The 144179-nt window shown below is 36.5% G+C and overlaps 1 protein-coding gene and 1 long non-coding RNA gene across 3 annotated transcripts; both read right to left on the reverse strand.

Moving 5' to 3' along the window:
* Nucleotides 1–5770: 5770 nt before the first annotated feature.
* Tspan8 (tetraspanin 8) lies at nucleotides 5771–33845 on the reverse strand. 2 transcript variants are annotated; one of them, XM_046430740.2, is made up of 8 exons: nucleotides 33458–33845; nucleotides 25165–25225; nucleotides 20745–20884; nucleotides 18988–19062; nucleotides 18782–18889; nucleotides 15622–15753; nucleotides 12053–12136; nucleotides 5771–7643 (listed from the first exon to the last, which is right to left on the reverse strand). In XM_046430740.2, exons 1-8 carry the CDS (start codon nucleotides 33515–33517, stop codon nucleotides 7590–7592), a joined length of 714 nt encoding a protein of 237 aa, XP_046286696.1. In that variant the 5' UTR covers nucleotides 33518–33845; the 3' UTR covers nucleotides 5771–7589. The 2 variants fall into 2 exon arrangements, with proteins under 2 accessions (XP_046286696.1, XP_046286694.1); XM_046430738.2 differs by lacking the exon at nucleotides 25165–25225 and having other exon boundaries at nucleotides 20745–20882; nucleotides 33458–33844.
* Nucleotides 33846–40773: 6928 nt separating this feature from the next.
* LOC131423681 (uncharacterized) lies at nucleotides 40774–88356 on the reverse strand. The gene is made up of 3 exons (XR_009225552.1): nucleotides 88226–88356; nucleotides 80963–81108; nucleotides 40774–40947 (listed from the first exon to the last, which is right to left on the reverse strand). It is a non-coding gene; the product is annotated as an uncharacterized LOC131423681 (long non-coding RNA).
* Between the last annotated feature and the right edge of the window lie 55823 nt (nucleotides 88357–144179).

Consider the following 144179-nt stretch of genomic DNA (forward strand, 5'->3'; position numbering starts at 1 on the left):
AAGAAAGTTGACTCTTCCTTCAGAAACTTGCTCATTCTATCTAAGGATTTTTATTTAGATCTTTAGATCTTTTGAAAAATGCTTTCCAAAGTCAAGATCTTTGAGCTGCTGAGGGATAATTAAAGAGACAAAATATTGAAGAGTTAGCCACCGAGCCACACCCATGGCCTGATTTACAAGCCAGACTCCGGCTTCCAGACTCATGAGACTCTCCCACTCTTCATTCAATAAATACTGGCCACATTCTAATGCTCATTATGCACATTGGATTCTTATTTCTGAGTATTTAATAATTTATTTGACTTTCTTGTCTCCATATTAATCAGGGTTTTTACTTTGGTTACTAAAAAACATTTGATTGCCAATTATTATGGTTTTCTGTTATGAATATATTAGTGATTTCTTGCTTGTTTATCACATTCCTGATAACTTTCATCTCCAATTTTGACATGAACCTTAACCTGTTTTCCAGATTCATTTGTTACTGCAGAGAACAACATGTTCTATTGGATTCACTTGAAATAGTGTCACAAATTACTCTTGTAAATATTGAGAGCCAGGTGCAAAGTCATGTTTCCCTCAGTTAGTTATTGCACTTGGCTTTGCCACAACTGATGCTCAGATCGTATTCAGTAGATGAGACTTATTTGGGTCTCACTGTGCCAGCAAAGCTGAGGGAGCTGACTTTCTGCTGGTCTTGATGGGTGCTGTTTAACATCATCACGATTCCTGATTACATCCCTTTTCACTTGCTGTGTGTCATTCTCTGCAGGGCTCAATTCTTGGCCCACTGTCCCTGTTCTCTTTTAGGTTCCATTACTTAACATGATAGCTGGATAGCAGCCTTGGAAAGAGATTCTAAGCTCAAGATTTATCATTCTGCAGAAGACCTATTGTCAAAACTTATTTCAAATCTCAGGGCTTTGAAGATAAAGTTGTTGATGACCTAAACTTTCTTTGAAGTGTAAAGAAGCTTCATAATCAAAACCAAACCTGATACATATGTTTTTAAATACAAATCCTCGGTGAAATTATTCTTATAATAGGGATGATGTTATACCTATTAACACTTATTGAGTACTAACTGTACTTATGTTCTAAATAATTTGCTTGTGTTGTCTCATTTAATCTCATAACAGCTCTATAGAGATTTATTTTTATTCTTGATTTTTGATAAGGCTCAGAGAAACTAAGTAATACGTCCAAGATCACTCAGCTACTAGATGGTGAAGCCATGATTTGAGTCCTACTAAATCTGATTCCAGATTCTATAGTTCTTAATCACCATTCATTGTATCAAAGAGAGATAAAATTGGTAACTAAACAAACTCATACTCTAATCTCATCTTTTGTAGTCAAGTTAATGGGTTGTAAGTGATACTTTATCAACTTTCAGTCATGGATGTAGCAATTTTAATGTCTTTTTAAAAAATCTAAACAGCATTTCTTCCTATTAATTCAGTAAGCATTGGTTGGACAAACCTTTACCAATGAACATACTATGTATGAATAGACCACAAATGAAAAAAGCTATTTGTTCTTGTTTCAGATTGTTTCCAACCAGATGAAGGAGGCAGACATGGAAGAAAATATTTTAAATATAATGTGATAAACCTTCGGGATGGGGTAGACTAATGGTATGAGGGTGGGGGAAAGCAAACCACTTTGGATTTAAGGCAATATGTCACCAAATTCTCATTCATATAATGTTTCAGAGATTTAGCTACTCTAGAAAGAATCTAAAATTTTCTTAATCAAATCACTTATTCCCCCAAGAGATGCATTATAGCATAGTGGTTTAATAGTGTAACTTGTAGAGCCGGGTGCCTGAGTTTGAATCTTAACTCTAATTAATTTTTAGCAACTTATTTAACCTCTCTGCATTTCAATTTCTTCATCTGAAAAATAATAATTTAATAATAGAATTGTTGTGAGAATTGAATGAGTTAATATATGTGAGTTCTTTAGAATAGTATCTGACATATATTAAGTAATAAATGTTTTAGTTATTATTTTTGTTATAAATAAATATATTGATCTTCAGTGGAAGAGATTCATAAGGATAGAATGGGTATTTCTCTTCAAATGGACCAGGTAATACGAATGATAATATATGCTTAGTGAGTTACTAATATATATGAGGTACCATGGTAGAGTCTGGGGCACAAATTCAATTCAGAAGCCCAAAATTACTCAGAGAGCTTATAATAAAATGCAGACCAAAACTACTAGCCAAAATATATTAGGATAAATGATGTTTAAATATGTTATAGGAAATGGCAGATGAATGAAAGAATTAACTTAGTCCCCTGATTATATCCCAAAATATTTAAGTTAGACCTTGAAGGAATCCAACCAAATGAATATGAAGGTCATAAGAGACAGAGAGTATAGCATGGAAAAGATATGAAGAAATGATACAAGAGCAGAAAGCTGAAGGCTTTTGGATTTTTTATTAATATGCATTAATTGTACAAATTAATGGTTTTACTGTAACATTTTCACACATGCATGTAGCATACATTGTTCATGTTAAAGAATGGATTTGAAGAAGGAAAGCATAGGAAAGCTCATGAAGAGATTATTGAAGTACTAGGGGTATAACTCAATGGTAGAATATTTACATATCCTGTGTGAGGCACTGGGTTCCATCCCAAGCACAGAAAAAAATTATTGCAATGATCCTGATCCTATCTCCTCAAAAGAGATTATGAAATATAAAAGCATATTAGTGACAGAGAAGCAAAGAAGGGCAGGTTTGAGAAGTGTATGCCAAGCTTTAATGTAAATTTAATATATCTAAATTAATAAAAGTATACAGTCTTAAACATAATGAGGATGAAACCTATATTTCTCTGAATTGGAAAAAATTCCATTTACATTGAATTATCAATTTGATGAGGATTTCCTTTTATTTTGTTCTTGTCAATTAATGAAATTTAGTATTTTTTTAATATTCTGGTTTGATCTTAGAAGGATGAAGGTAAAGAAGGAATTTATTCTTAAATCTGAATCTAATATCCTTCGAAAGAGTAAAATCTTCCATCATAATCACCTTTAGTACTAAAAGGTGAAATTAAAATCTAGATAACCATCATACAAAAATATTCATTTTTAAAGTGCTTTTAATTGTGCATTATAGTTATACATAATAGTGGGGCTCATTTTGACATACTCATACACGCATAGAATTTAACTTGCTGCATTTTAATCCCCAGTGCTTCCTCTTTCCCTCCCCTCCCCATATTCTACTTCCTTTACTCTATTGGTCTTCTATATTTGTTTATTCTTTTTTTAAATTGATGCTTTACCTGTAAAGGTGGAATTCACTGTTGTACATTTATACTTATACATGGTGTTATTTTGTAAATTCATTTATTTCCTCCCTTTTCCATTTTTTCTCCCTTCCCTTCAATCTCCTTCCTCTACGCCACTGATCTTACCTCTATGTTTGTGAGATCCAATCCTCCACCAAGTTATGGAACCAGTCCAGGTGCCTGTCAACAGATGAACAGATTAAGAAAAGGTGATGAGCTGGGGATGTGGCTCAAGCGGTAGCACGATGCGCCTGGCATGCGCAGGGCGCTGGGTTCAATCCTTAGCACCACATAAAAATAAAACAAAGATGTGTGTCCACCAAAAACTAAAAAATAAATATTAAAAAATTCTCTCTAAAAAAAAAGGTGGTGTGTCACACACACACACACACACACACACACACACAATGGAGTTGTGCCATAGAGAAGAGTGAAATTATGGCATTTACCAATAAATGGAAGGAACTGGAGATTATCATCTAAGGCAGACTTAGAAAGTTAAGGGTCAAATGTTTTCTCTCATATGTAAAAACTACAGCAAAGTAAGGGAGAAAATAAATATTCTTATTTTTCAATTCCTAAAAAGGAAACTAAACACACTTCAGAAATTACTACACAGAGATTATCAAGTAATGGTAGGGAATCTAAAATATTTTCTTAATAAGATTTCTCATTTGAAGTAGAGGACACTCAAGTGACCTACAAAAGTCACAAAGTTCACATGCTGGTCCATGATTTCTGGCTCCTTCTAGTTCACCTTCCATAGTCATATGCATGGTGCTGTCTCCTGGGAAGGAATTGTTTCTATTCCTGTGTGATTCTCTATTCTTAGTTGTGGGGCACATTCCTGTGCATGGTAAGTTTGGCAGCATTTCTGGCTTGGCTCCACCAGGTACCAGTAATACCCACCTTGTAACAACCCAACCAAAAACTGTTTCCAGACATTATAAAATATTCCCAGCAGGACAAAAGACACCTTTTAGTCAACTATTCTAAAGCCTCTCTATCCCTAAAATGCCATGAATGTTACCCAAAAGAGGAATAATTCAAAAAATTTTGCACAATTTCTCGTGAAAATTCTAAATCTCTTTTATACTTTCCACAATTTTCCTAACCATTTTCTCAAAAATTTCAACACCTATTTGCCTGTTTCCCTTTATGGTAAGTCTTCCCTCTGCTCCCTGTCTATCCCTTGTTATTCCCAGGTCTGGGAAACTGTGTTCCCAGGCTCTTTTGTCTTCTGGCTTCTAGCAGGGTGCAGCCAATGGGAGTTCTGGCAAAAGCTGTGAGTGGGGAAGAGGGAAGAAGCCAGGGCACTGCGCTCTCTCTCCTCTCTTCTTTTGGCAATATCTGCTAAGTTGCCATCCTGGCTCCTATTTCTACTAGGCAAGTCCTTCCTCTGAGGTCCCTGCCATGGCCCTATCTCCCACCAGGTGGCTCTGGATTCTGGGCTCTCATAGCACTTCAGATTCTCCAGATCTAATCTCTGGTTTACCTCACCAACCCATTTGGCTTCTCACTTTTTCCAACACCTGTGTAAGAAGTTGCTATAGAATGAGTTGTGTTTCCCTAAAATCCATATGTTGAAGCCTACCCCTATTGTGGAAGAATTTGGAATAAAGAAGTAATTAATTTTAAATAAGGTCATAAGGGTGGGATCTTGAGTTGATAGGATTACTATCCTTATAAGAGGACACCCTAGAGCATGCTCTTTCCCCTCCTTCCTTGTGTGGGGACACAGCAAGGAATTGTCTATGAATCAGAAAAAAAAAAAGCCTCATCAGGAGCTAAATTTTCCTGCACCCTGATTTTGGAATTGTCAGCCTCTAAAATTCTACAGAAAAAAAATTTCTGTTGTTTAAGCCACTCAGTTAGCTGAGACTGTGTTCTAGCCACTCAATCTGACAGGACCTTGTATTAAAATTTCATTGTTTGAAATGGCCAGAGGATTTCTGTTTCCTGCCAATACCAACTGGCAAAGTTCTTTATACCATCGATACCACGTAATATTTATTGAGCTTCTAACGTGTCTGATATTGTGCAAAAGACAATTTTTTTAAATTCCTTACTCTCAACAACATTATAAGGCAGAAAAAATGATAATACATAAGAATCACAGGTTTTGAGTCACTTAGACTGAATCATAACTCCTTCCCTTATTAAGTGCAGTATCGAAGAAAAGTGCATCTCTCCCTGACTTGGTTTCCTTGTCTCTAAAATGGGTCTAATAATAGCACTAATGTAAGAGGTTTATTCTGGACTAAATGAGTTGTTCCAAGTTCTTAGAATACTTTTAAACATATAGTAAGCTCTCAGTACATATTATTTTTAACTTCAATTTACAGAGTGCCAATTATAATTGTGCCAAGTGCTGTGCACTGAAGACATAAACACAGATAAGAAATAATCTTCAAGGAGTTTCATTATATTAGAGGCAAACACATTTAAACAGGTAATTATAACAAAATACGGCAATTTTATTGACAGGTAGATTATGGAAAGCCAACATAATCAGCAATCAAGATTTAAAGCTTTCTTAAGGTTTAAATCCCAGTTCAGCCAGTTACTGAGTCTGGGTAAGTTACCTAACTTCTCTAAGCCTCAATGTTCTCACCTGCAAAATGGGGATAATAACAGTATTTATGTCATAAGGATGTGATGAGAAGAAATTAGGTCATAAAAACAGTTTCTGGTCTAGTTCCTGGAAGGTAGAATGTGATCATGGAAGCATTGTTATCTCTCATGATTAATAAAGAAGCACAGAAGAGAGGCCCTAACTCAGCAGGGCTCCCCCATATTACCTAGTTCTTGGCCATCACTCTAACCTGTTTGAGAATAACCCCTTAACATTTCACTTTTCTAGTATGAGTATAAATTATTACAACCACATTAGAAAATTTCATGGCAGAATCTATTAAAACTAAACACGTATAAAAAACAGTCCCACTCTTCATATATATATCCAGAAATGCATATATGTATCAGAGGATATGTAAAAAATGTTTATAGAAGCTTTATTCATAATAGAGCAACCAAATGCCCAACAACAGAAAAATGGATAAATATATTGTGATGTATTCAGATACAATGGAATATTACACATAGCAATGAGAATGAACTATAGCTACATGCAATAATATAGATGAGTCTCAAAGACAAAATGCTGAGCAAAACAACCCAGAGTGTATGATTTATTATTCCCTTTAGAGAAGGTTTAAGAATTGGCAGTATGAATCTGTGGTAATGGTCCTCAGAAGAGTAGTTACTGTGGGGAAGCTATTTTCCAAGAGAAGGAGTATATAGATTCGTCTACAACCACCTGTTAAAATAATAACAATAAGAGCCCAAATGTTATAATATTTGCCAGTTTTCTTGGTGTTAATACTCCCATTATGGTGGGTTATGAGTTAACAAGGTGATGGCACTGAACCCAGACTTATTCAGACTTGAAGTACATATACGTACAATCTGTTCAAGCAAGTTGGCATAAGCCAGCTTCAGCACACCACTTGGATGTGGCATGAAGGAGAAGCTGGGCTGTAAAAGTTTCACATCTCTATATGGATGGTGTCTACACAGGTATATACCTATTCACAGAGCTATGCACTTAAGATTCATATATATATATATACTATACGTTAATAACAAGTAAATTTTAAGAGTATCTCTGAGATCTTGAAAGAAAAGTATTTAAAACCGATGTACATGGGAGGAAGATCCAGAAAGATTCCAGAGATTCAAGGGTTGGGAGGGGAGCTCTCAGTTCTTGTCCCCACAATGTAGGCAGCAAAAGAGAGGCACTATTAGCAGTCAGTGACACATAGCGAAAAAGTGGTAGCAACTCAGCCAGAACACTCTCAATCATTTTAACTCCCAACTTAGTTCAATTTTGTCACTAATGCCTGCTACAGATCACAAGAGTCTTGTTTCTATGGCCCCCGTCACTTGGAAATGAAGGTTATTCCTCTGGGTGACTCCAGATGAACATTATAAGCATAGAGCCACCTGAACACCATGATCAGACACCCAAAAAAGCACCAACTAATGTAATTTTTATTTTGAGTAAAAATACATATTAATATCATTTATCTTATGACCCTAAAATCTTAAATATATTCAATAAGTATGGATGATATCTATAGTTAAAGGAGGCATTTTAGTAAGACAGCTGCTCTGGACATATACAACACTCATATATTTAAAGTCACAAAGCCAAAGTAAAATTGCAAAAGGGTTTGAACTGATGGTAGCTTATCATATCCATGAACAAGTTCATCTTTTTTCAATCTGGCAAAACAGGATCATAGAAAACACCATACCAAGTACCTAGAGAATAAAAGAAAAGATTGATGTGAAATTTTAAGGCAAAATTCTAGAGACATTATTAAATAAACAGAAAGAACATTATATTTGAAAAAATTCTGTCTTACTGAATCTCTGGGGAAATTAGACTCCAATGGGACAGGAGACTACTAAGAAAGTTCTGAGGTTTTTGTTCCTGTCTTAAATAGGAGTTTTTACTATTCAGTCTTCAACAGCCCTATTTAGTTGTGCAGTAGTAACTACCACCAAAGGACCCCTTCCCCTTTCTCCAACATTCATGTCTTTCTGTAAAGCATTTTCCCTGTAACTTTGGGACCTGAGGCCTAAATATACCTATTGCTTACATAAAAAAAAAAAGCTATGGTCATCTGGTTTAGATTATCTGCATAAAAATCAAGAAGTCTAGAATTTCTCTCGCCATAGTTTTAGGCATTGCCTAGAAGAAGAAAAATGAAGAAACTTAAAAAAAATTTCTAAAATATGGGGAGAATCACTTAATTCAGGAATTTCCTTTGAAGTGCCAAAGCACAGCTGAAAATATGGGGCATAATTTCTATCTCATTATCTCTCCCAAGAATAAGGGACCCCAAAACTTGCTCTAAATTGGCTTTGCTGTTGGTGACTTGCATGTGGTGGCTTTGATGCAGAAATGACAGAAAGGATCTATGTGCATTGCAAATCGCAAATTTTCTCCCTACCAGTTCCCTTTGAAGGGTAGCAGGGAGGGCAAGGTGCCCTTATGCTGAGTCATCTCAAACACTCCTACTGTGTGACTTTTGCTAACTAATACCTTAGTGGAAATGTAATTCAAAGGAGAACGACTGCCTGGTATTTCTTCCTTCTTAGAAAAAAAACAGACATAAATTCTCTGAAGTAATGATTTTCAATGAGAATGTCATAAAATTCAGGACTAAATTCTTTTACCTGATCCGAAACTTTTAAGTCTGGAGGACAAGGATGTTTCTTGCATCTCACTGTCTCTGTAAAGAACTTTTATGATCTTTCCAAACAAATAGCAAACAAAAGAGATCCATCATTTTATACTGTATGCTCAGACTCATGACAAACTTCCCAAGTGGTATGCACAGGTTCCCATGTTCTGAAGCAAGCTAACCACTGTGATAAAATCATCATTTTTCTTTTAACCACTCTCTTCTTAGGACCTCCTGTTAGGATAACTTTCAATGTGATGACTGACAGTTTCAATGGCTTTTTATTTTTTTAAATGAAAGTGAAGAAAAAAGTGTTAATCTTTTTTTCTGGGCCTATAAATTGCTGTTATCATTTTTAAGGAGAGAGATAATCTGGTTATTTAAATCTAATGAGAAATTTTTAAAAAAATGTTCAGGGATAATTTTTTAATACAATAAAGCATTCTGTATAGATTCCTAGCATCCAATCTGAGAAGAACTCCTATTAGGGTATATTGTCTTAACAAAGTCTTTTATAATCCATGACCCACTCCATTAAATTCTATGCAGAAGTCTAAATATGAGAAGGTTTTGGCTGTTTGTCCCCATATTTCCCCATGGAAATGGTCTGAATTTATTTTCTGCAGGGAGATAATCGCTTTGTTTCATTTAAAAGATTTAGTAGAAGAAAATTTCTATGTATTTTTGTGTCTTTTTAAATTTGAATTTGAAAAACAGAGAAGCAGGGGGCAGTGCACCTAAGTGATAGGCAATTAGTCCTAATGACTAAGAACATAGGACATTTTAGGGTACATGTTTTTTTACAGACTGGATAACAAAAGGCTATTTTTAAAGCTTCTTTTTTAATAAAATGGAGAAAGTATATAAAATGAGTTTTGTTTTCTTTAAAACAAAAGAGGGAAGGCAGGCTTTAGATTGAGAAACTATACAAAATGACAATAGCAACAAAAGAGTTGCAAAACATTCTTTGAATCAAACATTTGCCATATTTATAGATAGTCTGGAAATCATACTTAATTTAACTGATCTAACTAAAAATGAATAAATAGTCATATTTTGGGACAGCACCATATATAAACTCTGTTATGGTTTGGATGTGAGGTGTTTCCCGAAAGCTCATGTGTCAGAAAAATGCAAGAAAATTCCTAGAAGAAATGATTGGGTTGTGAAAACCTTAACCCAATCAGTGAATTAATCCCAATGAGAATAACTAAGTGGTAACTGGAAAAGGTGGGCATCGGGGGTGTGGCCTTGGGGTATATTTGTATCTGACTAGGGGAATCTCTCTCTCTCTCTCTCTCTCTGTTTTCTGATCATCATGTGAGCTGCTTCTCTCTGCCATACCCTCTCCATGATGTTCATCCTCACCCTGAGCCCGGAGGAATGGAGTCTGCTGTCTATGGACTGAGACTTCTGAAACTGTGAGCCCCTAAATAAACTTTTCCTCCCATACAGTTGTTCTGTTTGGGTCCTTTTAGTCACAGCAGTGAAAAAGCTGACTAAAACAAACTCTATACCTATAAATTACTGTATTGAAGGTTTTTATTAAGGTATTTTCCTGTACAGAAAAACCCATGAAATATCTAAACATGTAACAAGTACATGGATTACACCAATTTCATAAAATATTGAAATGCTCTCTTCCTCTTGTAATTTTATTTTTCCACTAGATGCATCTAAAGTCTTGGCAATGCTTTGGATATGGGAGACATCAATCTTCACAATCGACTGTGTCCATATTTTATTTATTCTATTTTTGGCTTTGCTTTCAAGAATCTTCTTAAAAGCATCTGTGACCTGTAGCCAGTCTTAGTCAATTGTCTGAAGTTGGGTCTAACATGAAATTTAATAATAGGGCCAATATTCAATATTCAATATTCAATACCTCATAATAAGCCTGTACTCCCAATCATTCATTCATGTATTTATTCATTTACCTACTTTTGGTGCTAGTATTGAACTCAGGGCCTGGCACATGTTAGGCATATGCTCTACCACCAAGCAACATCCCAGTCCCCAATCATGCATTTAATTCTATTCTATTAAGATATATGTGCATGTTGCTGCTTGTTTATACAAGTGTATCAATGTGTCTTCACTCACCTCTATAGACTTTAGCTTTTATTTCTAAATTAACATAAACCCAGAATATAGAGCAAGGAAACCAAAGGCAGAATCACAAGAAATAGACCTAATGCATATTGCCACTTGACTTTGATAACACATCAGACACAAATAAAGAGGATGCCTCACTTTTAGATCTACTCATTTGCTTTGTAAGAAAGTAATAGTCAACAGTCCAATTTGCTGCTAATAATACCTACCCTTTGTCTAATAGTTGGCTGAGAAATTCTACCTATAACCTAAACGACCATGTAAGACACTAAATCGTTTTAATCTCAACTAAAATTCCTATCCGACAGTGATGTGGCATGGGAAAGAGGTGGAAAGTATCACAAAGTCTAAAGGGATGCTGCAGGATATTTCTTAAGAGTAAAGCAAATAGCACTTGGTGGAGCTCAGACCTCAGAGGCATTCACCAGGAGATACCTTACATTGCTTAAATTCTTGCTAATGCTCTGAAATAGGACTGTGTGTGAATTTGACTCACTTGATATCTAAATTACCTAAGATCTGGATAATTCCAAAAATGCTTCTCCAGAAACAGTTTAATTTCATCCTGTTGGCAAAGATTTTTAGGACATGAAAAAGCATTCCTTGGGTTCTAAAAGTCCATGCCAAGAAAATCCATCAAGATAAGTCTTCTACACAGAATATTTTTTTCAACATCAATAATTAAATTGCTGAGAGTAATACCTAGGCCCCAGTCAGAGCTTCCTTGAAAACTTCTCCGAGTGAATTTATAGTACTGAGGCTAAGAAAAATCAGAGGCAATTTCCCCTGGTCTTTAGAACTTACTGGTTTCCCTAGAATAGAATAACAGGAGAACAGCTCTCCACACTTGATTTCAGTTTTTATTTTGTTTCAAAATCATGATGAGAAATCAGAAGTTATAAAGGTTAGTTCTTTGTTTTATCCTGGTGGTTTTTCCTTCTCACTTCAGGAAATTGTAACCCTTATGCTGTTTTTCAAAGGGGAAAGGTTATCTAAGACCAAGAATCCCATAAAAATTAATTCTACTTTTTCCTCAATCGAGAGATCATTCAGAAATAGTAGCCTTGGCCCTGCTCTAATCCACCCCCATCAGACTCAAGGCTGATTTAGGGAGATGCTGGCCCTTGGGCACTTGGTACCCCATGCTTTCCTAAAGCATCTGGGTATTTTATTTTTTTATTTTATTTTATTTTATTTTATTTTATTTATTTTATTTTATTTTATTTTTTTATTTTATTTTATTTATTTTATTTTATTTTATTTTATTTTATTTTATTTTTAGTTTGGCTTGCCATAAATATCTGTTGGAAGAACTAATGGACAAGCAATAGATTGGAGAGTAAATCATGCAAGATTATACTGTACCTCGACAGCTGCCAATCCGAATGATAGTCCAATAACTATATCAAGGTGGTTTGAAACCGAGGCTCTTATAACTGGTTCACATGTCTGTTCAAAAAAAAAAAGTTACCTTTTGTTAAAATGTAGACCTTAATTAATAATTATTTATTTAAGATTTTTATTCATTTGGTCAACTTTTTATATTGCTCCCAAGGATCACACTCAACTTAAAGCAACTGGATTCTTGTTCCCCTCCCTGCTAACCTTACCCTTGCTTTGGAAGGTTACACCTCCTGTGATTTGTTCATCTACTAAAAAGCATCTGAGTAGCAAAATTCTGCTCAATTTTGTAATTACTGAATCAAGGATCTTTTATTATAAATAACAACTTTTTATACTAATATATTCCTAAATTATAAAGAATTTGAGGAGCAAACTTTGCTTCAACTTTTGAGTTGCTGAACCTAGGGGTCGATAATTATAAACCATGTGTGTGTTTTTTTTCACAAATATCTCCCCAAATTATAATTTTTAAAACTTAAACATGATAAATAATGAATTTTATCCTAACTTCAGATATTTTAGAGATTTTTGTTGTTGTTGTTGTTGTTGTTACCAGAGATATTGAACTCAGGAATATTAAACTCACTGAGCCACAACTCCAGCCCTATTTTGTATTTTATTTAGAGACAGGGTTCTCACTGAGTTGCTTAGTGCCTCATTTTTGCTAAGGCTGGCTTTAAACTGGCGATTCTCTTTCCTCTGCCTCCTGAATCACTGGGATTACAGTTGTATGCCACCACACCTGGCTATTTTAGGTTTTTAATCAGCAGCAGAGAGGTACTTGGGTGAAGTTGTAGCTAATCATGTTTTTTAAAACAAAAAATTTAAAATCCTTTGATATCTCCTAGAAGGTAAAAATTATGTCTGCCATTATGCTATTATGTTAGATAAGACATTTAGAAAGTGATCTCTCTGCTATATTTTTAAAAATATTTTTTAGTTGTCAATGGACCTTTATTTTATTTATTGATATGTGGTGCTGAGAATCGAACCCAGTGCCTCACACATGCTAAGCAAGCGCTCTGCCACTAAGCCCCTGCCCCAGCCCTCTGCTGTATTTTTGATGCTTATTCAAACTAACATGCAATTCTAATTTCAAATAATTTCAGACCACATTTAAAAATTTCAACAATTATAAACCATAAGGATAATTTTTAAAATGGAAAAATACTACACAGTGTAGTAGAGGTATTGCCTGTATTGTCATAAAATGTATCATCCCTATGATAGTCATATGTGTACAAAAGGCTCATAAAATATTACTACTCATAAAATAAAAGTTCTCCAATGGGCTTTTATCTTTTCCCTTCATCCTGAATTTAGTGGGTTTCTCTATGCACATCCAATCCAAAGCAGTAAGCATTTGAGGAGATTATCATGTCATTTAGGGTTAACTGAGAGATTAATGATAGTATCTACTGAGTCACACTTATTATACTTGAGGGTTTTTCTTTCCCTTTTCCCCAAGATAAGGAAGCTATCTTGGCAAACAGGAAGGAAAAAAGAATTATGAATCATGGACATTCCAGATTTCATATTTTTCCAGACTTCTTACAAATGACACACGACAGATGCAAGTATTTTATGAATTTCTGATCTTCCTTTTGGGAACCTGGGGCAGCTATCAACCTACATTCAGATGAATGTTGTGTGAATTTACAGGGACTATCTTTCTTTTTTCTCCTGATAATACTTTTCAAAAATAGGCTTTTCAAAACCCTGAGGCAAAATATCTTTGAGTTTAATATTTAATAGGAGACAGTAATCTGCAATTGAATTTAGTCATTTCCTCATTATCCTAAGTGGAAACTACATTCATTTGCACTATATTTATTTCCTACTCTTTGAAGATATTGTGCCTCTAAAATTAGGTAGGGAATAAAGGACAGAATAAAGGAAGAACAAAAAATACGAAATTTGTAAGCAATATTACTTTGATGATGAAAAGACATAGTAATATGGTAGTCTGGCAAATAATTTCTCCCCCATCAGTTACTTTGAAATATTAGTACTGGCAATTCTTCAGAACAGTCTCTATTATTCTAATAAGATCAGTGACACAGATCAGTAGTAGAAGGAGAAAATTTTTCTGAGATACTTCATTTCCTTGAATATATTAATCTCAGGAGCTATCACTAAGCCCAAACAATACCAGACTGAAAATAATTTTCAGATATTATAGACATTAACTCATTGTGAATCATAATAATTATGTATCTCTCTCCCCAAATGATTATAACTTGCTAGAGGATCCTGAAGCATTTCTGATTTTAGCAAGGGTCTATTTGACATATAATAGGCAGTGAAGAATAACAGCAAATAAATGAAACACTAATGTCAACGTTACTTTTTTATGCATTCCTTCCAAACAGAGGGACAGTTTATGAAAAGCCCTTTGGTGAGGGACAGATGTCACATCCTTTTGTGAAACATGTTCTGAACTTCAAATGTTAACTTAGTTTGGGTCCATAATACCCAAATTTTCCTCTATCCCCACAATACCAACAGTCCCTCAAATGGAAATTGCCTGATTACATTTCTCTCTTCCTAATTTGAGCATCCATGTGTATAACATTGTACCCTGTTCAAGCATAGATTTCAACTGGCTGGCAGAAAGGCTAGCACATAGGTAGTCTGTAAATATTTGATGAATTTATTCAGAAAATAAATATGACAAATACATATTAATAGCCACAAGTCACATAGATATGGCATCTAAAACACATTTTTTTAAAAAATCGTCTTTTAAGTTAACTTTAAATATCCGAAGCAACTCCTCAATTGCAATAGGTAAATTTGTAGGTACATTAAACATTCAGAACCTAAACCCTTAAATGTCACATCCTTTCTTTACACATGTACAATTTCTTGAGAAAAGAAACCTTTGATTTGGGAGGGTGGGGGGAGGCCTGATTTTACAAGCTGAAGTGAAAATATTTATTTCTGGAACTTAGTCTACAATAGGGGGAAAAAAGAGAATAATGATTAAGGTCACCAAAGACAGGCCAAAATAAACTTTTATGTTAGTTTGTACTTTGCTTTCACATGTAAAATGTTACTTTGACCTACTAAAGTTGGGTTTAAATAATACCAAACCCATAGAAGAAATTAATGAAATACTTTAATTTTTTAAATATCTGTTTCTATTTTTTTTCTTTTTTTTTTCTTTTGTACTGGAGATTGAACCCAGGGACAGAGCACATTCCCAGCCATTTTTAAATTTTTGTTTGTAATTTTGAGACAGGGTCTCACTAAGTTACATAGAGCCTCACTAAATAGTTGAAGTTGGCCTTGAACTTGTGATCCTCCTGTCTCAGTGTCCCAAGCCACTGGGATTACAGGCATGCACTATTGAGTCCAGCTCTGCTCTTATTTTTCAGTAAGTATTTCCTTTTTATTTGAGTAATTCCTGAGATTTTCATATCATGATTTCCATTGTACTTGCTGCGTTTCAAATTTTTGTAGAGATTTTCATTGGGAAAATAAAATAACAGAACCACTTATTGTGATAAGTTTGATTTAGTTCCCACCTGTTTATAAACATATCTTCCTGTATAAGTTATACAAGAATCTGATGGACTTGAACATTTACATGACTCATAAGCTTCTTCAAAATTACGTCCCCAATCAGCAGCTCCACTGATCAAACCACAGCATTTAAACTGTTCAATGAAAAGTAGAATAAAAACAGTCATTGAGAGATTAAAAACATTTTTAATACATTGAATTATATTCTTCTGAATATCATTATGAACATGTTTCTTATGCTAAAATATAAAGTAAGTCAACTCGCCCAGTTCTCTGAATATAGAAGCAGAAATAAAGGAATCTTTCATTTTGGTCTTAATAGTTATTAATTAAGTAATAACAGGAAAATTTGAGCTAAGATGCAAAAGTCTAAGGAACTTAGAAAACTTATTTTTAAAAAGTAAAGACTTCCCTTCTAGTTTTTTTTTTTTTTTCTAGACAGAAAAGAGAGCAGAGTTAGGTCTAGGTATCCTAGATTTTTAGCAAAGAAGTTTCCAAGTTTTCACAAGAGAGTTAAGGTCTCATTAAAGAACTGTTGCTCAAAAGAGATAAGAAGTGTTAAAATTATGATTTTTATCCCATGATTTCTGATCACTTTTGATAGGAGGAAAAGGACGAGAGGTATTTCAAAGACCAATGAGCATGCTCCAGGGGCCCTCGCTGAGATGAACTTGCATAGGTGTCTTAAATATTTGAGGGAAGTACAAATGCAAGCTGGAGCTCTTAGAATAATGTCAGTAAGCTTCAGGCCCAACATAGACAGACACATGACAAAACACCAAAGACAAGGCAGCATCAAGTTTGGCCAAGTTTGAGGAAGAAAAAAAGGGAAGTGATAAGCCCAATCACTCAGGGCATATGGCACATAATATTACTAAATGAAAAAGATAAAAGACATTATCCTTCATCTTGCTCCTAACTGATCTATTAGGGAGAAGAATCTTCATGCAGAAATGGCAAGGAAAAAAAATTGACTAAAGAAACTAGAACCTTCACTGTCTGATCTTCCAGACTTTGAGGCATTGAAATGGCCAGATTATTGAAAGCACTCTCATTTAATGGGTAGGTGATCATGTTACCCATGTTATTTAAACCTCTCTATGTCATAGATTCTTCATTTGAAAATTCAGATAAGAACAATTCCTAATAAAAACATCTAATTCATAAATTGTAGAAAATCCATATGAAGATATGAAGTGGTGTTAGCTCAGTGCCTGGCTTATAGAATGCTCTTAATAATATGGATTAGCTGCTATAATTTTATTTTTGTCATCTGTTGATGTGTCTGTTATGCTCTCACCTAAATGTGATCTGTTCAACATTGTTATCAAAGATTTGGATAAAGACATAGAAAGCATTTCTTCAACACTATGGTTGATATAGAGATGGGAGTGATGATTAACATGCTGGAAGACTGAATAATCAAGTTTCAAATTTGATTCAAAAAATGGATTTAAACTAACAAATTCAACTGAGGCAAATATAAAGCCTTGTAATTTGGCCCAAAGACTGAATTGTACAAACACATGACTCAGATGATGTTCCTATGACAAAGAGCTAGCAATTTCAGGTGGTTCTAAGGTCAAAATTAGCAAAGAGGATACTCTTGGGGTGGGGGACACTTTCCTGTTCCCATGGTAGACATGACTAATTGCTTATGCTTTCTGATCTCATAATCTTGAATAGCATTAATTGATATGGACACTACATGTCAAATAGAATTTAAATCTCCTAAATACACTCACAGGTCAGTTCATATTTTGTACAATATGCCTCAGGTGTCCTTTGGGAGGCATAGAGAAATAGAGGAGACCAGGTAGGAGGCAGAAAAGCTAAACCTTGTCTTGATGTCTGATCTCAACATCAGCAGTTCTCAGCAGTTTGTAAACAGTTATGGAAGAAGTTGATCGGAACTTGCTGGAAAGTAATATAACAGCTGAACAAAACCTGTATGATAGAGTGAATGGTAGAACACCCCTAGACGAGTAGTCATCACCAAGAACCCAAGAAGGGCACATTCCGTACAATGTTAACACGGTATTTGGGGGAATTCCTGAAATCCAAAGAGAAAACCACTCAGCCTCTGCAACTTCTGTGTATGTGTAGGGTACCCCAGGTCACCCACAGTCAGAGTTTAGGGTAGGAACCTTTTCCCAAAAAGAGTAACTAAAAACAGAAAGCCAAAGCAGATAAGAACATAAAGAAAAAAAACAGAATGGATAATAAGAAAGAAGCATAGAACTACAAACACAAGCAGCTTCAGGCACAGGATTTCTACACAAGAATGGGAGCACATCAGAAGAACATATTCCAACAGAACATTTAGAAACCCACAGCTGGCACTGAGACCTTACATTCCAGGAACAGTGGGCAGCAAATATGACTCAGGACCTAACCCAGAAGCCTCTATTTCATTTTGTCCAAGGTCAGTTTACTAGGAAGGGTCAAGAATGATCAGCCCCACTCAGTGAGTGAACTAGTTCTCAAGAGAATGATTTGCTATAAAAAGAGCAAAAGTGAACCTGCTAGCCTCTAGCTTCCTATCTCACCATGTGATCTCTTCTGTATATGCTCCTACCAGTGTAGCAACCAACTTTTATGAAGCCCTCACCAGAGATGAGCAGATGAGGTTGCCATACTTTTGAACCTTCAGAACCATGAGCTAAATACATCTTCTTTTATACAGTATTCAGCCTCAAGTATTTTGTTACAGCAACACAAAACATTCTAAAACGCCATCTCCTGGGGTTGTTGTATTGTTTGCTACTAAATATAATATCTGATACAAAGTAAATATCAGTGAAAATGTTAGCTGTGATCATTTTATGGAGGAAGAGAGAGTGAGAAATATCCCAGATATGCTACTGTTTAAAAGAATTACGGTTTTTACCCAATCAAGGGTCATAAACTGTCATAATCTGCCATAAACCTATCCTCCTAATCTGTGTCCTAAACTACTTCAAAACTTCATAAGAATCTGGGAAAAAAATAAATACAAATATGCTTGAATTTTTCTTTTTGCAAGGTGACAAGAATGATCAGCTAAAATCTGCAAAAAAAAAAAAAAAAGGTATTCAATCCTTAAGAAATACACCTTAAAAAGTGAAACCAACATTGAATAACTATGCCCAGCTGCCCAGATGACATATGAATTCTAATTACCTCTTTTTGGAATGTAACCATGGTTTTCTGAAATTTTCTTCCTTTTTCATTTGTTTGACTCAAGAGCTGTGCACTTTCGCGGAGAGTTGCCTTCAGAGCACGCTCAGTCTGAAAATTGAGAAGTACTGTTAGATTATTCGCATCAGAGATAGTGTTTCAAATTTTTAGACTTTTCCAAAATTATCAAATATTCTCTGTGTACACACCTCAGGTTTGAATTTCGCTGCTAGGATACCTGCTGTCAACTGCATGAGCAGGATCGGAAACAAACCTATGAAAAACTGGAGAGAAGAAAAGAAAAAAGTAATATCTGTTACCTTCAGTGTATCTAGTAACATCTAGGACATTTCAGCATGACACACTCTTGACAACTTGGATCAGACAGCAGTTGAAATATTAGCCACAATCTTTATTTCCTCCACCCTTTGTATCAAGCTCCCAATTTGGGGTCCATTACTACTCAGGAACATTTGCTTCAAAGACTGATCAAAGAAAGTGGTTCAAACAAAACTACTTTATAGGACAATTGGTATCCGCATGATATTAAAGGAAGGAAAATTTGAAAACATAAGTGAATTTGTTAGACTATTATTTCTCCTTTGCTTTCTTCATCAATTACAAACACATGCAGAGCTGGCTTCAGAACAGTATTGCCACCACCATCACAATTACATGGCATCTTGTTTTATATGTAGATTCCTGAAATCTGCCTTAGATCTGCTGAATCATAATTTTGAAGGATACAGGCTCCCAGATTAATGTTTTGTTTTTTCTTAAACAAGCTTCTCAAGTAATTAAAGTCCCCAAATTGCAAATAAGGCCTTATTAGTTAAAACAACACTGAGATGCTCTTAGAGTTCTATTAAACTCTGTCTCTGTTTCCCCTCACAATAAACAGTTAAAAGTATGGTTTCAAGGACTGACACCATACTTATTTTATTAGAAAAATAAGTTTTAAGTTCTCTTTGATAAATGCTTATATCAGATTTATATATGATAAACAATTGATTTCTTTAAACATTTTTACCATACTCATCCATTATTTTCTACTATATATGTTTAAAGTGAATGCGTAGCCAGGCATAGGGGCACATGCCTATAATCACAGTAACTTGGGAGTCTGATACAGGAGGATGGCAAGTTTGAGGTCAGCCTCAGTAATTTATCAAGACCCTGTCTTAAAATACAAAAGAATATAAAAAGTTGGGGAGGTAGCTCAGTGATAAAGCATCCTAGTAGTTCAATCCCCAGTATTCCCCCCCCCCACACACACACACAGACAAGTGAATGCCTATCAGTTATCACAACCCATTCTATCCTCCTGGAAATTTTCTAAGTGACAAAGTTGATTCTCTCCCTTAAGATTTTCGTAGCTTGGCATGTGGGCATTTTAATAAGATTTGGCCATAATTCACAATCAGAGTCATTTCCTATCATTGACTGAAAATAGCCTCTGCCACTCTCCCACCACACCCAAAGCCTTTCAGTTGCCCAAACCTGTCAGCTCTGGACTGCCAGGCTGTCTTCCTGGAAATGTCATCACCCTGTCACCATACCGTCACCTCTGCCTCTGGCTTGAAAACTCCCTCTTATATCCTTGCCCTTCCGACCATTCCCACACTACAGCTCTTTGTTTACTGACTACTCTTCCCCAGTGGGTTTTAATTATCCTTAGATCTCATATGTCATTTAGCACACTTTCTGGCACATACAGCTATGCAGTCGTGTTGCATGAATAAACAAAGTGAACGAATGAATGGATGGATGATTAAAATATACCCCCTCTCAGAATGTCCTCTAATCTAAACCAGGCTAAGCCAAATCTAAACCACATTAGTGTCTACAATCAAACCTCAAAACAGAAGTTAAAGTTGCATCAATCTTGGCAAGTCTTTTTTGACAGAGAATGGGGACAGGAGATCATCCTCAAGAATCTGAGAGTTGGAATGTCTGGAGAACTCACCAAAAGAAGCATACAGCGATTCTCTTTTAGAGCACCATAACATCCCAGGAAACTCATAACTACAGTGATGGCACCTACAGCAATCAACATATTCACAGAAGAATGGGAGTGAGCCCCATTGTCCCCAGAACTAATAGCCTGGAAATTAAAAACAAAGAGAGAGAGAGAGAGAGAGAGAGAGAGAGAGAGAGAGAGAGAGAGAGAGAGAGAGAAAGAGAGAGAGAAATGACAGAAACTCTTTTCCTCGATGTTCATGTTCATTCAATAAATATCTATTGAGTACCAACTATGTACAAGACCCATTTGGGGGCCCTTGAAACATTTCCATAATCTAAACAAACAAAACTCAACCCTTATACATTTCGTGAAGCTGCCACTTTTCTGAATAATGTTTCCAACCTTATCTTTTTCTAATAATGTTAAAAGTTGGGTGGAAGAAATGTAATGGTTTTTAAAAACTGTTTTTCAAAGCTTAGAAGACCAGCTACTTTTCACTCTTTTTTGATTCACATATTTTGCATTTTATACATAAACTAGCATGTGTTTAGGGGAATTTAATTATTTTAATTCAAAAAGCCCATGTTCTTCAAATCACTGATATACACAATGATAGGAATGAATCTCAGACTCATTGTGTTGAGTGGGGGGGGGGGGTCCTTTATTAAGAGTAAATACTGTTTTGGTTCCATACATACAAAGTTCAAAAACAAGCAAATCCATGGTGATGAAAATCAGAACCTTGTATTCCTTTGAGCAAAGAAGGAAGGGGACATAAGGGACTTTTTCAGATTAATAAAAATGCTTTGCATCTTGATTAAAAAAAAAAAGTCAAGTACTTGATATTCCATTATCAATTCTATCTTCTCTTTCCTGGAAGGCATATTCTAGAAACTCTATTTTACCTACTACTGTTAAGTATTCAGATGAGAGGCAAACATCCTAGGGCCTTTCATGGTAGATGGGCTACATATCTGCCATAACTCAGTTCACCTGGCAGGCAGCACAGCACCCTCTTCTTCACCACTCTCATTACTCCTAGCCTCAGTCTACCAATGTCCTCCAGGTATATGTCCAGTAGCCCATCACAATTAGAGTGACAGCTTACACCAGATGTTAACATTTTTTAGGCAGGTAGCCCATCTGTTTCCTATAATGACCACCACGGCTGCTGTCTGCTAGACGGTCTCTAGGAAGGGCACTAGTCCCTCCACCCACTCAAAGACTCTGCCTCCCAGAATCTGCCATGCAGCCCAGAGGTCACCTCCCTTAACAGTCAGTACAAAAATAACTGTTGCCACTACTAATAATTCTTTTGTTTTAAAGACTTAATTTTTAAGCCTAGAGAAAACCTTTATTCAACAATGAATAGGAAGAAATGTGTAGAAATGATAAAAGTATTAAAATGAAGCTCTATATTCCCATCAGAGGCCTAGGAAATAACTAGGTTTGCAACCCTAGGATGGTCAACTAACTCATTGGGCCCAGTTTTCCATTTATAAAAGGGAAGTGGGTCAGGTCTGTGATTTCCAAAGACTCTTTTGTCTCCAAAAGTCTATGCTTACAAATAATGTTTCAATTTACATATTTTGAAAGTTTGGTTATGTCCTAAGGCTTTCTGTTTGCTTTGGGGGTTTTCTGTTTGTTTGATTGTTATGATTTGGAGCTAGGAAAATCATTTTTGTTAATTAAACAGGCATGACATCTGGGTCAAAACAGATGGGACAAAAAAGCAGCCTTAAGGAAGAAAAACATAAGTAGCTATATATGAATTCACTATCAAATATTGCTCTTCAGAACACTGCAGCCAGTACAGGCAAACCTAAGGCACACGGAAGGATGGAGACTCTCTAGCTGGGTTATTAGAACTTAGGATACATAGCCCTGAGTTAGAAAGAATAGGCCAAATACCTAACACCTGTACTGGAACTTCTGGGGACAGACCATGCAGAGTGAACCACAGCCAGTTGAGAAAAAAAAAAAAAAAAAAAACCGCTGTGTTGACTGCCTGTCAGTCACTATTCCAAGTCCAGCCCAATAAGTGGCTATTGTTATAAAGAATGAAGTAGAAACCCCAGGTGAGATGCTTGCTCCCACAGAGACAGACACAGCAGCTTTTTAAAAGCTGCAGTGCCTTGGGTGAGCACTGAGTCTATGTGTATCTTAAGACAAGGGGAGGCTTTCTACAGGAAATGGGATGGCTGGGCCTGAAAGAGGAGCATTTGGGTGTCATCTTTAGAGAAGAAGGGATCTGCTGGAACAAGATGGCTACCAGCACGCTTTGCCTCGTGGTGCAAAATTTATCCTGAGGAAACCAGGTCCCTCTGAGACACTTGAGCAGAAAGAGATGCCACCTCCCTGACAATCTTGTTTTTTTTTGTTGTTGTTGTTTTAAGCCCATGTTTTCTCTTCTAAAATGGCTGCCTCTGTTTTTCCAGTAATAAATCAAATCTTCTCTCAGTCCTGATTCTTTGTCACTGCCTTCAGATTAATGTGAATCAAAACAATTTCCCATGTCAGGCGGGTTAATGTTGTTCTGGCCAATTGAGACTTTCGTTCAGGGTAAGAGGCCGACAGCATAAGAGTCAAAATGTAACTAAAGATGCTGTCGAGCCCCATTAGTACATTCTCCTCCCCAGATGTGGAGTCACACCCTCTCAAGGACAACAGTTCTCCTTTAACACGTTCAATGTGTGCAGTTCCTTTACAGACTAAACACCACGTTTGTTTACCAGAAACAGTTGGGAGAAAGAGACTGTCAACCAGAAACATGAAAATGAAATAAAATAAAATGCAGACTGCACACACATCTTTAAAGGACCAAAAGCACCCTCAAATGGCTGTTAGTCTCTGTGCCCAATTATGAGCTCCAAAGTCAAACCGATTCTGCACACTTTCCAGTATTCTCCTTGGACCCAAATATCAGAGACCCAGGCCATTAGGCAGTCAGAGTTGCATTTATCTGAATAAGTAATAAATGAAAATGATAAATTTGGGAGTTACCGACTACTTGCCACAACCACCCCACCACCCAGTTTCTTCACGGAGGCAAAGCCCAGAATGAGGAAGCAGCTAATTGCCACAATGATTCCCTAGGTTCTCAGGGTAGAAAGAAAATTACAAAAAAAAAAAAAAAAAAAAAAAAGGAGGAAAAAAAAGAGAAAGAAGAAATACTAAATAAATTTTCAGAAAACCCAACCACTCAACCACTTTAGGAAAGGAAGCAAAACAGATGTTAATTTGCTTTTTTTCCACCAGGCTGTGTCCAAAGGCATTTAGCTGCACCACATAATAAATTCTAATAGAAAATGCATTGTCTTAATTACTGGCTTCATATTATCTTTGTAGCTATCAAATAGACATCAAATTGCCTCGTAAGAGGAAGACTTTTGAAAAGACATTGCAATCGTGAATAATGACAGTAGCGTAAAAACCAAGAAGAACAAGTCAACTGCTTTACATCGGGTACGAATAATAAATTAAGGAAAGGATTGCTCCTGACAGGAGGGAGGAAGGAAAAGAAAACTGGGAACAGGGGACCCAGGAGATAGTGCCAGGGTAGCATTGTAAGTATTATATTGGGGGAACTGACAAAACAATCTTCCCACACTCTCACCTCCACCCTCCTCCTTCCACACTATGAGTCTATGGTATGGAGCAGAAATAGCACATGTGGAGTCCAAAGGCTGGAGCCAGAATCAACCCTCAGAACTAACCTTCCTTCAAACCTGTGGAAATGTTAGTAAGAGCTTTGCCCAAGGGATAGAAAGGCTTACAGTGATGGGAAGTGGTCATGTTGATCCTGCATAAATAGCAAGAAGCTGGGCATGTGCAGCTACCTGCAGAGTCGCACTAGCATGATCAGCCCCCTGTTGTTATAAGGGGTGGCCCTCGATGCTAGCTGTGACAGATCTGCTACCTTTACAACACTGATGTACATTCTTCTCCAAGAGTACTTCTCATGTTCTTTCCTTTGGGGCCAGTCACCTGGGAATCAGCTAAATATTGTCAATACCTGGTGCCATATAAATTGTTCTTCTGGGTGGGGAGGAGGAGCAGTGGTCTACATCCCCAAGCTGTGTCAAGCCAACCATAAACAAATACTGAAGGAGTCAAATTTCCAGGTTGGCCCCTTTCTACCTCCACTTCCACTGAACTCTTCCTAATTGTGGGATAACACCTCTTCCACTCTCCAGAAGGTTATTCTATGCATAGTGATTACTTTCTTTGTTCCATGCACAGTGCCAGGAACATAGTAAGTAATTTTGATTGAATTATAAAATCAAATTATCAGTACAATTACATGAGGCAATTAAGAAAAACCTACAGAAATATTTACTATTATTAATATTGCCATTGCTTTCATTATTATATGAGAAACTATTTGGGGGAAAGATTACATTGTATTTATTTTTATATTACCCCTTGTCCATTTTGCTTGCTCGGATCCATATTGCTATTGACAGGATCAAGATACCACATAGCTGCAGCAAAAAACAAAGAGTGTTACAATTAAGATAAAATGAAACACTATTTCCAAACACCCTATCCATCTGGTTGCAATAGTTTGTCATTAATTGTACATTACAGCCTGACAGACACAACTGTCATACTAAGGCATATTCATATAGATAATTGCTAAAGTATTATAATACACAAGTTTGACAAGAGTAACTCTGCTTCCCATTCCTAGTCCACTCATAGATCTATAGCCAAGAAGTCATCTCTACTAAGAAGGGAAAAACTATTTTTCATGATTTAATTCTAATCATACATTTTTTGCTTAGATAATTGCACAAAAAAGATAAGTCACAACAGTTTAAACATAAAAGATCCTTAGAGTGCCTGTGGGTTTATTCCTGGAAAGCTATCTTAGAAAAAGATGGGAATAACTAATTACCAAATATTCATTCAAAATGTAAGAGGGAGGTTGAAGTTGGAATCAAAAGGAAACAGTAGAATATTTAACAAAATGCCCAGTTAAGCAACAAAGATGTATATCAACCACTACTTTTTGAACCTCAATAAACTCTTTAAAAATACGCATTTTTAGGTAGTAAAGCTTAGCCAGAGAAAAGGAACAATGGAGAACAGTACTTAAAGTCTTAAATTCCTTTAATGACTTTACCAGATTATTTAATTTGGAGCAAAGCCAACACATAAAATGGAAAACACATTTTATTTTAGTGTTAAGGAAAACCCTTGTCTTTCAGAGTTTAAGAAATAAAGATATATATTGTGGATTCAAAAAAATCAAAGATTTATTATTAGATAGATATGTTGAGAGCAGCTCTGGTAACATACCAGACTTGGAGGACTTTCTAACCTTTCCGTGCTTTGACAAAGGAACGTCTGAGTTCTCCAAAACCCACTGACCTTGGAGCGTCCTGGTTTTCATGTATGGGTGAGCCATATGCCTGGAACCTCCAGCAGCACTGTTAATGGTTTCTTATTAAGTTTGCAATGGAAATAAGGTCAAGGGCCTTGTTACCAAGTAGGGAGGTTCAATGAGCAGCTGAATGTAATCTGTGCTCCCTAAATGACCTCAAAAATTATCCAGGTCCAAAATCTTCATTTTGGTTAAAGAAACTGAAATCCTGAGAGATAACAGGCATGTGGTAAAACTTCAAGGCAACTCATAACCAATCTACCCCTACTGCATGTTTCAACTTCTATAAAATAATTGAAATTATTCTAATGAGATTGAAAGGTAAAGCTCTTTATCACCTACCAATGCAATTATTTTACACCCTAAAATACAAACTATCCAAAAACAAAAATAGCTTTGGAACTTAAAAAATCTCCCTTACTTCCCCCATGCTCCACCTCCTTCCACAAAATTCTAATTTCATTTGTTAATGGAAATAAGTGCTCTTGTTAGCAGTTATTTGCTAATAAAGCTGTGCGAATTTGTGTTAAATGATAATGAGACCCTCTGAGATTTTCAGTAATTTTATACCACTGGATTTTTTGTTGTTGTTGTTGTTTGATTTGCTAACTGATATTTGCTTTTTCTTCTTTTACAAATAGACTTATATTGATTGATTGTCTTGATAGTCTCTCTAGCTTTTAGCTTTGATTAAAATTAATATTAATTATCCTAGTAGCTAATTGTGATCACCGTGCTTACTGGTATTTACTAAACTGTCATATAGAAAACTTTAAGAATGCTTACAGAATAAGAGTGTGACGTTTTTTGAAATACCAACTCTCTTTGTGTTACTGTTTACTTCACTTTAACAAAGTTGTTAGAAAGTAAATCACATATATAAATTTTATTAAATCAACCAAATGTGCCAATTAAGTGGCAACATTTAGTCTTCTCAGCCACTGAACTTTGTCAGTAACATCAGCATGGAAAAGGAGTATCAAATGATTTCAGAAGTCAAGAACATTTTGCCCAAATTCAATCTTCACAATTAGACAAAATTCTTTCAGAGATTTTGAAATTGAATAAACTCTCATCTCTCTCTCTCTCTATCTCTCTCTCTCTCTCTCTCTCTCTCTCTCTTTCAAACTTTATTTTTTTTAAAAAAGAAATATATCATTCTCATCTTATTTGGAGAAATTCACATGTAAAGATCACAGTCTATTACCACAAAATTATTTATAAATGCTTTGACTGACTTTAAAAGTAAATTTATTTTCTATCAAAAATGATCATTCCAGAGTTATGATTAATACTAAATTATTTCATCTCCTCTCTTTGAGCATCAATCATAATGGTTCTTTGAGCCCTTTCCCTAGTATGGCCTTCAGGGTTTGTCCCCTGATCTTTTTATACTGATTTAAACAACAAAAACTATGAATTAAGAAAAAAGTATCTACTCCCTAGAAGATGGAGTAGTAAATGCTATATTTGTCCTTGGGTTAAGCTCCAGTAATTGTTACTAAATTGTTATTTTTTTCTATGGTATCTTTTCTCTTTCAAAACTATTTCCTAAATTTGCACTCCATAATAAAAATACTGCTATTTAGAAAAGTGACTTGTTTCTTTTCAGCCACTGGGCTGTTACACCTTTTGTCATCATCCCAGTTCAACCAAGGCTAAATGTATAATGTCAGGCAATCACTGTTTTTACAAAGGTCACACATTTCAGCCATTTTTAAGTCTTTGTCTTGGGGCATCTTCAACTGATAGAATAAAATATAATTGTGTCTGATTATTTTTAAGGTACCCCTATCTTAGAGTTATATTTACTTTGCTTCCAGATTTTTAATTATTCTGAGCACATTCAATTTAGGGGCCCAGGCAAAGCACACACACACAATGATAGACAATGAAATGCTGGTTCCCAGATTCACTCCAAAACTCAACTCAAAATGGATCAAGGACTTAGGTATACAACCAGAGACCCTGCATCTAAGAAAAAGGAGGACCTAATCTCCATCAGGTAGGATTAGGCCTCAACTTCCTTAATAAGACTCCTGTGGCACAAGAATTAAAATCAAGAATCAATAAATGGGATGGATTCAAACTAAAAAGTTTCTTCTCAGCAAAAACAATCTGTGAGGTAAGCCTACATCTTGGGAGCAAATCTGTAAGCCTACATCTTGAGAACAAATCTTTACTCCTCACACATCAGATAGAGTACTAATGTCTAGGGTATACATAGAACTCAAAAAGCTAAACACCAAAAAAACAAATAACCCAATCAATAAATGGGCCAAGAACATGATGAGATACTTCTCAGAAAAGGATATGCAATCAATCAACAAATACATGAAAAAATGTTCATCATCACTAGCAATTAGAGAAATGTAAATCAAAACCACTCTAAGATTTCATCTCACTCCTGTCAGAATGGCAGCTATTATGGATAGAAACAACAATAAAAGTGTTGGCGAGGATATGGGGAAAAAGGTACACTCATACACTGCTGGTGGGACTGCAAATTGGTGCAGCCAATATGGAAAGCAGAATGGAGATTTCTTGGAAAATTGGGAATGGAATCACCATTTGACCCAGCTGTCCCTCTCCTCAGTCTACACCCAAGGAACTTGAAAACAGCATACTACAGGAACACAGCCACCTCAATGTTTATAGTAGCACAATTCACAATAGCTAAACCATGGAACCAACCTAGATGCCCTTCAATAGATGAATGGACAAAAATAAATGTGGCAAATATACACAATGGAATATTACTCAGCAATAAAAGAGAATAAAATCATGGCATTTGCAGGTAAATGGATGGCATTGGAGAAAATAATGCTAAGTGAAGTTAGCCAGTCCCAAAAAACCAAATACCAGATGTTTTCTTTGATATAAGGGGGCTGATTCATAGTGGGATAGGGAGCAGAAGCATGGGAGGTACAGACGAACTCTAAATAAGGCAGAGGGGTTGAAGGGGAAGGGAGAGAGCAGGGATAATTAATGATGGTGGAATGTGATGATCATTACTATCCAAAGTACAGGTATGAAGACACGAATTGGTGTGAATATACTATGTATACAACCAGAGATATGAAAAATTGTGCTCTATACATGTAATAAGAATTATAATGCATTCTGGAAAAAAACAAATAAATAAAATAAAGTTATTGTGTCCATCTTAAAAAAAAAAAAAAAGAATCTTTTGCTGTCTCCAAGGCTCCTCATGCTTTGGCTTCTTTCAGTTGCTAATACCTTTGCCTGTACAGCTTGGCTCCTTCTTCTCATCTTGCCTCTCTTACCTCATCCTATTTCCCCTCATTAAGAACTGTCCACTCAGTCCCCAGTCATATTTTACTGTGTCTTCAAGCAAAAAGCCCCATGTTCCATATTTACTCCAAACCCTAAGAAAGTTTAAAGATCTACCATACTCCAAGGCCTGAACTTTCTGAGAAAAGCAAAATAAGTTTGGGCATTTCATCCATTTTTAATATAAGACTCAGAGAAATAGGTTTTGTACCTATAACTTCTCTATCATCTATAGCACCTCGAACTCTCTAATTTGCAGCAAACTTTAGAATGAATGGTTAGGAATGATTTTTGCATTTACATATTTCTCTTCAATTAGTATTTCTAACAAACAGAAATTCCTGCATTTCTATATGGCATATTTCAAGTTCTCTCCCAAAAGAAACCAGTATGATTAGTTTAAATGACCATATGCATATCTTAGAGATATTTCAACATCTGGCCCTACTTTTCAAAAAATTAATTTTGAAAGTTACATCAGAAAAGAATGCATTTGAAAACATAAGGTCATCGGCATCTACAAGAAAACCACATCAGTGGGACCGTTAAAATTTTTACTTAAGTAAACATTAGGAATGTGACAAATTGCTAATTTCCGATGAAGGATCATAAAATTCCAACCATGAACTCTGGGTTGAGGGTAGATGGAGGAGTAGAGACAAGAACATTCCCTAACCTCAAACCACCCCTCCTACTGCCTAGATTTTGATTTAAAATACTGGTGTCACGTGTTGGCTAAGAAATAACCAATGATCTTTAAAACCATTGCTTTCAATTTTCTTGCTGAAAGACTCCATTTCAAGATTTCTTTCATAGAGATTATAAAACCCAAGACACGTGCTGCCAGGAAGAGCCCCTGAAGGAAGTTAGAACTGTCTACCTGAAATCCACAATGTGGGAAAGACTTTGTGTTATCAGAGAAACAAATAGATATGGCAACCATAAAACCATCGGAGCTCCTCCAGGAAATTGGTGACAATGTGGTATAGACCTCTTACAATTGACCTTGAACCTCAGTCTTAAATATATAATCCCAGATCTATGATAAACTCTTATCCTAGATTGTCTTTATTATTTGAGTTTAAAATTCAGATCTAGGGGCTGGGGATGTGGCTCAAGCGGTAGCGTGCTCGCCTGGCATGCGTGCGGCCCGGGTTCAATCCTCAGCACCACATACAAAACAAAGATGTTGTGTCCGCCAAAAAGTAAACATTTAAAAAAAATTCTCTCTCTCTCTCTCTCTCTCTCTCTCTCTCTCTCTCTCTCTCTTTAAAAAAATTCAGATCTATTGCAAATTCCTGATATTTAATTTTAAAAAGGAGGAATTAACAACCACTACCAACTTTGCATACTGCTTTTATGCAAGAAAGACATATTTTTTACTGTTTTGGAATTTGAAGATTATTATTGGTTTTGGTGCTTTGGGACATCTTACTACAATGGGAGCCATACATTTATTAATATATTGATAGTTGGTTTGTTTAAAAGGACCACATATATTCTGTATCATAGAAAGAAGACAACAACTGCAGTTTTCAGAACTTCCTGGAGAAATAACTGATTACAAGTCAGGGCAGGAAAAAGCATCTTGGAACATGTTGATATACCACATAATGAAGAAGTTGCCAAAGTTATTAGAATCGTGTCAAATAGACTCAGAAGTCAACCTGAAGAAGCTCCTAATGGTCAAACATGGAACAAATGGCACATCAATAAGGATAAGAACTATAATGAAATTTACCTATTATTTCATAAGGATACTTAAAGACAAGCTTATCACTGTTGAAAACTGGTTAACTGAAGATTAAGAAAGAAGTATTTATGCTACTTTTTATTTAATTATGTATGATATACACATAATTAAATTAAATTTCAAACACACACACACACACACACACACATTCTGAGTACCATTGGTAATCAAAAAATAAATCAGTAAATGAGAATATTCTCCTTATAGAAAATTTTCAGGTAATATGTGAAGAAAACTTGATAGAATTGGAATATCAGCAATTTTAATCTCTTAGTGAACTAAAAATGGAGCACTTGAGCATCATTACAAAAATGTGACACATCTTTCTGATGAAAGAATACATTATCACTTATGAGGTAGTTATACAAAGAAAAAAAACAAATCTAAAACTTACCAAACCATCTCATGCAAAAATTAACTTACAGATTGTACACAAAGACATATTAAATTACACTTTAAGTACACAAATAGAAAAACTCAGACCATAGAAAAATGTGATAAGCCAAACAGCACATATCACTATATAAAATTTGAAGGGGGAGAAAAAAGATGATGTGGGAGGGATAATCTACAGATTAACTACAAATGACATGAAAAAATATCAATCAATCACAATTTGTGGACTTTATTTGGATCAGAATCCTAACAAACATTTCTGAGGCAACTGGAAATTTGAGCCCTAGATAGATATTTCAGAATTGATTGAGAAATTCTCATAAAGTTTTTAAAGTATGATAATTATGTTATGGCTACACTTTTCAAAGAAGTATTTTCTTTCAAAGATATGTACTAAAATATTGATAAATGAAGTGGCATATACTTAAGATATGCTTCAAAATAGCAGGGGATGGGGAAATGAATGAGTATGAATGGAGAAAGATTGGCTGTGGATTCAAGGCTGTTGGGGCTGGGTGATGGGGTCACTTAGCCTAGTTTATCTTTTGTGAATGTTGGAAACTCTCCATAAAAATCAGCTAAAAACAAAACACTAAGCCAAAGAACATAAGCATTTGCTTCTTTATATTCTACTCCCAATGTTTTAAATATTTCAAGGAAAGAAATTTATCAGAACTAATGTTAAAAAGTGCATACGTGCATGAGCTTCATTTAATATTTTCAGAAGCAGCCCATTTTTTGAGGGAAAGAAGAAAGAAGAAACCTTCTTTTTATTTTATTTACTTACATACTCATTTATTTAATTTACCAGTATGTCATCTGTATTCATTAGGGCTACTGACCATTAAATGGAAAGTTATTCTATGCAATAAAGCTGTACTCATGTAGTTAAGTTTAATAAAGTTCATCATTATTTTAATAGGGTATAAATTTACCAACACATAGATACTGGCTTTCTGCTTATTAAAGACAACCAAATTCAAAAGCAAAAACAGTTCTATTCTCATTGTACCATATGATCTATTTTTCAATTCAGAATACAACATGATTTTTCTTATTTAAGCACTTTGGCTATTCTACTAATTTACTTCTGGACAGTTTTAAAGCTGTATTATACATAGTAAAAATGATAAGGTCAATTATCAACATCTCAGCCTACCCTTTCACACGTGTTTTTCCATTTTCCAATGTTAGATGCTACTTACAACTTACTTACAACTTAGTCTACCTCAATAGGCTTTCAAGAGAAATATAATTTGCTAAATACAAACCCTGCCACTTAAAAGTAGGTTGATGACACATCAAAATTCTAACTTTTAAAATCCTCAAACATATCCACTAGCCTAGTTTAATCTTCTTGTGATTAAATAATTTTATTGTTTTCCCCTAAATTTTTTCAAGATCCATTGTTTTTCCTTGAGGCTCTTAAAATTATCCTCTTCTCCTGTCTCTCTCATCCCACAACTAGTTAGTCACCTGTTTCAAACCCAAATGTTAAAGGAAAAAAATCAGGAGACAGGCTCTCGGTGAATAAAAGCACATTTTCTCCAAAGAGTCCTAAACAGAAAAGCTCTGATTGATACATAACTAAGAATAATTTTCCTTTAATTAAGGGGTATTTTTCCTCTGATTGTTTTTGCAATGATATCAAAACATTTAAGCAGTGTTTATCCTTACAGATCCTGAAGTGCACTTTTTTTTTAAGTCATTGGCTTATTTTCAATTGCTGAAATAACCAAAGAAAGAACAATCCAAACAAATACATGGAAAATACATTTTCCTCCTCATCCTATTTCTCTAGTATAGAGTCTCTTCTTATTTATGATATTTATATCAGGATCCCCTTTCTTGCATAAAATTGATAATTAAAAGAAAAACACTTACCAAGAACACAAAGTTGAAGATAAACATAGAATATTTTACACAGGGATTCGCACCTGCCATTTCGAAAAAGAAGCAGGAATCCAGATACACAGTGAAATTAATGATTCGTTAGAAGATTGTCCTTCAGTATGCTCTGGAACTATTTGCCTGCAGCCAGTCCTGTGCCCACAGCCTCAGAGCATAAATAGAAAGCAAAGAAGTAGACAGGGGGGAAAAAAGAGAGAAAACTAGTTATTAAAATGGATAAAAAATTAACCCACACATTTAAATATCCCAAAGGCTATATCCAGGCCAGTTTGTGCTTTTGCTTGTCATGGCTCCTGAGGCACTGGGCCAGGATAGTTATGATCCTTTCTCAAAAACTGCCTCCTCTAAAGTAAACAGATATCAAGTTAAGGGAGGGTTGTTGGAGCAGAGGGGAGAATGGCACAGCAAGATAGTAGGTGGTTAGACTTCAGCCTTATTTTCCTGCCTTCTGTTTGGACCATAGGGAAATAGGTCGTTTTGCTCTCACGTAAAGGGACATTGTGTCTCAACTCATTTTTGCATTGTATTTTGTCAAAAATACAATTTTTCCCCCAAATGCAGTAAAATGTGTGCTAAAATTCCAAGCTTAGGTAACCTTTTATCATTAATCTCAGAATTGTGAAACAACCATTACATGTATCTCTGCCTTCCAAAGCTTCTGACTTTCAAAACAATCCCAGGTAGCTGCTTTAACTGCATCTCAGTGGCACGAGGTGGAGGGGGAGAGGCAGTCTTGCCTTTAATGTAAGATCATTCCATTTTCATCTTTATTTCTTTACAATGCAAAAAATAATAGTAATAAATAAAGTTCCCAAAAGCTACTCTCTGACTGCTCCATTGTTTCTTGTTATAATGTATATCCTGTCTTGATAGCTTGGTTTCTTTTAAAGGCGGACACTGTGTTTTCTTTCTTCTGATAGATTATGTGTAGCAATAGCTCCATCCCACTAACTCAGTTTCTGGATTCTGGATTCTCTTGGACCAAAAAAATCAATTAATTAATTAAAAATTAAATGGAAAGGCAGCCATGGATCTGTTGAATGTAGATTCTACAGCTTATTTCTAATGCTAATACAAAGCAACTGTATTCAGATAAAGGCAAAAAATCTCTGATCTAATCAGGGAGGTTTAGACCACTTTGCATAAACAACCCGGGTCACACCAGTTTCCATACCCTGACTCTCAAAGGGAGTTCCCCAAATAAAAAAAAATTAAAAAAAATAAACTTTATATTTCAAAAAATCATTGAGGAAATAATTCCTTAAACTCTTTATAAATTCTATACAATAAGCAAGAATGAACTTCTTTTTTATGGTTAAATTTTTTCTAAATATTTATTTTTTAGTAATACCTTTGTTTTATTTATTTATTTTTATGTGGTGCTGGGGATTGAACCCAGGGCCTCGCATGTGCCAGGCAAGCACTCTACCATTGAGCCACAACCCCAGCCCAAGCATGGACTTCTTCCAAAAGAAAAATATTTTTCTAATTTTCAATAACATAAAATTCTATTCTCTAACAATAAGAGAATATATTTCAATGCATTATTGGCAATAATATTTAGTGTTAAAGGCCAAATTTAGAACTAGTTCTAAAAATAACAATGACTTAATATTTAAATCATCACTAATGTTCTGTGCTGCTTCCTCCTAGGAAATTGAAATAATTTTATACACTTCTTAGTGCTTATGAGATAATCCATGAGTGAAAAAAAGAGTTTTCAGTTGAAAACCAAAAGAATCTGTAGTCCCCAAACAATTAGATATCACATAGAGATAAAATTAAAAGAAAAGCATTTTAAATGTTATTTTGTTGACAAAAATCTAATGAGTACCTACTTATCTTTGGTTTGGAATAGATTTCCTGGTGAACGCAAAATCTCCTTAAAGAGAATACAGTCTGTAGTTAAATCATTCTTGAATGCTGAAATGCAATCAGTGGGTGTGCTTTTACAGGAAAATGACTCTGTGGAATAGAACTCCCAGTCCAATTCAAAACCAATATGGCACAGTTCCTTCTTGTAACTTTCCTACCCAGTGAATGTTCAAATCACATGGTACTTGCCCAAGCTAAATACTGTAGCGTCAATTTGTATTCTTCTTTCTTTCTTACCTCACATCAATAATTCCCCGTAGTCTGTCATGCTCCTAAATTTCCCTCATCCCTGTTTCCTGCATCTCACCCTTTAGCCAATGTCTTTATCCATCTCTGGGTCTTCTTCTCTTATCCCTTCCATAGAATCATAATCAGTTTCCCTGACAGCTCTGCCCCACCAGCCATAGCACGCCAGAATTCATCTTATCAAAAGCCAATCTAAGAATGGTTTCTTGTTACTTATGGGAAAAATTTCAAACTCCTTGGGATGCACTCGAAGCACATGGCACCCAACTTGCAGAACTCTTTCCTGCTGCCTCCACTCCCAGCACCTCCATAAACACAGAATTAGTTCAGTGCCCTCTAGCATACTATGGTCTTTTTTGCCTCCATGTCATGCTGTTCTCTCTTTCTGGAATACCCTTTTCTACCGACTCTACCTGGTGAATTATCACAAACACCTTTTTGGTGTTCAGTTCCACTGGCACCTTGCCTGCAGAGGCTTCCCTTCCTCATCTGCTGCCCTGGCTCTGACCTCTCAGTCCTCACACTAAAGTGATTTGAACGGACCTTGACTCTGTGGTTGCCATCCTATATTCATTTATTTGTGTCTCTCTCCTATTTGATCCCTTATGCCTGAAAGTCAGAGATCCTTCTTTATGAAGCCACAGAAGCTAGCATTGGAAATGAAAGGGTGTGTAACAGTGCCCAGCTCTCCTGGAAGTTCAGCTAGTGATTCCCTCACTAGCTCATAGTTCTCTAGGGAGGAAATCATCATTAAACTAGGTTTAGTTAGCAGCATGGACACTTTGGCAGAGAAAAGAGAAAGAGAGATCCTTTATGCTCAGGGTATACAGAGAAAAGAGAAAGAGAGATCCTTTATGCTCAGGGTATAAGAGACAATATGAAGAGGACCATCAGATGCCCTATAAAATTATGGTACTTTCTTTAGGTCACCAGACAAATCAGACTTACATTTGGGACTTGTTTGAATTCACCCCCAAAGTTCATCTGTTGGAAACTTAATCCTCAATGCCACAGGGTTGAGAGGTGGCCCTTTAAAAGATAATTAGGTCATGAAGGCTTTACCAGCATTATTGTGGGAGTGGGTTTGTTAGAAAAAGGAGTTCAGCCTCCCTCTCATACTATTTCTTCATCCTCCCCACCCTCCTGTGTGCACAGTCTCTCCCCCCCTCATATCTCTCTCTCTCTCTCTCTCTCTCTCTCTCTCTCTCTCTCTCTCTCTCTCTCTCTCTCTCTCTCTCTCTCATACACATACACACACACACACACACACACACACACATTCTTATCCATCTGCCTTCCACTGTGGGATGATGTATCAGGAAGGCCCTCATCAGATGTGGACCCCTTGACCTTGAATTTCCCAGCCTCCAGAAAGAAATCTATCCTTTATAAATTATCCAGTCTCAGGGGTTTTTGTTATAGAAGCACAAAACAGAGTGAAACAGAATTTGATCCAAAAAATAAGCATAGATAGTTGGTTCATACTTTCTTCATGGTATTATCTTCCCCTCTATAAGATAAACTCAAAGCTTCATTCAACAAATGATATTTCAAATGCTATATTAGGTACAGAGACATAGCAGTTTATAAAACAAGATAAAAATCCCTGCTGTGACAATGCCTGTTGTGAGATGATAATTTCTCTTTGTGTTTTAGTTTCCAAAATCTAGTAACCCAAAGTACTTTTCAACAGAATAGGTAGTTTAAAAAGCAAATCATGTGTTTTAGAGAAAAGATACCTTTCTCTTTTATATTATAATTCCTCCCATCATAACTGTCACTTTATAATATATGTTTTAATGGCATTGTGAATTATCAATTCATTTTCTCAAAGGTTGGTAACAGTAGGAAGAAAATAATATTAAAATTCCCTACAACTGTACTTGGGGGTATAGAAAGAGCATCAGGTCCTGCATTCTAAATAGAGTGAAGAGTTCTCTTTTAGTATTTCTTATTTTGGGAATCCTTTTTTCTTATTTCTGGAAAACTAAAGTCGCCCACTTCTGGGCTTTGTGGTATTCTCATGGGAGCAGAGCCTTGGCTTCTGCTGTCTTCTAATCTGATTCCAGCCTTCCTGAGATCAACATTCTGCTTTCCTGTGAGCTTACTGCTCTGCATAACCTAACCAGTGTATTTCACGGCCCTGCTTATAAAAACTCTTCATACATTTCCACTCAGCATGGGAAGCATCTGGCATGAGAATGGTCCCCCTTCTTCCTGTGCAGGACATTTTAAAACAGCAAACTGTACTCCTAATATTAATTCCAGCTCAGAAATAAAGTGTGACTTAGAGTTGCAAGTATCCACTATCTAATAGCCAACATTCTTTCTTTCCTATAGATATTTTTATTCTAATATTCATTATTCATACCTACATATAAAGCTACCATTTAGGTCTCATAAGGAAAAACATGAAACTGTGGATTTAGAAAAACAAATTCTAGATCACCAAAATTGGTTGGTGTTTATGAGTAAAAATTGAGGCAAAATAGAGCAGTGATTAAAAATGCAGCTTTAGACCATAATGAATTAGAGTTGCCTGTGCATTCTTACTAGGCCTCACTACAGTGATTATATTCCTTTTATATTTACCATAGTTTTGGGAAATTGAGGTAAAAAAGCCAGAGATGCTGGGTGAGGGTTGGGGTCAGGTCCTTATTTTGACAGTCCCCAAAGCTCAGCTTAGCCACCCTTTCCATGGGTGATCTGCTTGTTTGGAAAGATTCATCTTAAATGCTTTTCCAGGAGCCAGAATGTCAATTTCTTAGTTTTTTTCATGAGAAAAGTATCCAAAACTTATCCAGCGTAAGATAGTGCCCTGTTCAGAAAATCCTATCCCTATGACACAGTGTCACAGAGGCCAGAGCATGCACAGGTAGTGTCTGGGGGATGAATTCAGTTCGGGGTCAGTAGATGTTTTGCAGAGATTGGATAAGCTGTTGAGTCTAGAACCATCCCAAAATCCAATAGTCAAACCCTCCCATGGAAGCTCTCAATGGTCTTAGCATCCTCTTCCTGCATATTGCTGAGATACCCCCTCCCCCAAGTCTTCCTTCTCAAGGTCACCTTGTCTATACTCCACTCAGCTCTTCCTCTCTGTGATCACAGTCTATTCCTAGACAAGGTCACATGATAACTTACAAGGTTTTCCTTTACCAAGCTGTGACTGCAATTGAGCTCGCCCTCCAAGATCACCTTTTAATTGCATTTTCAATACTTCTAAAATTCTTTAATTATGATTGATTGATTTCTTAGTCCTGCTCTATTATTTTGTTAGCTGATTTCTCAGAGGTCAGTTTTATTTTTTCTTCTCTTCAAATTAGGACTTGTGCCCAGTGACTACAACACCCAACAAGAGAATAAAGAATACAAAACAGGGCCTTGTGATCACCAGCCCAGGAGTCTTGAATAGTCTATTTTTGTGCCAAATTTTTGCCTGGGTATTTGCTTTGTAAGTTTGAAGTTTAAATACCAACCTGTTTTTCTGTGAGCTGTCTGAATTGGTCCTTTGTTTAGCAAGTTCACAAGGTACACATTAGTGTCTGGATGTGATTAGTTTCTAAGTTAACAGTGATTAAGAGGTAGGGAAATGAGTAGGGGCCACCAACACAGAATTTAAAAGTGAAATAATAACAATAATAGAGTAAGGTGGCGAAATTTAACGCTTGTATGGGACACCAAGTTCTCAAACTGAAAGAACCCAAACAAAATGTTACACTGTTACACAGGCTTCTCTCATGACTAGTCAGAAATAAACAGACATTGTACACATAACATAAATTAGGATTCACAAGTGACTAATTCCAAATTAGAGAGATTTATTCAGCCTCACATGGTGAGAATGTATCACACAGCTTTTCTGGTTCCCAGAGGACAATAAAATAACAGGAAGTCATTATAAAGGTCACTTATGAGAAAATCCCAAACCTCCATTTTACACCTTTGTAAGAAACAACAAAATATATTCCATATAAACTCGGGTAGAAAATAATTCATTCTCTGGTTTAAATAAACATTTTTTCAAACCACAAAGAATCCTATTTTAAGTTTTTCTTCAGTACTGAGAAAACTTGATTTTCTCTTAATGTGAGAAGATAAAAGATGTACCAGGAAACCCATGGCTGAACACTTAACCATTATTCTGAGGACAGAGGACAATAGCCTGGTTTACCTTCACTTCCTCTAAATACACTACCCCAATTTCAGTCATATCAAGTCAAAGTTCATGTCTTTAAGAACACAATCTCCAAATAACAGTTTTTTTAGAAATCAGTAGTAGAAAGACTGTTTCTCCCAGAACTCTCTCTTAGCTTCTTTCTCCATTTATGGTTAGACATTTAATGCTTACTTCTCTGACCTTCTCAGTAATTCTCTTACTTATTAACACTCTACTTGATTCAGAAAGTGCCTCTCCAGAAGTCAACCATGTGAGGAAGTCAGAATTTTTTTGTTTTTAAATAGCTACTCTTGGGAGTCTTTTGAATGCCCAGGGGTAGAACCAATCCCAGAGATTGTTTTGCTGTACAGAATCACATTGATCTCTAATTTGTTTGGCCTACGTAAATCATTAAACCTTCAGAAAATATTCCAAAGGAGTCCCCTTCCTTATTTTGTTGTGTTTTGTTTTTACACATTGTAGAAAGGACCCAAACTCTTTCTGAATACCAATTTATCATGCCATGTTCTTACTTGAAGCTTCAGAGAGCCAGGAAATTCCTGTGAGTACTGTGCTCTTTTTTTTTTTTTTTTTCTCTTTGTTCATGAGTGCAGAAAGGTATTAAGCCAGATGGACTGGCCTGGCCAAGACCCTCCAAATGGAATGTGCAAATATGGGAACATATTCCAGGATTTCTGTGCTGGTAGCATAGGACCTGATGCATAAGTATTATCAGCCAGAAATGTCAAGTTTCTCGAGAATCACTGTATTTTCAGCCAATACCCTGGGAGCTTTCTGAGAAGAAAAGAGTTCATAAAGCAATTCTCTGTGCAGCAAAAGATTATGTCACTCCCCAGCTTTGAACTCTCTAATGGATTCCCATCACTGTTAGAATAAAATCCAAAACCACTTAAAATGGGCCCTTGGCTGCCTTTCCCACTGTGCTCACTCCCAATTTCTTCCCTCTCATGCTGCTGCTGCCCCAGTGGACTCCTTGACATTCTAAATGTATTCCTCTCTCAGGGCTCTCCCATTTCTTCTTTTCCCTCTTCTGCAGTGACAGATGTTTTATCCTTGTTAGATTACATGTTGGTTTACCTATTATTTTCCTTTGGATTTCATTTCTGGAATTCAAACATTAGGTCCAGGGTATTTTCTCTGTTGTTCACTGCCATGTCTTGAGAGCCTGGAATATAGTCAACACTTAAATATTTCTTCAATGAACAGATAAATACCAAAATTATCTAAATACATGAATTGATTTTGAATAATAATAATAATAAGCATCTATTTGTATGCACCACTGTATTCCTACTTCTAACATAGTGACTGGCAGATTATAATCACCACTATGTGCTTCTGCATTGCAAGAGAAAAATAAAACCGACACCACACTAACAGACCATATATTCTATCGACTTGAGACAGCAAACAAACAATACACAAATAATTATACAAGGAATCACCTTGTAATAGCAGGATCCTGTGTTACTAGGTAACTGCAGGAACTCCTTCCCATCAGGCGGAACCTCTCAGAGGTGACATTTAAACTGAAGCTGCCTGATAAAAAAAGTCACAAGACATGCTCAGACCTAGGGCAGCATCATAGACAGACACAGGTGACAGCACAAAGGCTCTAAGGTGAGCACAAATGTGTCAGGCTAGAGAAAGATGGTCAATGTTGGTGTAGAGTAGGAAATTGGTATGAGTTCAGAGAGGAAGGCCTTCAGTCCAGATCCTGCAGAGTTGTAAGCCAGAGAAAAAAGAATGAAGTTTATAGAAGAATTATTAGATATGAATGCAGATCTAGAGCAATAAAGTGATACGTTGCAGTGATTCAGGAAGGAGATGACAATGGCTGGTTGGGATGAGAATAGCGAAGAGGAAGAAATGGATTTAGGATAAGCTTTAGAGATGAAATCAGCATTGATAGTGATGGAAAGTGGGGAACACAGATGCCACCCAGATTTTAACTTGAACCACTTGGTTGACATGGATGCCACCAAAATAGAAAACTAGGGAAGGAGCAGAGGTTCTGTTTTGAACATCATAGATTTGAGAAGCCCATCGGATGTCCAAGTGCAGATGTCAAGTGGCCTGCTCAATATATGAATGCAAAACTTAGGAAAAATTTCAGGATTAGAGATGTAGATTTGGGCAACCATGGGCAACCAAGCCATATGGTTGATATTCAGAAGCAAAGTATTGGATTAAAATTACCTAAGGAGAAGTCCTGGATAGATGACGTCAGAACTCTGACTTTTCCCCTACAGCATACCAATATCTAAAGTTGTCCAAAAGAGGAAGATTAAATGCATAAGATTGAAAAGCAGTTAACAATGAATTAAGAGGAAAAACAGCAAAATGGTAACCCAAAAGCAAGAAATAGAAAGTGTCTTAAAGAAAAATGGGCAGTTGCCACGTCTTAAGGAAAGTATCTTAAGGAAAGTATCTTAAGGAAATATGGGCAGCTGCTGAGCTAAAGAGAAAGAAGTCTGGTAAGATGAGACTTGTTGGGGCTGCATGGGAATTACTGCTGTGTTTGAGAGTAGACCAGTTTTAGCCACATAGTGGGGACCAAGCCTAAAGGAAAGGATTGAAGAAGGAATGAGAAGTATGAAAGTGAAATTATTTACTTGAAACAATCATTGCTGTAAAGGGAAGTGCCAAATAAACGAAATCTGGGATAATATTGGTTTATAGATTCCACTGTCCACTGGGAATTTCAAAAAGAAGTGAACACTTTTCCCATATAAAAGGAAGGGAAGAATTTCTTACCCTATGTACAATTAATATTATAATGTTGTATCATAAATTTAAACTTTTCATTGAGAAAAGAAAGCCTATAAGAAATCATAAATGCAGTTACCAGCTTAGATTTTAGTGCAATGTAGAAAAATATAAATACGGAGTTACTTGGATAATAACCTCCTGTATTGACACTTATATAAGTCTCTCAAATGCCATAGTAACTAGGAATTTTGTATGTTCTGAAACAACCAGGTGCCAGGTTGTTCTAAGACTCAAGAAAACAGATCCAGGATCACATAGAGTGCAATTTATTGAGGGACTTACTGATAGAAATAGTTACTGATAGCAGCAACACCAAGCGGATCCCCACAATTTGGGTCAGGAGGAGGAGCCTATAGATGGGTCAGGACAAAAGTGACTTCATCCTAGATGGAATGTAACCTAAGTTACAACAGAGAGTCAGACACATTTCTGGCACCAGGATCCCATTTGAATATTCTACGTACCACTTTAATGATTTTATTTCTGGTTTGCTGGGAAACTATGCAAGAAAAACCAGCTAGTGTCACTCTGGAGCAATCATAATAATTATGATTCAAGATGGCTGTACTCATGTCAACTTGAATCCATATCTTACATAATAGTTATGTAAGTTATCAGTAAGAAATGGCATGTATCAACTGAATTCATAAATCCAATCAAAATTTAAAAGTATGGAGTGATAAATCAAGGGGAAACTATGATGAGGATTTTAACAGTTATGCTGTATTCCAGAAAGAGTGTGGGAGAAGGAGAAGGCTTAGATAGATGGCATCAACAGCTTAAGCAGCTTAAAAGAGTGGAAGCATATATATATATATATATATATATATATATATATATATATATATATATATATATATATTGGGATCCTGGTCACTGATTTTATAAATATATATATATATATATATATATATATATATATATATATATATGAAATATGGGCAGCTTCTGAGCTATAGAGAAAGAAGTCTGGTAAGATGAGATTTTATATATATATATATATAAAAATTTTATATATCAAAATATATATATAATTTATATATATATAATTTATATATATAAATTTATATATATAATTTATATATAAATTTATATATATATAAAATCAGTGACCAACCAGGATCCCAATCAAACATTTAGGAGAATTTTCAGATTAGGGGAATTGACCACGATTTTTATGGATGTAATACCAGGTAGATAAATATGAGAACAATGTTCTGTGAGCATCCTTTCTAGGATGAGTTTCTTTGCTGTGTTTTCATTTTACAATTCCTTCATTTTACAATTGGTAAAAAGACCAAATTGGAACATGTTAGACTATTCTTCAGAAGGAAAAAAACAAAGACATGGATTCTGCTAAAGCTAAGAAGTTAATGATAAGAGCCAAGGAAGAGGGATGGTTACTCACAGGGATCCCCAGGGTCAAAGCCTCAGCTCTATTGTGTTTTTCCCAAGGTATATCCACCAGATAGAAGTGATACTTCAAATGTGAACAGCCCTGAGAATCCCACCAGATTTGAATACTGCTTTCTATTTTGATGCTGATGTGTCCAATTATTTTTCACTGGGGGTCACAGGGAAGCCTTCCTAGTGGGTCCTTTTTTTCCCCAAACAGTAAACCTATTTATATGCCATATATGTATCTTTACATTTCTCAAGACTTACAACTCAAGATTTTATCAAAGTAAACTAATTTGGTCCTCCAAACAACAAACAATCATTTTTTGTCTTCTTTTCTTAATTAATAGACTCAATTTTTTTTTTAGAATAGTGGTAGATTTACCAAAAAAAAAAAAAAGTTGAATGGAAAGTAGAAAATTCTCGAAAGCTCTCTACTCCAACCCCCACCACATTTTCTCCCATCTCGCATTGATGTGGTACATTTGTTACAGTTGATGAGAGTATTGGCACATTACTATCAAAGTCCATAGTTTACCTGAGAGTTCAGTCTTTGTATGGATACTTAAAAATGTACAATAACATGCATTCACCAATTCAATATCATTCAGAGTAGTTGCACTACCCTAAAATTCCCCAGTGGTCTACTAAATAAGCTTTGTCCTCCCACCCTAGCAACCACTGATCTTTTATTCTTCCATAGTTTCACCCTTTCCAGAACCCATACCGTTGGAATTACAGAGCTTTTACCTTTTCAGATTGGCTTCTTTCACTTAGAAATATGCATTTAAATTCATGCCTGCCATGGTGTGCAAGACCACGCCTGAGGTCAGTGCAGGCCTGGAACTTGAGACTCTGATCACTACATTAAGAATGGCTTTGTAGATCACTTTTTTAAATGCTGAATAATATTTCTTTCTTTTTCTTTTTTTTTTTTTGTTTGTTTTGGGGGGTTTTTTGTTTGTTTGTTGGAACTGGGGATTGAACTCAGGGGTACTTGACCACTGAACCACATCCCCAGCCGTATTTTGTACGTCTTACTGAGTTGCTTAGCACCTCGCCATTGCTGAGGCTGGCTTTGAACTTGCGTGATTCTCCTATGTCAGCCTCGCAAATCACTGGGGTTATAGGTGTGCGCCACTGCACCCAGCTTGAATAATATTCCATTGTAGAGATACACCAGAGTTTCTTTCTTCACCTTTTTCTAGACAGATTGGTTGCTTCCATGTGTTATCAAATATGAATAAAGCTGCTGTAAACATTCATGTTAAAGTTTTTATATGGAGAGTTTTTTTTTTAACTCACTTAGGTAAATACCAAAGAATAAAAAGTACCAGTATTGTACATAGTGCCCCAGGCTGGGGACCAAGCCTTCAACACATCTTCTTTAGGGAATGTTTATGATCCAAACAATAACATCCTCATAGTTCAATTTAAGCACTCTCTATTACATTTGGTGCCTATTTATATTTTCTCTTCTAGCATGAAGTCAACAAGGGACTACATTTCTTCAATGTTGTGTCTCTATATGCAGACACTGAATGAATAAAAGAAAAAAATTAAATGTGATTTTTTTTATTTTCCTAAGGAATTTCTAAAGAGACAAAAGAAAATAATTTTGAAAAACAATCATCCTTTAACAAAACCTGTTCCCCAACTCACCAACTTTTTTGTATCATTACCATATTTTTTTAGACTTTCTAGGCATTTTGGCACAAAAGCCAGTGCTTCCTTTTATTAAACCTGCTGTAGTATTGTAACCTAACATGAAAGTAGCAAAGCAAAACCAAAGACTGCATTCTAACTTGTCAGCATCCCTCTTTCTTATCCCTTTTATCTCCACTAAAATCTTTCTCCAGCTTTCCTATCCATTTGACATCCTTTGAATGCTTTAATGTTAGCATTGTTCATTATGAAGTCACCTTGCACAAGGCAGCCCTCCCAAGAGGAGGGCAGGTTCTAATTAAGCTAACAGACAGCAGGGTGAAAACATTGTCCACTGAAATCAGAATAACACAATGTTTTCAAGAATGGAAGGCTCTGCTTTTTCCTGAAGCAGTGACGTGCCAGGCAGCCCCGCTTGCAGGCAAGACAACCTGGCTCCATCAGAGAGACTGTGAGATGAAGGTTCAAACAGAGGAGGCAGTGAGCTACCCAGAGAAGTACAAACCAAAGCCTCTGTCTTCAGAAAGTTCTGGATTTGAAAGTAAGAATCTTACCAGCTCTGAGAACTTTGTTCTTTTGTCTATCCAACAAATATATTTTAAGTTCTGGGTGTATAATAGACAATAGAGCAAATATAACCTCAGCCTACCAGTAGATTGTACACTGTAGTATGGCCTAGATAAAAAGCAAATAAACCAGTGGATCAATTTATACTTTCGAGTTATGATAAGTGCCGTATAGGAAAAACACAAGATGTCAAGAAAGTAGGTGGTTTTAAGAACCTACTTTGATCTCCTGGTCTAGAAGGCCTCCTGTCAGGAGTAATGTTTTATTTGATATGAAAATATAAAGAGCCTCCCATAAAAGGAGTATGGGGGAAATAAATTGATGGGGATAGTAAAGATATTCTACCTCATCCATAAAATGGGCGCATGTATAAAGGTTTATATATAAAGTATTTAGCACAGGGCTGGCACTTTTTACATTGCTTAGCAAGTAATTATTCTTGTTATTTTTATGGCGGTTGACCTCACATACTTTGTAACTGACTTATAAAAGCTTAGGAACACAATCTTTTATATCTTAAAAGATACATAATAAGCATCAGCAGTTACATCTTTAAAGAAGAAGAAGGATACAGGACATTTTATTAAACATAGAGAAAAATCTCATATGAAACTCAGCCTCTTTTCTTAGATAAATCCCTCATCTGGATTTCTATGTTTTGGCAAAACCTGACTAATTCAATCTGAAAATTAAGTATTTTACATTTGTTCTGTGAAGCAAGCGAATAACGTAATCAAAATGTAAGGAGGCAGAATTTTTAATTTAATTAAAGAAAATCTGTTGCTTCGGAGAGCTTTAACCACACATTTGCATATAATTAATGTGTTGATTACAAATTACTTGATTTTCTTCATTAAAGCAAGGCAACTAAAGTCTTACTCTGTAACATAACCTTTGTAGACTATTTCTTGACAAAGTTTGCTCTAAGTACATTATGCTGCTAATTTAGACTGGTTTTTCTCTTCAGTTAGCCCAAATTAGAGTTTTCTGTACGACCAGTCTGAAGTTGACCTGTTGCCTTTAGAAGCTTTTGATAGTTTATACTTTGTCATTTTCCAGAAAGTATTGATTCAGTTAAGGTAGACTCTTTTATGGTTAAATGATCTTTGCAATATTTATAATTTGATAAAGGTTGAAAGGGTGTTCAAGATGTAATTTTCCTTCCTTTATTATTCTGCCAAATCTTCCTTTCTATAATCCTCAAGACTATTTTCACATCTCTGATTCCATATGCTAGAGCCCATAAGGGCCCCATATGATTCTCTAAATACTTTTTAAAAACTGTCTTTGTTCTATGCCTCATGGGAGGAGATGAGTCTTCAGAAGACGTGTGCAAGTTTTAGTTCACACACCCAGAAGCCAGGCCTCCCCTTAGACAAAAGTTCCCAAACTTTCCTTGAATGAATGGTATACTGTATTAATGACAAATGATAATCTTGATGTCACATAGGAAAGATGGTTTCAGATCATTGCTACAATGTGTCCTTTTCAGACCATCTTACAAAATATTTTAAAATGTCCAAGATCATCATTAGACAGGTTTGGGCAATATTAAAGGGATAATTTTTAAGAAAAGAAGATAATGACATGATTCTTGTGTTCTAATGTGGGTACTAAGTAAGATGTGTAAGAGATTTCATTTAACTCATCATTAGTGAGAGAATTGGTAAGACACTACAAACAAGTGAAACAAGAATTCAAAAACAACTGGTAGGTCAACAATATTGAAATAAATGTGCAAATGGAGGCACAACAATCCCTACTTCCATAGTGGGGAGAGAAGTCATTTGAATCTCTATTGAACTGAATCTTTTTACAATTGCAAAACAATAATTATTATTCTTTGCTGCCAGTTAGCTATAATTTATGGAATTGTAAAGTAACTCAAAGGGATTGATAGTCCAGAGCCTTTATTAAATCAAAATCAGATAACTCAGAAGAGGTTTCTCGAATAAAGCACAGTTTTCTATTGAAGAAACATAATGGGGCATAACATAGCATATCATTCTTAAACTCATTCACCGACAAATGTATATTGAAATACTCCTGTATGCCAGAGGGCTAGTCTCTGGGGACCAAAAGAGAATCATGCATATTCCTTTTCCTCAGAAAACCTAAAATATCATAGGAAGAGACATGGACAAATAAATGAGGGCAAAAAGTACCAGAGAGTTTATATTTATGGTTTATATAGAACACAGTTAGGGAAGAAATAAGGAGTAACTTTCTGTGTTTCTGTGCCCATACTTATTCTAATGCTTTTCACATGATTGTTCCCTTTAAACCTCTTAGCTCCATAAGGTAAATACAATTACTAATTGCATTTACTAATCAGATGAGGTAACTGAGGCACAAACGAATTAAAGAGATGTATCCATGAAGCCAGGTTCAGTGGTGCATGTCTGCAGTCCCAACTGCCCAGGAAACTGAGGCAGGAGGATTATTTGAGTTCATGAGTTCTAGACTAGCCTCGGCAACAGAGTAAGACCTTGTCAAAAAGAAAGAAGGAAGGAAGAGGGAAAAGGAAAGAAGTAGGGAGAAAGGAAGGGGAAAGGGAGGGAAGGGAGGAAGGAATAAGGGAGAAAGAAAGGAAAGAAAGAAAGAAAGAAAGAAAGAAAAAGAAAGGAAGGAAGGAAGGAAGGTGGAGAGAGAGAGAGGGAGGGAGGGAGGGAGGTGGAGAGAGAGAGAAAGGGTGGAAGGAAGGAAGGAAGGAAGGAAGGGAGGGAGGGAGCAGGGAAGGAGGGAAGGAAGGTTGGTTTCCAAGAGCCCACAGGTCATGAGTGGTAGCGGCTCTAATCTAGACCTAGGTATGACTCCAGAGTACTTACTCTAGTTTCTATACTATACAATCTTCCCACAAAGGACAGAAGACTTAATTCTACTTTGGTAAAGGTGAGAGGTGGGAGTGGGAAACTGGAGGAAAGAACTGAGCTGAATTTTGAAAGATGACTCAGGTGCATCCATAGGTTGGAGCAGGGGATTTCTGGAAAGAAAATATTTGAGTCCATGTACCAAAGCATGTAGACAAGGCCACATGATGGAGCACCTTTTGGGCCTAATTAAAAAAATGTTCATATTTGTGATGAATGGAGAACTGGCATATATGTTTAAAGTGGGGAAAAGCCATGATCTGTTTTGTTCTTTATAAAGAATCATGGTCTTTATTCTTTGGATGACAATACAGAGGCTGGATTGGAGACTAGGACAATAATTAAGAAACTGTAGAAATATGGAAGGCAAGAAACAATGAACACCTACACCAAAGCAGCAGTCCTGGAAGGCAGGGATGAATATACATACACGTACATTCTCCAGACACAAACCATGTAGGAAGTCGAGTTGACAGAATTCAGATACAAGGTGTCAGAGACCAATGACTTTAAGATGACCTATTATGATGTTTCTATTAAAAGTTACTGGTGAGATATGGCATCATTTACTGAAGTAGAAAAAAGTGAAAAGAAACAGATTTGGAGGAAGGATGAGCTTAATTATGGACATGTTGAATTTGAAGTGAAAACGTCTAGAGGAAAGTTGGATACCATAGACAGGTGCTCACAGGAAAAGTCTAAACAGTGACGAAGATGCATGAATCTTGCACTGCAAAGGACAGCTAAAAACCATGAAATGGCATAAAGTTATCCTGGGTATACATAAAAGTCAGAAGAGAAGGAGAGGGAAAAGAAGATAGGGGCAGGTGGGGCTTGGCTCAGCGGTAGAGCACTTGCCTTGTACGTGTGAGGCCCTGGGTTTGATCCTCAGCACCACATAGAAATAAACAAATAACATAAAGGCATACTATCCATCTACAACTACAAAAAAATTTAAAAAAATAATACTGGGGCATACCAATCAAAGTAGATCAAGAAAAAGGATTCATGAAGTGAAAGGAAGAAAGTATGGGATTCAGGAATGAGTAAGGTACAATCCTATGAGAGAGGGCAGTTTTCAAGGATGAAAGAAATGGTCAATTTCAAACCACAGGTAAGACAAGCCCTACCAAGGCCCAAGTCATGTGTTCTCTCTCTAGAGCAGTTTTTCAGCAGTGTGGAACCATAGTTGGAAAAGTCACTTAAAAAGTTAGTAACCCAGCTGGTCCGTGGTGGTGCATGCCTGTAAGCTGCTCAGGAAGCTGAGGCAGGAGGATCGCGAGTTCAAAGCCAGCCTCAGCAACAGTGAGGGGCTAAGCAACTCAATGAGACCCTGTATTTAAATAAAATACAAAATAGGGCTGGGGTTGTGGCTCAGTGGTTGAGTGTCTCTGAGTTCAATCCCTGGAACCAAAATAAAAAATAGTGAGTAACCTAAGCAACCAAATGGCAGCCCAGATCCTGTACCACAAATAATGTGGAAAGAGCAGCAGCAGATGCTTATATCACTGTAAGTTTGACTGAAGGCAGGTTTTTAAAATAGGTTATAAATAATGTTGGTTAAAAAAAAGTTCTCAGATTCCACAACAGCCTCCATTCTCTTGCAGACAGGTTTCACCACCTTATGGAAGCCCAGAAATTTATAGTATGCTGAGAGTGAATGAAAGTTCTTACATTAGAAGATACCAACATCATCATTAGTGATGTGTCATTCTAAATTCCGGGGGGGGGGGTACGGGGGGGGGGGTTAAAGGAAATTTAGCCCTCTTTCTCAACTCTACCCCCAGAAAATTGGTAGTCAGAATTTTCCTTCCAGGCAGCAGACTAGAGCAGTCTTCACCAGAGACTATAACCAGCGTAGGGAGAAAGACCTAAAAATAATGCCATCTGGCAGCCCCAAGGAACAAATCCAAACAGCCACAACACTATAGTCAAACCCACAGCTAACAACAGAACCATCTCAACCTTCCACAGCTTTCCATCAGCTTCTCAATACTACAACCTGAGACATGAGCGGAGGGTTGTGGACCCCCATAAAAAACAGAAAATGAAGTAAAAATCATTAGTATATTCAGAAGGTTTATTACCTTTGAAATATGAGACAAAGCAATAAGTAAATAAAGGGAATGATCAAAGAATAACAGAGTGCCCATAAAAATAAAAATATGTTTGCAGAAATGAAAATCCTAGAAAAGGAGTTAAAATATTGAGGAACTCTTCTATAAAATAGAGAAAAAGATAAATGTAAAAAATAACAAAGAGAAAAAAATTAGAGAATCAGAGTCCAACAATAAAATAATGGAAGTTTTCAGAAAGAATGAATAGAAAATATGGAGGTAAAATCATTAAATAACAAACATAAGAACATTTCCTATGTTGAAAGCATTCACTGATAAAAATATGCATACAGCAAAGAATGGACCCATATAGTCCTAAAAGTCAATCAAAGAAAAAATAAAATAAAATGAAAATATAAGTAAATTTAAGCCACATATAAAAGACTGGCTTTGTATATTTCCCCGATTTATTGAAATATATTTGACAAATAAAAATTAAATATATTTAAGATGTAAAATGTGATATTTCGATATACACATACATTATTAAATGAATAGTATACTCAAACTAATTAGCATATCCATTATCTTACACAGTTACAATTTTGTGTGTGGTGAGAACACTTAACATCAAGTCTCCATGGATTTCAAGTACACGATATGGTATTATTAACTGTAGTCACTAGGCTGTATGTTAGATCTCCAGAATTTATTTATCCCACATGAATGAATCTTTGTTCTCTTTGACCACAATCTCCCATTTTTACCCACCCAACCCCCAGATCCTGGATGCCATCACTCTACTCTCTGTCTTGATGAGTTCAACTTTTTTGGATTCCACATGAAAGTGAGATCATGCAGTATTTGTCTTTCTGTGTCTGGCTTATTTCACTTAGCATAATGTCCTCCAGGTTCATCTATGTTGTCTCAAATAACGGGATTCCTTCCTTTAAAAGACTGAATAGTGTTCTATTGCAATGGTTTGAATATGGGTACTCTCCCTAAAAGTTCATGTGTTTAAGCCTTATTCCTCAGTTAGAACTCTTAGAAGATAATCAAATCTTGGAGTACATTCTCAACAGACATTGTTAATCCTCTGTTTTTTCCCCTTTCTCTCTTCTGCTTTCTGGCTGATAACATAAACAGTTTACTCTGCCACACACTCTTATCATGATGTGCTGCCTTCACTAGACACCCAAAGTATGGGACCACCCAGTCTTGGATTGGAATCTACAAAATCATGAGCCAAAATAAGCTTTTTTCTTTTCAAGTTAACAGCCTCAGGTATTCATTATAGAGCTACAAAGCTGACCAATATATCTGATACACAAGCGCGCGCACACACACACACACACACACACACACACATATCACATTTTCTTTGTTCATTCATCCACAAGTGGACATTAATTAGGGTGATTCCATATCTTGATATTGTGAATAATGATGTAATGAACATAGGGTACAGATATCTCTTAGACATACTGACTTCATTTTCTTTGGATTTATGCCTAAAAGTGAGGTTGCTATATACACATAGTACTATATTTTTAATTTTGGAGGAATTTCCAAACTATTTTCAACATTGTACCGATTTATACTCACATGAACAGTGTAAAAGGGTTTCCTTTGCTCAACATCCTCAGTAACTCTTATCTTTTGTCTTTTTTGATAACATTCATTCTAACAGAAATAAGATAAGATCTCATTCTGGTTTTGATTAGCATTTCCCTAATGTTTAGTGATATTGGGCACCTTTTTATATAACTGTTGGCCATTTGTATGTCTTCTCTGAAGAAATGTCTTTTCAGATCCTTTGCCATTTTAAAATTTTGTTTCTTCTTCTTATTATTGCCATTATTATTATTTGCTATTGGGTTGTTGAATTCATTATATATTTTGAATATTAATCACTTACTAAGAGTACAGCCTCCAAACATATTCTCTTTTTAAATTTTTTATTTGTTTTAATTAGTTATTACATGACAGTAGAATGCACTTATATACTTTGATATATCATACATAGATGGGATATAATTTCTCATTTTTCTGAGTATACAAATTGTAGAATCATATTGGTCATGTGGTCTCATATATACATAAAGTAATAATGTCTGTTTCATTCTACTATCTTTCTTATCCCCACATCCCCTGCCTTCCCCTCCTTACACTTCCCTCTACCTAATCTAAGGTAACACTATTCTTTATTTTTTTTTACATTACAATTCTTAATACACATATGTACCACAATTTTTGTATCTGTTTGTATATAAAGTATGTTGACACCAATTCAAGTCTTCATACATGTACTTTGTATGATTAATATTATCAAGTGACCATACTACCAAAAGCACTATACAAATTTAATGCAATTTCAATCAAAACCCCAATGGCATTCTTCATAGAAATAGAAAAAGCAATCATGAAATTCATCTGGAAAAATAAGAGACCTAGAATAGATAAAGCAATCCTAAGCAGGAAGAATGAAGCAGGTAATATCACTATACCAGACCTTAAACTATATTGCAGAGCAATAGTAACAAAAACAGCATGGTATTGGCACCAAAATAGGCCAGTAGACCAATGGTACAGAATAGAGGACACAGAGACTAACCCACAAAATTACAATTATATTGGACAAAGGTGCCAAAAACATTCACTGGAGGAAAGATAGCATTTTCAACAAACAATGCTGGGAAAACTGTAAATCCATATGCCACAAAATGAAATTAAACCCCTATCTCTCACCATGCACAAAACTTAACTCAAAATGGATCAAGGACTAGGAATTACACCAGAGACTCTGCATCTAACATAAGAAAAATTAGGCCCTAATCTTCATCATGTGGGATTAGGCCTTAATAAAACTCCTATAGCACAACTTTCTTAATAAAACTCCTATAGCACAAGAATTAAAACCAAGAATCAATAAATGGGATGGAATCAAACTAAAAAGTTTCTTTTCAGCAAAATAAACAATCTTTGAGGTGAACAGAGAGCCTACATCCTAGGAGCAAATTTTTACCCCTCACATATCAGATAGAGCACTAATCTCTAGGATATATAAAGAACTCAAAAAACTAAACACCGAAAAAAACAAATAACCCAAATGGGCCAAGGACCTAAACAGACACTTCTCAGAAGAGGATATTCAATCAATCATATTCTCTTATCTCATAGGTTGCCTTTTCATTTAATTTTATGGATTTCATTTCATTTTAATGGATGCAATCTCATTTATTTTTGCTTTCTTGCTTGTACTTTTGATGTATTATGAAAAAGAAAATCACTTGCCAAACTGCTTTAATCAGCTTTTTCACCACTGTGACCAAAAGACCTAATAAGAACAATTTTAAGAAGGAAAGTTTATTTGGGGGCTTGTGATTTCAGAGGTCTCAGTTCATAAATGGCTGACTCCATTGCTCTGGGCCACAGGTGAGAAAGAAGGTCATGGTGGAGGAAAGTGGCAGAGGACATTGTACCTGAGCCTAAGCTCAGTTCACCAAATATATATCCCACTGACACACCCCCAGTGACCCACCTCTTTCAGCCACACCTTACCAGTTTATAGTCACCAGTTAATCCATATCAGGAGATTAACACACTGATCAGGTTAAGGTTCTCATAACCCAATCATTTCACCTCTAAACCTTCTTGCATTGTCTCATGCATGAGTGTTTGGGGGACACCTAATATCGATCTAAGCCTTAACAGACCAAGGTCAAGAAGCTTTTCCCTTACATTTTCTTCTAGGATTTTACAGTGTCATGTCTGACACTTAAATCTTCATTCCATTTTGAGTTGATTTTTGTGATGGCAATAAGGTTCACTTTTACTCTTTTACATATGGATATCCAGCTTTTCCAACAACAATATTGAAGAAACTATTCTTTTCCTGTTGTGTATTTTTAGCATTATTAGTTGACCATCAATGCAAGGGTTTATTTCTGCCCCTTGGTCTATATGTCTGTTTGTATGACAGTGTCATATAGTTTTAATTTCTGTATCTTTGCTCTTTTGTTGTTGTTGTTGTTGAGATTGATTTGGCTATTTATGGTCTTTTAGGATTACATGTGAATTTTAGGGGTTTTTTTTTTTTTCCTCTTTCTGGAAAGAATGAACTTGAGATTTTGATAAGGATTGCATTAAATCTACAAATTACTTTGGGTAAAATGGACATTTTACAAATATCAATTCTTCCAATCCATAAACACAAGGCATCTATTTATCTTTGTCTCCTTTAATTTCCTCCCTTACTCGTAATTTTCAGCTTATGAGTTTTTCACCTCTTTGATTAAGTTTATTCTTAAGTGCTTTATTCTTTTTTGTTTCCATGAATAGAATTAATTTATTTTTTAAATATAGTTCATTTATCTACAAAAACACCTTTAAATTTGTATGTTGATCTGCTATACAAAAAGTCTTTAAATTTGTTTATTATTTCTAAAAGTTTTATATAAGTTTTCTACATATATAATAATGTCATTTGCAGAGATAATTTTACTTCTTTTCCAGTGTGGTTGCCTTTTATTTATTTTTCTTTTCTAATTACTCACTACTACTTAAATAGAAGTGGTAAGAGTGGGCACCCTTCCCTTACACTAGAACTGTCTTTTCACATATGAAAATATCTAAACATACGTGTTCAGATAATTTCTATCTATGTCTATTTCGTTGAGAGCTTTATCATGAATGCTGGTAAACATTATGAAATGTGTTTTCTGCATCTATTGAAATGATTATGTGGGTTGGCTTTCTTTCATTTTCTTAATGTGGTGTATCACATTGGTTAATTTGCATATGTTGAACCATAATTGCATACCAGGGAGAAATCCCATTTAGTTATGCCGTAAATTTCTTTTAACATGCTGTTGAGTTCAGTTATCTCATTTTATTGAGGATGTTGCCATCAATGTTTATCAGGAATATTGGTCCATGTTTTTCTTTTTTTGTGGTATCTTTGTCTGGCTTTGAGATCAATGTAATGCTGTCCTTATAAAATGAGTTTGAAAGTGTAACCTCTTCATTCCTTCTGGGATAGCTTAAGAAGGTATTAATTTTTCTTTTGAACACTTGGTAGAATTCACTGGTGAAGTCATCTGACCTTAAGTTTTTCTTTGTTGAGAAGTTTTTTGTCAATTATTCAATTTCACCATTATTAGTCTCTTCGAGTTTCTACTTCTACCTGGAATTGATTTGATTTATTTCTATTTACCAGTTTTCTAGTGCATAATTGTCCGATAGTACTTTATGATCATTTTTATTTCTGAGTCACTCATTGTAATTTCTCTTCTTTCATTTATGAGTTTTCTCTCTTGTTAATTTAGCTAAGTGATTATTATTTTTTTATTTGTTTTGTTAATTTCTATTTTTTCTTTCTTTTTTTCTCTTTTGTCCTATTCTCTATTTCTGTTCTTTTCTCTATTATATTCTTCCTTCTGCTGGTTTTGGGCTTAGCTTGTTGTTTTCTAGTTTCTTAAAGTTTAAAGTTACTTGTTTGAATCTTTCTTTTTCTTAGTCTAGGTATTTAGCTGCATTCCATAAGTTCTATGTGGTTTTTTTTTCCATTTTTTGTTTGCCACAAGATAATTTTTTATTTCCCTTTGATTTCTTTTTCAACTCTTTGGTTTTTCAGCATTGCTTAATTGCCATATATTTGTGAATTTTCCAATTTTCTTCATGTTGCATATTATGCATTTTTGTGAATTTTGCTTATGTGTATGGATGATATCCCATAAACTATAGTTTCAGTCTTTTCCAATGTTTTTCTTTTTATTCCTCTAATAAGCCTTTTCTTATGACCTATTTTTTATAGTCATGGATATCTTCTGTTTAATTGGGACTATTAAAACTCGCCCCCATCCCTTTCTCTCTCTGTCTCCCCACCACCCCTTCTCCAGGTTTCATTTTGGTTCTTCTATCTCTTTGTTGAGCTTCTCACTTTATTCAAGTATTATTTTCTTGACTTTATTAAACTATCTACCTGTATCTCTTGGAGCATGCTGAACCTCCTTAAAATAATTACTTTGAATTCTTCATCTGATGATTCATAGATATTTATCTTTGAGGCTAGTTACTGGAGCTCTACTAGTTTCCTTTGGCAATATCATGTAAGTCTGATCCTTCAACATCTGTCTAGACTTGGATTGCTGTCTCTATATTTTAAGAAGCAAATATCTCTATCTTTTGTGATTGTTTTGGCAAAGTATCAACTTTTTTTCTGCCAGATTCTCAGACTGTCTCCAGGAACACAGTTGAACAGGTCTGGAACCAGGTTTGGGCACTGCTGGGTCCATCCACAGTTGGTTTTAGTTTACAGATCTGTTAGTGGGGAATGTGAACAGGCTAGTTTGCTGCCATGTCCTCAGGTAGATGGGACTATGTCTGGAACCATAGAGGAATATGGCTAGATCCAAATCAGAAGTTGCTTTCAGTTCTGTTGTCAGATGAGAAGACAAGTGGGCCTGTGATCAGAGGCATGAGTTTGAGTACCTCCTGCCAAGAACTGTGGTATGATTGCATCTGGGACCATATTAGCGTGGGATTGAGACAGGTCATAAGGCTGCTTCAGGTGCTGCTTTTGGGTGGAAATCTGGGGGCCTCAAACTGTGAGCAGAAACAGATGTAAATCCAGTCAGTTCTTCTGAAAGGCAGGACTGACTGATATTAGAATACAGCTAGAACCTGGTCACAGGGCCACATCAGGATCCAGTCAGGACCAGGGTCAGTCCACCTGTTCTCAGAGATATCCATGGGCATGGCTCCTTTCAGGTTCTTTGTTAGATCAGGCTAGATTCCAGACCATGGCTAAGTGCAGCTGGAAGCCCAATCCATAAAGGGATGGGGCTGCTCATGGTATGCAGTCAGTATGTAGGTGTGTCTTATCAAAGTGACTCTCCTCAGTCTTGAGTTTCACTGGGGGTTTTGCAACCTTTCACTTGGATCCCAAAGCTCAAACAAAACCCTTTTATGTATTGATAAACTGTCATGTTGTTATTTGTTGGGGGAAAACATGAACTAGATTTCTAGCCTAACTTTTCCCTGACCTGAATTTTTTAACAATACTGTAATAGCAGAACGGCCTCAAAATTTGGAGGGAAAGCAAGAAAATCTTGAGTAATGAAGAGAGATCCCAGTATGACAGCTGTAAGCCAGGTCTGGGTAAAAACCCACCTTATCTGAAGCAGGTCAGTAGCTCCAGGCAAGATGTCTGCAAAAGATGAAACTGATAGAATTGGTGTGTTTGAACACAAGAAGAGCACTTTTAGACAATTGAGAGGGGTTAAATAAGTACATAGAAAAACTCAGCAGATGAGAGAAAGGAAAACTACTAACTCAGGGTATACAAGGGGTGAAAAGAAATGTAATCCTGTGACTTACCAGTGATTGCATTAAAAAGTCATAATCATATTATATCAAAATTAATGTAGAACTATCTTGGAAAGAAAGTTTGGGGAAATTTGTGTAAAGGGGAGTATTAGTAAGAGACAAATCCTTATCTTTCCTAGCCAAAGTCAATAGATATCCTAGAATGGAAAAATCAAAGTGTAGTGTGTTATGTAGAGATATGAAGAACACAAAGGAAATTAAACTATATCGTGTATGGCCTGTCAGAGAGGCAATACTTGGGAAACTGCTGGTCTGTGTTACAAGCCTTAAAGAACTATTTGAATCATTAAAATGAGATTTTTTAAAATCAAACTTTACTTTTGATAAAAATTTAAGCTAAATTTATAAAAATTGAATGGGAGTTAAGGGTGTAAAGAGAAACATACTTTAGAATAAATTTGATGGGGAAGGAAAAACCAGTGACAGGAGGTAGATAAAGAAGGACCCAGGAGATTTTGTTTTGTTCTGTTTTTTCTTTTCTTTTCTTTTTTTTTTAGGTATAAATGAGATGCTTACTTAAGTATGTGTTACAGCAACAATAAGAAAACCAAGAGAGGTTAAAACACAGATGAGAGAGGAAATGAAGAAGGCAAGCTCCTAGCCCCCTTGGGATGGGTAGAACTCACTAGAGAGCACGCCTGGAGTCAGGGGAGCCTATTCTTCTCGAGTGTGAAGAAAGGAAGGCGCAGTGTAGTGAATGCAGAGCAAAGTGAGGTGGTGCTGGCAGAGAGGAGAAGGGAATACTCAATATTCTAATGCTGAACCCTCAAACCCAGAGAATTGCAGAATGTGAATCATCAGTAGACACATATATTACCTGAGCTCTAGTTCTTAGTTTCCAAAACTAGTCTTCACTGTTTTTTTTTCATATTTTGTACAGTCAACATACTTGCTGATCCCTGGTTTATTTTCTAGCTCCTTTTCAAGTCACTCTTACAATAGAAAATGTGGGCATTGCTCATATACACATGTGTGAACACATATATATATACACAGCCCTTTCACTCACAGATAGGCATCTGCTTCCTGAGACTATCTTTTCCATAAAAATTTTTCTGATAGCATAGCAAATAGAATTTTAGTATTCTTTTAAAATTAAATAAATTTGTCTATATGCATCCTCTCAAGGAGATTAAGGCAATAGCAATTTTCAGTGATAGCTGCCAGCTCAGCTCCTACAGACTCTGTACTTCACTTTGGGACTGAAGTTCAATGTTAATCAAGGTATGTTTTTCATATATTTCTAGTGCTACTTTGACTTGAGATGCTACCAACAATGTCCTATAAGGTCACATCTTCCAAATGATAAAACATAGACCTAGAGCAACATGTGAGCAATTATCTCTACTCTTCTCAATGGTGTTTAATATTCAATTCAGTTGTGTTAATGTTAACATACTTATTATTATGTCACTCATGATCACAAATAACTGGTATGAATAGAGACTACACAGTGTGTGACCCTGTGCTAAGCTTTAAGCATTCATTGCTTTATGTCATTCTTCTGACAGCCACTCTTAATCATAAGTATGGTAAGTATTGAGTTCACTTTGAGGAATTTGAACTGACCAAGATAGCATGCAAACATAGGTATTTCTCTAGCTAGAGTAGAGTATCAGTTGGTATTGCCTCTCTAGCTAGCATGGTCCAGGGGTAAAATAGTAAACCTAGGCAATGACCTTGGAAAAGATACCATCTCCTTTTCAGTCCACAGAACATCTGATGCAAATCCCCAATACTGACATCTACTAAAGGTATAATATAAACCCTCCCTCCTTTTATAAGTATTCTTCTTGGATATTTGTGTGTGTGTGTGCGGTGTGTGTGTGTGTGTGTGTGTGTGTACGCACACACACACACTCTCACACACACCGCACACACACACATACTCACAGGCCAGAAACTACTTACACATTATCTTATCAACTCTAACAACAATATGAACCATATATTATCATCCCTGTTTTACAGAAGAGCAAACTGAGATTCAGAATGACTGAGTGACATGACCTTGAGAGTGTCAGGCCTGAGAGTTTGGGGAAAAGTGCAGCCATAGAATCATCTTCTGAACCAAGCTTTGAATAGTTAGCTATATGTATAGCTATATTCTTCCTCTCTGTTGCTCTTCTGTACATGACTCAGAGATGATAGAGTTATGTAAGTATTTATTGCTAATTTTAAAAAGAGATCTTTTAAAGGCACCCATTAAAGAATATGATTAACTCCTAGATGATAAATACATATGATATTTTATATATATATATATATATATATATATATATATATATATATATATATATATATATATAAAATACAGTTGCATTAGGAAATCCTATATATAATATTTTGTGATGATACACAAAAAGTGAATCCTAATTCCTGTGAGTTTTAGATGAAGCAATTGATAGGTTTTAAATTCAACTCATTATTTTTAATAATACAGGACAAAACCAAGGATGTTTATTGCACATAAGTATAAAATCATACAACTATGTCTTCATAGAGCCTATGTTGTATGGCTCAAGGTTTATCAATCCCATATGGATGCTGAAAACAGATGTGCCTGGTCCTTTTCAAAGACAAAGGCACTTCCCTCAACTTCATTTCTTTCCCACTAAAGCAGCCATGCTAATCATGGGTTCACTTGCCTTGTAATATTCAAAGAATAGCCTTTTCTTACAATGAACAAAGAAATAATATTCTAGTTCCTATGGGAAAAAATGGCTCACAAATTTATCCTGACCTTGAGATATTTTAAAAGTAGAATCAGTGAAAACTGTCCTTGGACATCCCCCAACAATCTTACCTGAGAAATTCCCTACCTGAACCATGACTTTTACTTTCCTAACTTCTTATCAATTAATTGGGACCTTGTTTGTTCTGTTGGAACAGTCAGAAGGACTGGCATAGTATAGGGTCATAATATGTCATGTCCTCAGGAGTTAGAAAAGGACAATTCATTTATTTTTAAAAAACGACTTTATATTTTCAGCAGTTTAAGTTCATAGCAACCTTGGACAATAGGTGCAGAGATTTCCCCCACCTGCCTCCACACATGTATTACCTCCCCTATTAGCAGCATCCCCCACCAGAGTTGTACATTTGTTACAGATGATGACCCTACATTGACAAAGCACTGTCATTCAAAGATTATAGTTTACACCAGGCTTTGCTTTTAGTGGTGTACATTCTACAGGTTTGGATAAAAATCTGATGACATGTATTTTAACATAATACTGAGCCCTTTCAATGCCCTAAAAATCCTATTCATTCCTATTCATTTGTGTTTAATGTGATGCAGTTATATATTCCTCCTAAGGAATCCAGGTATATTAAGGACATCAAAAATAGAGTATGTAATATGCCGTACACACCATCTTCAAAGAGCTCTGCTTACTTCAACAGACTTTGTTCTTTTCATAAGGAAGATTCTAGAAACTAAGCTTACTTTGTTGGAAAAAAAATAAGAATAAATTTGCACACAGATGCTGGCTATACCCACAGCAGACTTTACAATACAAAACAGTTCCATATTGGTAATTATGCAAAACATTCCAAATATGAGGCCATCACACCCAAGGGAAATACACAAATTAAAAAATCTCATCACTCCTGTGACTTTCTGAGGCTTGTACTCTTCCCCCATTTCATGCTACATCATGTGTTACTGTTTCATCAAAGCAAACAGTTTGTTTCATTTAAAATCTCTTCAGTGAGTTTAGTGAGAACAGCTGGAGTGCAGGTCTCTCCCTTCACACTGACACTACTGAATACTCTTCTTTGTTCTGTTTCCACTCTAAACCTGATTGACCATATTTGCAAAAAGTCTACTCAGCCACCTGCCTCTATGTCCATAGCTAATTAATTCCCCCAGATGAGTAGAAGAGTAGGTGAACAACATTAGTGTGGGTTTTGCTCTCATTCATTAAATGGAAGGAAGGGGAAAAAGCAGAAATGGAGAATGGGAGGGAAGGGGAAGAGAAGGGAAAGGAAGGGAGGAAGGCGAGTAGGAAGGAAGGAAGGAAAAGAAAGGAAAGGGAAGGAATGGGAACAGTAATTTTTCATAAGAATTTGCCCTGGTCCTTTTAGTTATTGTGGCTGTTTTTGGCACAGCCTATCAACATTCAAAATGTAGTCTCATTAGCATAAATCAGTTACCCTGAGACAGCAGTCAAGGTAGAGGCAGGATGTATCCTTTGTCCCCCCTTGACTTCAGTATATAAAAAAGAGTGATGAATTTTACCCATTATCTAGCATGACCTCATTTGGCCAAGGAGTCCTATTCCTCAAACTGGGAGGGCCACCCACCCTCCTACCCTGCTATCATTGTTTGAGTAATGTGATCTCATTATACTTTGTATCAAATTGATTACAATTCAACAAACTCTTTTCTGCAAGGAACAAAAGAAGTGTGAACAAAAGTCAAAGATCAATGAAATAAAAACATTTAAGTGTTAAAATGAACATAAATTCACTCTGCATGAATAAACCAATTGGACATTCATCCATACATTACATGTAGGCCACCATAATAAAGTAGAACTGCCAAGACTGAATCCTGGAAATCAATTAAAGGAAATGTTGGCACTAATTCTACATGCATTTTGGATGTATAGCATTAATCCTCTAATTCTCTTTAATTTCACACATCTGGTGCTCCTCTTTTCTGCAAGTTTCCATTAAAAAAATACTAAGGGCATTGTTCTCTAAAGCAATATGGTTCCTCTGGAGCTGCCTAAGATACAATTTTGCAAACACGGGCCTCTTTGTTGGGGCAACATTTTCAGAAGAGTAGAAACTCATCATCTTCAGAAAGTATGGTTATAAAGGAGTCCCAAGATGGCCGCGAATAGAGTGCATCACACCCCGTGTACCGCACCACTGCGCGGGTGAATAACGAGTTAGAACGACAAAAAACTATCTTGTTAGGAACTTACAGCAAAATGGGGGTGCACCGAAACCTAGAGGAAGGATTTCCAGCACTGAGGTCCGGTAATTGAGTCTCATACACGAGCCAACTGTGCGACCTGAGATCCGGGCTGATTGATCCACGCGGCCCACCCCGCGGCTACAGACGGCGGGGAGCCACCGAGAATCGACCAGCAAGCAGGGAGATTCCTGCAGATTCTGTGGAATCCTGCCGCCTGAGCACTCACGGAGCCCCGGGCTGAGTTCGGGATTTCAGACGGGGAAGGAAGCGGGACAGCTCTATCCCCCACAACGGAAACTCCACCAAGGAAACCAGCGGCCACCATCTTGGAGAGCTGAAGTAACCACTGCCACTCTCCGACAGATTGCAACAATAAAACAGGTGCGTGTTACTCAGCTCATCTCCCATACAGCTGGGAATTCGCATAAAATCTCTCCTACGCTCTCCGGGGAAGGGATTATCAGAGCAAGCCTGCATAAAGACGCGGGGAGAACTAGAGACACCCGACCTTCAACTCCCCCTCCCATCAACGGGGAAAACGAAAACTGTATTGCCAGCGCTGGGGGAGGGGCAAGCGGAAAAAATCAAAACAATAGAGTGCCAGGGGGTTCTCAATAGCCACCCTCCACGCCCAACAAACGGCAGGCCCAGAGTACAGTTTGAACTGCCGAGAGGCATCACTCAGGGAAAATCTGGTCTAGCAGGTGAAACCAGGACTAGCAGGAGAAACCAGGGGACTAGAGGCCAGGCCCTCGCGACTGGGCGGCTGGAGAACGCACGCCCGCAGGCGAAACTCCACCCACTGCCCGCTCGACTGGGTGGCTGGAGTCCACCCCCCCGCCGGCGACCCACCATGCGACTGGGCAGCTAGAGATTGCCCGCCCACCAGCAACAGCCGGCCCATTGCCCCTGCGAGAGAGCGGCTGGAGACCGCATGCCGCGGGCGACTGATCACCCGCCGGCTGCCCACGCAACAGGGCAGCTGGAGACCGCCTGCCCGCCGGCGACTGACCGCACGACTAGGCGGCTAGAGATTGCCCGCCCACCAGCGACAGCCGGCCCGTTGCCGCTGCGACTGGGCGGCTGGAGACCGCACGCCCGCCCGCGACCAATCGCCCGCTGGCTGCCCGCGCAACTGGGCAGCTGGGGACCGCCTGCCCGCCGGCAACAGCCAGCCCACTGCCCGTGCGACTAGACGGCTGAAGAACACATGCCGGCCGGCGACCGATCATCCGCCCGCTGCCTGCGCGACTGGGCGGCTGGAAACCACCCGCCCGCTGGCGACCAACCCCCCAACTGGGCAGCTAGAGATCACCCACCCGCCAGCGACAGCCCACCCGCTGTCCGTGTGACTGGGCAGCTGGAGACTACCTGCCAGCTGGCGACCGATCGCCCGCTGGCTGCCCACGCGACTGGGTGGCTGGAGTCCGCCCGCCCACCGGCAACCGATCACCCACCGGCTGCCAGCGCAACTGGGTGGCTGGAGACCGCCCGGCCGCCGGCATCCGGGAGCTGAAACCAACCAGAGACAGTCCAGTCCAATCCCTCCATTCGGACTGGGGTCAGTAAGGAGCCTGGGGCCCGCCATAGCAGGGAGGTGACGTCACTGGAGCTCAGCCGTCGGAATTCCTTCTCAGCGGAATCCACTTTAGCAAGCATAGTCTACCAACACAAAAGAGAGATAACAGAGATATAAAAAACCAAAACAAATTTATAGAAGAGAGCAGAAACACAGCAATCAAATAGAACTGGAAAGTAGCGTGAACATCATGAAAAAACAAGGGAAAAAAGGAGTACAAACAATGCAGGACAACTTAAATCTACAGGAGGACCTAGAAGCATCAGAAACAGGGATAGGGAAAGAACTCAAGGCATACCTAACTCAGATGGAAAGGAATATTAGAGAAGACATTAGACAGCAAGTCCAAGCAATAAAAGTATATTTTGAAAATGAATTAAACAAACAAATTCAAATGGCAAAGAACGAGCTTTACCAGGAGATAGAGATCTTAAAAAAAAATCAAACAGTAATCCTAGAAATGCAGGAAACTATAAACCAAATTAAAAACTCAAACGAGAATATTACAAATACACTAGATCAAGTAGAAGTCAGAACATCAGATAATGAAGACAAAGTTTATCAACTTGAAAAGAATATAGTCAACACAGAAAAGATGCTTAAATCCCACGAGCAATCTATTCAAGAGATATGGGATGTCATTAAAAAAAACCAAATCTGAGAGTCATCGGGATAGAAGAAGGCACAGAGAATCAAACCAAAGGAATGGACAACTTATTAAATGAAATAATTCTAGAAAACTTCCCAGAGATGAAAGATGGAAAGGATTGCCAAATCCTGGAAGCCTACAGGACCCCAAACATTCAAAACCGTAATAGACCAACTCCAAGACATATAATTATGAAGATAGCCAACATACAGAACAAGGAGAGAATATTAAAAGCTACGAGAGAAAGGAGGCAGATTACATTCAGGGGTAAACCAATTAGGTTAACGACTGATTTTTCATCACAGACTTTGAAAGCGAGAAGATCCTGGAACAATGTATTTCAAATGCTGAAAAATAATGGATTCCAACCAAGAATACTGTATCCAGCAAAATTAAGCTTCAGATTTGACAATGAAATTAAAATCTTTCACAATAAACAAAAGCTAAAAGAATTCGCAGCCAGAAAACCAGCACTGCAAAGCATTTTGAGCAAAATACTACAAGAAGAGGAATTGAAAAATAGTGCCCAAAACTAACAGCAGGAGGTATCTCAGTAAAGGGGGAGGAAAATCACCAAAAAGTAAAAACTAGCCAAACTAAAATAAATAAATAAATAAACATGACTGGAAGTACAAATCATATTTCAATTGTAACCTTAAATGTTAATGGCCTAAACTCACCAATCAAGAGACATAGGCTAGTAACCTGGATCAAAAAAACAAATCCAACAATATGCTGCCTTCAGGAGACTCATATGATAGGAAAAGACATACACAGGCTGAAGGTAAAAGGTTGGGAAAAATCATATCACTCACATGGCCCTCGGAAGCAAGCAGGAGTGGCCATACTCATATCGAATAAAATCAACTTCAAACCTAAGTTAATCAAAAGGGATGAAGAAGGACACTATATACTGTTAAAAGGAACCATCCACCAACAAGACATAACAATTATCAATTTGTATGCACCAAACAATGGAGCTGCAACGTTCATAAAACAAACTCTCCTCAAGTTCAAGAGTCAAATAGACTACAACACAATAATTATGGGTGACTTCAACACACCGCTCTCACCATTAGACAGATCCTCTGGACAAAAGCTGAATAAAGAAACTATTGAACTCAATAGCACAATCAATAACCTAGACTTAACCGACATATATAGAATATATCAACCATCATCAAGTGGATACATGTTCTTCTCAGCAGCACATGGATCCTACTCAAAGATAGACCATATACTATGCCATAGGGCAACTCTTAGTAAATATAAAGGCATGGAGATAATACCATGCACCATATCTGATCATAATGGAATGAAACTGGAAATCAATGATAAAAGAAGGAAGGAAAAATCCTACATCACATGGAAAATGAACAATATGTTACTGAATGATCAATGGGTTACAGAAGACATAAAGGAGGAGATAAAAAAATTCATAGAGACAAATGACAATACAGACACAACATACCAGAATCTATGGGACACAATGAAAGCAGTTTTAAGAGGGAAATTCATTTCTTGGAGTTCTTTCCTCAAAAAAAGAAAAAACCAACAAATAAATGAACTCACACTACATCTCAAAAACCTAGAAAAGGAAGAGCAAAATGACAGCAAAGGTAGTAGAAGACAAGAAATAATTAAAATTAGAGCAGAAATCAACGAAATTGAAACAAAAGAAACCATTGAAAAAACTAAAAGTTGGTTCTTTGAAAAAATAAATAAGATCGACAGGCCCTTAGCCATGCTAACGAAGAGAAGAAAAGAGAGAACTCAAATTACTAACATACGGGATGAAAAAGGCAATATCACAACAGACACTACAGAAATACAGAAGATAATTAGAAAGTATTTTGAAACCCTATATTCCAATAAAATAGAAGATAGTGGAGATATCGATAAATTTCTTAAGTCATACGATCTGCCCAGATTGAGTCAGGAAGACACACACAATTTAAACAGACCAATAACAAAGGAAGAAATTGAAGAAGCCATCAAAAGACTACCAACCAAAAAAAGCCCTGGACCAGATGGGTATACAGCGGAGTTTTACAAAACCTTCAAAGAAGAATTAATACCAATACTTTTCAAGCTATTTCAAGAAATAGAAAAAGAAGGAGCTCTTCCAAATTCATTCTATGAGGCCAACATCACCCTGATCCCGAAACCAGACAAAGACACTTCAAAGAAAGAAAACTACAGACCAATATCTCTATGAACTTGGATGCAAAAATTATCAATAAAATCCTGGCAAATCGAATACAAAAGCATATCAAAAAAATTGTGCACCATGACCAAGTAGGATTCATCCCTGGGATGCAAGGCTGGTTCAATATACGGAAATCAATAAATACTATTCACCACATCAATAGACTTAAAGACAAGAACCATATGATCATCTTGATAGATGCAGAAAAAGCATTTGACAAAGTACAGCATCCCTTAATGTTCAAAACACTAGAAAAACTAGGGATAACAGGAACTTACCTCAACATTGTAAAAGCTATATATGCTAAACCTCAGGCTAGCATCATCCTAAATGGAGAAAAACTGAAGGCATTCCCTCTAAAATCTGGAACAAGACAGGGATGCCCTCTATCACCACTTCTATTCAATTTAGTTCTTGAAATACTAGCCAGAGCAATTAGAAAGACAAAAGAAATTAAAGGCATAAAAATAGGAAAAGAAGAACTTAAATTATCGCTATTTGCGGAGGACATGATAATATATTTAACAGACCCAAAAGGGTCTACAAAGAAACTGCTATAGTTAATAAATGAATTCAGCAAAGTGGCAGGATATAAAATCAACACGCATAAATCAAAGGCATTCCTGTATATCAGCAACAAAACTTCTGAAATGGAAATGAGGAAAACCACTCCATTCACAATATCCTCAAAGAAAATAAAATACTTGGGAATCAACCTAACAAAAGAGGTGAAAGATTTATACAATGAAAACTACAGAATCCTAAAGAGAGAGATAGAAGAAGATCTTAGAAGATGGAAAAATGTACCCTGTTCATGGATAGGCAGAACTAACATCATCAAAATGGCGATATTACCCAAAGTTCTTTACAGGTTCAATGCGATGCCAATTAAAATCCCAACGGCATTTCTTGTAGAAATAGATAAAGCAATCATGAAATTCATATGGAAAAACAAAAGACCCAGAATAGCAAAAGCAATTCTAAGCAGGAAGTGTGAATCTGGAGGTATAGCGATACCAGAGTTCAAACTGTACTACAAAGCAATAGTAACAAAAACAGCGTGGTACTGGTACCAAAACAGGCAGGTGGACCAATGGTACAGAATAGAGGACACAGAAACCAATCCACAAAATTACAACTTTCTTATATTTGATAAAGGGACTAAAAGCATGCAATGGAGGAAGGATAGCATCTTCAACAAATGGTGCTGGGAAAATTGGAAATCCATATGCAACAAAATGAAACTGAATCCCTTTCTCTTGCCATGCACAAAAGTTAACTCAAAATGGATCAAGGAGCTAGATATCAAATCAGAGACACGCCGTCTGATAGAAGAAAAAGTTGGCTACGATCTACATACTGTGGGGTCAGCCTCCAAATTCCTTAATAGGACGCCCATAGCGCAAGAGTTAATAACAAGAATAAATAAATGGGACTTACTTAAACTAAAAAGTTTTTTCTCAGCAAGAGAAACAATAAGAGAGGTAAATAGAGAGCCTACATCCTGGGAACAAATTTTTACTCCTCACACTTCAGATAGAGCCCTAATATCCAGAATATACAAAGAACTCAAAAAATTAAACAATAAGATAACAAATAACCCAATGAACAAATGGGCCAAGGACCTGAACAGACACTTCTCAGAGGAGGACATACAATCAATCAACAAGTACATGAAAAAATGCTCACCATCTCTAGCAGTCAGAGAAATGCAAATCAAAACCACCCTAAGATACCATCTCACTCCAGTAAGATTGGCAGCCATTATGAAGTCAAACAACAATAAGTGTTGGCGAGGATGTGGGGAAAAGGGTATACTTGTACACTGCTGGTGGGACTGCAAATTGGTAAAGCCAATTTGGAAAGCAGTATGGAGATACCTGGGAACGCTGGGAATGGATCCACCATTTGACCCAGCTATCGCCCTCCTCGAACTATTCCCTGAGGATCTTAAAAGAGCGTACTATAGGGATACTGCCACATCAATGATCATAGCGGCACAATTCACAATAGCTAGACTGTGGAACCAACCTAGATGCCCTTCAATAGATGAATGGATAAAAAAAATGTGGCATCTATATGCAATGGAGTACTACGCAGCAATAAAAAATGACAAAATCATAGAATTTGCAGGGAAATGGATGGCATCAGAGCAGATTATGCTAAGCGAAGCTAGCCAATCCTTAAAAAACAAATGCCAAATGTCTTCTTTGATATAAAGAGAGCAACTAAGAACAGAACAGGGAGGAAGAGCATGAGGAAAAGATTAACATTAAACAAAGACGAGTGGGGGGAGAGAAAGGGAGAGAGAAGGGAAAGCATATGGAAATGGTAGGAGACCCTCAATGTTACACAAAATTACATAGAAGAGGATGTGAGGGGAAAGGGGGGGAAAGAGGGAGAGAATTGAACAACAGCAGATGAGGTAGAGAGGGATGATGGGAGGGGAGGGGAGGGGGGATAGTAGGAGAAAGGAAAGGTAGCAGAATACAACAGTCACTAATATGCCATTATGTAAAACTGTGAGTGTGTAACTGATGTGATTCTGCAATTTGTATTGGGGAAAAAATGGGAGTTCATAACCCAATTGAGTCAAATGTATGAAAGATGATATATCATGAGCTTTGTAATGTTTTGAACAACCAATAAAAAAATATTAAAAAAAATTTTTAAAAAAGTATGGTTATAAAAACCTAGCAGGGTAAAAACTTCAATATTAGAGGCCATGGATGCCAACCTACACTACAAATCACTTATACAACAGAGAATATAATACATGGCCCCCCTTTGTCACAGTTACACATCTTATATTGTAGATGAGTCCCGTGTCTAAAAAATAAAAATCTGTATAGATAGTATACACATCTATGATCACTGATGATGGTTGGGAATCTGGGGGCAATTCAACACTAATTCCAAGATTCCCCTAATAACAACTCTGTCCTCTCAAATGAAAGTAATAAAAAACTCCCATTGCCCAAGTTCCCATTAATTTCACCAACCCACTAATTAAGAATATAAGTAGATTAACACTAATTAGCTAAATGTCTTTACATAGCATTTCATAGGACTTTCATATAAAGAAGAGTCCCAGTTTGAAGAATATTTCTAAGGATATTCTTCATAACACCATATCCATAGCAATTTCATTACTAAGGAGCAGAAGAAAGAAGTGCTTTGAAATACCTAGTTTCTACTCCTAGATTTCTCATTCTGTAGCTTTATGATGTGAGATAGTTTGTTCAATTTCTCTGGGTCTTCATTTTTTCACATATTACTAATGGATAAAAACTATGTCTGTCTTGCTTATTCTGTCTTGCATTATTCATAATAGTTTTTAAACTCAGTTACTGAAATGTATAAAGAGTAGAAAAATTCCATTATAAAACTAATAATGTTATCAACTCCCAGTTACATCTCCTTCTGTTTCTATTTCATTATTTCCATAAGGGCACTGGTGACATATGACCATGACAAGGCAGCATAGACAGCTTGGCAGGAGCACAGGCAAACATGAGCTTGATTGTCCAGTATTAATATCCACTGATGCAATTGATCAAACTGGATGAGCTTCCTGGGAAACAAATGCCTACAAGGGGGAAATGGCATGGATCTGCTTAACAATGACTTCCAGGCAGCTCTTCTAGTTCATGCCAGATGAGTCACCAAATCAGCATTCAGCAAACTTTTCCTGTAAAAGACTAGATAGGAAATATTTTAGACTTTGCAAGTCTTTGTTGCAGCTACTCAACTCTGCCATCCCAGTACAAAAGCAGCTATAGACCACATGTAAATGAATAACACAGTTGTGTTCCGATAAAATTTTATTAATGGTCACTGATATTTGAATTTCACATACCTTTTACTTGTCATGGAATATTATTATTATTCTTTTGATTTTTTTTTTGGCTATAAAAAATGCAAAAACCATTCTTAGCTCTTGGGCATACAAAAGCAAGCTTCGTCCAAGATTTAGCACAAGGCCTTAGTTTGTCCATCCCTAGATGAATGTTAAGGAATTATAGAGGCTATTCATGTCAGCTTTGTTGAGGTTTATGTTAGTGTCAGATTCTATAACTATTAATTGTTATCTTCACTGATAACCTTTTGGGATGTATGGTGATTCTGTGTGTGGATCAGACATTGTATGTATGGATCCACAAAGTATGTACAAAGTGAGTACACTCAGAGAAAGACAAGTGATGGGGTGCTTTGAATCCTTCATTGGGTGGCAGGCACTCTGATCTCTGATCCTGCCCTTGGCACAGACCCACAATGAGACTAAGGATAAATAAAGAAGGAATCCAAGACTCAATAAAGCAATGCCACACTTTGTAAATGAAGTGCAGAACTCTCCCATCTTTCAGAGCTTGTTAAATACATCAAGTTACCTCTTGCCAAACTGGCTTGACAAGCCTTGCAGACCCTTGCCTACTGTCAGCAGTATAAAATTTTAATACCAATGCTCAGTCTTGCCTCTCAGCTCCTTTGGAAATTGTCACTACTTCTCTCAAAGAAATAACTCAGTAAGTCCCCATTGTTAGTTTTGACCAGGCTATTGTCCTCAGTGCTTAGAGAAAATAGAAATAGCAGGCAGGGGTTCAGGAATTCAAGGCAAAAAGAAGATCAGTAAGAGGAAAGACACACCCAAAGTGTGCCAGTATCAGAGTTCAGACTATATGCATTCATTCCACAGCACTTATGGGGCTCCTGCTGAATTTACTGCCTGTAAATTCACCTTTACAATGCTTACTCAGAGTGGTGTTTAAGGTTCTCCTTCTTTATTACTAATAGCTAATATTAGATAAAAGATCAATTATACTCAATTACACTCTTGTGTAAGAAAAGCACCAGTTGATTGAGAGCTTCCCAAATTCTCATTCAAAATATGCATAAGGAAGTTTATAGTATAAGGATACACACAGATGACTAATTCTTTTGCATATATTTTTCCATATTTGAAAGCAGAATACATTGGTTATTTAATATTAATGCAATAGTTATAATAATTAATCAATCATGTGCAAGGAAAATACATAAGGGAAATAATAATTTCAGTTTGAGTTTGGCAAAAATTTCAATTTGTTTCATTCATATTTTGTGGTAAGGACAAAGCTTAAGAAATTCTCTATGGAACATTCGGCTCATTAAAATACATATCCAGTACCCTATTACCACTAACAGTGTTGGAAAGACAAGTGATCAGAAATGTCTAAAATATTGGGGGTGACATCAGGGATGAAATAAACTAGAGTCAGAGGGACCTAGACTTGAGTCCCAGCCCAGGTTTCTAACAACAGTGTGGCTTCAGGCAAATGATGTTTGCTCCCCAGGTCTCAATTTCCTCACTTGCCAAACAAGGGTAGGAATTCTTACCCATAGGTTTCAGGTAAGCATTTTGACATTCTGACCATAAGAAGGATCAGGACAGTATCTGGTACTGAGTAGCTTTCAACCAATGTCAGTCCCTCTAGAGAGACCAGATCATGCTATTTTCTATATGAAAGGCTTATGAATAGGAATAGAATTCACAGTCATTGTTTGCTGATTAACTGCTATTGTACAGCAATTCTTTCCCCCACTCCAAGTAAGCAGGCCGGGAGGAAGAAATGTAAAGGGTTTTGTTGTTGTTTGGTTTTTGGGTTTTTTTGTAACAACGACTAAAAGTGACACTGTCTATGTTTGAATCCTGTAACCTACTAGCTATGTAACCTTGTAAATTTTTAAAAACCCATTCTCTACCTTATCTATGTCTCTAAAAATCAGATTAATAGCAGTACCTCTTAAGGTTATTGTGTGGCAACATGTATATACTTAAAAATTGATATCTGTAGCTTAGTGACAGTAATAATTCTATGAAAGTATGTGTTAACTGTTGTGACTAGCATTGGCATGCTATACTATATATATATATATATACACACACACACACACACACAAGTATATCTAGAAAATAAAATGAAGCTTTAAGATTGAGAGGGTATAGGTGAACCAGCTAAATGTAGTAAGAGAGCAAGATGAATTCACTTAAGAAATCATTATCAAGTATTTTTATGTACCAAGCACTGTTTGTCCCCCTCCTGCATGAGGGAAAACACGTGTGATATATAACTTTAAACTTATTTTCTTGGTTTTAGATTTTTAAATAAATTTCTGTAGTAAAGGTATACTGCAGTTATTTGGCTTTCTCCTAAAATCTGAAGGCTGAGAAAAACAATTTAGTCCACTGGGATTTTTTTCTTAGTTAGGTCCCATCATAGACAAGAGCATTTGGCAAGCTCTATAGAAGTCCTTGAATCTGTCTTCTCTCAACTCAGGCTCTGGGTAGAGCTTGTACCATCCTGGGTATGTCCTGAGATGCAGTCCATTGAAAGAGTCCTGCACTCAGAAACTGCATTTAAATGTCCCTTTTACAAAGGATCTAAAGTTCTATTTGAGGCAAGAGGTAGCTTTGGGTAGGAGGAAACTGAGAAAGTTCTTAAAATCCCACGCTTAACTTACCATGACAGACTTGGAGTGTGAACTCCAATTCATATTGAGTGACAGCAGAATACTGAGCTTAGAAAACTCAATTTGGTTGTTTTTCAGGGTTGGGGAGACATGGAAGTGACAGGACTTGTGATATGTTTGATTCAAATAAATACTTAAGACTAGAACTCCTCTCTCTCTCTCCTTTGTCATATATATCTAATCAAAAGTGAAATTTGAAACAACTGTTCCAGGTCCAAGAAAGCTATTAATTTGCTAATAACAGAACCCTCTCAATTTGGACTTCCTTGGATATGACACCAGAGGATGGCAAGAGTCACCTCCCTAAAGTTCCTCTGCTGAAGAACCCCCCCTCCATTCCAGCTCTCCCAGGTCACAGATGTTCACTTTCTGTGACCTCTCTGGCCACTTCCCAGAGGACAGGTCCTTTCCTTCACTGTAAAAAGCATCCCAGATACTGTGCTACACCACTTTGTCCCCAGGCTAAAAGATGCTCTCCTGAATTCTAGTTTGAATCTGTCAAGGCATGAAAGAGCTAATCATGCCCTTCAGTCAGGAAAATGCTTCCTACATTCTCACACTTATATAACTGAGGTAAACCAATTAAATGTTTTCTACAGAATAAGGAAGTGTTGCTTTCTTTTCTTTCCTGCAAATAACAATCAAACTCTCTGAAGTTAAAAAACAAACAAACAAACCAATATCCCCCATGGATAAGTCTCCTCTGGTTTGCACATTAGCTCACAACAATTAAAAGAGGCCTCTGGCTAAACTGGAAGAATTCAGCTTGGGAAAACTACTAGCAACATACTAACTATAGTGGTTTTCTCATTCATTTTAACATCCGTGTTTCAAAAACAAACTCAAATCAGCCCTTTCTCTCTCTCTCTCTCTCTCTCTCTCTCTCTCTCTCTCTCTCCCTCCCTCCCCCCTCCTCCCCCCCCCCTCTTTCTCTTCTTGAAAAGCTTTCATTCAATCAATAGGGTAACAATGTTCCTGACATCTTAACATTCAGAAAATAAATCATAGAATCATTCCATAAAGTCTCAATAGAAACTTTGATTGTGGATATCCACTTACATGCAAGGGACTTTATCTGGAACACAATGAGAGGCAGCACAGGTATTTTCAACAAATGAATGAGTGAATTGGATTGGTTTCACCATGGCAACTAGTCAGCCCTGGCACAGAGGAAGGCCTAGAGAGTAGCAGGAGGTAAAGGGCAAGTGAAGAAATTTACAACTGTTTTCCTAGAACAGAAAAAAAAAATCAGAACAAATCCCAAAGATGTTTTAGAACAGAACCTACAATGTGTATTGTCATGCTAACATGGACTGGAATTGAAAAAAAAAAAGGGACAGGCAGAGGATGAAGACCTTTTAATTCTTTTGTTCAGTCCAAGCACAGGGAGGAAGAGGAATAATGGGCTTCTTGGGTATATTCTCCAAAAGCAGCCCACATTCAAGGGTGGGTGAACTATGATGAAATGAGAAAAAGAAAGCAATGTACCAAGGCATCTGAGATCACATCTTGAGCCAAGTGGAAGAGGAAGTTCAAACATGGACTCCTTTTTAATGCTTGACCTTCTCACCAGCTAATGCCCCAACCTAACACTGTCCTCAAACTGATTTCCACCCATATCTGAGCCTATCAAGGCTATTTCAAGGTCATGTAGTCTTAGTAACAATTACCCATCCATTCACAGTCATAGCCCTGCTCTTTTGGGGAACAGACACAATGCCCCAATTCAGTAAGAATAAACCAGACTGATAGAGATGATGTTTCAGAAGGGAGAAGCTAACAAGAAGGAGTCCAGTTATCCTGGTTTGGCAATAAGTGATAAATAACATGATCCTTGTACTTTATTCTGTGAGGCCATCAATTTGGGATGCACCACATTCATATCAGTTTTTTAGGAGAGTGAAGTGAAGGAGAGAGAGCCACCTTATTAAATATTAACATCATTTAATATATTTTATTTGTAATAGGAAAATATCTAATAGATATTTTGTATTATGATATATAAGTTGCTTTGTTTCAGAAGCACTCTTTGAAAATGTGCATCTTAGAATGAGGAAATGAAGTAATTGTATGCACAACATAAATGATTCAGCACAAGTGCCAAGGGGGAATTTGTTCATTGGTTCATTTCTCTTTTATTGAGTCATTCTATGTGCCAGGCACAGGCTGTGTCCTGGAATTACAAAATTGAACAAAGCAAAAAACCTTCAGACTGAAAGTTGAGATAGGTATGTAAACAAATGAAGATCCTCTGCGAGTCAGTGTGACTCAGTAGTTTACAACCTGACTGGCCAGGTTCAGGTTGCAGGTATGCTGCTTACTAATTGGGCTTTTGGGGCATTACTTAACCTTTCTGCTCTTGTTTCATGATCTATAAAATGAAGTGGCAATGATTATACTTATTCTTATAAGGCATCAGAAAGAATTACATTAGTTAATGTACATAAAATGCTTCTAATGGTTTGGGGCACGTGATAAAAGCTGGTTCTTAATATTGCTATATATAAGATTAGGGACAATAGGCCTGATAACTGTATGGCAAGTGTTGAAGGAACAGGAATTCATGAGGCAGATAAGGGAGAGAATGGTTTTCTGTCTAGAGGACATGAGGAAAGCATTTCACATTGTAGGAAATTGAGTGAGAAGATGGGATCTGTCAAACCAGACTTAGAATCTTATCATGAAAAAATTTTATTTGTTTAGGTGTAGACAGCAGGACCAAATTCTTCCCAACTTAAGCCTAAAGAGAAGAGGGAAAAGGAGAAGGTAGTTTTGGGGAAGAATGCAAAAAGCATGTAGGAGTAAAACATGTCCTTAACAAAGTCCAGGGCAGCTGCAGGAAATAAGAAACAGGACTCAATCGGCCATCTTCTTAGAGGACCAGCGTTCATTCTGTATCAGCAACAAATATGTGTAAAACAAAGCATTTACCACTATTTTTAGTCCCTTCTTTTCTTTACCCAAAATTGAAATGTTCAGCAAAGAACTTGTCTAACTTGGCCAGGAGAGGGGATGGCATTTTGAATAACAGTCCCCCAACCCTGCAAGACTAAGGGTCTGAGTAGTTTCTCCAAAGGAACAAGAGTCTTATGGCTCCCAGGAGAACAGAGCATGGATACTCCACAGGCTAATAAGATCCAGGAGAGTCTCAGCTGCTCTGCCAAGGAGTTTGGGCTTCATCCTCCAGGCAGAGGGAAGCCAATGGTGGATTTAAGGATGGAGATGATCCATACTTGCATTCTCTTTGGGAACACAATGCACTCTGGAAACTAAGAAATATCATGAAATGGGTGTGACGTGGTTTTGTATCTAGGTTGCAACATAGAAATAATGTATAAGATTCACATCACATTTATTGACAGGCAATACCTTGGATGTTAAAGAGAGGAAGAAGTTTAGGAACCACTTAGTAAATCCAGGTTCACTTAAGAGGTAACTGAATGGAGATTCAGTCTGTGGCTTTCCTTAGGTTACACGTTACTTATTGGCATTCGAACTTGAAACAGATTTTCTTGGTCAAGCTACAGCATTATCAGCTGAAACCATTGCAGTAAGACCCCATTTTAAAGGCTCTTTCATCAGTAAAGTACTATGTTCTAGCCCAGATCCTGTTGTGTCTTGGATCATGTTTACAATGAATACATGGAGGGCATTTCTTTATTACGGAATGCTGATGGTATCTTCCACTCTCTTTCCTTTTTAATTTATTCAGCAAGGACCTAGTACTTATCAGGTGCTATGTTGACAAAGGATACAAAGATAATGTAATGATGTTACTAAAAATAGTAACAATAATGATAGAAAACACATAGCACCTATTATGTGTAAGACAATTTTCTAAGCACTTTTCAGATGTTAACTCATTTAATCATCACTTTAAAAAGACTGTGAGCAAGAATGGGGAGTGACTGGTGAGGGTTCAGGATGATTTGGGGTTTAGGGATGATGAAATGTTCTAAATTTAGTTTGTTGGGGATAGTTGTATAAATCCATAAATATGCTAGAAAACACTAAAATGAACACCATAAATGGGCAAATTTTATGGTATGTGAATTATGTCTCAATAATGCTGCTAAAAATAAGATTATAATGCAGAAGATATGTTATTAGCCCTATAATGCATATAAGTAATCTAATGCACACAGAAGTTATCTGTTTTATTCAAGGTCACAAAGCTCATAAGTGACAGAGATGAGATTCAAGTTCTGAGTCTGTACATTAAATACTATACAGTTCCTGACCTAGAAAAATGAGAAATCTGGGGCATCTTTATAGACATGAAGCAGGAACATCTTGACCTTGTATCTAAATTATGCAGCATACATGGAACACATATTTGGAAAATAAAATATATATAAGGGAAAGCAGATGTGTAACAGAGTTCCTAAGATCTGTCCATGTGCTACTATGTTTGAAGCCTGGTTCTCCTCCTGGTGATGTTGGTATGATCAGAGACATTTCTTAAAGTAAGTCACATTAGAAAAGAAGACAAGGAAGGCAGTTTACTTGTTGCCCATTAACATGACAAGCTAAAGTTGGCCTGTGTGTGTGCGTGTGAGTGGGTGGATGCATGTTATCTGCCAGAAAATTCCTCTCCAGGAAGTCCTGCCAGTTCTTCATTGTATACCCAGCATCTAGAGGGTTGAACACCCAGGGGATAAACGGATGATGACGAATGAATGACTCTCAACTAGTTAAAGAATAGTTTGAGTCCCAACATCCTGTACTTTAGGTTGGCTCAAGTCTGTACCATAAAAGAAGGGAAAGGAGCTGCATATGGTGATCTGAGGAATGCAGTCATTAAATGACAAGTCATTGATGAGCACCTGGTGTTAATGAGGCCACAGCTCCAAGTCTATGCAAGTCAACTAGTTCTCATACAAAACCCATTCCAAGAACACAGACTATGATGAAATTGAAGATGTATTTGACTAGTTATGAAAGGGAAGAAAAAAATGAGTGGCTGAACCCAAATTTTCTCCTAGTATAGGAAAAACTCAGTGCATTCCTACTAACAGGGGCTAAGGATAAAGCATTTCCTTAATTAGTACATATTCAACCATTAACAAGTTAACCCCAAATGTAGCAAACAGAAATCGAAAATACTGAAACCAGAATGCAGTACTGAAATTTCAGTTCTACTAACTGGAAGAAATTGCTCCAAGCATGCACTAATTAGGGTAGAAAATGTGACACTTTGTGGTGCAGGAGCTCACAGTACAAGCATTTGTACCTCCCCAAAATTTTTAGCAATTTTGTATCAGTATTTAGCTGAATATTTTATTGATATTTTGTAAAAAAAAAAAAATTGAGTGGAGTGTTCTTCAGGTCCCACACAGAACTTTTCTTTCCTGTGAAAAATTAAAAGAGGCCAGGCATGATGGCCCATGCCTATAATCCCAGTGGCTCAGGAAGCTGAGGCAGGAGGATCACAAATTTAAGGCCAGCCTCAGCAACTTAGCAAAGCCTTACGCAACTTAGTGAGACCCTGCCTCAGAAATTTTAAAAAAAAATGTTTAAAAAGAAACAGTCTGGGGATGAGGCTCAGTGGCCAAGTATCCCGTGGTTTAATCACCAGTACAAAAAAAAAAAAAAAAAAGGTAGATTTTCTTACTAGAATTCAAGATTCCACTTATCACTTAATGACAGAAGAAAAAAACATTCAAATGGAGTAATAAATCCCAAATAATTTATATCTAGCTTTTGCATGATCAAAGAAAAAAGTTAAACACATATTCAAATATGACTCCTACCCACATGGGTCCAATTCCAACACCCACTTCAAACTTTAGACATTTATTTCTTAGCTTGCTTATCACATGTATCAGTGGCAGGAGAACAAAGTAGGTAGTGGTTGGGCATCCATATAAAGTACTTTTCAAATCAAGGCACTTTCAAGAGTTAATAAAGACTCACTAGTTACACTGGGACAACAGAAGTAAACTGAAATCACCCTGGGAATGTGAAGACATTGAAGTCACCCCCATCAAAAACTTGTGGTCCAAGCTCAGACTTTGCCAGCGGGCAGGGACAAACAATTGAAGACTTTTAAGTATTAAATCACCAGAACTTCAAGAAGCTTAGTATAGAAGTGGATTACGTCTGAACTAGAGCAGAGGGTGACTGAGTCCAAAAAAGCCTGAGAGTGTTCTATGGCATCAGGAAAAAAAAAAAATAATGACAGGCCAGGTTACAATGGTGGCAATAAAAACAGAAAACCTATATAAGAGATTAGGCAGTTATGTCATACAAGTTGTAAAACTAGTCCAAGTAGTTAGAAATTATTGCACACCTCTTAAGACTTGATAGGTAAAGATCAGACACAACAGAACACCGGCCAGCAAGAAAAAACAAGGGTTGCTCAAATTCTAGGGCAAAAACTGTTTGATCTCTGCATATCTTTCATACTCCTTGTTCAAGTGAGTGACAGGATCACAAGCATGTACTTCATCCCAGAAAGAACTGGAGCCTTCCACATTCTGCTTGTTACCAGGGAGGCACAGACAAACCAAGAGGTTCTGTCGCTGGCAGGGTAACAAAATACCACCAACAATTGCTCCAGACACCACTTGGTGGCACCAGTACCTTGAACTGCTTGAATGCAACCTGCTCCTCTTGGTATTTCACTGGAAACTCCTAAAGATCTTCAGCCAACCCCCAAGTTCTGCTTTCTCCATTATGACTTCTTCTACAGCTTTCACATCTTCCTCTGTCTATAGAGATCCTGAAAACTAGAGGATGGGAATGTTGAATGTAATAATTATTTCAAAAATCTCTTTACATATATACATACATATAATTTTTGCATACATGTGACCATATCTTTCATACCAGATTTTTTCCTTTTGATTCTTCCCTTTTTGCTAAGCTTTCTCACCTGAACACTGCCAAGTTCCCATGCCCCTCATCCCTCCCCTTTCAGAAAACTCATTTTATCCACCTAGTGTGTATCTATCCATATTTTTCCCATGATAGAACCTTATACAGATTGATGATGATGATGATAAATAGATTATAAAGAAACAAATGAGCTGAGTGTGGTGACCCTATAAACCCAGCAGCTCAGGAGGCCAAGGCAGGAGGATCGTAAGTTCAAAGCCAGCCTCAACAATAGCAAGGCATAAGCAACTCAGTGAAACCCTGTTTCTAAATAAAATACAAAATAGGGCTTGGGGATGTGGCTCGGCGGTTGAGTGCTCCTGAGTTCAATCCCCGGTACCTCCTCCCCTGCCACTGGCCAAAAAGAAAAAAAGAAAGAAACAAATAAATATATATTGAGGTTCTTTTGGGTCATGGATTTGCCAAGATGGGCTCACATTATTTTCTCTTCCTTTCATCTTGTTTCTCTCTCAGTAACACCAGCTGGTAATCCTTTTAGGTCAACAAGTACTGCTCCTCTTCACTCTTTGGTATGGAAGTGCCTCTTTTCTCATATCTTTACTAGCTATGCATGGCTTTGCTCTTTTGCTTTTTGCCAGTCTGATGGGTGAAAAATGAGCATTCATCATTATTTTGTTTTTTTGTTTTCCTGACTGTGATATTTTACCATCTTTTCAGGCTCTGGCCATTTTGATTTGGTCCCTTGTGGCTTTTCCCCAAACCAAGGATTTTTTTAATAAAGAATTTTTACTCAGTGAAGAAGCTAAAAGAATATTGCTCAAACACATTTTAGGAAGTAGAAAAAAATAGGATTTATCATAGTCAGAAACTTCTATATGTAGTGTCGAACACAAATTAAAATCTATAAAAGCAATATAATCTTTCAAGATTTGTTCATAAAATAAAACTTGAAAATAAAAGTAGAAACATCTACTCCAAAGGCAGAATATGGTTATTTTTCTCTTCATAGGAACCTCTCAGAGAGTGCTTTATTTCCAATTGGGCAACATGCTTTGTTGTTATATAGGTTTAAGTAGAATTAGGCTTTAAAAAGAACCAGTCCCATTTATTTGAGTGCCATTCAAAATACTGTATGAAAGAAAGAAAGAACAAAAATCAGTAGGGAAAGAAATTGTATTTTTAAGCTTCTAAGAAGATTTTATAAACAATGGAGCCCAGAGAACAAACAAAGCCATAAAATGACTTGACAGTGTCCTTTTAAGTGAACATATGTGATTTTATGCATCCATATGTGTTCACATATGCCCTACATATGCGCAGCCAGCTGCCAGCCAACCAGATTGTTCAATGTGTATGTTTACTGTAAAACAAGTCGAAAGTGTTTGGTCTCTTTGTTAGAGAAACAGCTCATAATTTCAAGTATACAAATGTCAGTTGTTTCTCATTTCTTTTTCTCCCTAGCCAAATGAGCTGTTGATGCTCAATTTGGCAGGATTCTAACTGAGGCTGACTCTTGGCCAGCCACAGAAACCTGGTCCTGAAAGTTTGGGAAATTTTTACAAGAATAGGGAGCTTTTTCTTAATGGCTCCCTAAACCATCGAAAGTTTTCTTAGAGCCTCAGCCAGTTCTTTCCCACTCACTATTACAAAGAATAACCACTAACATCCTTTGGACTCTAATGGATGGAGTCCGGGTGTGGCATGAGGGTATCAAGTCCTCCCATACTTCAGTCAATATTCTTTCAAACCTTCTTTTTACAGAGAAGAGCCAGGGCGGGGTAGGAGGAGCAATGTAAACATTTTATTTGTGACAATTCAGCTCTGAGGTCTCCATATCTTGTCTTCTATTTCACCTTTTATGGCAGTTCCCTGAAGATTGATGAAGTGAAATTTTGATCATATTTCCAATTGAAAGTAAAGGTTTTAAACCAATTGTACATCTGCTTTCACAATCACAGTATTAAACCTAGTTATCACTGTTAGCATTCTCTGCTGCTCCAAGAATAGGAAGGAAAAACATGTACAGAGGCATATTGGGGTGAAAAGATCTTGTACTTTGGAGTGAGGGAGTCTGAGTCTGGCATTTTCTCTATCCCTATCTTCAAAATTATCATTATTAAATCATTTAAATTTATGATTCTAATTATCATATTATTTGGAGCATCAAATTGTATGCAATTCAACAGTAAATAACATTGAAGTAATTTCTCCTTTTTGTCTCTTGAGCTATATTTTTCATAGACTTACAGAGTTTTAATTATATCAATCTCAGTGGTGAGCTGGAGAATCCTGACTATTTGGCTATAGACAAGCAGTTTCACACTTCCAACTCCAGTTGCCTCATCAGCTAGATGGGAACAGCAATGACTATTTCCTGTTTCATATGAAACTAAAACAAGATAACCCAGGTGAAGAACAATGATACAGTAAGTCCTAGGTAAATGCAAGTTTTCTTTCTTCCCTTTTTGCCTTCTTCTCTCTAGTCCCTACAAAAACAGAGATAGACGAGAACCAGGAATATTTCATGTTCGAGGCAATAATTCAAAGGTCACCAATCTCAAAGGGAGAAAAGGATGAACTCAACACAGAAAGTGAAATTAAACCGTTACTTTTGCAATCCTTAGCAGAGACAGGACTGATAAGAATGTGTGGACATACATTTGAACACATACATAAATGCATGCTCATTTATTTAGCAACCTTTTTTGTCTATAACAGTTGCCTAGCAAATGGTGAATATCCATAAATACTTCTTAGATACAGGAGTGAAAAACAAGTCCTTAGAAAGCCCACCATCATAATTGCTTCCCAATTGCTTAGTTTCCTGGTATTGGTTTGTGATGATCCCATGCTTTCCAAGGTGAATGTCACAGTAAGGAAGAAGTAGAGATATCTGTTGTTAGAGGCTGTTGTGCAGCCCCTGAAAAACAACTGAGAGAATTCCATCCACCTTCCAGCCTGCCACCACAGGCTCTTTCTACATCTCATCACCTCCTATTCCCTCTTCCCCTTTCCCCATTCAACCTTTCTGAAGCTTTCCAGTATTTCCTCATGACTGAAAAATAAAATTCCTATTGCTGCAGGTGTCCATGTATTCAGGACAAAAATGAGCCACTGCTGACAATTGTGAAGAAAGAAAAAACAGCTGTTTGCATCTGGATGTGGAGTATGAAAGAACAGCTGCTGGCAGCTGTGGCAGACAAGAAAGTCAGCAAATGAACAGCTGCTGGCGATTCAGTCTAGTAGGCCGCCCAGAATCACTGAACTCTAGAAGAAGCATACACAGCTCAACGTAAGTGCTTTATTGTATCCTGCTCTTTATTAAATCTTGCTTATTTTTCATTAGAGACATTCCCTACTGAGGGACCTCAGCAGGAATAATTACCACCATTTCCCCATCCATAGCCCTTTGGAAAAGCAACCTAATAGCAGTAAAATGGCACAGACATTTTCTTCCTTTAAGGCATACCTATTTTTACAAGATGGAAGAAGACTATTGTTGGCAAAGGAAGGCACACCAATCAACAGTGGAACTATCACAAGATTGGGCAAAAATAATTCTGTTTTACAGAATATTATGGTCATTTTAATAATCACACATTTTAGCATTTCAGTAGGCCACAATGTGACAATGTAAGCATAACTTAAACTTGGAAAAATACATTTTAAAACCCTGTCAATGGTTTCCAAGTATCTTTTTTAATATGCATGTTGTCCTGTTGACATGTATATTTATAAATATCTCCCTCTCCTTTCTTTCATATTTTTAATAAAGAAAGAGGAAAATATCTTTGTATCATGCATCAGGTTCGGGTTTTGTGCTTCATGCTGTTTTTTTTCTAAAATCAGTTGGAATTCGAGATAAATCTGAGTGACCTCAAAATATGTCAGTTTATTCCTCATCTTGCTCCTCACAGAAGAAAAACATTCTCATGACTCCAACTTACAGAATTTAGACACAGTGCAAGAAAAATAAAAACTACCTTTGATGTTATTCATTGAATAATTGTATACAACTAAATGCCCTCAAACAAAAGAATAAGTTAACAAATTTTATAATCTACCTGTATGCATTTTTTTCTTTTTTATTAGAACTTTATAGTTTTATATAGCTAGCCACCTGTATTTATAAAAATTATGGTTTGGAACACTGCAAATGGGAAGATGTTTGTGATGTAACATTCATAGAGAAGAATTTGCAAAGATCATTTACAAAGAAAAAGTTGAATGCAAAACATATATAATAATTAACACTAAATAAAAAGGCAGGAATAACAGTATGAAAAAAAAATTTAATGGCAGTAGTCAAGATAGGATAGCAGAGAGGAAGTTTGTAATTTCTTTTGTTAGTTTTTCTTTATGCTGATAAATTATATAATATAAAAGATTTAAATAATAAAAATATTATGAAAATAATAAAGTTACTGTAAACTCCAGGAGAAAAGGAGCCCTTGCCTGTTTATCACCTTTTACCTCTAATACCAGTCACAGTGTTTAGATACCAACAAATATTTGTTAAATAAAGTAAATCAAATGAAAGAATCACCTATATTTTTAAGCTGCTATTGTGAAGAAGAAAAATAAAACCACTTCTTCCAATGGCATAAGGGTGACTGAGAAAAACTCAGTCTTGCTCTACTCAAAAATAAATAAATAAATAAAAATAGAAACATCCCTGAAGAGATAAACTTTAGCCTCTTACAAATGGTTCTACCATGGTGAGATATATGGCCCAGCCAGACCTGATGAACTCCCATATTCTTAATTGTAAGGGAAAGAGAAACCAATTAATTCCTAGATGAGCTTCTAACTGTAAGATGTGGTTATATGACTTGGATTGGTGGGGAGGGGGCACGGGGAAGGGCTGCCAAACGACTAATGTCACAAGCACTTGACCCTTAATTTGCCAACCAAAGTAACCCAAAAGAAAGTTCCCAGGTATTTTATGCTCCAGCTAAGTACCTTCCCTTAAAGCAAAATTGAACAGTGTTTCTATTCTCAGCTGCCTTTTCAAGTCTTGGCTTTATTCCCTGGTCTGGCACTGAAGGAGTGCTTGAGTTTTCAGCAAGCTGGTAAGAGGAGGAGATGCTGCCCACCCTCCATTTTACTGCACCAAACTCCTGCAGCAGCAGACTCCAAAGTTTAAAGACTTTTCTTTTTGTCAAAGGCAGCCTCTGAATCAGTCCTGTCTACTAATACCTGTTCCCTGGGGAAACTGTGATACACTCATCATTCCCCTATGAATATTTTTATACACAATCTGTTTTCCAGATATTTTGAAACTTCCCCAAGTCCTGCTTGTAAAAAGTGTAAATGTTCCATGTTAACATAGATACTCCTGTATTCTGATGTGGAGTAACTCAAGACCCTGACAAACCTGTATGTTATCCAAAATATGTTTGCAGATTTTTCCCTTTTGCCTATAAAATAACATTAAAGGAAATGTCTTGATCCATAAATACAACTGTTGAGAATTTAAGTGACTTGCACTTCATCATCATCATCACCAAAACTGTAAAGTGGTTTTTTCAATGAAAGGCCAAGATCATAATGTACTGGGCATATTCAATAAATATTTGAGTAACACATTGGGGAGTTATAGTCACTAGGTCTTTGTCAATCTTCTCTAAAGGGACCATGATGAGGTTCTCTATAGACATGATTTCTGTATCATAAAGGTGATGGCTCATTTTATGCATCAATTTGACTGGGCCACAGGTAATCCAGAAATTCAGTCAAATATTATTCTGAGTGTTTCTGTGAGAGGCTTTGGGATGAGATACACGTATAAATTAGTGGGCTGAGGAAAGCAGGTCAACCCCTGTATTATAGGCAAGCTTCATCCAAATAGAAAAAAAAAGCTGGCCCTCCTACAAATGAAAAACAAAACAAAAAAAAAACTTCCTGTTTTCTGGTCTTTGAATGGGGGCACTGGTTTTTTTCCTTTGAACTCACCTGAAACATTGAGTCTTCCTGGGTCTTAAGCCTACTGGCTTTTAAGCTGGAACTGCACCTGACTCTTCTGGTTCTTTGACCTTCACCCTTGGACTGGAACTAACTTGATGACTCTCCTAGGTCTCCAGTTTGCTGACTCACCCTACCAAACTCCATAGTCATGTGAGCCAATTCTTTATATTTCTTCCTATATAGAATATATATATACGTGGTTTTTTCATATGTATGTTCATACACACTCACACCCTATTGGTTCTGTTGCTCTTGGTTAATACAATAAATATTTCAACAAGTAAAATTCAATCCACTGATATCAAATAAATGCTTTCTCCTATGTACATATATGAATAAACCACAGCGAATCTCCACATCATGCACAACCCCAAGGCTGGGATCCTAATTAGAATAAGATGTACTCCATGCTTATATAAATATGTCAAAATATATTCTATTGTCATGTACAACTAAAAAAGAACAAATTAAAAAATAAAAATTAAAAAAAAATAAATGCTTTCATGATTACTTTCAATAGAGTCAGGGAAGAAATGAAAGTGGGATCCAGATTCCAGGATAGAATAGGGTGGAACTAAAGAGTTCCTGGTGGAGACAAAATGGATATCCTATGAATTAGATATTCCAATGAGGGGGATTGGAATGCCTGTCCTTGGGAATCCCTAAATTCAGAGTTATATAGTGTGAAAAAAAAGAACATGGGTTTTAGCATCAGTCTAAACTATCTGAATTGAGTTGTCTGGGTTCAGTTGTGTTTTGCCACTGCTCACTGTGTGATACTGGAATCATCTCTGAGCCTCATGTCCTCACTTGAACATATACAACAATAATGTCCATCCAAAGAATTGTGAGAAATAAGTGATGTAACATCCAATAGTTCCTGACACACCGTAAACTTCATATAAATAGCTTCAACTCTAGTCAGGCAGTAATCTTGCTTTAAGTATGCTTATAGTTACATAGATCTTTCCCAGTTGTAGATCTCTAAGAAAACTTGTTAAGCAAATGAATAAATACAACCAACACAGCTGGAGCACTTACCCTTTTGTACAGAATGAATGATGCCTGCCTCCGTGAAAGTGTCATGACTTCTAAAGGCATTTTGCAAAGTCACAAATTCATTTTGGATGTTTTGACTTCATAAGCTTTAGTCAGGCATTCAGGTACATACAGATCTACGGCTTAGGAGAACAATCTGCATCAGAGAGGTGGAGCTGGGATAATGAGAAGGCAAATGTGCAGAACAAAAAACCCAAAGAGCCCATGTCAGAATTCTGAGAGGTCTTAACTTTGAAATCAATCCCCAAAGGAGCATCCAGAGAAAAAGAAGAAAAGCCAAAAAGTGTGGTGCCACAGAAACCCAGAGATACAAATGCTTCCAAGAGGGAATAGTTAAAATACCAAATATTGTTGAAAAGTCCTATAAAACAAATATTTACAGATTAATCCATCTTCCCTGCCTGAATTATTCATCAAAAACACCAGCCTGATCCTTTTTTCTTTCTAAAAGCCTCCTGTGTTTCTTGACCTCTCACAATATCCTCACTCCACAGCATTGCAAGCATAGTCCTCTGTACTTTATTTCATCCACAGACTTCCAACAACACTGCCCTCACACAAATCCGATTTTCTGCTAAACATTTATATGTACTTCAGGCTCCCTTCCCCTTATCTCAGTTTCTGGATTGCTCTTCATTCAAGATGCACCTGAATAACAGTTATTTATACATCTTTATTGACTCCTTCAAGCTAAATCCTCTGCTTTCTGTGCACCACAGCAGTTTGTTTGCACATGCAGGGGATGCTGCATTTGGTTACACTGTGCTCAATGTACAAGCATGAGTAAAGTCAACAACTTTAATTTTATCATAGATCTCATAACACTAATTATGGATTCACTTGTCTTTTTCCCTCCTAGATGATAAATCCCTCATGAATAGAGTTGGATTCTCTTTCACCTTTGTAATCCATTCATGAAGCAAGTCTCCCAATAAAGGCTTATATCCTTGTGCAATATTTTGATGCCAAATAAATGATAAAAGCAGCAGATAGAGCTAAAAAAATAACTTTACCAATTGTATGAGCTTTGAAAGATGTGTTAGCTTTTCTTTGCTGTGAACCAATATCTGACTTGAACAACTTAAAGGAGGAAATTTTAATTTTCACCCATTGTTCCAGAGATTTCATTCCATGGTTGGCTGGCTCCATTGCTTTGGGTCTGAGGCAGGGCAGTACATCTTGGCAGAAGGGCATAGTAGAGGAAAGCTACTCAGCTCATAGAAACAGAGAGTTGGGGAAGGCAGGAAAGAAGAGAGAGAGGGAAGAGAAGAGAAAAAGAAGAGGAGCTAAGGACAAAATATACCCTTCTAAGGCACACACCCAGTGTCCTACTTCCTCCAACTAAGGTTTATGTCCTATAGTTTCCACCACCTACTTATAATCCATTACAATTATTAATCCACCAGATGGATTAATCCACTGACAAGTTTAGTGCCTCATAATCCAATCAGTTCCTAAAAGCCTCACCTCTGAGCATTTCTGCCTTAGGGAACCAAGACTTTAACACAAGAGTGTTTGGGGAACATTCCAGATCCAAGCCATAACAAATGAACACATATAACTTAAATTCAGGTTCTATCAAAACAATATTCCATTTCTTGTCATATTCTCACTAAACATTAGGGAGCAAAGTTTTATAAGCCTTTCTATTTTTACCCAGTGGGAATAACATTATTTAGGGACAAGATTTTCACTTTCTTCACTTGTTAATCTCTGTGTTTTGACAGTTGAAGTACTTATATCCATTTCACTATGAAAGAACAGAGCAAGAAAACTCTTACTGGTTTATTATAGAAGCAGATATTGACTCCTGTTAAAAATACTTTAAAATAATAGCTTAAAATCATGATTAAGTATGATTGTTCTCTGTAAATTTACATATTTGGATATTTAAAAATATCTAAAAATATGAACTGGTCTGTGTACATCATGGTACATAATGTTTATCTGTTTATTTTCTTTAAAAAACTAAATTTCAACAATAAATTCATCCTACTCTCAAACAAAAAGAACTTATAAATTTATTTTCTAACCCATGTGAGTCTTTTGGATCATTTTCTTTCATAACGTGCTTAAGTCACTCAAGCCATATTTAAAACTACAATATGACAACTGTTTATTGTTCTCTGACTTACTATAAAGTAAATATTTGTTTAACTTTATTTATAGCATGTTAAGACTGAAATTTGATGCAAAGTGTTTAGAACATTTTTCTCCCAGAAAACGAGGTCAAATGTTGAGATGTCCCACCTTAACATTGACAAATGTTTTCTTATCCCTGAAAACTCAATCTGTTCCAAATTAAACAATCTCTGTCTAGTAAGCACTCAGTCTTTTAAAGTTGCTTTCTCTCTCTTGCTCCTACCAAATACATCATCTTGGTGTACATGGGCACTGACATGACTTCATGGTGACAAGTGGGTTTTTTTGTTTTGTTTTGTTTTGGTGGGGGTGGGGTGGGGTGGTGGTGCAGCTTGGATCTCAGTCACCATCTGAATTCTGTTTCTGTTTTTTTTTTTTTTTCCTTCTTTGAGATTGTTGAACTGATTTCTGATTAAGTGAATTGGACCTGTCTGTCTTTCCTAGCATTGTTCTGGTATTCACTGCTGAAGCCAATAACAGCAGCCAATCCTCTGATCTTGAGCTCTTTGGGATAGCCCACGGTGCTTACCCTTTAGTTCCCAGCCCTTTTAATCTAGGCCGACCTTCTTATCTCTCTGACATCTTCCCAGTCACCTTTCCCTTGCCTATCCTGCCCTGATCATGCAGCTTTCTCACCATTCCTTGAACACATGTGGTATGTTCTCATATCAAAGCTTTTGTCCTATGAGTCCCCCTATGGAAGTCATGACTTGCTTCCTTGCTGTTTTGGAATCTTTGTTGCAATGCGCCTTCTCTGTGACACATCCCTGACCATCTTATTTAAAACTTGACACCACTGCAGAGTTTCCACACTCCTTTCCTTGTTTTATTTATGTCCATGGCACTTATCACCATCCAATATATCAGATGTTTTAATTACTTGATTTTATTAAATAACTGTCTTTTCTCTATCACTTTAGGGTCTCTATAGAAAGTAGTACTTGAAAGTAGTACAGATGACCTTCAGAATTAATTCAGTACCTGCACCATGACCTTATGATTGAATGAAGTGCATCAACTCCTAAAACATGGCAAGCAATGAATGGAACAATAAACAATAAGATTTTGAGTGGGCTACAGTCAGCCCCATCCACTCACACCCTCCTCCTTTTGATTTCCAAGTTTGTCCTCTTCCCCAGTCTTCACTGCATTTTATTTTAAAATTTCAAAGGTAATAACAAATTACAAAGATGTCTTTTATCTTTTTGTTGTTAAAAATGTATTGAGTGAATATGATGATCATTATTATCCAAAGTACAAATATAAAGGCACAAATTGGTGTGAATATACTGTGTATACAACCAGAGATATGAAAAAATGTGCTGTATATGTGTTGTAAGAATTGTAATGCATTCCACTGTCATATATAAATTTTAAAAACATTTAAAAAGATTAAAGCAAAAATAAATTAAATGAAAAAGAAAAAATGTATTGAGTGCCTACTGAAATTTTTGTATTAGTGAATTTAACATGAGCTGCTGTAACAAAACATTTTATGTAGAAGCTTATTTCTTTTTGTTTTTATTTTTTAAACATATGAAATTTTATTGTTGTTTTCACTGTTATTTTTTTTATTTCTTACATACATGACAATAGTGGAATGCATTACATTCATAATTATCCATTCACAATTGTGCTGTAAATGTAGAAGCTTATTTCTAACACACACACTCAGCCCCGTGTAATGTACCCAGTTCATGGAAGAGTTTTCCCATTCAAGGACTTAAGGACCCAGGCATCTTCCATCTTATGGCTCTTCTCTCCTTATTGGCTGTTGAGAATCCAGATGGGAAGGGAAAGAAAAGGTAAAATAGACCTAACAGATGCCTAACTTCTTTGACCACACACTTTCTTCTATGCTACGGGTCAAAACTAGATAATAGCACAATTGAATGTAAAGAATCATGGGGACTGTAGTCCCTTCCTGGGTCACTGTTTCCCTGAGACAATTTCACTCCATAGAAGGAAAGGCATGGGTTTACTGGACAGCAAGCTATGCACAGCTAGTACATGCTATGTAAACATCCATATTCGTTGCTTCACTTATTCTTTCAACATCCTTACAAGGCATTATTACCATTCATTACATGAACATTGCACAGAAAAGAATGGCTCCCAGAAAGATGGACTGACTTCCAACGAGTTTAGAATGTGACTTAATTCATGAGAATTTGCAATTTTAACACAGGCTCTATTGATATAATTCACATATCATACAGTTCACTGACTTAAAGTGTACAATTCAGTGTTGTTTTTTGTATGTTCAGAGTTGTGAGACCATCACCACAATCAGAACATTTTCATCTCCCATTATCACTTCTCCCCATTTCGTCCACCATCTTTAAGTCCTAAGCAACCACTAATCAATTTTAAACCTCCATAAATTTCCCTATTCTGGACATTTAATATCAATAGAGTCATTCAGCTTATGGTTTTTTATGACTGTCTTCTTACCATGATATTTTTCAAAGTTCATTCATATTATAGAATATCTCAGCACTTTATTTCTTCTTATTGCCCAATCATATTCCACATCTTGTTTACCCATTAATCAGATGACTCTTGAACCATTTTTTTCTTTTCTTTTTTTTTTTTTGCTATTGTAAATAATGCTGCTAGGAATATTTGTGAACAAGTAGCTTAACCATTTTACAATCCCACCACCCATATATGAGTATTTCTATTTCTCCATATCCTTGCCAACATTTTTTGTTTTCTGTCTTTTTTAAAAAAATTATTTTAGTGAAGTTCTTATTTTGAAAGATGACTTGGTTTCTGCCAACATCAAGGCTTAGAATTTTGTTTCAGTTACCACTGTATTAAACCAGATAAGGAGAGGTAGGTCTAGGATAAAAATTAAAAGAATGAAGTTTGTGCTCTTACTCCCAACCAGTTGTTGCCACCCTAAGTTGTTACCAGGGTATCCAGGCATGCAAAACTGTGGTAAGCCACATAATGCTTGCTCTCCTTGGTTTTACCCCATGTTCCAAACTCATCCCAATCATTCTCCCCTTCATACTACACAACAAATAATTGTGTACTGGAAGTTTTTACCCAGCCATTTTGATCCTATGGACATTAGGCCCTGGGAATATTTTGACTCCTATGTTTAAAAGTAGAAACATTTATATCAGAATTACACTTACATGGATAATTATAAAATTATATTTTAAATACACATTTTAAAAGTATTTAAGGACTAATTTTTATTAAACTATGTTAATTCCTTGATAAAAACTTTTATTTCCAGGCATTAAGACATTTTTAATATCTTTTCATCTTAATTTTTAATTTACAAAATTCTTTTCACTGGAGTCAATTATTTTCTGCATGAGGTTTAAATGAAAATATTATTCAACATGGAAATGTTTTTTGCTGTTGTTTATATCAAAGTTTTACTGATTATAGTTTCAGTAATTGCAAATTTTCTTTTATGGTCATTATTTGTAACAAATCCAATTGTCTCAGGTCAAATTATTCACACTAAACTTAGTAAAAAATTGGATTATTCTGTAAATTTTTAAGCATAATAAATTTTTGCCTCTGCCAATTTAGCTGTTGGCAGTTTTATTTGGTGTTGGTTACTTCTGCCAAGTCTATTTCTTTCCCTATTCAGTATTTGCATGTTTTAATTCTTCAGGAAGATTTTCATCTTAACAAATTTTAACATGTGAAGTTTTAGCTATTGTCATTTTCTTTTGTGCTGACTATTCTTGCCATCAACATTTAGCATGAATTGGATAAAAACTAACAGTTTTTCTTTTTCTCTTTTTCACTTTTATCCAGTTCCTGAGAAATCTGTGGGCAGGTCCTTTCAGCTCCATTAAAGTGGGCTGTTATCTGAAATTTCTTTGTTATCAATGACCTAATTCTTCAACATATATCCAATTTGTATATTATATACTAATTGCCTATGCTGAAAGCAAAGCAAAGAGCAAATGGTAAAATCAGAATATTCTTGGAGTCAAATGTCCCTGGGTCAAGATATTTTAGGAGCTAAAAAAATCCAGTCTCTCAAAATTAATCTTGTCATTATTTTCTATACCTGACTAATCTTTGGAATCAACTGGGAAACTTATTTTAAGCATAGTTTCCTAACCTACCTTCCTATATCCATCTGATCCTGGCTAGTGAGCTCTCATTTCAGAGGTCTGAGATATGTTCTTAGTCTCTGTAATTTTTAAAAAGTTCATTCAGTAATTCTAATATCTATTCATGGAGATTTGCAAACATTCCTGAGCTATGCCACACCAGTAAGGGGTATATCCATATCATGGGCCATCATATAACTAAATCATCAGGCAATCTAATGAACAGGTATGAATCTCAATCTACAACTTAAGATGGGAAAGAAATAGAACGACATTTTATGTGATTCAGCTTGTTTTCTATTTTGAAGATGTCCATCCACCATAGGGAGGAAAATGAGTTCAGTCAATCCAAGGTTTCCCTCTCCCCCCACCCCACCCCCCAGGATGAATCTGAAGTGGTAGAGACATGGTTTTAGTGTTAAATGTTTTAAGTGGAGGACTGTCATGTCACCTACAGAGGCAGACGGACACCCACCCAAAGTTCAGTTTGGATATAAGTACTGATGATGCACGTACACACACATCGAACATACACACTGAAAGCTTATGTAGTTTTATTACTTACATAATTGAGATATTTGGGGAGGGCAGGGTGGGACTTTCAAGCCAATCTGAAATGAAAGAGCAAGAAAGGAAATTGGCCTGGTTTTTACTGTGGTGAGGGTCAGGGATGGGGATGAGAATTTCTGTAGAGAGTGGGATTGTGGTTTGGCTGTTACGGAAACAGAAAGTACTAGACTTTCTGATCAGTTGGTCCAGATGTGCAGCACAAGGGAAAGAAGGGGAGGCAGAGTTTTAAAACTGTGAGCAGTGGAATATCAAAATGTGGACTCGGACTCTTCATTATAATTCATTTCTCTACACAGAAATCTTTTGAAGTAAGCAGCATTTTGTCTGAACCTTGGTCTTTAGTGATAATTATTACTATGGATTATTACAAAGTCCCAACAACTTTTGTGCTTTGTATGTATATTTCATTCAATCCTGACAATTTTATGAGACAGGTACTATTATTATCCACTTTATAGATGAGAAAAGTGAGGCACAAAAAGCATTTGCCCTCCTCCCCCCAATAAGAAGAGAGCAAAGATTCCAACTCAGGCTTTCTGATTTCATATTCTGTGCTCTGACCTCTACAATATTCCCACTCTCCTGTCCTCCTGGTAAAAGATGGTGTAACTGAGCTACTCTTACAAATGGAAATTCTCTGAGACTATCTCTACCTCTGGGGCTTAGTTCTTTCATGGAACTTCAAATCTGGGAGCAGGGCTCAGGATTCAACTCTCCAGAAATGGATCAGGACCCTGGCAGAAGTCAAATGGTACTTTCAAATTGAGTCATCAAAGGAGATTTCACAAAGCAACTCTTTACAAAAATGTAGGAAGAGTTTAGGAAAAGCAACAAAGAATGAGATAGGGGAAAAAAATCACCAACCTACACCCCAACCCGAATGCATGAGGGGAGGAAGTGGTTATAGGAGCCAAGAAATTGAACTGTGAGAGGTCCATCTCAGAGGAGCTGTGGCTGGGAAGGCTGAGGAGTAAATATCCTGACCTTACTTTCCTTCTGCTCTCCAGATCCCTTGCCAATGCTTTCTACTGGCCAAACCCAACAGAAGGATAGAGGGCAAGGGAATTGTTGATGCATTCCATATGGGTCACCCCCCAGAGCACCATGCTGAAAGAAGAATGAGATGTGGACTTGTGGGGAAAACAAAATGTCCATCATGGGTTTATCTATGCTTTTATCCCTCCTCCTCCCTCTCTCCCCAGCCTAGATAAGCACACATTCTCCCTACCCACCTCTTCTTCTCACTCTCCCTCTCCCTCTCCCTTTCTCTATGACATATGAAGGCCACATTTCTCTAGACCTATACTAGTCAAAGTTTGTATAATTTCAGATTCTCTGCTGATGACTGCCATTGGGGCTTTTTAGAAAAAAAAATACAAAAATTAAGTCTCTATTTCAGATACTATCTGGTGCCACCATAGTGATCTATGATAGGAAAAAAAATGATATTTTCCAGTCAGTTTTACCTTTGCAATTGATTTTTAGTCATTTGTCAACTAAGTATACAGAATCATTTAAAATTTTAGAGATAATACAGTTATTGACTGTAAAGACAGGTATTGACATAAGAATAATTAGAATGCTTGGGACAATGCTTCTTTGCCAAAACTCTGCTTTGTTGGGATTATCCCAGAAAACAAATCCCATCCCTACCCAGAGACATAGGGAAGAGAGTTTTGATGCCAATAGGTTTCAGTAATACTGGTTCTTCCTCCTGATTCACCAAAGAAACAAAACTACAGAGAAAAAATTAATCTTAATTATGGCTATCAAAGTGAGAAGAAAGAGACAAAGAGGGATATGGTAGTCAGTGACTCAGAATTTAGGTATCTTGAACTAAAGATCTTGGACAGAAATTATCAAGATCTAACCACCTGCTGCTTGATCCAAAGATCTGGGAAAAGCCATCACCTTCATGATGTTCTCTTCTAGAGATTCCAAGGAATTTTCCCACCATTTTAAATCTCCAGTTCATGTAATAATTCAGGAAGTAGATGCATGCTATCTTTTTAACTAGAACGCAGGGATTCAAGGGGTTTTTCCCTAGAATTTTATTTCAGTGTTTGCATGTTAACAATAACTGATCTGGTCCTGTAAGGTTTGATAAGAGTTTTATGTTGTCAACAAGCCAAGATTTGAAGCGGAAGGTCATGTAGGAATTCCTGTGGTTTATTGCTGGTAAAATCTGCCTGGATCTGTTAGTTATAAACTTGAGCACACTGCAATAATCCCCTAAAATAGTTTCTAATATTGAACTATAAAATAGCATTCAAGGATTTGGGGTGAGATCCTTAGACACTTTGAACATCCTCACCAGTTCATAAGTGAAAAGTTTGTGAGCTCCTGTTAGAGTGGACTGAAGAGCCATGAAACTAATGGCAACGATTTTGGCCACTACAGCTGAAATTCCTCAGACAGATTTACAAGTTTCTGTTGGTACCTTTATCATTAAGTAAATTGGTAGGTATTGCCACATGAAAAAACGCAAAGCATATATTTGTTACTACCAAAGAAATGGTTTTATGAAAGTGAAAGGCTTCTAGCCAACATGAAAATAGAGATAGAGTATTAAGAACATATTCACAATGACATAAAATGAGTAACTAAATGAAATCCATTTGAAGATATATGTTCAAAGGGAACTACATTTTGGTTTGCATATATGTCTCAGTTTTATAATTTTTCTGTAAATGGTAGGTTTGACCCATAGGAAGCCCAGCAGAAATATTTCTACAATCCTGTTGAGGTATCCCCACAAGATTATTTATGGTAGTTTTTAATTTCTGTTTCCGTGGTGTGTAACAGCATGTAACAGTTTTTGAGAGGTGTATTTCAACATTGTGGGGCAGAGCAACAGATTATCTGGTGCCACCAGCTATCTACAATGGGTAAAGAATTTTTTATATTTTCCAATATGCTTCTTCAAAATCAAGTGTTTGATACTCGAGTTAAATCAAGACCAGATGCCAATAGTCAGCATTTAATTTTGACTTTGATTCGGATTTGTTGGACAATCTGGAGGTGTCAGCGCAACTCATTTATTATAGTTATCTGCTAAAGCATTGCCCTTTGTTTCTTGAGTCTGATTTTTACTATGCACCTTAGTATAGCCAATTCCTTTGGAAGAAACAAGGCCTCTAAGAGACTTTTATGTGAGTGCTGTGTTTGATTGAAATACCAGATGCAGTTAAGAAAACCACACTGCTTCCAAAGCATATCAAAATCCATGAGACACCCCCAAACCATATTTGCTGCCTGTACAGATCTTTGATTTCTTATCTCTAAACTGGCGGGATATAGTAACTTGAAATTTCAGCAACTCATACAGATTTTGCCTCTGAGAAAAGATAATGCTCAAGTAATTTTGAATGAGTTTTGATCACATAACAAGCTTGATAGCCATTTTGTTTGGTCTCAAATAGGCTCCATCCATAAACAGGTCTAAATTTGGATTATCTATAAGAGTTTCAAGGTGATGAGAATGAAGCAAGGAAAATTCCTAAGTATATACATGACAGCCATAGAGTTCTCCCTCCTCTGGGAAGGAAGAAAGGTACTTCAGGGGCTACTGGATGTTCTCAGGTAAGAAGGAGGTCTTGAGTGGCAAGAGGGAGCAGAGGGTAAATGGAAAGCTTAAGACTAAATCAGTTAGCTTTGCTGTTGTTGCCACTACACACAAAAAGGGAAGGCTTTTGCTATGTGGTAAAGCAAGAAGCTATTGTAAGTGCTGGGTGTCCAATATCCATTGTGCCAAGTTGGAACTCCCAAAGCTTGTCTGGATCTTTCAAATAAATAGAAAGGAAGGTCTGTGGTCATTGAGGAGTCTAGGTACAGGAGCTTTGTGGGTAGGGGGGCTGCATTTTTTAAATTACAGAAGGTTCTATTGAATCTATCCCAGGAAAGGGCTTAGGTACTAGAAAATCAATCTGAACCCTTTAGTAGATCTCACTCTGACAGATCCAGAGTGGGATCACTATACTACATGTAAAAAAAATATGGATTAATTAGAGGAATGTTTTAGATTCCTATCACTAAAATGTTCTTATTACTCCAACAAGAGAAAGAATGAGAGGTCATAGGGTTTATGGTAATCTGTGCAGTCCTGGTATCAACTGAAAAAAAGGACATCCTAGGTTTGGGGGTTTTGTTTTTTTTTTTAGGGGCTTTTCTTTTTGTTTTTTTGTTTTTGATTTTTGTGTTTCTTAAATTTTTTTATTTGTTTTAATTAGTTACATATGACCGTAGAATACATTTATGTACTTTGATATATTATATTTAGATAGGATATAATTTCTCATTTTTCTGAATATACATGTTGCAGAATCATACTGGTCATGCAGTCACATGTATACATACAGTAGTAATGCTTGTTTCATTCTACTATCTTTCCTATCCCCACATCCCCTCTCCTTCCCTCCCATCACTTCCCTGTACCTAATCTAAGGTAACACTATTCTTCCCTAGTGCCCCCCATCTTATTGTGAATTAGTATCTTCACATTAGAGAAAATATTCATCCTTTGGTTTTGTGGGACTGGCTTATTTTGCTTAGCATGATATTCTCCAACTCCAACCATTTACTAACAAATGCCATAATTTTACTCTTCTTTAAAGCTGAGTAATATTCCATTGAGTATATATACCACATTTTCTTTATCCATTTGTCTATTGAGGGATACCTAGATTGGTTCCATAGTCTAGCTATTGTGAATTGAACTGCTATAAACATGGATGTGGCTGTGTCACTATGGTATGCTGATTTTAAGACCTTTGGGTATAAACTAAGAAGTGGGATAGCTGGGTCAAAAGGTGGTTCCATTCCCAATTTTCTAAGGAATCTCCATACTGCTTTCCATAGTGATTACACCAACTTGCAGTTACATCAGCAATGTATGAGTGTGCCTTTTTCACCACATCCTCGCCAACATTTATTGTTGCCTGTATTTTTGATGATCACCATTATGACAGGAGTGAGATGAAGTCTTAGAGTAGCTTTGATTTGCATTTCTCTAATTGCTAGAGACATTGAACACTTTTTCATGTATTTGTTGATCGGTTGTATTTCTTCTCCTGTGAAGTGTCTTGTTCAGTTCCTTAGCCCATTTATTGATTGGGTTATTTGTTTTGTTTGTTTTCAATTGCTTAAAAATCTTTCCTTTTAAGAGCAACTGTGAACAAATCAGGAGCATTCTTATGTCACCAAAACTTGCCCTTTACCTTTTTGGATTTTTTCTTTCAAGTTAAGCTAGAGGACCTGTTTTCCTTTCCTTGTAATATTCATAAGTATCTTTATCAAAATTAGCTGTATAAATGTTGTTGCTCTTGAATTTATAAAGAATGCAGTTAGGACACAGGGGATCAAGAGGGAAGCCAGTTCAATGAAGGGGAAGAAGAAGAATGACAGTGATGATGATGATAATTTGGATTTGAGATCTTCTACAATTCTATTAGCTTTTTCTAGGGAATATTTAAGATAAATATTTTATAGTTTTGCTCTTTTAAAAGTTTTATGTTTCAAGAAGCCTCTTCATCCCAATTAAAAACATTGACCATTTGATTATTACAAATCTTGTGAATTCTGATTCTAAGGTGGCATACAGATGGATTATCTTATCCATAATTCAACTTACTCAAGTGACCACTGAAGTTTTAAACTTCAGTTTAAAATTCTACCAGAGTGTGCAACGTTTAGTGCTTCCAGCTCTATAATATATTCAAGTGACCTTACAAACTAACAAACTTTCCTTGGCACCATCATCCCTCCTTAACCTTGAGAATTTCAGTTAAAGGAACAAATCAAACCAAGAAGTATATACCAAAGGCAATAAAGAAGAAGAAGAAAGTCTTAGGAAACGCTTCACAGCCAAGAGAGCTAAGCACTGGTCTGGTTGATGAAGGACTCACTTTTCTTTAAAGGGTCTGGAGTCCAGAAACAGAGTAGCCAGTCCTGCCTGAATCTCAGCAAAACTGTGGGACAAAATAAATTAAGCAGGATACCACTAGCAAAAATAAGGCTCCAGAAGAGCATTCTAACAAAGAGAAGTATGGTCAAAAAGAGTGTATGGGGTTGGGGTTGTGGCTCAGTGGTAGAGTACTTGCCTTGCACACATGAGGCCCTGGGTTTAATCTTCAACACCACATTAAATAAGTAAATAAGTAAAACAAAGGTGTTGTGTCCATGTTCTACTAAAAAAAAAAAAAAGGATGTGCATGACTTTAGCAGGAGGGATTGGCCAAAGTTCAGCTAGACTTAGTGGGAGGAAGATTGAGCGAAGTAGAGCTACTTTCAGAAATGGGAATAGAAGGATTGTTCTTGTAGAATAAGAGCCATTGTTTGAGCAGTTTGGATTTTATTGAAGTAAGAGAATAGGAACAATTAAGGGCTACTGTCATGTGCAAGAAGGGATGGGGGAGCACAGCTGTGAGGTAAGGATAGGGTAACAAGAACTTGCAAAAGCCACAGTGAAAAATTATCTGGTCTCAAGACATTTGTCATCTCTCCCATACAACAGCAGTAAAATTTGTGTTTTCACAGAGGATTTTAATGCCTCCATTCAAAGTAGTTTCCAACAACTTGACAATGCTCATGCAGCAATGTTTTGTAACAGAACTTCCTTGATTAAGCTTTGTTAAGCTCCTGAACTAAGCTTTGGAGAGGGAGATTCTGGGACAATACAAAGAACATTACTTTGGATTGCCTCCTCTATTCACAGATGAGAATTCGGATTTGTCAGAAATTCTCTGGGGTAGGATTTGAATGGAAAGGTAAATCCAATGGCTAAATTCCACTGCATTACTGCATAGCCAGATAAATGTAAAAATGTTTTATACTTTAGCAGTGTTCTTTTATTCTGTCAAGATCCCAAAATAATGAAGCATAATTTTGAGGAAGAGAATGCAAAGTACTTGGATGTTTGCTTATTTTGGTTCAAGGGAATGCTGGCACCCTGAGAAGATCAGCCCTTAAATATGCAACACTGGAATGAAAGTCAAACAGGAAAAAGCATTGATCCTTTTTACATAAACTGCAGCTGAATATAACTTTCTTATGACATTCCAGCCTTTCCCTTTTCTTCCCGTCTTAGACAAAAATAAGTGAACAAATAGGAACAAAAGAATGAATAATATTAAAAAGATTTTCCAGATGCTCTAAAACCTTGGGAAGTATTCAATTCTTATTCCATCTGGGGTATAAATTAGTCCATTTTTTCTTTTTCTCTGAATTATACAGCTGGTTCCTGAACTGAATGTCCATCTGTGCCCTTGTGAACAAGTTCCACTGCAGTTAGAGGTGAAATTGTTGGAGAGGATTCCGTAAATCTGAATCACTGAAGGGAAACCATGTTACTTTTATCCTTTTCTCCTCTTTGTGATTAAAAAAAAGTAATAAAAGCATTGTTTTTGCCATAAATCAGAATCAGGTTATAACATTTATGAGTCTTGGCAAAAGTGCATCATTAAATTAACTACTTGTTCCAACTCTGAAACAGATGTAGGGTTACATGCTGTAGGTGTTACTTGTCTATAATTAAGAGTCTCATGAAATATAAAACCCATTCACTATTAAATTTAAGTCTTATTTGGGATTTATTTGAACTTGTTTTTCAATGTGCATAGATTATATAAAAACTAACTTTGTTCAAACTATTCATTTAATTGCTTTTGATTGCTTTGTGGGTACGCCATGTACCAGGCATGACAGTTTTGTGTTAACAAAGTATAGTTCTCAAACAGCAAAGAAACATTGTCATAGTTTTAATGTAGAACCCATCAGGGTCAGGATACTGATGTTCATTATTTTATTCAATTATATCTGAAAGCTTTCTGATTAATCTTGTACTTCTTTGCACTAGTTGGTTCTTTGAGAATACATATTTCCATCTGTTTGCCATTCAATGAGTACATTTTACTAGGGGCAATATTTAGATCACTTTTTAAAATAGGAAGTCCTTTAATCATTTTTCTTAGGAAAAAATAATGTACAGACACCTAACAGTTCCCAACATTTTAACAATATACAAAGTAATAGTTGTGTGGGGTTTTTAGGAGTTGGGGGTTCTGGAGTATTGGAAAGAAATGTTGGTATCCTGCTTCATTATAGATGGATGGCGTAGGTTTATAGATGGAAGATTTGGGGCTGCTAAGCCAGTATCAAAACCAGTGGAATGACACATCTTTCTGTAGTTTCTTTGCTGCTGTCTCCTCTATTCCACAGAAATGCACCAAACAAAGCCCAGTAGCATCTGGCTTAGGATCTAGTCTCCCCCTTGAATAGGAAAGGGAATAAAGGGAAGGTCACCTCCTGAGTTTCCATGCTTTCCTCCTCCTCTCCTGGAGGTGATTCTTCTGTATTCGCCTCCTCTTCCTCTCCTTCCTTCTTCTCAGATGGCTTCTTATAAGCCTTTTCTAAAGGTGTCACTATTACTCCATCCTAGGTAGATATTTCTGAAGCAAGATAGCTGGCATCATTTCTAAATTATTTCAAGAATATTAACTACCAAAGTTCTTTAGCTTTTAGTAGCACATTTTTAAAATTATACAGTAACATCTAACTTTTTTTTTCTGCACCTAAAAGGAAAGATCTGCTTAAGGGAACTCATTTTAAGAAACCTATCAAGCAAGAGACTAACATTTGGGAAACCTTCATAATTACTTTTTTTTTTCAAAGATAAGGTTAGTTTATGGATTTATGCTTACAAGAAGTACTTTTTAAAATAAGATAAAGTAGAAAACAAAATAAGATTTAAGAATGTGTCAATTTGTGGGGTTCAGATAAAACTCAAAATTGTTATATAGTACATTTCATTTTTCTTTGCTTTCTTTGCCTTAAGGTCATTATCTCCCTGCTGTGATCACCCTTATTTAGGCTCATGTTAATTCATTCACAGTAAGGTGCTGTTAAATGAAATCACAAGAAATTAGTTGAAAATCTCCCCATGGGGTTATCACTATTCTTGAGGCTATAAGCTTGATTTCTTTGATCTTCAGACTGTCTCCCAAAGCATTGGTATCAAGTGCAAACTTGTTAAAAATGCAGAGTTTCATACTAGCTAAATTGGAATGTTCATTTTAACACAAACCCTGAGTGACTTATAAGCACTGTAAAATTTGACAGAGCAGTGGTTCTCAAACTTGTATTCACCTAAGGTGGAGTTCGTTAGGAGTATACACTTGAAAAAACTAATCTAGAGGATAGGCAAAGTCAAGCACCATCTTTGTCATTAAGTACCTTATAATAAAGCTAAGAAGCAAATTGATCATACACTGAATAATCAAGTAACAATTGAGTGCTAATTTCTGTGTCCTTGACCTCAATACCTGGAGTTTTTAGAAGGGAAAGTTTCACTTGGAGTCAGGAAGAGTTCTGTTGCCTGAAAAAAATGTTAATTCCATTGATGGAATTTATACATTTGGAAAGTTAGGCAAATTTGTAAGAAAAGAAGATATGTTTCCTCATAGATATATTGAGCCAGAGAGATTGATAGAACATTAAAGAAAATGCATACCTCTGACAGCTGAAGATTGATCTGAGTGCAGCTAAAGCTATCTTCATTGCTAGGGAGGTACCTGACACACAACAGATATTTAACAGAATAGCTTTTTGCTGAATAAATGAATGAATGAATGAAGATATAATCCTTACAGTCAGGATGCTTCATAAATTTTCCCACTTAGATGTATTTGTCTTTGAAAGAAGACATCAGGCAGAAAGCTGACCTCCAAACTCTAAATTTTGAAGGGTGGTTTTACAGGCCCCAAAGAAACCAGAGAGAAATGCTTTGATGAAAGACATTTAACTTACTACACTATTCTTGAATGAAGCTAGTACACATGGGACTCTATGTGCATTTATTCTAATTGATTTTTTTAAAAAAATATTTGTCATGTGGTTTTTATTTTAGGATGAAAAATTATTAGTAATCTAAAAAAAGTCAGTAATTTTAAATACTCCCAGGATTTTCCCATTATCATTATCAAAAATTACTAGATGCTACTGCATGCAAGATGTCCTCCTCCAAGTCAAGAAAAGCTGGTACATTATGGGAAGTTTTAAAGAGAAACGTGGTACCTAGCCAACTCCTCTATAAAGAACCATCTCTTGATTTCCAGTCCCTCTCCTTATAGCACAGGTTTTAGACACAATGTTGAGACAGTAAAAACTAAATTCTTTGTCAAGTCAGTATGTTCCATTGCTATTAAAGTAATCCTTTGATCTTAAGGTAATATTCACTGACTTTGGAATCTTGTGAAGTATTGTGACATTCTGTCTGGGTCATCCAAAGTAACCAAGGAAAGTTTTAAATATGTGATCTGGTTTATAACAGAGTAGAAACAGGGATAGAGGGAATCCTAGCATCTTTTCTTCCTACGGACACACGATGGCTGACTCATGAGGACAGTTTCAAAGAGCCAGGTTTTATGTCTGAGTCCCATTCATATAAATCATGCTTTACTATTTTATACTCACTGTAGTATATAAACTAAGGGAGTAATAATTCAGTAAGCTTAAATCTCTTGGTAGAATTTTCTGATTAGGTAAATAATTTTCCCTTCTGCTCTGTTATAATCAGATAGTTCTCATACTTACAAAGACCTGCTATACAATTAAAAATATATCTACCCACACTTAAAAATGACTATCCACCCAAAGCCTGCCTTTTGAACCAGAATCATCCCTCTCCTATTGCTTTGGGAGTCATTATGAGAAATATATGGGATATTTACATACCTTAGAGGTCAAAATTAGAATGGGAAAAAAATCTTTGGAAAATGAAAACAGCTTGGGGCAATTGACCTTATTTTTCTGATCAGGACGACATTAATCTTAGATTTATTTAGGTCAGAAAAGCATCTTTTTTAAAAAATGTAATTGCCATTTTTGGAGGTGTGTGGCTGTTTACTAATACATATTGGTATGACTTATTTGACTCAGTCACTTTCTACTTAGTGCTGGTTGCGGTGAAGTTCACATAGTACTGGCAGTTTTGACTGGATTAGGGAAAGTGGGTAATTGTGACATGTGGAGCAATCAGAGTCATGGGCATCAAATATTAATAACGTGTTAAGGCAACATCAAAGCATAAGTATTGAGCCAGATGGCAGGAGAGAAGTATAGAAAGCAAGGTAGGCAATGCCAAAATTAAACTTGATGTGTTTCAAAATTTTGTTTTGTTAATCCAAAAATAGGATTTTTGTCCTCCTTCTCCTTCTCCTTCTCCTTCTTCTTCACATCCCCTTTTCTCCTAGTACCCAGAACTCCGATTGGTATTCTTTAAAGAAAGATTTATCTTGCCTAACTTTTTTGAGTAAGCTTTCAAGGGCTCAATCAACCGTCTTAAACTTTTATTTATCAACTGTATGTCCATTCCCTATCTAAACTACCTTAAATTCAAAAAGTTTCCTTTCCACAGGATTTACAGTTCACAGTATTATGCAATTATACAGATAGAGACTAGGAACACCAATTGTTTAGATGTACAAACATAAATTTAGAAACTGCGGGAAAGGGAGAGAGAAGGGAAATTGCATGGAAATGGAAAGAGACCCTCATTGTTATACAAAATTACATATAAGAGGATGTGAGGGGAAAGGGAAAAAAAACAAGGGAGAGAAATGAATTATAGTAGATGGGGTAGAGAGAGAAGATGGGAGGGGAGGGGAGGGGGGATAGTAGAGGATAGGAAAGGTAGCAGAACACAACAGTCATGGTATGGCAATATGTAAAAACGTGGATGTGTAACCGATGTGATTCTGCAATCTGTATACGGGGTAAAAATGGGAGTTCATAACCCACTTTAATCAAATGTATGAAATATGATATGTCAAGAGCTTTGTAATGTTTTGAACAACCAATAAAAAAAAAAGAAACTGCAATCCTTCAGTAGCAATTCTTATTAGAATCCCACTAATAAACATCTTATTACAAACTGGGTGAGATTGGGCTCTGTCATGAGTTTTCTGTCACTTTCCAAAATCTTATGAAAATAGTGTGATATTTTCAGTTTCACCTCTGAAGTTGCAAAATAAAGCTGCAAAATTCCAAGAAAGATTAGAATCAGCTGCACTGCTGAAATTGCAAATTAATTCAACAGAAGCCAATTGTACCACTACCCCACCCAATCCCCACCTCTGAAACATAACTGAATAAATCATTTAGGGTTTTGCCTTAATGCCAGGGGAAATCTAAGTGTAAAAGTTTTTCTTCTAAAAATCAAAAACCCACTTTTAACCATGTGCCATGAATGATCCCACTAAATTCTGCAGAATACCTTGCCTATGGCTTATTGTCTATTAAGTTTAGTTGAACTGGAAAAAAATTGAGAAAACCCATTCTTGCTGTGTGAGATATACATCAGATAATTTTCCGAATTCTGTGTTCTTTGAACTAAGATGTATAGAAATGAATTCAGAAAGTCAAATACAACTCTGAATTCCCTATCTTTGAGACATGATTTCTGGATTGATCAAGTAGCCTTCAAACTGGATGTACAGTCATATAATTATTTTAGCCATCTGGTCATTTGAAGTGCCCTCATGATGGAAAATGTGTGCTCTGTATGTGAGTATTTTCTAGTCTTGAAAGAAGAGTTCAAATAATTTTCTTTTTTTAGATATGTTTGATCTGCTTAGACAATAAGGACCCTGCCACTCACCTACATTCACTTTTGTGCTTTATGTGTTTTTCAAAGCCATTTGTTTACTTTTACAAACATAAAAAGTAGCTATTAAACCCAAGTGATATTATAATATTGTTTGGTGTAGAAGTTTGCAGGACACAAAATTAAACCACACGGTGTGCTATAAGAATAATACACACACACACACACACACACGAGAGACAGAGCGTGCACTATTTTAATATGATTTGGGTTTAAGGCTGTTAAACCATGCACAAGAATCTAGACTACTTAGAACATGATACTCTCAATAGCAATTTCTTTGGTTTCCAAATGATTCATTAAGAAACTTATGAAGAAATGTTCCCAATAAAAATTTAAAAAAAAAAATGTTCCCAACTACTGTTTAGCAAGCAAAAATTTTAGTGCTCATATGTGAGCCCAAAAGATCCTAGTATATAATTATAATAAAGTTTTGCCAAGATCATTTATATCACATTTTATTAACCACGCTTTTGGAGATTACTCAGGTTCTTTGCTTTATGTGCTTATTTCCCCTTTCCAGGAAAGAGGCTATTATCTCATACATCCATATATTCCCTTTCACCTAACTCTAAGGATGTAAAAGGATGAACCATAAACTCATTTACTTAATGGAAGTCTCTATGTGTAAATGATAATAAAGATGTTTCAAACTGGCAACATTTAAAGTCATCTCTGAATTACTTATTCATGCCAAATCCTTTGAAATATCTTTATCATTATTACCAACTAAACCTTGACATCACTGAAGATTGTTAGAACTTTATAAGTTTTCCCCTCAGTTTGGGGAATCCCAGTGGATAAGTTACTTATTTATTATTTAGACTGACTGGAAATTCCCTTCTAAATCACAAACCGTCATTTAAGTAAGGCCAAGAGAATTTCAAAAAATATTACTTGAAAATGACAAAGAATTAGCTAGTCTTACATAATAATAAATTGTCCAGAATGTTATTACATACAAATTGGCTTTTTAAAATTTGTAGCTAACACCTTCCTGCCAATCTATGTCTGCTTCTCTATTTAATGTCTCAGAAAAAAGTACCCTCATTCTAATTACTTGGATCAGAAGCCTAAAAATCTACCATCCCCCTTTGTTGTCCTCTTCCCATCGTTAGGTCCTATGAATCCTAGGCCCTAAATACTTCTGGACTGTGTCCACTAACACAGTGTGCATCCAGGCCATCATTGACTCTCCCCTAGATTACTCCTCCGCCTCTAGGTTTAATACCACTACAGCTATTCTCTACATATCAACCAGAATAATTTTTCAAAAATAATATTTCTTTCCTATTAAAAAAAAAACCTTAAATGGCCTCCCATAGCCTTTGTAATGAAAGTCAAATTGCTAAATATGGCTTAAATTTCTTTAACCCTCTCTCCTTCCACTCCCTTCAACTTCAACTCTTGGCTAAATTTTCCCCCTTCTACTTCTTCAACTGAATTCCTTTAGTCTCTCTACATCATGTTAGATATATAACACTAATGGTGTTTTATATATAACATTAATTATATATTATATCATATTAATATATATTACGTTAATATATATTATATATAGTATAAATACTATAATACTAATAGTATGATAACATCAACAAGATAGCAGAACAGGAAGCCCTAAGTTCTCCTTCCCCTGTAAATGCACTGATTCAATAATAATTAATAGAAAAAAATCCCTATTTGAGAAGCTCAGAAACTAATTCTAAAGCTCTTAAACCCTATAAAAATGCAAAAATAGACTCACTAAAGCCAACTGGAAGACCTTCCCAGTAGTTGCTGTTCTCCCCCAACACAGGATCATATGATCAGGAATAAACCCTCTAAATTAAAGTATTATCAGGAGAGGGAGGGACTGGCTCAAAAATCCAATACCCCAACATTTTGGAGGGACTTCCTCAGATAACTAGCTTCTGACTTGCCAGTCTTGCATCTCTTTTGAGTCTGGCACAGTCCAGCCACAGAGAAGAAAACGTAGACTACAGGTTGGGCTCGTAGACACTATATATTATTTACCCACTTGCTGCTTAGCACAGAGTGAGTACACACACACACACACATCCAACCTCTCAGCTTCTCCCTGGAGAGGAAGTTGAGCTATGTTTCCAACACTCCACTTTATTCAAGGTTGCCCACAGAATTGGCTTTTGACTTGCCTCACTTGGAGCTCTGATGGGTTTGATGCAGTCTAGATATCCAGAGGAGAATAAAGATGGCAGTAGTCCAACTGCCAAATTCCAGAGCTCTCTGCCTTGCCTCAAGATAGATTAAGCAGACAAAATTCTCACCTGCATGTTTCTGGGGAGAAAAGTAGTTGGTGTAAGTTCCAAGAATCTCTGACCAAGCTAATTATGAGCAATATGTCCTGTATCAAATCAGTCCATAAAGACCAAAAGAGGTATCCCGTTTGTTTAAGGAATAGACATCAACACAAAAAGTCAAGGAAAATTAAGTATCAGGGAAGAATTCCAAACAAAGAAACAAATCTCCCAAATCAACCCCAATGAAATGTAATTCCATGATTTACTCAGAGAATTCAAAATAACTCAAAAACATGCTCACTGAGGTGAAGATAAAAATAGATGAAGAAAAGTTGGAATTTTAACAGAGATATAAAAATTTTAAAGTACCAGACAGAAATCATGAAGCTAAAGAACAACACAACAGAACTGAAAAAAAAAATTTACTAGAGGGATACAATAGCAGACTACATACATCAAACAAACATAAGTATCAATAACTTGAGAAGCATTATAAATAAGTTGGAGGAACAAAAAGAATGAAAGTGAAGATCGCTTAAGAACTTATAAGACACTATCAAGCAATTCATTATATGTATATGTGTTCAAGAAAGAGAGCGGGCTAGAGATATAGTTCAGTGGTAGAGCTAGCTTACATGAGACACTGGGTTAAATCTTCAGCACTGAAAAACAAACAAACAAACAAAAAATAAAAATAAAAACAGAAAAGATAATAGAAGAAAAGAAAGAAGGAAAAGATGTCAAGAAAAAAGCACAAAGCTTGTTCAAAGAAATAATGCCCGAGAAATTCCCAAATCCATGAATGAAAATGAACATCTAGATCCAAGAAGCCAAAAAGACAGTAATTAGTTTCTTTTTAAGATGAAACCAAAATTCACTGACACTCTATAATCAATTATCAAGAATCAGGCTTTGAAAGTAGCCAGAGAAAATGACTTGTTACATACAAAGGAACTCTCATAAGAATAACAGTGGGTTTTTAGCAGAAACTTTGAAGGCCATAAGTAAGTAAAAATAATATATTCTTAAAGCTGAAATTAAAAAATCCACTAATCAAGAATATTATATCCAAAAAAAACTGCCCTTCAGAAAGAGATGATAAAGTCTTTTCCAGTCAAACAGAAGTTAAAGGAACTCATTACCACTATACATATCTTACAAGAAGTACTAAAAAAAATTTTCCAATTGAAAACAAAATGCTGTTAAGCAACAACATAAATGCAAATGACAGTATAGAGCTCATTGGTAGGCTGGAGTAGTGACTCAGTGATAAAGCACTTACCTGTCATGTGTGAAGCCCTGGGTTCAATCCTTAGCACCACATATAAATAAATAAATTAAATAAAAGATCCATTGACAACTAAAATATTTTTAAAAGGTATTTAAAAACTCATTGGTAAAGATACAAATACAGAACACTGCATTACTCTAATGGTGATGAGTAAGTTGCTTTTAGTTAGAATTAAAAGTATAGAAGTATTTTTAAAAAATAACTAAAGAGGTAACTCCTGTTTCCTCTCTGCTCTACTCTACTATCTAAACAGGACAATCCTGACACCAGATGTGAGTTTCCAGAATCAATAATTCTAATACTAACTGACTGGAGTTAGCACAGACCCTGCAGGCTAAGGGCTCAGCCCCATAAGACTGCCGACAAACCCAGTCATTTCCAGTGGAAATCAGAAGTGATGGTTCCCCAGGTTATCCATTAGTTCTGTCTGACTTGACTATAAATCAGAGGTTTCCATGGTTGCCTCATGTCTAATCATTTGATAAAACAGTTCACAGAACTCAGGAAAAAAAATGTTTTCTTACTGTATTACTAATACTATAAATAACGTATTAAAGAATACAAATGAACATCCAGATGACAAGGTACATGGGGTGAAGTTTAGAGGGTTCCAGGCTCAGGAGCTTCTATTTCTATGGTGTTTCAGGGAGTACCACTCTGCTGTCACATGGATATGTTCTTGCTTACCAACCTGGAAGCTTTCTGAATCTCATCTTTCTGGTTTATAATAGAAGTTTCAATACATAGACATGATTAATTAAATCCCTGGCCATGGGTAATCAAATCAATCTCCAATACTTCTCTGTCCCACAGAGATAAGGGGGGAAATGAAAGTTCCTATCCTTTAATGACATGGTTGCTTCTTCTGATAACCAGGACCCATCCTGTGGCTATCTAAGGGCTTACCAAAAATGACCTAATTAACATAAATTTAGTATGATTAAAAGGGCTTTTATGAATCACAAAAGATAATTCTTTTGCTTTATCATTCTGGAGCAATTTCAAAGAAATTACAAGAATTTTAGGAGCTATCAGCCAGGAACCAGGGACAGAGACCAAAATATGTTTTTAATATAATATCAAAACCCCCTCTCCCCTCTTCCCTCTCACCTCTCACCTCTCCCCTCTCCCTCTCTCTCTCTCTCCAGGCTACCCTGAACTGAGCCACTCTCATTTTCCATGCCCTTCTGCAATGCTCAGCCTCATCTCAGCTACAAAGCAATGGGGCTAACTAGATGAACATGGATTGAAACTTTGAAACTGTGAATTTTAACCTTTCTTTTTCAAGTTTACTTAAGTGTTTTGTCACATATCCAAAGAGGCTGACTAACACAATACGTAAAAACTTAAAATATGCACAATATGAATAGATGTAAATCATGATAACATTGACTTAGAGAAGAAGAAGTTAAAGTGTGGAATTTTTAATGTATTTGATTTTAAGTGGTTATCAACTTAAAATAGACTACATAACCATAAAATAACTTATATAAGTATCATGGTAAACACACACACACACACACACACACACATACACACACAAAATACTTATAAAAGTTACACAAAGGAATAGAAAAGAATTAAAGTATAATTTTAAAAAACAATAAAACACAAAGGAAAACAGCAAGAAAGGAAAAACAAAATAAACATAAGACTAACAGAAAACACCTACCAAAATGGTCATAATAAATCTTTCCTGGTCAATAATTACTTTAAACATAAATAGATTATATGCCCCAATCAAAAAAACATGGAGTAGTTGAATGAATGCTTAAAAAAAAATCCAACTGTATGAAATTTATTTAAAAAAAAATACATTTTAGTTTTAAAGTCAGATCCAGGGTCAAGGTGGAGGGATAGAAAAAGTTATTTATGCAAATGATAACTAAATGAGAGCAGAGGTGAATATACTTATATCAGACTTTAAATAGGCTTTAAATCAAAAATTGTTAAAAAAGACAAATAAGGCTATATTCATCAAGAATATGTGATAATTACAAACACATATGCACCCAACATCAGAGCACCTAAGTATGTGAAGAAACCACTGACAGATCTAAAGGGAGAAATAGAAGCAATATTATAATAATAGAAGATTTCAATATTCCACTTTAAATAATGGACAGAATGTCAATAAGGAAGCATAAAACTATAATAACAATATAGATCAAATGAATCTAATGTATATATACAGAGTAGTATGCTCCCAAAGCATATTCTTCTCAAGTAAAGACAGATATGCCTCCAGGACAAATCATATGATAGGTCACAAACAAACTCCTAACAAATCTGAGAAGACTGAACCATAACAAATACCTTTTTCTCTATTGTGATTTTTTATTGGTTCATATTAATTATATAGAATAGTGGGTTTCATTGTGACATTATTTGTACATGAATGTAACAATTTGATCAATTTCACTCCCAAGTAACTTCCCTTACCCTCCCCCTTTCTATCTCTCTGCCCGCCCCCAACCTACTCTAATGGTTCTTGCTTCTACTTTCCTGTTTGTTTCATTTTGTTGCATATGGATTTCCAGTTTTCCCAACACCATTTGTTGAAGATGCTATCCTTCCTCCATTGCATGCTTTTAGCTCCTTTATCAAATATAAGATAGTTGTAGCTTTGTGGATTAGTCTCTGTGTCCTCTATTCTGTACCATTCTGTCTTTATTTTTCTCACTTTCTCCCCTATAGCTTCCATATATGAGAACAAGCATACAGTACTTATCTTTCAGTGTCTGGTGTATTTCACTTACCATGATGCTAGCTAGTTCCATACATTTTTCTGAAAATGACATAATTTATTTCTTCTTTATGCCTGAATAAAACTCCATGTGTATAGACACCACAATTTCTTGATCTATAGATGGACACCTAGGCTGATTCAATAATTTGATTGTTGTGAATTGCACTACAATAAACATGAGCATGCATATATTTCTAAAGTATGCTGACTTTTAATTCTTTTGAATAAGTGAAAGGGAATAGTATAGGTGGACCATATTATAGTTTTATATTTAGTTTTATTTGAATAATTTCCATACTTATTTCCATAATGGTTGTACCACTTAACATTTCTGCCATCGGTGCCTAAGAGTACCTTTTTCCTGACATCCTTGCCATTATATTTTGTTTTTTGTATTCTTGATGATTGGCATTCTTACTGGGATGAGATATAATCTAAAGGTAGTTCTGATTTGAATGTTCCTTATGGCTAAAGATGCTGAATATTTTTTTATTGGTTGTTCAAAACATTACAAAGCTCTTGACATATCATATTTCATACATTAGATTCAAGTTGGTTATGAACTCCCAATTTTACCCCAAATACAGATTTCAGAATCACATCGGTTACACATCCACATTTTTACATAATGCCCTATTAGTAACTGTTGTATTCTGCTACCTTTCCTATCCCCTACTATCCCCCCTCCCCTCCCCTCCCATCTTCTCTCTCTACCCCATCTACTGTAATTCATTTCTCTCCTTGTTTATTTTCCCATTCCCCTCACAACCTCTTATATGTAATTTTGTATAACAATGAGGGTCTCCCTCCATTACCATGCAATTTCCCTTTTCTCTCCCTTTCCCTCCCACCTCATGTCTCTGTTTAATGTTAATCTTTTCTTCCTGCTCTTCCTCCCTGCTCTGTTCTTAGTTGCTCTCATTATATCAAAGAAGACATTTGGTATTTGTTTTTTAAGGATTGGCTAGCTTCACTAAGCATAATCTGCTCTAGTGCCATCCATTTCCCTGCAAATTCCATGATTTTGTCATTTTTTAGTGCTGCATAATACTCCATGGTGTATAAATGCCACATTTTTTTTTTAATCCATTCATCTATTGAAGGGCATCTGGGTTGGTTCCACAGTCTAGCAATTGTGAATTGTGCTGCTATGAACATCGATGTGGCAGTATCCCTGTAGTACGCTCTTTTAAGGTCTTCAGGGAATAGTCCGAGAAGGGCAATAGCTGGGTCAAATGGTGGTTCCGTTCCCAGCTTTCCAAGGAATCTCCATACTGCTTCCAAATTGGCCGCACCAGTTTGCAGTCCCACCAGCAATGTACAAGAGTACCCTTTTCCCCACATCCTCGCCAGCACTTGTTGTTGTTTGACTTCATAATGGCTGCCAATCTTACTGGAGTGAGATGGTATCTTAGGGTGGTTTTGATTTGCATTTCTCTGACTGCTAGAGATGGTGAGCATTTTTTCATGTACTTGTTGATTGATTGTATGTCCTCCTCTGAGAAGTGTCTGTTCAGGTCCTTGGCCCATTTGTTGATTGGGTTATTTGTTATCTTATTGTCTAATTTTTTGAGTTCTTTGTATACTCTGGATATTAGGGATCTATCTGAAGTGTGAGGAGTAAAAATTTGTTCCCATGATGTAGGCTCCCTATTTACCTCTCTTATTGTTTCTTTTGCTGAGAAAAAACTTTTCAGTTTAAGTAAGTCCCATTTGTTGATTCTTGTTATTAACTCTTGTGCTATGGGTATCCTATTAATGAATTTGGAGCCCAACCCCACAACATGTAGATCGGAGCCAACTTTTTCTTCTATCAGACGCAGAGTCTCTGATTTGATATCTAGATCCTTGATCCACTTTGAGTTAACTTTTGTGCATGGCGAGAGGAGGGGATTCAGTTTCATTTTGTTGCATATGGATTTCCAGTTTTCCCAACACCATTTGTTGAAGATGCTATCCTTCCTCCATTGCATGCTTTTAGCTCCTTTATCAAATATAAGATAGTTGTAGCTTTGTGGATTAGTCTCTGTGTCCTCTATTCTGTACCATTGGTCCACCCGCCTGTTTTGGTACCAGTACCATGATGTTTTTGTTACTATTGCTCTATAATATAGTTTGAAATCTGGTATCGCTATACCACCTGATTCACACTTCCTGCTTAGAATTGCTTTTGCTATTCTGGGTCTTTTATTTTTCTATATGAATTTCATGATTGCTTTATCTATTTCTACAAGAAATGCCATTGGGATTTTGATTGGCATTGCATTAAACCTATAGAGAACTTTTGGTAATATCGCCATTTTGATGATGTTAGTTCTGCCTATCCATGAACAGGGTATATTTTTCCATCTTCTAAGATCTTCTTCTACTTCTCTTTTTAGGGTTTTGTAGTTTTCATTGTATAAATCTTTCACCTCTTTTGTTAGGTTGATTCCCAAGTATTTTTTTTTTTGAGGATATTGTGAATGGAGTGTTTTTCCTCATTTCCGTTTCAGAAGTTTTGTCGCTGATATACAGAAATGCCTTTGATTTATGCGTGTTGATTTTATATCCTGCCACTTTGCTGAATTCATTTATTAGTTCTAGTAGTTTTTTTGTAGACCCTTTTGGGTCTTCTAGGTATAGAATCATGTCACCACAAATAGTGATAATTTAAGTTCTTCTTTTCCTATTTTTATGCCTTTAATTTCTTTTGTCTGTCTAATTGCTCTGGCCAGTGTTTCGAGAACTATATTGAATAGAAGTGGTGATAGAGGGCATCCCTGTCTTGTTCCAGATTTTAGAGGGAATGCCTTCAATTTTTCTCCATTCAAAATGATGCTAGCCTGAGGCTTTAGCATAGATAGCTTTTACAGTGTCGAGGTAAGTTCCTGTTATCCCTAGTTTTTCTAATATTTTGATGCTGAATATTTTTTCCATATAATTGTTAACCATTTGTCCTTCTTCTTTTGAGAAGTGTGTGTTCCATTCATCTGCCCATTTATCAACTGGGTGATTTGATTGGTTGGTTGTGTTTGGTTTTGTTTTCATGGTGTTGAGATTTTTTAGTTCATTGTATATTCCAGATACTAACTCTGTCAGAAGAGTAGTTGCCAAAGATTTTCTTCCAATCAATAAGCTGTATCTTCATACTGTCAATTATTTCCTTTACTGTGCAGAAGATTTATAATTTGACACTATTCATTTTAACAATTCTTACTATTATTTCCCAAACTACAGGAATTCTATTTAGGAATTAGTTGCCTAAATGTTTGTTTCACCTCTGTTTTCTTCTAGTAATTGCTGAGTTCTGGTCTTATATATAGGTCTTTTATCCACTTCAAGATGATTTTTGTACAGGATGAATGATGGGAATCTAGTTTTATTCCTCTATGTATGAATATACAATTTTTTCCAGCACTATTTGTTGAAGACATTGTCTTTTCACTAGTGTTTGTTTTTGGTACTTCTGTCAAGAATCAGATGATTGTATCTGTGTGGGTTTGTTTCTGTGTCTTCTATTTTATTTAATTTGTTTATGTTTTAGATTTTATGCCAGTACCATTTTATTTTTGTTTATGGCTCTGTAGTATAATTTGAAATTGGATATTGTGATGTCTCCAACATTGTTCTTTTGTTCACGATTGTTTTGGCTATTCTAGATCTTTTGTTTTTCAATATGAACTTTAGGGTTTTTTTCTAGTTCTGTGAAAAATATCATTGGTATTTTGATGGGGATTGCATTGAATCCATACATCACTTTTGGTAATATAACAATTTTAATCATATTACTTCTGCCAATCCAGGAGCACCTTCTACTGTCTTCTTTGAATTATTTTCTCAGTGTTTTAAAATTTTCCTTGTAGAGGTCTTTTGCCTCCTTGTTTAGATTTATTCCCAGGTATTTTCTTAAGCTATTTTGGATGGAATTATTTTCCTGATTTCTTTCTCAGATGACTCATTATTGATATATAGAAAAGCTACTGAGTTTTGTTTATTGGTTTTGTATCCTGCTACTTTGTTGAATTTATCAGCTTAAGAAGTCTTCTGGTAGGGCCTTCAGAGTCTTTGGTCTTCTAAGTATAGGATAATATCATCTGAAAATAAGAATGATATTGTTCTTTTCTCATTTGTATCACTTTTAATGTTTTTCTCTTGCCTAATTGCTCTAGCTAAAATTTCAAGTACTAATATTAGGAGTGACAAGATTGGACATCCTTGCATTATTCTTGATTTTAGAAGAAGTGTTTTCAGTTTTTCCCCATTCTGTATGATGCTGGCTTTGGGATTGTCATATATAACCTTTACAATGTTGAAGAAAGTTTCTTCTATCCCTGGTTTCTTTAAAGATTGATCATAAAGGACTATCAAATTTTGTCAAAGGCATTTTCTGCATCTATAGAGGTAATTATGTCATTTTGGTTCTTGATTCCATTTATATGGTGTATTACTTTTCTTGATTTGTTAATGTTAAGCTATCTTTGCATCCCTGGAATGAAACCAACTTGACTTTAGAGAATCTGATCTTTTTTAATGTATCTTATGTAGGCACTCATAGTTATAAACTCAGTTCTTAGGGCCACCTTCATTGTATCTCTCTGATTCTGATAGGTTGTGTTTCTTTTCTTATTTGATTCTAAGAAATTTTTAAAATTTCTCCCCTGATTTCTTTGATGACCTACTCATCATTAAAATGCATATTGCTCAGTCTCCATATGCCTGTATAATTTCTGTAGATTTTCTTGCTGTTGATTTCTACATTCACTCCATTTTGATCCAGAAAGATGCAAGGAATTATTTTAACTATTTATGTATTTGCTAAGACTTACTTTCTTTTTTTTTTTTTTTAATTTTTTATTGTGGGTTGTTCAAAACATTACAAATTTCTTGACATATCATATTCCACACTTTGATTCTAGTGGGTTATGAACTCCCACCTTCACCCCATACACAGATTGCAGATTCACATCAGTTACACATCCATTGATTTACAAATTGCCATACTAGTGTCTGTTGTGCTCCGCTGCCTTTCCCATCATCCACCCTCCCCCCTCCCCACCTCTCCCCTCCCCTCCCCTCCTCTCTCTCTACCCCCTCCACTGTATAACCCTGAGGGTCTCCTTCCATTACCGTGCAATTTACCTTCTCTCTCCCTTTCCCTCCCACCTCTCATCCCTGTTAAATGTTAATCTTCTTCTCCTGTTCTTCGTCCCTACTCTGTTCTTAGTTACTTTCCTTATATCAAAGAAGACATTTGGCATTTGTTTTTTAGGGATTGGCTAGCTTCACTTAGCATAATCTGCTCTAATGCCATCCATTTCCCTGTAAATTCTATGATTTTGTCATTTTTTAATGCAGAGTAATACTCCATTGTGTATAAATGCCACATTTTTTTTATCCATTCGTCTATTGAAGGGCATCTAGGTTGGTTCCACAGTCTTGCTATTGTGAACTGTGCTGCTATGAACATCGATGTAGCAGTGTCCCTGTAGCATGCTCTTTTTAGGTCTTTAGGGAATAGACCAAGAAGGGGAATAGCTGGGTCAAATGGTGGCTCCATTCCCAGCTTTCCAAGAACTCTCCATACTGCTTTCCAAATTGGCTGCACCAATCTGCAGTCCCACCAGCAATGTACAAGTGTACCCTTTTCCCCACATCCTCGCCAGCACTTGTTGTTGTTTGACTTCCTAATGGCTGCCAATCTTACTGGAGTGAGATGGTATCTTAGGGTGGTTTTGATTTGCATTTCTCTGACAGCTAGAGATGTTGAGCATTTTTTCATGTACTTGTTGATTGACTGTATGTCCTCCTCTGTGAAGTGTCTGTTCAGGTCCTTGGCCCATTTGTTGATTGGGTTGTTTGTTCTCTTATTGTCTAATTTTTTGAGTTCTTTGTATACTCTGGATATTAGGGCTCTATCTGAAGTGTGAGGAGTAAAGATTTGTTCCCAGGATGTAGGCTCCCTATTTACCTCTCTTATTGTTTCTTTTGCTGAGAAAAAACTTCTTAGTTTGAGTAAGTCCCATTTGTTGATTCTAGTTATTAACTTTTGTGCTATGGGTGTCCTATTGAGGAATTTGGAGCCCGACCCCACTGACTGTAGATCGTAGCCAACTTTTTCTTCTATCAGACGGCGCGTCTCTGATTTGATATCAAGTTCCTTGATCCATTTTGAATTCACTTTTGTGCATGGCGAGAGAAAGGGATTCAGTTTCATTTTGTTGCATATGGATTTCCAGTTTTCCCAGCACCATTTGTTGAAGATGCTATCCTTCCTCCATTGCATGCTTTTAGCCCCTTTATCAAATATAAGATAGTTGTAGTTTTGTGGATTGGTTTCTGTGTCCTCTATTCTGTACCATTGGTCCACACGCCTGTTTTGGTACCAGTACCATGCTGTTTTTGTTACTATTGCTCTGTAGTATAGTTTGAAGTCTGGTATCGCTATACCGCCTGATTCACACTTCTTGCTTAGCATTGTTTTTGCTATTCTGGGTCTTTTATTTTTCCATATGAATTTCATGATTGCTTTCTCTATTTCTACAAGAAATGCCATTGGGATTTTGATTGGCATTGCATTAAACCTATAGAGAACTTTTGGTAATATCGCCATTTTGATGATGTTAGTTCTGCCTATCCATGAACAGGGTATATTTTTCCATCTTCTAAGATCTTCTTCTATTTCTCTCTTTAGGGTTCTGTAGTTTTCATTGTATAAGTCTTTCACCTCTTTTGTTAGGTTGATTCCCAAGTATTTTATTTTTTTTGAAGATATTTTGAATGGAGTGGTTGTCCTCATTTCCATTTCAGAGGATTTGTCGCTGATATACAGGAATGCCTTTGATTTATGCGTGTTGATTTTAAATCCTGCCACTTTGCTGAATTCATTTATTAGCTCTAATAGTTTCTTTGTAGAGCCTTTTGGGTCTGCTAGATATAGAATCATATCATCTGCAAATAGTGATAATTTAATTTCTTCTTTTCCTATTTTTATGCCTTTAATTTCTTTCGTCTGTCTAATTGCTCTGGCCAGTGTTTCGAGAACTATGTTGAAGAGAAGTGGAGAGAGAGGGCATCCCTGTCTTGTTCCAGATTTTAGAGGGAATGCCTTCAGTTTTTCTCCATTCAGAATAATGCTAGCCTGAGGCTTAGCATAGATTGCTTTTACAATATTGAGGTATGTTCCTGTTATCCCTAGTTTTTCTAGAGTTTTGAACATAAAGGGATGCTGTACTTTGTCAAATGCTTTTTCCGCATCTATCGAGATGATCATATGGTTCTTATTTTTAAGTCTATTGATGTGGTGAATAACATTTATTGATTTCCGTATATTGAACCAGCCTTGCATCCCAGGGATGAATCCTACTTGATCATGGTGTACAATTTTTTTTATATGTTTTTGTATCCGATTCGCCAGAATTTTATTGAGGATTTTTGCATCTAGGTTCATTAGAGATATTGGTCTGTAGTTTTCTTTCTTTGAAGTGTCTTTGTCTGGTTTAGGTATCAGGGTGATGTTGGCCTCATAGAATGAATTTGGAAGTTCTCCCTCCTTTTCTATTTCCTGAAGTAGCTTGAAAAGTATTGGTATTAGTTCTTCTTTAAAGGTTTTGTAAAATTCTGCTGTATACCCATCGGGACCTGGGCTTTTCTTAGTTGGTAGTCTTTTGATGGTTTCTTCTATCTCCTCAATTGATATTGGTCTGTTTAGGTTTTCTATATCCTCCTGACTCAATCTGGGCAGATCATATGACTTAAGAAATTTATCTATGCCTTCACCATCTTCTAATTTATTGGAGTATAAGGATTCAAAATAGTTTTTGATTATCTTCTGTATTTCTGAAGTGTCTGTTGTGATATTGCCTTTTTCATCCCGTATGCTAGTAATTTGAGTTCTCTCTCTTCTTCTCTTCACTAGCATCGCTAAGGGTCTGTCGATTTTGTTTATTTTTTCAAAGAACCAACTTTTAGTTTTGTCAATTTTTTCAATTGTTTCTTTTGTTTCGATTTCATTAATTTCAGCTCTGATTTTAATTATTTCTTGCCTTCTACTTCTTTTGCTGTTGTTTTGCTCTTCTTTTTCAAGGATTTTGAGATGAAGTATGAGATCATTTATTTGTTGGTTTTTTCTTTTTTTAAGGAATGAACTCCAAGCAATGAATTTTCCTCTTAGAACTGCTTTTAATGTGTCCCATAGATTCCGATATGTTGTGTCTGTGTTTTCATTTATCTCTAAGAATTTTTTAATTTCCTCCTTGATGTCTTCTATAACCCATTGATCATTCAGTAACCTATTGTTCATTCTCCAATTGATGTATGCTTTTTCCTTCCTTCTTTTATCGTTGATTTTCAGTTTCATTCCATTATGATCAGATAAGATGCATGGTAATATCTCTACTCCTTTATATTGTCTAAGAGTTGCCCTGTGACATAATATATGATCTATTTTTGAGAAGGATCCATGTGCTGCTGAGAAAAAAGTGTAACTGCTTGATGTTGGGTGGTATACTCTATATATGTCAATTAGGTCTAGGTTATTAATAGTGTTATTGAGTTCTATAGTTTCCTTATTCAACTTTTGTTTGGAAGATCTGTCCAGTGGCGAGAGAGGTGTGTTGAAGTCTCCCATGATTATGGTGTGGTGGTCTATTAGACTCTTGAACTTGAGAAGAGTTTGTTTGACGAACATAGCTGCACCATTGTTTGGGGCATAAATATTTATGATTGTTATGTCTTGTTGGTGTATGGTTCCCTTAAGCAGTATGTAGTGTCCCTCTTTATCTCTTTTGATTAACTTTGGCTTGAAATCTATTTTATTTGATATGAGTATGGACACGCCTGCTTGTTTCCGAAGTCCATATGAGTGATATGATTTTTCCCAACCTTTCACCTTCAGCCTATGTATGTCTTTTCCTATCAAATGCGTCTCCTGTAGGCAGCATATTGTTGGGTCTTGTTTTGTGATCCATTCTACTAGCCTGTGTCTCTTAATTGGTGAGTTTAAGCCATTAACATTTAGGGTTATTATTGAGATATGGGTTGTTCTTCCAGCCATATTTGTTTATTTCTGTTACTAAACATTGTTTGTTTTCCTCTTTGATTGTTTCCCCCCCCCCTTTACTGTCCTACCTCCCACTGTTGGTTTTCATTGTTATTTTCCATTTCCTCTTCCTGTAATACTTTGGCTAGGATGTTTTGAAGAGATGGTTTTCTAGCTGCGAATTCTTTAAACTTTTGTTTATCGTGGAAGGTTTTAATTTCATTCTCCATCCTGAAGCTTAATTTCGCTGGATACACAATTCTTGGTTGGAACCCATTATCTTTCAGTGTTTGAAATATGTTATTCCAGGATCTTCTAGCTTTCAGAGTCTGTGTTGAAAGATCAGCTGTTATCCTGATTGGCTTGCCCCTAAATGTAATCTGCTTCCTTTCTCTTGTAGCTTTTAAAATTCTCTCCTTATTCTGTATGTTGGGCATCTTCATTATAATGTGTCTAGGTGTGGATCTCTTATGATTTTGCACATTCGGCGTCCTGTAGGCTTCTAGGATTTGGGATTCTGTCTCATTCTTCAAGTCTGGGAAGTTTTCTTGTATTATTTCATGGAATAGACTGCTCATTCCTTTGGTTTGGAGCTCTGTACCTTCCTGTATCCCAATGACTCTTAAGTTTGGTCTCTTAATGTTATCCCATATTTCTTGGATGTTCTGCTCATGGTTTCTTAACAGTCTTGCTGAGCTGTCTATGTTCTTTTCCAGTTGAAATACTTTGTCTTCATTGTCTGATGTTCTATCTTCTAAGTGTTCTACTCTGTTGGTAGTATTCTCCATTGAGTTTTTAAGTTGGTTTATTGCTTCCTGCATTTCTAGGATTTCTGATTGCTTGTTTTTTATAACCTCTATCTCCCTGTATAGTTGATCCTTTGCTTCCTGGATTTGTTTGCGTAATTCGTTGTCGAAGTGATCTTTCATTGTCTGATTTTGCTGTTTAATGTCTTCCTTGATACTCCAGATCATCTGAAGCATGTATATCCTGAATTCTTTATCTGACATTCCATCTGCTGCAGCTGTTACCTCTTCTAAAGTTGCGTTGACCTGCATTGCTTGTGGTCCTTTCTTTCCTTGTCTTTTCATACTGCTTGCGTATCTTTCCTGCAGGTGCGGGCGGCGGCTCTGCTCTCTCCTTATTCCAATTGGGGTGTCGTGGCTACCACGCCGGTAGGTCACTGGGCCTGTTCTGGGAGCTGGTGGCGGCTCTGTTCTGCCCCTACTCCAATTGGGGTGACGTGTCTGTCGTACCAGCAGGCCACTGGGCCTGTCCTGCTGGTCGGTCGCAGATCTGCCCACCTTTCGGGCACGAGTGGAGGCTCTGCTTTGCCCCTACTCCAACTGGGGTGTCGTGACTACCCCGCCTGCAGGATGCTGGGTCTGTTCCTGGCAAGGGAGGCGACTCTGCTCTGTCACTACTCCAATTAGGGTGGTATTTGTACCCCGCCGGCAGGCTCCTGGGCCTGATCCGCAGGTCTGTTGTAGGTCTGCCTACCTTGAAGGCGCGGGCGGCGGATCTGCCCTGCCCCTCCTACCACGCCTGCGGACCCCTGGGCCTGATCTGCAGGTTGATCACTGGTCTGCTCACCCTGCGGGCACGGGTGGCGGTTCCGCTCCACCCCCACTCCAATTGGGGTCACGTGACCACCACACCGGCAGGGCCTGATCCGGGCGTGGGATAAGGATCTGCTCTGCCCCTACTCGAGTTGGGGTGACGTGTGTACCACACTGGCAGGCCACTGGGCCTGACCCGCCAGGCTGTCACAGGTCTGTTTACCTTGCAAGCGCGAAGGGCGGCTCTGCCCTGCCCCTCCTACCACGCCCATGTACTACTGGGTCGTGGGTCTGCCCACCTGGCGGGTGTGGGTGGCGGCTCCGCTCCGCCCCCTCTCCAATTGGGGTCACGCGGTCACCACGCTGGCGAGCCGCTGGGCCTGCTCCGGGGGCTGGCGGCGGCCCGGCTCCTTCCCTCTGGCTCGAGGACAAATTGAGGAGACTCGGGTGACTGAGCCTCACCCCCCTTACCAGGAGACCAACTGCTTATGTCACCGCTGGTATTGATGAAGATCTCTCCTCCACCGCTTTCTGCTGACATCAGATCTCTGCCATGTTGGTATCCTATGCGAATGGCAGCATTTCGTTCCCCTTGCCAGGCAACCCAAGCAATGGGTGAGTCCTGACCTGCCCTCAGCAGGACCCGGACCGAGACACAGTTTCCGCGGGCTCCCAGCCCCGGTCCAGGGAAGTTCCGGGAGCCGGAACTCGGCCGCTCCGTGCTCGGTGTAAGCTCCTATAAGTGTAGGCTCCAAGAAGCAGCCCCCGCGGGCTCAGTTCCGGGAGCTGGAATTCGGCCGCCTAGTGTTTGGTGTATGCTCTGATAGTAGCAGGGTCCAAGAAGCAGCCTCCGCGGGCTCCGCAGCCCTGAGCCAGGGCGGTTCCGGGACGGTTCCGGGAGCCGGAACTCGGCCGCTCTGTGCTCGGTGTAAGCTCCTACAAGTGTAAGCTCCAAGAAGCAGTCCCCGCGGGCTCAGTTCCGGGAGCCGGAACTCGGCCTCTTGGTGTTTCGTGTTTGCTCTGATATTAGCAGGGTCCAAGAAGCAGCCTCCGCAGGCTCCGCAGCCCGGAGCCAGGGCGGTTCCGGGACGGTTCCGGGAGCCGGAACTCGGCTGCTCTGTGCTCGGTGTAAGCTCCTACAAGTGTAAGCTCCAAGAAGCAGTCCCCGCGGGCTCAGTTCCGGGAGCCGGAACTCGGCCTCTTGGTGTTTCGTGTTTGCTCTGATATTAGCAGGGTCCAAGAAGCAGCCTCCGCAGGCTCCGCAGCCCGGAGCCAGGGTAAGACTTACTTTCTGGTCTGACATATGATCTATTTTGAAGACAGTTCCATGAGCAAATGGAAAAAAAAATGTACTCAATTTTTTTGGATGAAATATTCTGTAGCTGTCAAATCCATTTGATCTAAAATGTAGTTCAACTCTGTCATTATATTTATTAATTTTTAAGTCTATCTATTAGTGATAGCAGCGTATTAAAATCACCCACTTTTATAATAATACTTGATCTTAAATTATACTACACAGCCATAGTAATAAAAACAGGATGTTGTTGAAATCAAAATAGACAAGAAAATTAGCATAACAGAAGACACAGGGACAAACCCACATATTTACAGTTATCTAGGACTTGACAAGGTGCCAAAAATATATGTTGGAGAAAAAACAGTCTTCATAACAACTGGTGCTGAGAAAACTAAATATCCATGTGCAGAAGAAATAAAAATAGATCCTTATCTCTTACCCTGCACTAAAATCAACTCAAAGTAGATCAAAGTCCTAGAATTTAGACCAGAAACAGTCAAACAGAAGAAAACAGGGACAACACACCAACATATTGGTATAGGCACTGACTTCTTTAATAAGACTTCTCAACTCAAGAAATAAAACTGAGACCAATAAGTAGGATGGCATCAAAATGAAGTTTCTATATGGCAAAGAAGACAACTAAGAGCATGAAGAGAAGACCTACTGAAAGGTAGAAAATCTTTGCCAGCTACTCTTTGTACAGGGAATTAATATCCAGAATAGATAAAGAAGTCAAAAACCTTAACAGCAAAACAACCAATAATCCAATCAACAAGTGAGCAAAAGATCTAAATAAACATTTCTCAAAAGAAGAAATACAAATGACAAAGAATATATGTAAAAAATGTTTAACATCCTTGGCAATCATGGAGATGCAAATCAAAAGTACATTAAGATTTCACCTCACCCCAGTTAGGATGGCAATCATTAAGAAAACAAATAGCAATAATTGTTGGCAAGCATGGGAGACGAGAAACATATACTTATAAATTTGTGGGACTGCAAATTAGTAAAATCACTTTGGAAAACAGTATAAGGATTTCTCAAAAGACTAGGGATGGAACCACCATATAACCCAGCTATCCCACTCTTTGGTAGTCATCCAGAAGAACTAAACTCAGCATACTATACTGATATGTGCATACTAATGTTTATAGCAGCACAATTCACAATCTGCCAGTCTATGTCTTTTAATTGGAGCATTAAGATAATGTACATTCAGTGTTATTACAGAGAGGTATGTATTGTTTTGTCATTTTTATTTCTCTCTAATGTTAGATTTGTTTCAAAATTTCTCTTGCTTATCTGCTCTTCTAATGAGATATATTATTTTACATGTTCTATTGGTTGTTTTTATCTTCTGTGGGGAGGATTTCTTTAAGTATCTTCTGTAATGCTGCCTAAGTGTTCACAAATTCCCTTAGTTTATGTTTATCATAGAAGGTATTTATTTCTTCTTAGATTCTGAAAGATAGCTTTGCTGGACATAGCAATCTAAACGGTAATTATTTTCTTTTGTTCCGTGCCTTTCTGGCCTTCAGAGTTTCTGCTGATAAATCTGCTGTTATTTTGATAGGTGGAGCTTCATAATTGACTTGGCCTCTCTCTCTTACAGCTTTTAAAATTATTTCTTTGTTCTGAATTTTTGGCATTTTAACTATAATATATTGTTGAGTGGTTCTTTTTTGGTCTTCTCTATTTGGGGTTCTAAGTACCTCCAAAACCTGAACATCCATCTCATTCCCAAGGTTTGGAATATTTTCTTCTATCATTCCATTGAATAGATTGTCTATACTATTAGACTTTATCACTATTTCTTCCTCAAGGTCTGAGGTTTATTTAAATTAGTTCTCTTTATGTTGTGTCAGAGTGCTTATATATTCTGCCCTTGGTTTCTTACACTGTTTTCTTTATTATTTTCTGAATGTTCTAGATCATCCACCCTGACTTCAAGCATTGATATTTTTTCTTCTGCTTGATCTAATCTATTCGTGAAACTTTCAACTGAGTTTTTTAATTTAATCTATTAAACTTTTCATTTTGAAGAGCTCTACTTGGTTCTTTTTCAGAATATCTACATCTTTATTGCATTTCTCATCCTTATCCTGTATTGTCCTTCTTAGTTCATTCAGTTGTTTATTTGTATCTTTTGTTTCTTTGAATTCATTCAACATTTTAACAATCAATTTTCTAAAATGTTTGTCCTGCATCTCATCCACTTCAAATCTATTGGATTCAGCTTGGGGAGAGTATCAAACTTTTGGAGGTAGCTTGTTTTCTCATGTTCTTTGTGATTCTGTGTTGAGGTATTTGCATTCATTGGGATAGAGTTTTCTTCCACTATTATGTGAGGGTCTTTTTAGTTATTGCATTACAATTTACTAGGCTAGTGGTGTAGCCAAGCATCCAAGTACCTGCTCAGCATGATCTAAGTGCTTGATTCAGCCACCAGCAATTATCTGAGAGTAGAGAATCAGTATCCACAATAGTAGTAATTTAAGAGTAAATTATAATAACATATAATAAAAATTTATCAACGTATAATAAAAATCTTTACAACTCCACTAACCAAGGAGAAAAGGTGACTAATAATGTAGAACAGGCTAGAAAATTAGGCATTAATATTACTATACTTAATACTAAAGTATTTTTTTAAAGGGAGAAAAGGTAGAAGAAATGAGGAGAAACAGAAAAAAGAAGTGAATGGAATAAAAATGAAAAAGAAGAAAAGAAAGAAAAAGGAAAAGAAAAATCCAATTAATTGAAAAAATAAAAATTTAATAGAAATACTTAAAAAAATAATGAAGGAAAACAGAGCAAAATAGCTTAGAGGGAAAAAAAAACACAAAAACAAACCAAAAAACAAAAGATTAAGATTTCTCCTTGATGATGTAATTAAAATGAGACACTTCTGGGCCTTCAATTTTAGAACGCACCAAGAACAAGAGTTCAGTTTGTTCCTTCTCATTTCTAACCATGAGCAGTCCAAACCTGCTAGGGGTGTTTATATGCTGGGCTCTGCTCCTCCTTAACCACCAGCAAGTGCTAAGGGAAATTTGTCCACTGCAGGGATAAATTCACCCTCAATAGGTCTGATTTTTGTACTGAAAAATTAAAGTGTGGCTATGATAAGAGCCACCAGTCAAGCCTCTCGCCTACAGAGCCTGCAGATTAATCCAGATTGGACTGGACCCCACCTTCTGAGAGCCTCAGTTCATCTGCTGAGGGCATGGCTAGTGTGCAAATTATGGTACTGAACCTTCTGTATGCCTCTGAGCATGGTGGAGGTGACTGGCCTGCAGGGTCTGGACTGGGATGGAGTGTTGGGAGCGGTGTGCTGTCTACTAGACCCAGTCACAGCACTATCATTCCCAGCTTCATCTCACATCCCAGCCAGCCCATCTCACTACTTATCGCAAAGCTCAGAGCTCAGTTGTGAAAGGATTCAGGTTCCACCTTCCTCTACTTTGCAGACAGGCAATCTGGCCTCCTACCCCCCAGAGGTCCCAACAAGTCTATGCCACAGTCTCACTCTTGAGCCCTGACTGCATCTAAGAATGGTCACCCATTAACCCAGTTAAAAGAAAAAGAAAAAGAAAAAAAAGAGAGAAGAAGCAGAAGCCAGTGGGCCTTGGAAACAAGAAGAAAAAAAATAATTAGGAATTTCTGATTTCACACAAACAGAAAAGCCCCTTTTAATATGGCTTTCCTCCCCAGCTCTCAATGAGTCATCAGGGAACTTCAGGGAATCTCTTCTCCCCTGAGCTGACTTGTCATACAGAATTCAGATCTCCTTTCTTCTCAGACTATGTATTTACCCAGTAATAGAGTCTGCACTGCTTGAAATTGCCAAGATTTTTTCTTTCAACTCACTGGAGTGAACATTCCGCTCCCAAACTAAGCCACTGCATGCCTGGGACTGGTGTAGTCCATTTCTTATTTTAATTTATAGTTTAAAAAGGGGAGAGAAACTTGTACACTTACAACTATAAGATATTGGTGAAAGACATGAAACAAGATACAAAATTATAAAAAGACATCCTATGTTCAAGGATTCATTGATGCCCATACTGCCCATAGTAATCTATAGATTCAACAGAATCTCTATCGAAAAGACAAATGGCAATTTTTCAAAAAGTGGATACAAATTCTAAAATTTACATGAAACCAACCACAAAAGACTACAAATAGTCAAAGCAATCTTCATTTTAAAAAAAGAAAGAAAAAACAAACAAACAAACTAGGGGAATCACACTTCTAGATTTTGACATATAAAACAAAGCTATAGTAATTAATATGGTATGGCACTGACACAAAAACAGTCATATAAAGCAATGAAATAAATAGAGTACCCGGAAATACATCCACACACCAATGGTCAAATGATCTTCAACTAGGATGCCAACAGTACATGGATAATCTCTTCAAAAAAATGATGCTGGGAAAACCAGTGTTTTAGTCCATTTTCCATTGCTATGACAGAATCCCTGAGACTGGATAACTATAAAGAAAAGATATTTTGGCTCATAGTTCTGGAAGTTCAAGAGCATAGAACCAGCATCTGTTTGGCTTCTGATGAGAGCCTCATGGAATAAAGTGGAAGGTCAAATGGACACATGCTGTAAAAAACAGATTTATATTCCCCAAAACTTAAAACTACCATATGTTCCAGAAATTACACTTTTGGGCATTTATCCACAAGTAATGAAATCAAGATCTTGAAGAGATTTTAGCACTTATTCACTACAATATAATTAACCATAGCCAAAATGAGGAAATGACCTAAATATTTATTGGCAGATGAATGGATCAAGAAAACATGGAAGATTTTATATATATATATATATATATATATATATATATATATAGTATTATATATATATAGTATTATATATATAATGTATAATATATATATACCATTTTATAAATAATGTTTTATATATTATATATAAATGTTATATATAAAGAAGATTTTACATATATAAAACAATTACAATGCATATGTGTATGCATTGTTAATTATTCACCCATAAAAAAGAAGAAAATTCTTTAGAACATCACAGCATGGATAAACCCTGTAGTCATTATACAAAGTAAGCCAGTCATCAAATGATGAGTAGTGCACAATTCCACTTATGCGAGGTCTCCAAAACAGCTTAGAATCAAAAAGTAGAATGAGGTTATCAAGACAGAGAAAGAAGGAGAAGTGAGGACTTACTAATCAACAGTATACAGTTTCAGTTAAGCAAGTTGAAGATGCTCCTAAGTTCTGTTGTACAGTATTGCACCTATGGTTAATAATGATTTATCGTATACTTAAGATTTTATAAAAGGGGTAGATCTCATGTTAAGTGTCTTACTTCAATAAAATTTTTAAAACTTAAAATAACACTAACACCTTTTAAACTTAGTTTTTTAACCTAGCACATTCCATGTTTTTAGTTTTGTGTTCTGTGGTGCTAGAAATTGAACCCAGGATACTCTACCACTGAGATATCTCCCCCACCCTTTCTATTTTTTATTTTGAGACAGGGTCTCACTCTCTTGCCCAGGCTGGCCTCCAACTTATGAACTTCCTGCATCAGTCTCCTGAGTAACTGAGATTACAGGTGTGTACCACCATACCAGACACATATCACATGTTTTTGACAACTGCTTATTTCTTGTTTTGATTCTGCTGATCATCGTAGAAGCTGCAAAAGAGCTGCAATTTTCTTTGTTCAAAACTATTATCTTGAGCTCCAAGTCTTCAGCTTGACCAAACTACAAGCCCTACAGATGCTAGTGGAATGACTGAATAAGGCAAAAAAAAAAAGTTTAAAACAGGAAAGGAAACAATTGATTTTTCTTGGTGGGATAGGTTTGATGCCACTACCATACACTAAGAGTGGATCCTAATTAGAACATGAACAACCTTTTGTGCCCAATTTGGCTGAAAAGTAACTTAGAGATTTTCATTTTGTTTTCTCACAAACCCCAATGCTAGCAGCTTATCAAGGGTGTATTGAAAGGAACACTCTCTTACTATTTCTGTGGGAAGTGCAAATTGATCCAAATATTTTTAAAACAAATTAGTGCAATCTTAATGATTATAGCCTTAGGAATTCATCCTAAACAAACAATACTAAACATGGGAATTTTATAAAACTGCACAAGGAAACATAATTTTCAGCATCAAAAAAAAAAAATAGAAGTCATCTAAATATTGAGTAGAATAGACTCTTGAAGACATTATGTATCTTCTGGTTATTATATGATTTTTATGAGGATGATTAAGAGGCAAAAGAAAATGTGCTTATAATTGGAAAAATAAGAAATAAAAAATTTAGAGTATGATTAAGTATATGAAAATTATAAGTAAGAAAAAGTTGAAAATATTTTTGTTTAACCAACAGTCACAATTATTCAGATAACTGAGTGAAAACAGAGCTTGTGCCTGAATTATCCTTAAAATTCCACTTCACTTTGTTTATATGAGATGGTCTAATCATTTCACTCCTGTTATAAAGAAATAAAAATACTTTCCATTGACTTTGCCTTTGATGTTTTGATAGGTGTTTGGGGAGGAACTAAAGAAAGGCATAGTCACAATGATTGAAACCACACATGCAATGTATGCATGTTTCCTTTGTTTGCAAGTTATCCTTATGAGTCCTAAGAGGACACTAACACAAGTTCTTTTGGAATAGTCAGTATCATAAAAAGCATCAAATGTGTTTCTTACAAACCATTGCTATTATTCATACAGAAGAAAATTCATAGTTGGAAGTGCCTGTGTTGTTATATGGTATAAAAGAGGTTATTGCTTACCCCCAAGTAAATGAATACTACAGAATGATAGGAAACTTAACTACCAAGTTACAAAACCTTAGGAAAAAATCTCACAATTCAATTTCAAAGGCACTGACTGTATAAAAGCAGACAGCAAGATGGGATTGGTCATGCAAGAGATTTAATGGAGGAAACACCTGTGAGAGAAAATGAAGCAGCCAGAAGAGGCTTGGAGAGCTGTCAGTGATGCAGGCTTAACCCTTGTGAAGAAAGGAGGGAGGGGAAGGTTGAGTAGGAAGCACCTGACTCAAGGAAAACAGTTTCCTCTTTTTAATTCTGTACATGTAATGATGGGTTTGGGGATAATTTGCATGTTTAAAATTAAATGTTTTGTTTTGCCCAACCACTTCAAGAATGGCCCTTTGTACTTTATTAAACCAGTGTTTGAAGGAAGAAATTGATGACATTTGAAAGCTGAATTATTAATGCAAAATACCTATAACTTTCTTTATGATGTTCTATTGGTGTAAAGTAACTTGTTTCTGCTCAAGGAGCCATTTATTGTTGCAAGATGTTTCCATTGTATTAAATACATCATGTATATAAGGTGAAGAATTATATTTTCCAAAGACCAAGCACATACTGTCCTAACCTAAGAGTCTCATCAGAAGCAACTCTAACTTTACCATTTCTACTGATGGCTACTCTAGTTTCCAGACTTTAAAAATTGAAATTTTCCCAGGATCTTGTAAATATTATATAACATTTTGGGGAAGGAAGGAAGTGGATATTAAGCTCGCCGAAAACATTTTCAAAACATTCTTTGAATGATGTCCAAGATTTATTCGTCTTGGATATTTTTATTATCTTAAATAACCCATTAATGTTGTGAGCCAGCTACATATATTCAAAACAAAGAGCTATATCAGTAACCTTCACTAAGATTTATTTTGTAAAGGAAAATAAAATTTATTGCCATAAAAGCTACTGCTTTCTCAGAGTTAGAAAAATGAAAATCTGTTTATTTATAACAACATTTATAGCAGCTCAAGCCTTAGGGACCATCATCGCCAGATTTTTAATTGAGCCGGAAACAGCCTACCTCAAAGACTTCTATTGGGTGGTTTAGTAACTTTATCTTCTCTACTTAAGACATCTACATAGTTGAGTGGAAAAACCTCACATCATTTCTTTTGCACATTTGACTCCACCCTCTTGGGGCAAAATCATTCTCTGAATGAAATGGAATTGCAATGGGTTTCTGAAACACTTGATCATTTAGAAGGAAACATGACATGTACTCCCTGTTCAATAATGTTCAATTTTTGTATGATGACTTTATAAAAACATAGCCATGTGCATGACTGAAAATAAATTTCTTTAAATTTCACTCAGTAAAAAAAATTCAAGGAAATAATTCAAAGAATTTAAAACAATGATTTTTCATTTTTCAGTCAAAAGTATTTAAACATACTCAAATTCAAATAATCTTTGGAATTGAAAGAACCTAAGAAGCTATCTTCTTGTTGTTGTTCTTTTTAGTTATACGTGACAGTAGAGTGTATTTTGACATGCTATACATACATGAAGCATAACCTATTCTAATCAACGTATCCTGTTCTTGTGGTTGTACATAATACAGAGTTACCCTGGTTGTGTATTCAAATACAAGGCTAGGAAAGCTATGTCCAATTAATTCTACTGTCCTTCCCATTCCCCTCCCCAATCTCTGAAGCTATCCTAATTCAGTTTTAGATATATACAGTAAAGAGTCAGATTCAGTTTTAGATGTGCACAATAAAGATTCAAATTAATATTGGCTGAAGCAGAACAGAAGTCTTCTTGCAACTCTGCAAAATAGGCAAACATTGCTAATAAGGATGTTCTGCTCCATGAGATCATCAGGGACCCAGGATCCTACTCTACTACTCAGTCATCACTAGTCTGATAGTTTTGTCCACATGATCCAAGATTGTTCATCACGTTGTTTCTAAACCAGGCACACCCTCACTATTGCAGGCATCACTTTTACCTCATGGCTGTACGCACAGAAGGCTGAGAGTTGTAATGTTTATTCCAGTCATTGCCTTGCTAAAATACAATTACTCTGGAAGAAGTGCATAGAAAATTTTAGAGGATAACATAAGTTCATGCTCCAGAGATCATTTTAGAACCTTATATAGAAAAGAAACAAAAACAGAACTCTTTGAAGAAGAGAGATGGTAAATAGCTAGATCTTCATCTCCATCCATGGTCTCTTATCTCCAAGGAAGTTTCTCTAAATACTAGAAACCATTGCTCTAGAGGAAAGGTGGAAAAATTAAATATGTAAAAGTTATTTAGATAAAGTAAATAAATGTAGCAAGTTGGGTGAGACCTATGGCTGGCAATGGGACTATCTAAAGAGAATACTCCAAGTTAGACCTCAAGGGGTCCCCTATACTCTACACCCAGTATATTGTTGCTTTGCAGGTCATATAGCTAACCACCTCATCATACTTTTTGTGCTACATTCAATGCCTTATGTAAAATCATAAAATGTCACTATAAAGTTCAGATAAGCAAATAAGAAAAAAAATCTTTGAAAGAATCTAATTCTACACTATAATTTAGTGTTCCACTGTGAAATGAAATATCTGACAGCAGAACAAGTGTGTGTTCTTTGTCCCATTCCTTCTGAACCCCACAATTGAAAGATCTGTTCTGTTTTCTACGTTTCTGACTCACATTTGCCAGAGCCCTGGCTGCCTGATCAGTAACATATGAGACTGGGAAGCGTCAAAGGACATCACTGGCAACTGCCCAGTAGCCAATCTTTCCTCTTTCCAACATGGCCCATTTAATTGCACACTCATATCAAATCAATGGCAGATTCATTGCAAAACACATTTTTCACTTTTATGTGTATTTTTTCTGTATGCTGTAAAGTTATATGGTGAAAATATTTTTGGCTGAAAACTTTGAATATATGGAAATGGATAACATTTACCTTCTAAATGCTTGAGTGGAACTAAATTGTTCATGGATCAGTTATACACTACTTTCAGAAGCCATTTTATGAATATTCCTATTCTTTAAAAACTTCTTGCAGAAGAATCTTATATTGAGGTTTTCTGAGTCAGGCAGGAACAAATATCTCAGCTTAGTTCTACCTTTTGCTATGGTCTTTTGAGTCTAAAAAATTAAATGAAAGGATGTGCTTATTTTCTGATTTTTGTCTTAGGATTTTTTACTTTCATCAATCTTTCCAGCATTTACATTGATTTTATTTTGTTCAGTAAATATTATGATGATATCAACCTAAATTTATATAGTAAAGAAAGATTGGAAATATATATAGTGTGAACCCATATAATAGCCTTTTATTGGTTTTCAAAATCAAACTTGCTTTAAAATCTGGTTCCCCCACCCCTACCCCTTCTCCCCTCTTCTCTCCCTCTCTTCCTTATTCCCTTTTTGCTTTACCTGAGGTTTTGGTGGTTTCTGTGACACTAGTAGTTGGCAAAAGCAACGGCTATAGGGGGCCAACCTAAAAAAAAAACAGTTAAAGGGTGGATTTAGTTTGGCTGAGAAAATATAAAATTTTTCCACTCCCTATTTCTAGTGACTTAAATCATAATATTTTATTAATAGAATACATGGATTCCAATTCCACTATTAGAAAAGCAGATAAAAAGCACACATCAAGCTGTTTCCTGATCACTTTCTGCAGTCTAACCTTTTTTTTTCTTGTCTTTCTTTATTCTCCATTTCCTTTCTCTCTTCTGTTTATTTCCATTATAGTTTTTTTTTTTTTAATCTTTTAACTTATCCTTAACATTTGGTCTAATCCTGCTTCATTGATGTCAGTGCATTCTTAAAAAGATTAGTTTCAATCACGTACACATTCTACTTGACATAAATATAATTTTAAATCGTATTTAAGACAACAAGTCTTCGCAAATTACATATCTTTAACTAAGAGATAAATTTTAGTTTTTGGTTTTTTGGTTAGTTTTTTTGTTTGTTTGTTTGGGGTTTTGGGGGGATTTTTTTGTTTGTTTGTTTTGGTACCACGGATTGAGCCCCAAGGGGTACTTAACCACTGAACCATATCTCCAGCCCTGTTTTGTTGTTGTTGCTGTTGTTTTGTTTTGTTTTTGAGTCTCACTAGGTTGATTATAGTCTCACTAAATTGCTAAAGCTGGCTTCAAACGTGATTCTCCTGCCTTGGCCTCCTGAGCCACTGGGATTACAGGCTTGTGATACCACATCTGGCTAAAATCTTCCTTCTTACTCCATAGATAAAACACATCTGCAGGAAAGAAAATATAAGTTCATTGGCATAAATTCATTGGCGTAGTTCTGAAAGAAGTACCCTCTCAAATGTATTAGTAAGTTGAAACCTTTATCAATACCACATAAACTTTCCTTATACTGGATATTCAGCATGTGAAAGTATTTATTTTTAGATCCATGCCAATGCATTTACACTTTCTTTCCTTCAGCTGTTTTATCTGTAAAGTAAAAGAGATCATAGTGGCAAATAATTTTCTAAAGACCTCTAGCTCTAGAAATCTGATTTTGCAATTTTCTCTGATGACACAGTTAAGGATTGTTCTAAGCATCCTCCACACCACCCCACTCCCCACAAAATGAATAAATAAACAACAGACCTTTGCTGGTCTTTCTCCAGACACCTTTACCTATACTTAGGTAGTAAAATATTCCATCTCCACTACATTTATGTTGAAGGCTTTCATCTTTTTAAAAGTCAAACTCCTCTCCATCCTCTATTGAAGAGAACAACCTGGCTGGTGTACAGGTGGGAGCTTTGCTTACATTCAACAGAGAACACAGATAGGGAGGTAGCAAAGAGACAAAACCTTAAACAAGGAGAGTCAGAGAAAAATGTTTACCTAACAGTATGGCAAGAAGAAAATTATTTGAGAAATACAGCAAAGGGCAAATTCCATGTGAGTCACTTCATACACATGAGGTTGAATCATGGTTGTAAGTTAATGGGTCTAAATAATTAAACCATGTGAAGGAAAGACTCGCCCAAATGAAGTAGGTCTTCACTCACCACCTTATCCAGTAACAAGCTGGTTGCCAAAGCTAAATGAATGAGATAAAAAGTAATTATGTCCAAGTCCACAACTCAGTTAAGACTGACTCAATCCCCCAGTTTGCTTTTCTAGTTTGATATTACTTATCTTACTAAAGCACTCTTCTGTTTTCAAGAATACAGCCAAACTGAGGTTATTCCATTTACCAATTACATAAAAAAGTGAATAAGTGAAGGAAATAATGGGAAAAAAACATTGAGTATAGTGGCAGGGTGTAGATAATTAGGGAATCAAAAGAGATAAAAGAGAATATATACCAAAGACAAAGAGAAAGCAAGAGAAGAGTTTAGGCAACTCCCTATCCTCCTTTCTCTATCCCTCTCTCCAAGACCCCCTTGGTTCCCTCTCTCTTCCCTGATCCCTTTCTCCTTCTTTTCCTCTATGTCTCTTGTCTTCCCTTTCTGCTCCCGTAAGATGCTCCAAAAATCATATTTAGTCGCTAATAACACATACCCAACTATATAGTAACTTAAATGAATTAAAGGATCCTTCTCTCATATAAAATATGTGAGAAATTTATAGGACTTGTAGGTACATCAAAAGCTGAGTTCCATCAGATCCACCAAGTTACAAGGTTGGGTGGACCTAGTATCATTGCTTAGCAAGGTATAAATTGTACATCCTGGGATCAGTAGCTGTTGTGAAGTTCATGTCACCCACCACCATCATGCCAACACCCCTCCCTCAGCTCACACCTATGGCTCCATGTTGGGGTCCATTATGATCATCCAATAAGGAGAAAAATGACCAAGTTGGATTCATAGAGCAATGATCTCAGTATGTGAATGTAAAAAAAAAAAATGAATGGCTGCAATTCTATATCCTTATGCAGAGTGTCCCAAAAAAACAGTGGTTAGGGAAGTCCTCCAATGGCAAGAGCTTTGAATAATCCATCTGGTCCACCACCTCATACAGAAGGGGAAGGAGCTGAAAGAAAAATTAACAGGACTCCAAGAATAAATAAGAAGACTGAAGGCAAGGAAGTCTCAGAAGAGGTATGTGGATGGGCCTAGGGGAGTGAGCACAACATATTGCAAATATTGCATGTTACTCATATCAAGAGCATCTACCACAAAGAAGATATTATCAAAAAAATAAGCAGAATGATTCTACAGTGGACACCAGCAGCCCCTGCTCTTGGATACTCCAGTTTGAACACAATGTACACATGAGTAAGACAGCTGTGGTGGCACAACAGAGACATGAGGATGACCACATGAACTTCCACTCATCCAGCTTATCTAGATATTGCTCCTGCCTAATGCTCAAACCTGAAACAGAGACCAATGTTGAGTGTCCAGTATAGCACCAGTTCTCAAACAGACAAAGTTTATGGCAATCAGATTAAGTTACAGTCCTTTTACCCTTGAAAATTCAGTAATTTACCTTAATTAGAACCAACACATATTCCCAAAAGGAGTTTGCCTTTCTTAATTGCAAGTTCTCAGTCAGCACTACTTCCAACATTTTATAGAATATTTGGCATTCTAACTTGGGATCCCAAATAATATCATAGGAGAAAAACGAACCCACTGAAAAGCAAAAGAAGTTATATTATAGGCACATGATTATGGGATCCTCTTATCTGGATCACATCAAAATCTGTAGGTAGCCTGATACATATGTGGAATAATCTTTCAAAGGAACAGCAAAGTCAAGAGCTTGAAGATAATTTCCTGCAAAGATGGAATGTCCTAAACAAAAAAAACAATTACATGGTGCTTTGTCCTCATTAGAATATAAGAGTCTCAGAATCACAGGGTGAAATGAGTAGTTCTGTTTACCATCAGTATCTGGGAAGTACTTGGAGAATCTAGGCTTCATGTCTCCAGAACTCTAGGTTCCAAAGGTCTAGAGCAGGGGTTAACAAATTATGGTCCTCCCAAATCTGAGATAAGGAAAGAGGAATCTAGAATGGATGACAGAGCAAGGGAACAATTAATGACTCTGAGACCACCTTCAAAAATAATACTGAGGTTCATGTCACTAATCTTCTTATATGTCTATCCTGGGAAAGACACCAATCATAAATGTGGAAGAGCTATTACTATGTAGGATGAGTATATAATAAAAATCAAGTTCTAAGACAGAATGCTACAGGGTAACTTGTCCTGTACTGCTTGCACCTCAAGATCAATGTCCATATTGACACAGAAACCTTTGGATGAAAGTTACTGAGAATTTCCACAACTACCTCTATAAACTCTTTTACAAATTTTCGATGACAAAAATAAATAGTCCTGTAGACTTTTTATATATTTTTATTGGACATAATTTAGATACAGTAAAATTCACAAAATTTGAGTGTGAGATTTGATGAATTTTGGCAAATCTCTGCAACCACATAACCACATCATATAAAGCATTTCTTTCACCCCAGAGAGTTCTTTGATGCCACTTTCTAGGCCACCCTTATCCTTTCTTTATCCTTTATGAGGAGCCACTGTTCTTATTTCTTTTGCCATAAATGAATTCCAATTAATTGATCAAGCTAGCCCTACCCAGAGTAGTTTCTACCTGTCCTCTACTGACCTACTGCCGTTTCAATATAAACAGACCAAAGGATTAAAAAGCATGAGCAGATATTTTGCTTATATGACCTAATCCAGCAATATTTCTTTGTTATCAGAAAAGAATTTCTCAGGGCATTCAAAACAATAAAGATTGACATTTTAAAAAGCAATGATATGGCTTCAACACAACTCTAGATTAAATTGTTCTAAATGAAATTGTCTGAATCTAAATCTTGACTCTATCATTTACCATCTGGGTGACTTGAGCAAATTATTTTTCTCCCTGTTTTCTCATTTCTAAAATGTTGAGTGTTTTAGAACTACCCTCATAGAGTTATTATGAGGATTAGATCAGCTAGTGTATACCTCTCTCTGGTCCATGGCACATGGAATGGACTAATATACTCAATGAACCACATACTCAATGCACTTCAGCTAATGACACAAGTACAGTTAACATGTGAATTTGAACATACCAAAAAATATATTTCTCTTGTGTTATGTGGAAGTCAATGTATCCATGGGACATAAAAATAAGACAAAAACTTAAGGAAAGAGAGTAAAAAACTTCCTATTTGGATAAGTTATTTCTTGTTAATTTGGCCCTAGAAAATAGTTTTCTATTGTTAAAAATAGAAAAATATAAATATAAAGATGCTTAAAATTTCTACTACCCATTGGACCAATACACATCAGGATATCAGACAGAACTTGTCCCTTCACTTTGTTTCATCCTTCCAGGTTTCTAAAGCCTTTCTCTGAAACTCTGGGCCCAAGCCAGAGAACTTCCCCCAGTACCCACTTTACCTTCCACTGTCCTCTTCCAAACCTAGTTATGGTGTCTGTTTTCATTAGCTCTTTCTCTTTTCTCTTCATATCTTATTCTCATGAAATCTTGCCCCTGCTATAATAAAATGTAAGTTTTGAAATCCATGTCCCAACATAATATTACCTGCAGAATTTAGTTATTAAATAACTAAAAATATTCTAATATTCTAAATATTCTAGTAACTAAAAATAAAATTTAAATTTAAAAAGCATGTTAAGATAGAGAATACCTCCTGATAGGCTAATGGTTACAAAATAAGAATCAAGTTGTCCCATACCTTTTGTTCTCCATTCACTCTGAGTAATGGTTCTCTCTTTAGTTAATACAGATTTTTTATCTGTTTCTGCAAAATATAGGCAGAACCAAATTTGGTTACATTTGATTTTTCCATCTTCTCTTTATCTTATATTTTCTATTTAAATACATTGGAAGCCGAGAAGAAATATGTTCCTCCTAAAGATTAAGATTTTTATTCCTGCATTAAATGTAATTTTTCCTAATATTCTAACTATGAGCACCAGTCGACCAATTCCTCAACATTCACAAATTTACTTACAAGGCAGGTTTTTCAGTGATCTCATTTATCAGCATTAACTTCTATTTGCTCCCAGAAAAGAATTTCCTGCATCTGTTTTTGTTCCCCCAGTCCCTTTTCTATGCCTTTTATTCACATTTCCTTTGCCATATTCTATTTTATTCAGCCAACTTAAAACATCACAGTGCCTCTTTACCCATGCAACATTGTCTTCTCATTTATGTAATATGCACTTTTTTCTTCTAATAAAATCTTGGCCAGCTTAACTGTATTTCTGGAACATCAAGCCAGAGATTCTTGTTATTTTTTCCAGTTATTTCTTCCAAAATATATCACACATTATTCTTGAAGCTTACATCACCCTCTTTCATCTCTAGCAAGGAATGAGTGCAAATATGCTTCTTGGAGTAATGCTTGGTTATTTGATAATCAAAATCCCCATAGCATTATCTGCAGGCAGCCCATATTGATTTATCTTTTGAATATTTTTCTAACAACAAAACATTGCTGAAACATTTCTATGCCTGTATTTCATGGCTTGACATAGGTTTCCCTTCCACTTTGGCTTCCCTGTTCTTTATGTTGATCTATGGAAGTGTGAGGAAGGACTTGAAAGAAAATAAGCCCTCATATCCCCAAAACAGATAAACTTTAAGTGGAATTTTTTGCCTATAGTTGACCTTATTCTGTCTTTTTAAAAAATTTTTTATTTGTTTTAATTAGTTATACATAACAGTAGAATGTATCTATGTACTTCAAAATATCATACATAGATGGAATATAATTTCTTATTTTTCTGAGTGTACATGTTGTAGAATCACATTGGTCATGTAGTCACATATATACATAAAGTAATAATGTGTTTTTCATTCTGCTATCTTTCCTATCCCCACATCTCCTCCTCTCCCCTTTCTTCACTTCCCTCTACCTAAAGGTAACACTATTCTTCTGTAGTCCTCTCCCCTTTTATTGTGAAGTAGCATCTGCATATTAGAAAAAAACATTTTGCCTTTGTTTTTTTTATTTTTGGAATTAGCTTATTTTGCTTAGCATGATATTCTCCAACTCCATCCATTTACTGGCAAATGCCATTATTTCATTTTTCTTTAAAGCTGAGTAATTAATATTCCATCAAATATATATATATATATATACCACATTTTCTTTATCCATTCATCTATTGAAGAACACCTAGGCTGGTTCCATAGTTTAGCTATTGTGAGTTGAGCTGCTATAAACATTGGCATGGCTGCATCACTATAGTATGCTGATTTTAAGTCCTTTGTGTATAGACTGAGGAGTGGGATAGCTGGGTCAAATGGTGATTCCATTCCAAGTTTTCTGAGGAACCTCTCTACTGCCTTCCACAGTGGTTATATCAATTTTTAGTCTCACCAGCAATGTATGAGTATGCCTTTTTCAACACATCCTCACGAACATTTATTATTGCCTATATTCTTGATGATTGCCATTCCAACTGGAATAAGATAAAATCTTAGTGTAGTTTTTATTTGCATTTCTCTAATTGCCAGAGATGTTGAACACTGTTTCATATACTTGTTGATTGATTGTATTTCTTCTTCTTTGAAGTGTCTGACAGTTCCTTAGCCCATTTATTGATTGGGTTATTTGGTTTTTTGGTGTTAAGTTTTTTGAGTTTTTTATATATCCTAGAGATTAATACTTTATGGTAAGTGCATATGGTAAAGATTTTCTCTGTAGGTTCTCTTCTCACATTATTGTTCCCTTTGCTGAGAAGAAGCTTTTTTTTTTTTCAGGCTTCAAACAGTTTTAATCTGCTGGCGAATCTATCCTTTGATAGCATGTAAACTCTAGGCTGAGAAATGTGTGCCGGAGGGTTTCAGTACACTAATTCCAAGATTGATTTTGTGGAAGGACCTGACTAGCATTCAGAAAAGAGTAGCAGGAAAGGGAGTTGAAAAGAGAAAGGGAAGATGGAGAGAGAGGGGTGGGGTGAGGACCACGGAGAAAGGGGCGGTGGGAGGGAGCTGCATTTAGAGACTTGGATTTCAATCCTGTTTCTGCCGTTAACATTTTATAAGATTTTGCGGGGATCACTTGAATCCATTTGAAATTCAGTTTCCTGAATTTAGTCGGGGTGGTTAATGGGAACAATTCTGCTGACAAGGAGAGGGACTAACGGACTCTTAGGAAGGTTGACCTGCAACCTCAGCTCTATCTCCTCCCATCTCCCCCAGCAACTTCCCACTATTGCTCCTCTGATCAGAGGTGACCTTTCCAAGTCTCTCTCAGCTTTGTCTGCAGATCTCATCTCCTTCTGCTGGTTTCCACTCTCTTGTTTATTCCTGCCTCATTCTATTCTTTCAATCTTCCATTTTAGTGTTGGATCCTCCCCGGAGCCTTCAAACATTCCTTGACCCTCTCATTGCTGTCTAGGTCCTACTCCCCTCTTCTCTCCATTTCATTTCCAGGATTCTTGAAAGGTGTGTCTTGTGCAAGCTCACTCTGCTTATTCACCTCTAAACCTCTCCTCCACCCATTTCAAGGTGGATTCC

Source organism: Marmota monax, unplaced genomic scaffold (assembly GCF_021218885.2).
Source record: "Marmota monax isolate L192 unplaced genomic scaffold, Marmota_monax_Labrador192_F-V1.1 WCK01_AAM20220418_F8-fsc00056, whole genome shotgun sequence".
In the NCBI taxonomy this organism is placed as follows: Eukaryota; Metazoa; Chordata; class Mammalia; order Rodentia; family Sciuridae; genus Marmota; species Marmota monax.

What these genes read in the sequence shown, in the direction of transcription:
- Tspan8 (XM_046430740.2), bottom strand. Translation starts at nt 33,517, where the DNA reads ATGGCAGGTGCGAATCCCTGTGTAAAATATTCTATGTTTATCTTCAAC. An exon ending in AGCAAGCAAAATGGACAAGG is followed by an intron (nt 20,885 to 25,164) that starts GGTAATATAAAA and finishes TTTTTAATTTCC; the next exon opens with AGGCTATTAGTTCTGGGGAC. An exon ending in GAAGATATGTTTATAAACAG is followed by an intron (nt 12,137 to 15,621) that starts GTGGGAACTAAA and finishes TTTTTTGAACAG; the next exon opens with ACATGTGAACCAGTTATAAG.